Below are 144,179 nucleotides of genomic sequence, written 5' to 3' on the forward strand. Positions count from 1 at the left end.
TGGCTAATTAATGCACTTTTTTTTTTTTTTTTTTGGAAATTTGGAAACAAATGAAAATTTTAAATAAAAAATTACTGAATAGTCCAGTTAGGCGTGTGTTTGTACAATAAAAAGTGCACAAACACACTGTCACTTCTCCTTTCACAAGTAAAACACTTTAGGGGTAAATAAGGTCCAAAGGTGTGTCTTTGAAAGGATTCTGTGCCAGTGACAACTTTTCTACTTTTTTTCCTTCTTTTTTCCAGAGAATGTATGAGATCGCTGTGGATGTGGTTGGTTTAGTCTGCCAGTGATTTGCCGTGAGGGAGTTACCTTTAACTGCAAACAGTGCTCCTTTAGTTATTGTTGGGTATTTCCCTCTCGCTGTGGTTAAACTCATCCAGCAACATGTTTCCACAGAGCCACACGCGTGTGATTCCATGACATCAGTGAGCCGTGAGTCTGCCGTGCTGAAGTCTGAGAGCTTCTAGAAGAATCCCACACACGCTGTAGGTACAGGCTTCATTATTGGTGTGATGCAGTCATGGTTTGGGAGACCAGCTGGGGATCTGGAACTATTAAAACCATCAAAGGATCTGCTGCTGTGACGTGCACAGACTCATGACTGAAACCTTCAGAAGAACTCAAGATGACAAGCGGATCCACAACAGAGAATGAGCTAAACTAAAGGACTGAGCACAGTCTCATCCACTGCATTTACTGTTTTAACACTAAAGAAGCAGCACCTTAAAATGACACACAAGACATCAGATGGTAAAAAGATTTGAATGTTCTTATTCACTTATGATTTTGTACTCAATGTATATGCACACATTTATAAATTTGGGGTCAGAAATATATTTATTGATTGATTGATTGAAAGAAACGGATCAAAAGTGACAGCAAAGACATGTTAGAAAAGATTTCTATTTCAGATAAATCCATCTTGATCATCTCTGAGAGTACATGACAGCCTGCTGTTCAGAGACCACACACTGTGACCATGTGACCGCAGAAGTCAAACAGAGGACTGTGCAGTGATGCTGAATAGAAGGAAATCATTCTTCATTCATCTACAATGATACACATATTTCACTGTTTTTACTCTATAAATGCAGCTTTGGTGAGCAGAAGAGACTTCCTTCAGAAACACTCTGAACACTCGTGGAAAACCTCATACTGCTCAAGTACAAAGAAAGGTTTGGCATGAGGAGGATTTTAGGATATGTCTTATCAGAAGTGTCAGAGATGACGAATGGCAGTGACGAGAAGAGCTGTGAGACTGAGTTTGGGTTAGTGAGGTCAGTCAGGTTTCTCAAGGCCATGCGCAGACCGCTTATCTCAGCTCTATTTGAGCACCGTATCTGTATGACCTCTGACCTCTCAGGGAATGGCTCGCCGTGTTTAAACACATGTTTGATGAGAAGTGTTTGATTTTCAGCTCTGTTCATGGGTCAGCACATGCTGGACTTTTCTCTGTGGAGGAACTTACTAAAGGCAGATTTAAAGTGAATGAGTGTGTGGTGTGTGTGTGTGTGTGTTTGTGTGTCTGTGTGTGTGTGGCGAGTGTGTGTGTGGTGTGTGTGTGTGTGTGTGTGTGTGTGTCTCTGTGTGTGTGTGTCTGTGTGTGTGTGTGTGTGTGTGTGTGTGTGTGTGGTGAATGAGATTGTGTGTGTGTGTGTGTGTGTCTGTGTGTGTGTGTGTGTGTGTCTGTCTGTGTGTGTGTGGTGAATGAGATTGTGTGTGTGTGTGTGTGTGTGGTGTGTGTGTGTGTGTGTGTGTGTGCGTGTGTGCGCGTGTGTGTGTGTGTCTCTGTGTGTGTGTGGCAAGTGTGTGTGTGTAGTGTGTGTGGTGTGTGTGTGTGTGTGTGTGTGTGTGTGTGTGTGCGTGCGCGTGTGTGTGTGTCTCTGTGTGTGTGGTGTGTGTGGTGAATGAGATTGTGTGTGTGTGTGTGTGTGTGTGTGTGTGTGTGTGTGGTGAATGAGATTGTGTGTGTGTGTGTGTCTGTGTGTGTGTGTGTGTGTGTGTGGTGTGTGTGTGTGTCTGTGTGTGTGTGTGTGGTGTGTGTGTGTGTGTGTGTGTGTGTGTGTGTGTGTGTGTGTGTGTGTGTGTGCGCGTGTGTGTGTGTGTGTGTGTGTGTGTGTGTGTGTGCGCGTGTGTGTGTGTCTCTGTGTGTGTGTGGCGAGTGTGTGGTGTGTGTGTGAAAAGCGGTGTGTAAGCGTTAAGTCTGGTCTCCTGTGGAGTGCATCAACAGTCCTCCTGCTCCTCTGTTTACAGTGTGACCTCTTCAGGAAGAATCCTGATCATCTTTGTTCTCTTGATGAAAGCACCGTGACAGCAGGCCAGTCTCTCACTGGAATTACTGAACGCATGATTATTTGGAGGAAATGTTACGTCTGTTGTTATACATAAGGATATTTACACACATGTGTGTACCAAAAAACAAACCCAATAATAAACCCATGAAGGGTTCTCCTAAATGAATGAAGTTTGCGGTTGCTGGTGGTTTTGGAGCGTGTCAGACAGGGATGTGAATCTTCTGCTCAGTTCAGCTCAGCAGCAGCTGATAACACAGAAGCTGTGTGGGGTCCGTCTGCACATCACTGAAGATCTCCTCGTGCTCCAGACGAGTCTACAGAGCTGAAAATAAACCTCTCTGTTCTGAGTCACCCCAACACACACACGTCACACCATCCTTTATTAGCATTACTCAGATTTATGGGATGCTGTCATGTTCTGCTCTTCATTTGTGCACTAAAGACATCATAGTTTCATCTGTACCTTCATCAAAAAGAAGTCTGCTTTATTGTATTGAATGTGAACTTTTAGTGTACTTCATTAAAAACTACTTGCAGATCATTTATATAAATTAAATAAAAATAATTTTGTGAACAGTAATTTGTCATGCTTTTAGAGTTCACTTATTTCGATGCATTGAATAACATACTAAAGCAGATGCAAAGTTTTACTTGAACCATATTTTAAAGACAAGATAAGTCATTATGAAATGACACAGCGATGTGCTGAAGTCCTGCTTGTGGGAGAAAAACACAAATTCAGCTAACTGCATTTCATACCTGTAAATTTAAACTACATCTTCATTTATTTGCAATCATTAAGAGTATGAAAATATGTTTTTGTGGTTATAAGTACTCGTTAAAGGTATGCAAAAATGTGCTTCTTTTGCACTGATCAATGGAAATGTTTTCCAGAAGCTGAACTGAATGTCCTCTAGAGTGTCTCTGCAGACATCTGTCAAGCCTCCAGAGAAAATGAAAGAATGCCTGAGTTTCCAGCGGTGTTCTCATGACTGAATCAGCACTGAGTCACGCTGCAGCTCCACCGCTTCACACCACACACACACGCTCACATCTCAGCCTTACACACTCTATTTTCATACAACAGCACCGTATTACCATGGAGATCTTTCCTTGAGCAAGTTAACCTACTTTCTGAAGCCCAGAGCGAGTCCCTGCCACATGAACTAAATATCTCACTGATGAAAGGACATGTTTCAGAATCGTTCAGAAACTGACGAGGTTGTGATGCTTTCAGTTTGTTTTAATGAGAAAATCACTGGAGCTGCCTTGATCATGTCATACAGCATCTTAGAGACACAAACCCCTCAGACTGTGCCCATAACTGCAACATGTCCCTGATGTTGTGTGTTGAAGGAATCTCTGACACAAAACACTGAACACAGCAGCTCTCGAGTCTGTGTCGGACGAGGGTTGTGAGGTTTATCAGGACCTGTGTCGCTGCTGTATCAGGAATTCATTCCCTCTTATCTTCTGAACCTCACAGATGATGATGGATGAGGACTCAGAGACAGAGCTTCTGCTGCAGGGATCCTAGACATCTAACATCAGCACAGATGAACTCATTTATTGTGCTGACCGCTGAGGGAATGTGAGTCAAAGTGAAGAAATCCTCCTCACAGAGTCAGTGGTTTGCACAAGGTCTCCTCACACTGAGTAATGTCTTGTTTAGACAATAGAAAACTAGGTCTCAACTCGATTCCATTAGCCAGACTACTAGGGAGAGTTCATCCAGAAATAAAAATACTGTCATCAGTTACTCACCAACATGTTGTTTCAAGGCAAGACAGACTTTTCTTTCCTCCGTGGAACACATCTCCAGTGCGATATTTTGAAGAATGTTCATGCTGCTCTTTTCTATGAAACTACTAAAGGAATAGTTCAGCCAAACATGAACAGTAGCAGAAAATATCCTTACCCTCAGTTCATCTGAGATCAGGAGGAGTGTGTTTCTTCATCAGGTTTGTAGAAGTGTAGCACTGCATCAGTGTCTCATCAATGGATGCTCTGCAGTGAATGGGTGCCGTCAGAATGAGAGTCTGATAAAAACATCACAATAATCCACAGCACTCCAGTCCATCAGTGAACATCTGGAGAAGACAAAAGATGAAACACATCCAGCATTAAGATGATTTTAACTCAAACACATAGAGTCTATAATCCAGAATAACACTTCCTCCAGTGAAGGCACTCTGACGGCACCCATTCACTGTAGAGGATTCATTAGTGATGCAATGCTACATTTCTCCAAATCTGATGAAGAAACACACTCATCCTAATCTCAGATGGTCTGAGGGTGAACACATTTACATTTTTGGCTGAAATATTCTTTAATGGACTATCAAAATCCAAGCACAGTAAAATTTTCATTTCAGTTCTTCTGATGCCAATTGAAAGCTTGAACTGAATTGAATTGAATTGAAGCTGCTTCACTTATGTGGGAAGCAAAAACCAGTGCCTTGTAGCACCACACATATTTATTTTTCTCTTTTTTTTCAGAAAAGTAAAAAAAAAAATCACAAAAATGTAATTTGCATAATTACATCATCCATAATAAAATAAAATATTAATCTACCAATTTTAATGCATCAAATTTGAACATTCATAAGCACAAAATATGTTTCCTATTTGTTGCCTTAAAATATGCCAGCAATCTTAGGAAAGTCCCTGTCATTCTCAAAATTGAAAAAACAAATAAATAATAAATAATGCAGATCCTCTGAGAATTACCACATTCACTATTGAAGCAATACACCGTCCGCTGTCTGGAAACTCCTCTAGAATCAGGTGAGACATGTCTGATGATTTAAGTGTTAGCTGCAGCTAATGGCCATTAAATACACGAATAGCGTCCAGTAAAAGAGTGCATGCAATCCCTCCTATGCATGTCCAGCACACATTGAAAAATACATCACCAAACCAGCTCAGTGGACGTTATCAAAGCTGAGCCTTTCCCTCATCAGATCCTGGATCAGATCCACTCCTAACCACTGGTTTCAGTCTGGAACAGAACTGTTTGTTGTGAATGATTAGCACTGAGATGTTGCAGTAATCACAGAGACACTCTCTCTTAAACACTGTGCTGTGTTTCATGGAGAACATCTGCTTGAGAAGACATGAGATGACTTAGGATTTCAATGAAATCATTTAAATTTCAGTCATCACAGTGTTATTCAGGTATTGAGTGAACTTAAGAACCGACATGTAGTAGAAAAGAAAATCAGATCTCAGAGTGAGTTCTGAGAAAAGCTCTCGCATCATTGGTTTAATATTGTAACAGATGTAATGACATCCATACACTTTTGTGTGTTTTTTGGGACTACTGTACATCATATATCCGTCTGTAGCTGCACACTACTTCATATGTAGATTGTATTCATCACCTCGCAGCAGAGGTCTGTGGTGAAGCCGGTGTGTGTGTGTGTGTGTGTGTGTGTGAGGTGAGGGGCTGGAGGAGGTGGGAGCTCTGCTTCAGCTCGGAGTCGTATTTCAGTGTGTGAGGGACTCTGGACGAACTGAGACTGTCTTTGTTCACGTGGAGCTGCAGGAGAAGGGTCTGTGTCTGTCTCTACTGTGCATCATGGGGCGAGCGAGAGATGCTTCGCTGCTGAGGTGACTGAGCTTCTATACTTCATTCATTTGCTTCTGAGAAACATCTCGCATCATCTCCATCTTTATTTCTCCTCAGCAGAGTGTGGTGCTGGAGTTTCATCACTGTGTGCCTCTGCTCTTCTGCCTCAGGTATGACACATCACTCACATGTTTCAGAAATCACAGCTAACGTGTTTATGTGCTTTATACATTCATACAAGCTGCAGAAAGTAGTTAGAGGTAGGTGCACGACTCGTTCTTTTGAGTCAGATCTTTTTTAGTGAATCGGTTCGCTGTTGAATCGTTCCGAGCGGTTCTCGAGAGTCATTCAACCGGGAATCGGCTCTTTCTGTCGTGTGAACTGGGAGTGAACTGAGAATCTGTTACTTTAATAACCGATTGACAACAGAAATGTTACACATGAAACATAATGGAGATAATGACACGTGTGTCTAATAAACGAAAATGAGTTGATTGTAATAAACAACAGCATTTTATTACTCGCAAAATCTTGTTTTCTTTGCTTTTTCTTTTGTAGTTGTGAGATTTAAATGAATTTTAGGAGCATATTGCAAAAGATAATGTTTAGTTTCTAAATGATTGTTTTAATCATGGGTGCAACACGTATTTACAAAACACATACTAATAAAACATAATGGGAAAAACGGATATGTGATTTATTTGGGTGTTTTAGAGCGTGTGAACTTCGTCATGGTCACGGGATGACGTAATTACGCCATGACATTATATATGTATATATATTTTAACCGATTTGAAATGAACTTCCACTGAGTCGATTCGCATAAACGAGTCAAACGCTTATCAAAGAACCTGTTCCATTCCTGTGCTAATCTGTTTCACAGACCACTCAGTTATTTTAACCAGTTCCCGTTTTTGTAAGCTTTACTCTACTCTAAATTTAAGATTTATCTCATATCTGTATGATGGTGAAAATTATTCTCTGAATAAAAAAAGTATTGCATTTCCCTGAGAAGCTGTGCGCTTTTCCTTTCACCTCATATTATTTTCATCATAACAGTTTTGCAAATGAACACAAAGGTTCTTTGGGGAATGCAAAAGATTCCCTAGTGAATGTAAAAGCATTAGTGATATTATTACCGTGTCCCTTTAAGGCTGTGGTTCTCAGCTCTGGTCCTCCAGGTCCTCTCTCAGAGTCCAGCTCCAGCTCTAATCAAACACACCTCACAATCTCATCCAGGTCTCCAGGATCACTGGACACTCTCTGGAGCTGAACTCTGCAGGACTGGAACTCAAGGGACAGAGCCATGCTTTAACAGTAGAAGAACAATTATGTCTTATCCCCCGCTAAAATACTGCCTTCGGAGACAGAATCCCAAGACAGGAAGGCATCAAGACATGTCCAAATATAAATTCTGCTTTACTTCCTGTCTCTGGACTTCCTGTTCTTCTGAACGAATTTTGAAGGCAATCTTTGATATCCCACAATCCTCTGCATTCCATTGCTTGACTGTTGAGCTGAAGATGGTGTCTGAAAGTTGCATTTGGTAGTCAGTTTGTGTGTAAATGTGTTGCACTTTTGATGTTATTTCTAGCGAGAAATCGGTATTATAGTAATCAAATATTTGTTTGTTTATTTAGTTGTGGCTCATTTAACCGTACACTGCCTCCGAAGCCTCTCTGAAATCAGGCAGATATTTCACACACATCAGGGTGACCCCTGCAGAGTCCAGCTCACCCTGATCAAACACAGCTGTGCTCTCATGATCTTAATTAGGTCTGGGCTGAGCTGAGCCTTGCTCCAGGAACAGGACGGGGCGTCCTTGATGTCCATGTATTGTGTAAGTAGCTGTGCAATAAAGGGATATTTTTGTTATTGTTAAAAACAACACTTATAGTTTGAGGGTGAAATTAGATTGACTGTAGGCTACAGGTGAACACGAGCAGCACAGGAGCCGCTGGGGACTGAATGATGAATGAATCCGATGAGCTGAGATGATGATGATGATGATGATGATGAGGCACTCCGGCTCTGATGTGGTTTTCTCTGAACGCTGAGTCTACAGAACTCTTTTAGAAACTGTTGCTGGAACATGATTTGTTAAGATGCAGATGCATTTATATTAATTTGTATGTCCATTGTAGCTGTTTTGATATTGTTTTTCCACAGTAGTTTTGAGGCGCTATGAAAGTTTCCATCAGTGTATCCAGGTGAGGTTCATAGTTCAAGGTCACAGAAGGTGGTCGTAGAGGGTTAAACCCCTTGTCTTTACTCCAATTCCCCTCATAATGACAGATAGTTGGCACAGTAACTGTTCAGTTGAGAGTGATCTTCCCTAAGGATGACATCATGTCCACAAAAGCTGTATTGTGCTCCATCTGTAAAATAACGCAGAGCTGTTCATTCTCGTTCCAAACGGGACGCGTGCCAAAGGATTGCATTCTTGACCTCGTTTTATGTTGATAATGAACTTAATGTGTTTGAGATATGTCTAGGCTGTTATTACGAGGCATCAAAAACACTGCTCTGCTCGGAAATCAGCTGACACTGGACACATTGCTCCAGATACAGGAGAAACGCTTCAGAGTCTGCTTTTAAAGGGGTATTTCACCCACCAATGCACATTTAAAGCATTTACTCCCCCTCACATTGAAGAGGAAATCAAATGCAGGTGTTTTGCACACCACTGACTTTCATTGCATGGACATAAATCATAAGTGAGGGGGGTAAACAGAGTTTAGTTATTAGGTGAACTGTTCCTTTAAGCTTGAGGAGGGAGTGTGATGTTTGAGGTGACCGCTTCTAGAGCTTTTGTGATTCAGATTTCACAAGAACTCCTGTAATATATGATGATAGATGATGGTGAAGAGCTCGGCCAGCACGGCGCTGGCCAGATGACTGATTTGGGACAAATATTTCCACCCCAGCTGTAAACACAAAGGAAATAGAGCCGTTTCCACAGAAACCATGCTTCTGCGTGTACTGTACGAGAGCAGCTGCTTTCAGATTCTGATGTTCGTTTGAAACACAATCCTAAACACTTAAACTTGCTGTGTCCACACAGTTTGGCATCGCTCTTCTGATTATCTCGTAGTTTCAGCTCATGTTTTTCAGATTCAGTTTTTCTGTGTGAAGTGGCAATCTAAAATCTTCCTGGAGTCAAACACCTTTTTCTTCCACTCGGATGAGGACTTTGTTTCACTGAAGACACAAACCAGAGTTTTAGGTCTATCTCCTGTAGACCTGGTTCCTTTTGTAACGTATCCTACTGCTGAAGAATTGACTTCAAACTCTTGAAACACTGACCCACATCACAGCTCTCAAAACAAGCCTGAGATAGTGTGACTCCTGCCTCTGAAGATAAGCAGGACAGAGCCTGGTCCAGGACCTGATTGACACCAGGAGGACGGGGAACGTCCTTTAGACGAGGTGTTCAGTTGAGCTCCTGACTGTAGGGCTTTTATTTTGTGATTCCAGGTTGTTTAACACTGGTGTCCAGATCAGATGTGTTATTCATCATGTCCTCCTGATGATTGTTGTACACTGGGCTTCATGACTCTACAGGATCTCCTCTCCACTGATGGACGGGCTGATTCTCATTAACTTTAATCTTTATTTTCATCTTCTCAGACGTCATACATTTGTAAGCTGATTAATGAAGACATGCTTAATTAGTCCTATAATGTAAGACACGCTGTTGTTGTTAAAGAGTTTCTCCTTTTAACATGAAAGGTTCTAAAGGGAGATTCCTCCACAATGCCAGAACCATTTGTGGCTTCCCAAAGAACCATCCAGTGATCAATTCTTGAATCATTTTAACAACCTATAGATTTTTTTCCCACTGTAAATGCTGTGTGGAAATGCTTCATGGATGTTGAAGGTTCTTCATGGAAGCATCGGTGCCAGTAAAGCACTTTAAGAGTCTAGTAGCTGTAAACTGTTTAGTGGAGGTATCCAGAAAAGTCTCTAATGCTGTTCATGACAGTGTATTATGTACAGTAATGTCTGTGGTTGCTATACCTTTTCACTAAGCATTATTAATACTAATAGCTGAAGGAAGGGTGTTGTTTTTTGTTCCATGGATCTAATACTCTAGTTTATAATCTAGCTGTCATAGACTCTCCTTTGTTTCGGCTCCTCCGAGGCTTTGATTGGATCTCCGAGAGCTGGAGGGGAAGGTAATTCACATGCTAATCTGTTAGCATATCTTAAAAAGGACTTCCTCCTATTCTTTGGCTTTGCATTACATACACAAAATCTGAATACGTTTAAGGTACTTCTTGGCTTAAATACCTTATGCCTTAAATCCAACAGTGATCTGAGTGGTTGAAGATTACTGTCTGCTCTTCACTTTGACTTTCACAAACAGAACAGACTTTACCAAGACATACAGCGTGAGGGATAGCATGAATATTGACAGGACACCTCAGATTCTGTTTGAGATCAGTGTGTGTGTGTGTGTGTGTGTGTGTGTGTGTTGCATAATGCAGTCGTTGCTCTACAGGAATGTATTATGACATACTCCGGCATTACAGCAGTGAAATTAAAACATTTGGATTGACAGTGTGAGAAGATTTTTCTTCCTCCGCTCTGACACGTCTGCCTCCAATTCCTGGAAAATATTAGGCGATGGATAAAACTCCATCAAAGGAAATATGCAAGAGTGTCCAAACAAGAATGGTGAAACGGCGTCTCATCTTTTCCCTCGCTGGCCTGGAGAACAGGAGGCTCATTGTGAGAGATGCTAATTCTGTTTCGGAGGAAACAGTGGCTTGTTCTACTGGTGAAACCGCAGAGGTTAGTTTTTCTCATTCTGATGTTTATGGCTTCGGATGTTTGATTCTAATGTGAGAGTCAATGAAAACAACACTTGATGTGTTTTATTACAGTTTGAGTCACCTCACTGAACAGATCCAGTATTATGTTAACATATAACTTATGTTAACTTACGTGGCCTGACTGAACTAACGTGATGCTCAATTTCTGAAGGCAAAAGAGGGTCCAAACCGATACTAGCAATGTGTACCTCATAAAGTGGCCAGTGAGTGTATGTTGACCTTGTGATGATAACTAGTGACCAGCTGTGAACAGACACATGAACGAAAGCCTGTTTATTCTTAAAGGAGTAGTTCACTTCCAGAGTAAAACGCTCCTGATCATTTACTCGCCCCCATGTCATCCGAGATGTTCATGTTTTCAGTTGAAATGAAATCAGGGTTTTTGAGAAAAACATCCAGATTTTTCTCCATATAATGGACTTCAATGGGGACCACCAGCTGAAGGTCTGAATCGGTTTGAGTACAGGATGAAAGAGCTCTACAGGATCCCAGCTGAGGAATAAGAGTCTTATCTAGAGAAACCATCGCTCGTTTCTATAAAAGTTACAAATGTACATACGTTTTAACCACAGATGGTAGTCTTTCAGTAGCTGGACTTCACGCTTGATGTAATCCCACTGGAAAGGTCATACGTGTCACAGGACCCAGTGTTTTTCATCCTACCTTTCCTTTCTGTCCAGCTAGTGCAAGACCAGCATCTATGGTGAAGAAGCATATTCATTTGTGTTTTTCTTATTTCTATAGAAAGTGAGCAACAGTTTCTCTAGATAAGACTGTTATTCCTCCGCTGGGAGCTCTTTGAAGCTGCACTGAAACTGTGATTTGACCTTCAGCCCAATCGCCCTCATTAAAGTCCTTTTATATGGAGAACAATCCTGGAACGTTTGCCTGGAAAGCCTTTGTTTCTTTTCTTCTGAAGACCGAAAGACACCAACATCTTGGATGACTTGGGGGCAAGTAAATTATCAGGAGATTTTTATTCTGGAAGTGAATTATTACTTTAAGTGAGTGTTAGATGATGAAAAATAAAATCCAAGATAATGTAAAAATAAGCGAAGTGCGCATGAACAATATCAATATGAAATATCCAGTATAGAAAATAATAAACAAAATCTGATTCTTCTGTAAAAAAAAAAAAAAAAAAAAAAAAAAAAACCTTTTATTGCTGTGCTTGTTTGTAGATCTGTGACTTTGAAAAATGTTGTGACTATATATAAATATGGTTGTGTAATTAATGTTATTTATTGTAATGTCACTGTAAAATAAAAAAAAATCAAGCATTTAATATATGTACTTTTTTCAAACTTTAAAATGATGCTTTTATTTAGTGCAGGGTGCCCTTAAAGTGTCTTTTTATTAACAACAGCTGGATTATACAGTATGTGCTTCTCATTACAAGTTTGCAAATAGTTTGGCTCGTGTTTCACTCCTGAAGGTATGTCATAATCAGCTCAGTCTCAGAGATCCAGCTGGAGATCATGTGGATCATTCACAGTGAACCCAGTCGCTCGGAGAAGCTCATGAGATGAATGAAATCACAGCGTTTGCTCTTTGAGAATCGCACTCATATCATGATTTCTGTTTTGATTAATCATGCACTACTTTATAGTGGTTGTCACTACCTGAATGTTTCAGGTGTGTTTTGGTAATAGAATGGGGTTTCCAATTCTCCTTAACATTTAAAATCCACTCAAACAGAATGGGATGACCATATTTAGCTGCGTTATGCGCTCGGCCACTGTGTCCTACAGGCCAAGGAGTCAAATAAGGCCTGTTCATTTTCTGTCATTGTGCAATGAGAATAACAGCTGAGCGATCCAAACGATCCGTCTTAAGAGGCCTGTGCCATCTCCAGAATGCTTTAGTGTCAACATACACGAGCCGAGAGCTGCTGTTACGCCTCTCTAACCCACTCCTGGGTCAAACGTCTGCTCACAGCTCTTCCTGCGTTATACATCACAGTCAGGATATAGCAAGAGCACTTCATAACACAAATATATATCATATACAGTACCATCCTCCTGGCTCAATCTACTATGCTCCTATATTTCCAAAGAGCATGAAAAGGTTAAAATAGCAGTTAGAGGCTGATGGAGAGTGTTTGCACTCATACGTACCCATCCTGTTCCTATTATGTCATCACAACAGGAATGTTCAAACAGAAAAACAGCGGATTATTTTTGCCATCTGGGCAGGGAAGTCTGACAGGAATAAATGGATAAATGAAACGTCCATGAGACACAAACCAAAACAGGAAAGCATGACTGGATGTTCCACGGCCTTATAGAAAAACACATTAACATTGCACTCAAGCTAAATGTTTGCTTTTGACATACAGCCATTGAGTCAATGGAGCGGCCCTGCTGATCTTTGACCTTTGGAAAATATAGATAGGTGAAAACATGTTTTGTGCTTTTCTTATGAGTTTTTAATGAGAGACATTACACAAACACTGTATTGGAAGAGGACTTATACTGCCATGCACTTCAGTTGTGCACCGGGTGCGCTAATGAGCAAGTTTACTATCAGAAGAGACAGACATATGGAGCTGAATATGTGATGTAAACATCAAAATCTATTCGTTTACAAATCATGCACTATGCTAAAAGTCTTTTGAGCTCACAACATAGTATTATTTGAGGAACTGCATTAAAATAAGTCTTTAATCTGGCTCTGTCTGGTGTTTTACAGTCACCAGTGCTTATTTCAGCCGGAAGCTGCAGTGAACTATATATACATGTGTCTTTGGAGTTGTAGGGATGTGTTTAGCTCGCTGTGAATGATGTGTTATCAGTGAAGTAGCTGTTGACTAGCAGTGATGGATTTAAACACTCACACATATGGGATTCATGACTGTTTTTGTGCTTTTTTAAATGAGTAAGTGGAAAGTTGTTGTCAGCTCTGGACAATAGGAGGACTAGCATTGGGTGTAAAAGTTTCTAACATTTCCAGCAGAGACAGGAAATGACCTTCCTGCCTTCAGATGTATAGCCATAGCCTTCAGACCACGCAGATGAAAACACAATAAAAGCTGATATTTCTAAAGCTGTTTGTCACATGAAGGAAGTGAAATGAATCACAGGGAATGTTTAATGACTGTGTGAACAGATGCGTCACTGAGTGCTTATTACTTTAATTTACTGTTTAAATGTTTTTAGGATCACTGATTGCTGACACAGGCCTTCATGCAGTGAATGCAGTTGAACACAAACACAGTCTCATGACAATTCATTACTATTTTACATATTTTAGTGGCTTGTATGATTCACGTGTTGAATGATCTGCATACACCCCAGGGGCAATTAGGTTTAGTGTTGGACTTTCATTCTTATTTTCTAAAAATTGTATGTTTTTGTCCGATTTCCATCGCATGAAATCATCAGCTCATGAAACAGCCAGGTTTTCCTGTGAGATGCTCTCAAACTAAACTGGATTCACGAAGCAGCACCCATCTGATTTAACCAGGAACTATCTACTACATATTTAAATGCAGTTAGCATGAATAAAGTAGCCTGATCACAGATTATTCACAAAAGTCTGTTCTTTAGAAATGTTTGTGTTCATTTGACATGTGTTTGGGCTATTAGCTGATTTCTTTACTGAATAATTAAAACCGTTTCCAGTTTTCAGCGCACACATTTCTTTCTTAGTAAATTTCCTCCAGAGCGTTCAGATTTAATCATTAGTGTTCCCTTTGCTGGATTACTTTCACAAAATGACTTAGTTCTGCTTCATTTCAGTTTTATTTGCCTTCTTATTTTCAAAAACAATATCTACTTTATAGTGTTGTGTAATCAGCATAAGCTCATGTTGTGGTGTAGGACTGTTTAACTGGACAAGAAGAGGTCAGCTGTTTGTCTTATAAAGAGACCGACTGTTAAACACTCAGATGAGGTTCAGATCACTGCCGGACATCAGCGGCCTGCTAATGTTTCTCGTCCAGATCTAGCAGAAACCTCCAAACCCAAACATCATTTGAGCTGCTAATCAGGATCTTCATTAGGCTGTTAAGAGCTTCCTTTGGCATTTTAGATGTGTGGAACAGACTGTCACAAAACACACACGGCTTATTCGGCTCTAATATACACGCACACAGAGGAAAGTCCTGCAAGAGCAGCTGAAGAATCTCATTAGCACATCCTTCATTCATGAGGCACAGTGTCATAAACTCTGCGCTGCGGGGATTCGTTCACGCGGTTCTGCTGGGAGTTACAGGCGACATGTGCTCAACAGATCACCAAATCCAAGTCCAGGCTCTCCTCAATCCTGAGATGATGATGATGATGGGCAGCTTTGGCATTTCGAGCTTCCTCTGAGTCCAACACTCTTAGAGGAAACGCCTATCACTTATAACTGTCCAGGATTTCATGTGTGTGGAACACCGCATCACCCTGCAATGTTAATGAGATTGTTTACAAAGCTTTATTGTGTCCTGTGAGACCCAATCTGCTTTTACCCCTGGGGAAGAAACACATTTTATTGAGCTGACGACATGGACATGACTCGTTCTGCTGTTCTGACTGAGAACTGATGAGTTGGACATTAACATGGTGTTCAGAAGTGTGGGGTCCGTTCTGCTCATTATGGCTGCATTTATTTGACCTAATGTACAGTAAGCACAGTGAAATATCATTACTGTAATGTTTATAGCTATGAGGTGTAGTGGGTGGTCCAGATTGGTCGTCTCAAGCCTTGTCTCAAACACAAACCCAGATGGTACGGTGTCTAAACATATGGCCTCCTCCTTTTCAAGTCGTTCCTGGCTCATCTGTGCAGTTTCATCCGCAGGGAAAATTTGCTGATTCAGATCCGACATGCTGTTGTGGCCCAATATAAGTTAAAGAGACACTAGGTCTTTCATTAGGAGCACGTTTGGCCTCCAGAAGTCGAGGCTAGAGGCATCTTCAGCTCCCAGGCTTCTGCTGGAGGATCCTGACTGAGAGAAAGAGCAATAAAGAAAGCTCTTGAGATGTGTTCTTTGATTGTTAAAGCTGTTTGAATGTGCAGTATGTAATAATCTGAAATAACCTCCAGCGGTGTTGATTTATGCTCATATCAAGGCGGTTTCCTTTCCTAAATGTGATTTCTTTACTAAGCTAATATGCAGAATTTATTGGGCTTGAATGGCTTCATGTGAAACAGCATATTAAATGCAGGGATTTATTTTTAGTTGAGGTAAGCACAGACGAGCGCTCCTGGAAAGCAGCAGTGTTTACTGTAAAGCATTTGGCTGACGGCACGGCAGAAGAAGCTTCATTAATCAAGCGTCCTCGTCCGCCCGCGTGAGGCTCGTGTTTGTGATGGCAGCTCAGGAGCTTTCAGTGCTTTGATTATTGAGTGGTTTGCAGGGGTGATCAAGTGTTCCACTGTGGCGTTAGCCAAAAACATGCACATTAGCAGTTCTGTGTCCTTCTGAATCTTTTAATATCGTTAAAATTAATTACAGAAGCTCCAAAATCTCCAAAAGCACCATGAAGAAGTTCTGTAGAATATTGCATGTCTACTGTAATCATATGCTGTTTTATGTGAGGATCACTATAAAAACAGGCTGTTATTTTCTGACAATCTAGATGTATTTATGAGATTCTGTTGGAGAAGCAGTGACTTTGAGATGATGTCTGTTGATTCAGTTCTGGATGATTTGATCATGAATCAGACTGATCTCATTCCCCAGTTCAACTCATTGATTCACTGATTTACTGATTTATTGATTCACTGAATCACTGATTTACTGATTTGCTGATGTACTGATTCACTGAATCACTGATTTACTGATTCACATATTCATTGATTTACTGATTCACTGATTTATTCACTGATTTACTGATTCACAGATTCACAGATTCACTGATTTACTGATACACAGATTCACTGATTTACTGATTCACAGATTCACAGATTCACTGATTTACTGATACACAGATTCACTGATTTACTGATTCACTGATTTACTGATTCACTGATTTACTGATTCACTGATTTACTGATTTACTGATTCACTGATTCATTGATTCACTGATTCACTGATTCGGTTCCAGCTGCTCACAGGACAGGACATTATCAGTGAATAATGATTAAGTCACATGAGCCCATTTTATGATATTTATATGGTGCTTTTGTGTTCTTTTAGGAGCTTGAATGCAATAATCCTCATTCGTTTGTCAGTGAATTTGTCCGTCAAAACTCAAAGTTTAGTGTTGCTTTTTGAGCAGTATAAAGAGTATTAGAGGAAACGAAGGTAGCAGTGCAGGAGTCATCAGCAGATAGAGGAGGATTCATGGGATTGCGAGGGACCGAGAGTATAATGGGAGCTTTGAGTTTGAGTTGGGCTGGTTTTGTGCAGATTCTCTGAGCAGCTGGACTCCGCTGAACTTTCACTATGAGTGCTGAGATCCTGCAGCAAATCTCTCACTCCTAAAATGAAACAGCCTGGCTAATTTGATGCTTTCACAGGGTTTTAGATGCTTGTTTGGGGGTTTTGGAAGCTGAGAAACCAGCTAAAACAGATCAGCTCCAGATTTAACCAGCGGAGAGTTGCAAACTAAGTTATTTTACATTTCAAGACACTCAAACTGTGCAGATCCAGTGTTTTTACTGATAAATCCCAGGGTGCTAAACCAGACACTTTCCCCTGTGAAAAGCCAATGAGAAATGCTTGTGCTGTAAAGCCTCATAAGTCATTCATAAGCACAGAAAGTCGTCTGACTGCCACAAACCTGTCAGAAAGCTTTCCAGATCATTTGTAGAGCCTCAGGTTTAGCTGTATGTGGCTGGGTTTGAGATTTATGTGTGGATGCACACGTGGAGCTCAGACACAAGCTGAAGCTGAAATCAAACAGCATCAGCAGTTTCCTCATTAAAAACTGAACATACAGATCTGTGAGCCGCTAGCAGCTAAACGCTAGCTCCACGTGTGGAACTAGACCAGCAGCTGTTCATGAATTCATCAATAATTAGATTCAGTGTATATCTGATATATAGTAGTAGTTCACTCTGCTCGTGTGAATGTTTGCAGCCGATGATCGCAGGTTCAGTGATCTGGAAGAAGAGCCTCACGAAGGCTGTGTGTGATTGAGAAGCTCTCCCAGCACACACACACACACACACACACTCAATCCAGACCAGCGCTATTACTCACTGCTCCTCAGGGACCCTTCATGTGTCTCAATATGCTTGTACCAGTGTGTGTCTGTGTGTGTGTGTGAAAGAGAGAGAGTGAGAGAGAGAGAGAGAGAGAGAGAGAGAGAGAGAGAGAGAGAGAGAGAGAGTGTGTGTGTGTGTGTTCCACTGTCGCGTTAGCCAAAAACATGCACATTAGCAGTTCTGTATCCTTCTGAATCTTTTAATATCGTTAAAATGAAAAAGTCTTGTTCTCCCAGAATGATGTAGTTTGAGAGACGTCTCTGTCCTAGCAGAACATCACAGCCTGAACAAGCTCTTAGATCGGCCCACTGTAGTGGACATTAGAGGGTTAAAACTGAGGCATTCGTTTCCTTGAATAGTTATGTAATATTTAAAAGTATTTTTTACATTTTGTAATACTCACTGACATTTTATGAAACCTTAATTTCCACTGCAGTTATTATAGAGCCATGGGATTATTATTTCATATTTAATCAGTACAGTAGCATCCCTTCAGATGTGTGTTTGGAGGATGAGTTTGATCACGAGACACAAGTGTGTGTGTGTGTGTGTGTGTGTGTGTGTGTGAGGACAGCAGGCAGATCCTCAGACCTCTTCGAAGGAATATAAAGCATCCGCTTGAGTTGTGTTCATTAGGATCCAGCTGAGGCGCAGCATCACCTTATATTCCTCTGTTAAATCTCTGAGAAGCATGTTCTGGAATTAATTTTCACGAGAGACGAGAACTTCCCCGAAAGCTGTCATTCCTGAACTAATGTTACGTAAGCTCTCGGGCAGTCCCTATTTTCCTCTCATTATTCTTTCTTTCAGTTTCTTCCTGTTCCTTAGCTAAGGCTCCAGGACTCTGGTCTGAGACGGTGTGTTTGGGGTCGAGTGGTTTACGTGCGGCTCTTCTTTCTCAGTGCTTCGTGAGAATCACAGCTGCTTAAACACAGCTGTGGGCCGATGTTTACCTCCAAACACAGCGCATGCAGGCGGGCCGTGAGACCAGACCTCTGTTAGATGTCGTCTGTCAGAGTTTTATTCATCTGTTTGTATCACAGCACTTACTGACCTTACATGCCAGAAACTTCAGCTTCCCTCGGACTTTCCATCATTTCTCTGCCAATGTAAAGATCAGAAATGAACTGGGGCTTTCTGAATCTCTCAGTCCACAATACTGAAGGTGCTACTGACCCACAGGGAAACTAATGCTGTATTTATTTAATAAAGGCAGCTTAATTTACTGATATTATCATTGAGCGTGCCATTTTCTCCTTTATCTGAGCTTGACCTTTCCCTAATCTCACCTGCTTTCAAATGATTTATTCTGTGAAATCTGAATCTGTGTTAAAGTGTAATGTATTTCTGTGATGCTCCGCTGTATTTTCAGCATCATTCCTCCAGTCTTCAGTGTCACATGATCTTCAGAAATCAGAATAATATGATGATTTACTGCTCAAGAAACATTTCTGATTATTATCAGTGTTGAACACAGTTGTGCTGCTCAATATTTCTGTGGAAACTGTGATGCATCTTATATTATTTAGAAAACAGCTGTATTATACTGTTTTTATCAGATTTGTGGTCAGAGAAGTGTAGTGGTGACGTGCAGAAGAGCTCGAGAGAAGCTGAAGATGGTTCAGTAAGGCTGGCTCAGGTTGGAGCAGATCCTGATGAAGTGATTTCTCAGTGGAGCTGAAGTGAGTCGAGACATGAAGAGAGGAACAGATGTGTCTCCGTCAGTGTGCCATCATCAACACACTCCTTCAGCTCCAGTGTGTGTGGTGTGTGTTCCTCAGCGGCTGATATCGGCTCGGTGTCTCTGTGTTTCTGCTTCGTCTCTAAGCAGCCAGCGCTCAGTTCATCAGAAACTGGGAGGAAACTCGACTGGACCCAAGAGATGCTTCGTAGTTTTAGCAAAGAGTCAGAACAGCTGTAGTGTTGCTTAAAAAGAGCATCTTCTGCCAAATATAATCAGTCATCATCACCATAATGAACACACGCAGAATCTGTAACGCTCATTTGATTCATTCACTGTAAGAATGCATACAGTATGGATTAACTTTGAAGTTTGCATGAAAGATGAAACATTTATGTGGTTTAACCCTTAGATCTGCATCTGTGATGAAAGTGACATCATCTCTGTGTAAAGAGGTTGTGTGTGGTCAGTGTGGTCAGCATGCCCCACCAGGAGCTCTGGGGAAAATAACAATCATAAACACTGAATCTACAAATTCTGCTTAAAATTGCTTTTCTTCTTTCTTTTTCCCTCACAGTTTTGAGTTAGATTGCAAGATGTAATGTTAAAAAACAGAACTGTGAGATTTAAATGACTAAAAATAAGAACAAGTCAGAATTGTAAGAACAAGTGACATCAAATACTACACCAAACAATGACAAACAGTTAAAAAGTAATACATATTATATACATATCGTGAAAATAAGTTTTGTTTTGACCCGTAATAAATTGTTGCAGTATTGCATAAAATAGATTTAAATGACTAAAAAATAAGAACAAAGTCAGAATTGTAAGAACAAGTGACATCAAATACTACACCAAACAATGACAAACAGTTAAAAAGTAATACATATTATACATATCGTGAAAATAAGTTTTGTTTTGACTTTACTGCTCAAGAAAACATTTCTGATTATTATCAGTGTTGAACACAGTTGTGCTGCTCAATATTTCTGTGGAAACTGTGATGCATCTTATATTATTTAGAAAACAGCTGTATTATACTGTTTTTATCAGATTTGTGGTCAGAGAAGTGTAGTGGTGACGTGCAGAAGAGCTCGAGAGAAGCTGAAGATGGTTCAGTAAGGCTGGCTCAGGTTGGAGCAGATCCTGATGAAGTGATTTCTCAGTGGAGCTGAAGTGAGTCGAGACATGAAGAGAGGAACAGATGTGTCTCCGTCAGTGTGCCATCATCAACACACTCCTTCAGCTCCAGTGTGTGTGGTGTGTGTTCCTCAGCGGCTGATATCGGCTCGGTGTCTCTGTGTTTCTGCTTCGTCTCTAAGCAGCCAGCGCTCAGTTCATCAGAAACTGGGAGGAAACTCGACTGGACCCAAGAGATGCTTCGTAGTTTTAGCAAAGAGTCAGAACAGCTGTAGTGTTGCTTAAAAAGAGCATCTTCTGCCAAATATAATCAGTCATCATCACCATAATGAACACACGCAGAATCTGTAACGCTCATTTGATTCATTCACTGTAAGAATGCATACAGTATGGATTAACTTTGAAGTTTGCATGAAAGATGAAACATTTATGTGGTTTAACCCTTAGATCTGCATCTGTGATGAAAGTGACATCATCTCTGTGTAAAGAGGTTGTGTGTGGTCAGTGTGGTCAGCATGCCCCACCAGGAGCTCTGGGGAAAATAACAATCATAAACACTGAATCTACAAATTCTGCTTAAAATTGCTTTTCTTCTTTCTTTTTCCCTCACAGTTTTGAGTTAGATTGCAAGATGTAATGTTAAAAAACAGAACTGTGAGATTTAAATGACTAAAAAATAAGAACAAAGTCAGAATTGTAAGAACAAGTGACATCAAATACTACACCAAACAATGACAAACAGTTAAAAAGTAATACATATTATATACATATCGTGAAAATAAGTTTTGTTTTGACCCGTAATAAATTGTTGCAGTATTGCATAAAATAACAGTTAAAATAAAATTACTCAAATGATTTGAATTGAAGTCAGTCTTAAAGTTTTTTATTAAACGATCAAACAAAAGCTAAATATGTGTGGTTTCTAGAACCAAGCGCTTCTGTTAGCAGCACTGCTTAAATATTTAGATTGTAAATTGTGTTAGAGACTCATCGAGAGAAGCAGGCAGGAGTGTTTGAGAAGAGACCTCGCTCTCCCATGATGCTCCTCTTCAGATAGATGTGAAGGACAGGGAGTTTCTCTTCGAGTGTTTGTGTCTGTAACACCGCTGCACACACACAGAACACACACTCTTACTGTTTACTTCTCATCTTCTGAGAAACTCAATCTTCATGGCTAGTATTCAGATATTCAGATCTACGGCTGGATCGTTGAGCAGGTTTTCATGCTGTATTGCGTGTGCTGTTGGTGTTCTGGTGCTAACTCTTCTGGTCGTGATGAAGCTGAGGTGAACGGAGGAGGTGAGACGAATTATTGAGATGAAAGTTCACTGAGAACAGAGCTTCACTGAGCTCCTCGCTGGAAAATATCAAACCACAGACATGCTGCTCTGCTTGTTAATGTGCTGCTGCTAGAAATGAAAGCTGCGTGTGTGTGTGTGTGAGTGTGTGTGTGTGTGCTCAGCTTGATGCTGAAATCTGCAGCGCAGTGTGTGCTTTAGATTTAGTGTGTGATACTGGTTTATTACTGACTAATGAAAGCACAGCAAAGTAAAGCTGAAGTAAGTTATTCTTTAGTTACATCAAGTTGAGTCAAGTATAGAATGAAACTTGTTTGTTGGGGCAAAATATTAATATTTCTATTGATCAAAAGTGTCAGTAAAGACAGTTATAATGTTACAGTAGATTTCTGTTTCAGATAAAAGCTGTTCTTCTGAACTTCCTGTTCATCTGTGAATCCTGAAAAATAAAATGTATCACAGTTTCCACAGAAATATTGAGCAGCACAACTGTGTTCAACATTGATAATAAGCAGAAATGTTTCTTGAGCAGTAAATCATCATATTATTCTGATTTCTGAAGATCATGTGACACTGAAGACTGGAGGAATGATGCTGAAAATACAGCGGAGCATCACAGAAATACATTACACTTTAACACAGATTCACACAGAAAACCGATGATTCACACTGGAATAATATTTCACTGTTTTTACTGTAGTTTGATCAAATAAACACAGCCCTGAGCAGAAGAAACTTCAGTCAGAATCTCCACTCACTGACTCTGTGTGTGTGTACAGTGTTTATTGACTAGTGTAGATAGCACTGCTGAAGAACTGATGTGTGTGTGGTGCTCTGACATCAAAGACTCTGGCAGGAAGTGGTCAGTGTGTGTGTGTGTGTGTGTGTGTCTGGAGGGAGAGGCAGGAGCTGGGGATTGTTGGGAGATAAGACTGTGTCCTGAAGCATAGGTCAGCGCTGCTAAAGCTGTTAGAAACAGAGTATGTTTGGCCAAATGCTACCAGATACTAATGTCCTTGTGCTCAGCAGACTTTTCTTCATTGCATAGATTCTGCTCATTTATGTATTCTTTAGGCATTTGGTGTTCATTAGACGAGATCCTCCAGTTTTGCTCAGGCCTTTCCTCCTCTGAGGCTCATGGGAGCGTCTATAGATTGAGTTTAACACTCCTCCCTGGGCCGGATGATCTGCCAAATACAGGACCTCATTTCGGACGGCTGAGATTCTGCTGTGTTTGCTGCTTTCCTCCGTCCATGAGCTCACACATGTGATGTAGTACTATGTTTACAGTCTTTGCTATTGCCTCAGAATCTCAAACCTCTTCTGAATCTGAGTTTCCTCATCATGTTCACTTCATCGCTTACATTGAGTGTATTACTGTAAACGTCCATCGTCAGCAGTGTGGAGATGTTTGAACCTAATGATGGAGTTTTAAACTAATGATGGAGAAGCCTCTCATCCTCAAACATGATTCCTGAAGGACTGGGTCTCTGTTGAAATTCCTAACTCCGTACGGCTCGTGATGACCTCCTCTGCCCACAGACAGCTCTTCAACCTTTGGTCCATTCCACAGGAGAGAAATGCAATATAAAGTCCTCCTTGTTCCTCATGCTGACCTCAACCCAGCGAGAGCCAATCAGACCTTCAGCTCTTATCCTGGATCCTTGGATCCTCCGAACTTCATCTCTCAGCTTCATTTCATAAAAACTGTTCCCAAATGTCTTCATACTGGCTAAGTGTTTCCACTAGTTACACAACCGGCTGGTGGAGTCTGATGATTGGAAACATCTATGGAGAATTCACGCTCTGCCAAATGTGCAGAGATATAAATGCCACACAGATATGGGTGTGATCACTGAGTGTGTTCTGATGCATTACAAACCTCTCCTGATGACATGAGGTTATTCGTCATAATCGCTGTGAGATGTGGATATATCCACTGTGACACATACAAAGATATGTGTGTTTTCATGCATACGAAGAGGTAAATAGACTTTGGTAGCACTCTACTTGAAAACTTTACATGTAATGCATTATAAAATAATTTTCACGAGTTATTGTAACCATAGTTGTAATAATTATCTGTTCACTGAGAATGCATTAAAACCTGAAGAACAACAGATTTCAGCGCTATAAAGGAATCTTCAAAATATTTGAACACATTTTAACTTTGGTTAAAAATAATTATGAATACGTAGATATAATGCATTATAATGTACATTTTTAATGAAGGCTTTGAGGTGTTAGCAAAACTTTCAAATGCATGTCATTAAGCCTAATATTTACTGTTTATGAAAGATAATAAGGTCTTGTTACTGCATGCTACTGGTTCTGAACCACTTCTCCATGTATTTATTCATTTGCTTTGACTGTGATCTGCCTCCATTCCAGTCTTCAGCGTTCACTTTTATAGCTGTAGGTCTGAAAAACTCAGTTTCACAGTAATGTGTTCTGGCTATGACTGCACGGAGATGATTTCTGACTTCTGAGGTTAGTGAACTGGATGTGTGTCGCTCACCCAGGTGAATCATCAGTGGTGTACGAGCAGAAGCTGTGTTGTTGTGTGAGTGCTGAGACGGCATGTCTTGCTGTAGAGTGCTGTTAAACTCCAGCACGTTCCTCGCAGCACATCCATTAGCCACACTAATCTCTTCCAGATGATGGGCCGGTAACAGAGCGGCTGATTGTTAGTGCTTCTCCTCTCTAATGGAGAGCATGTGTGTGCTGATACCAGCTCCGCTGCGTGTGCTCGGCTTGTTTGGTGAAATGTAAATGATGCTGAAGCGTGATCCGCTGTGGTACAGGAGTTCTGGCAGACGCCGCTGTTTTGCTTTCTCATCTGTGAGGGAAACAATGAGATCTTTCTGAAAACAGAAGGGGGTGACGTGAAGATGCAGGAGCTGCAGGGATGTCTGGAGAAATGTGTGCTAATAAAACTGCAGCACTGCTGGCCGGATCTCAGCTCATAAACAGGAGAATGCATTGTGTGACTATGAAGACTTATATTGCCATGAGTTATAAGCAGAACTGAGACTGTAAAGAAATACTAGAGATGGAAAGATGCTTTTTACGTAGGCACTCATGAAATCTTTTGTTTTGTAAAGCATATGTGGATGAGTTGAACTCTGATTGCTCAAGCAAGTGTTTTCAACATTGATAAAAAGATCATGTGACACTGAAGACTGGAGGAATGATGCTGAAAATACAGCGGAGCATCACAGAAATACATCACACTTTAACACAGATTCACACAGAAAACTGATGATTCACACTGGAGTAATATTTCACTTTTTACTGTATTTTTTATATATACTATACAGTACATGCATACACATAAATTTACATACATGTATCAGTTTTTGTTTATCTCTCTATATATTCTGTGTGTGTGCAGAGCGGGTCTCGAGCGCGCAGCTGGACCTCACCGAGCTCATTGGTGTTCCTCTGCCTCCGTCTGTGGCCTTCATCACGGGCTTCGAGGGCTTCCCGGCGTACAGCTTCGGTCCGGACGCTAACGTGGGCCGTCTGACGCGCTCCTTCATCCCCGACCCGTTCTACCGTGACTTCTCCATCATCGTGACGGCCAGACCCAGCTCCCGGCGCGGAGGAATGCTGTTCGCCATCACAGACGCGCTGCAGAAGATCGTCCATCTGGGAGTGTCTCTGGCTCCGGTGGAGGACGGCTCCCAGCGCGTGGTTCTGTACTACACCGAGCCCGGGGCCGCTCACACACAGGAGGCGGCGTCCTTCAAGATGGGCGATCTGACGGGCCGCTGGGCGCGCTTCACACTGGCGGTACAGGGAGAGGAGGTGCGGCTGTACATGGACTGTGAGGAGCACCACCGCGTCGCCTTCCGCAGGAGTCCAGACGGACTCACCTTCCAGCCCAGCTCCGGCATCTTCATAGGGAACGCCGGAGGAACCAGGCTGGAGCGCTTTGTGGTGAGATAATTATAGTGATACCTCAATTATATGTATCATTCATGTTTTTAGTAATACTATTATGAATTTTAGCTTTCTTATTAATAATATTACTTCAATAACATCTTGTGTGTGTGTATACTGTATAGTTCTGGCATGCAACTCTAGATGGCGCAGTCTGGTAGGTCTAACTCAGTCTGACCTAATGACATCATTATCACATGGCACAGCTGATTGGTTCTCTCCTGTATCAGTAGCCAATGAGCTCGCTGCTCAGCATTCAAATATATGACTAGAGCTTGCCACAGCAGTGCAGCTTGCTTCAGAAGCCCCCCCCCCCTTCCCCAGCTCCACCTGGGGATTCATGTATTGTATGTATGTAAAAGGAGGTTATTTCATGAATGTTATATTTGCAGGAGCAATATTTCTTACATGCTAACAGCAGCATGTTGTGGATGGATTGGCAGTAGCAAATCTCATTACCATACCAATCCCTCGGAGAGTCTTGACAGAATTTTTATTTATATTTTTAATTAAAGTCTAAATTTTCTTGAAATGGCACAGGGAATGTTTCCTTTAGCTAATAATTAGGCTAAATTTATCTATATTTGGAGCTGATCATAATCAGCTTCCTGTGGTTTGGCTGAATGATGTGATGCTGTTCAGTGGTCAGACTGCTCTGTGATCTCTGTGAGGCGTGTGTGGATCTGTCGTGTGTGGATCTGGCGTGTGTGGATCTGTCGTGTGTGGATCTGTCGTGTGTGGATCTGGCGTCTGTGGATCTGTCGTGTGTGGATCTGTCGTCTGTGGATCTGGCGTCTGTGGATCTGTCGTGTGTGGATCTGTCGTGTGTGGATCTGTCATGTGTGGATCTGGCATGTGTGGATCTGGCGTGTGTGGATCTGTCGTGTGTGAATCTGTCGTCTGTGGATCTGTCATGTGTGGATCTGTCGTGTGGTGACTAGGGCTGCACGTTCTCAAGTTTTTCATTAACCGTTAACCGAGGCCCTTAGCGGTTAATACTCGGTTAACCATAGTGTGCCATAGTAACCATAACCACAGTAATATCCGGACATTGGCCGAAAAAAAAAAAAAGGAATGTCCGACAAAATTTAATCTCTCCGGTCAAATTATCCTATTAAAACTGCCTAATAATGCCGCCCATTAACACAATCTGAATTTGAGAATAAGCCTAAAATGTATAAGGCAAAAGGTAACAAGCAGACTCCGCGAGAAGGGTCTGGCTGCAGACCATGGGCGAGTGGAGCTCCACTTTCAAACCGGAAATACGTCACCTCCACTTGAAAACATCAAGATGGCGTCGCCGGGAGTACTTCAAACTTAAACTCAGGTAATTTTATCTCTGCATCGCTAAAATGGTGAACTGACGCTGTTGTAACGCGCAGTGTAAGAAAAACGCACAGGGCTTACGTGAAATTAGTAACATAAGAATACTAAACACTATGGATTTATAGATTTATATCGCGAGCAATGTTGATGTCTGGCCACTGATCATATATACACCATATATAGTAATTTATAGATCAATGTTTCTGTCCAATGTGTTTTTTTATTAAGTTATCAAGTTCAATTACAAACCTTTACCCCACATTTCAACAACTGAACACATATTATTAGTGTCGATAAAGCCAAATAGAAAGAACAAAGATGGAAAAAATAACAAATAACAATAATCACACCATAAGATAAAACAGAATAAATAACGGAAAGAAAAAGAAAGATGTCTTAGGGTCTTATTCTAACAACAAAAACAAGTTCAAAGCATACAAGAGTTTCTGGGCGTTCCTGTCCATCCTGTAATGAAGAGACTTTGCAAATATCTTTAGTTCATTCTTCCATCCACTGAAGTGAGGTTTAACCTTTAAAAACGTACTTATCTTACTTATCTACTTATCTATGAATCTAGTATTTGCACAAAGTAATTAAGTTATTTATCAAAAAGTCTAGGATCTTTTCCTTCAACAATACTCCAACCTTAACTGAGATCACAGTCAAAGGGTGTATTGATATCTGTTTGAAATGAAGCCAGTTTTGAAATTCCAGCCAAAAAGTCTGTACAGATTCACATTTCAAAAACATATGATCAACAGTTTCAATATCTTTCTCACAGAACCCGCATGAATTGTTCTCCCAATTAAATCTTTCTTGTAGGAAGTGATTAGATGGATAAATGTCCTTTAGAATTTTAAATGTTACTTCTTTGGCTTTAGGAAGAACTGGATAAGTAAAATAAAGCTTCCTTATTTTCTTTGCCTCTTCTTCAATAAATTCTTGAAGAACATACTTTCTTTTCAGTTGACTGGGGAAGTACAGTTTGGATAATACATTTCTGATAAACTTATTTGTTAATTGTTTGCTCTTTAAATTTTTACCTTTAGTACATGATGGATAGCATAGATGTAACTTAGTTTTTGGTGGCTTGTGGTAAAATAACGTAGTGAATAATGAAAGGACACGATCGTTTTGTATGTGTATTCCTTTAGCATTTGTTGTATAATTTTAAAAAGGTCATATGAGGTGGTTGTTTTCATATTTAATTTTTCATTCACCTCCAGGGATAGGATTGGCATAGAAGATGCAGCACTCTTTACATTTTAAATGTATGTTGCCACCTTAGAAGTCAAGGTCTTTTTACATGTGACATTAACATATTTATTTTTTCTATTTTGTTGTTCTGTTATTCTATTGTTTTACTTTTTTGTTTCAGATCAAAATGTATATCAAGTGTTATCCATCCTCATAACACCTCCACAAATAGAGACTGAAACTTCTGAGCACCATCACCTTGTCTGCTATGGGACTGTCATAGGTGAATGGTGCAGTACTATTCTGTGTTGAATTTACCTAACGTCAGCACACAGACATAGTATTGTTCCAGTTTTGCTGTGCTGATGTCTTCTTTGTGTCCCCAGCCCAGCAATCAGATGCATCAGAACAACAAAGCACAACTGTGGTGGACCAGGCACCTTCAGCAACAAGTAAATTGCTTTAACATTAATGATAATTAAATGTCAGTATTGTAATTAAACTTGACCCATCTGACGTAATTGTTCATGCCAGAGATTTAACAACACTGTCAGTCAGGAGCATATTTAACAGGAGCCACACTCAACTGGCTTGATGGTGACTTCAGTAAGTGTGGTCAACCCTCTTGTTTTTGTGGCTATAACAATTAGACTAAGTAATCTCACTCTCTTCCATTTCCTTAACATTACCCTTTTTTTTGTTGATACTGAACAGGTGCAGTGAAGATATTTAAAAAGACACTATCTAAAGTACAGAAAGCCGTACATAATCTCTAGTTGCAGTCGCCTACAGTGCAGCCAGCTTCACAAAGACTGTGGGGCTGGTCACCAGGAAAATGGCCAACAAGGAGTGCTTTTGGGGTTTTACTCCTCAGATGACCACCCTGGCTACTGTAGCTGGGATTGCTTCACAGACAATGAAGGTCTTGAAGAGTAAAGTGTGCATGCATGTGAACACATTGTGTTATTACAGTAACAATTATGGTCACTTGCAGTTCATGTCTTTTCAATGTAGTGTAAGATGTGTTAATTATTATTATTACTCAAAAACCATTAAAACTTCTAAATTGTGGAAGTTATTCTTCATAATTTTACTGTGGTTATTTTGTATATGTTGTTATTTTGATTAAAATACAAAATTCAACACACATAATTCTGGTTGAGGTATTATTTTATACCATTTATTTAATATTTCTTTATTTTTCAACTGCTAAATATTTAAAAACAATAAAGGTTTAACTTTCTAAAAATGTAATGGAATGTTACAATTGGCAGTTGTACACTGGTAACGAGCAAAATGTTTCACTCGGTTACACAATTTTTAACGGTTAATCGGTTAACCGGTTAACCATGGACACCCCTAGTGTGGATCTGGCTTTGTGGATCTGGCGTGTGTGGATCTGTCGTGTGTGGATCTGGCGTTGTGTGGATCTGGCGTGTGTGGATCTGTCGTCTGTGGTTCTGGCGTGTGTGATCTGTCGTGTTGGATTCTGTCGTGTGTGGATCTGTCGTCTGTGGATCTGGCGTGTGTGGGATCTGCGTGTGTGGATCTGGCGTGTGTGGATCTGTCGTGTGTGGATCTGGCGTGTGTGATCTGGCGTGTGTGATCTGGCTGTGTGTGGATCTGTCGTGTGTGGATCTGCGTGTGTGGATCTGTCGTGTGGGGATATGTCGTCTGTGGATCTGTCGTGTGTGGATCTGGCGTGTGTGGATCTGTCGTGTGTGGATCTGTCGTGTTTGGATCTGTCGTCTGTGGATCTGTCGTCTGTGGATCTGTTCGTGTGTGGATCTGGCGTGTGTGGATCTGGGTGTGTGGATCTGTCGTTGTGGATCTGGGTGTGTTGGATCTGTCGTGTGTGTGATCTGTCGTGTTTGGATCTGTCGTCTGTGGATCTGTCGTCTGTGGATCTGTCGTTGTGAATCTTGCGTGTGTGGATCTGTCGTGTGTGAATCTGGCGTGTGTGGATCTGTCGTGTGTGGATCTGGCGTGTGTGGTTCTGGCGTGTGTGGATCTGGCGTCTGTGGATCTGGGTGTGTGGATCTGTCGTGTGTGGATCTGTCGTGTGTGGATCTGTCGTCTGTGGATCTGTCGTCTGTGGATCTGGCGTGTGTGGATCTGTCGTGTGTGAATCTGTCGTCTGTGGATCTGTCGTCTGTGGATCTGGCTGTGTGTGGATCTGTCGTGTGTGGATCTGTCGTGTGTGGATCTGTCGTGTGTGGATCTGTCGTCTGTTGGATCTGTCGTGTGTGGATCTGTCGTCTGTGATCTGGCGTGTGTGGTTCTGGCGGGATCGTGTCGTTTGGATCTTGTGTGGATCTGTCGTCTGTGGATCTGGCGTGTGTGGATCTGGCGTGGTGTCTCGCTGGGATCTGGCGTGTGGACTGTGTGGGATCTGTCGTTTGTCTGTCATGTGTGGATCTGGCGTGTGTGGATCTGTCTGTGTGTCTGTGTGGATCTGTCGTGTGTGGATCTGTCGTGTGTGGATCTGTCGTCTGGTGGATGCTGGCGTGTGTGGATCTAGGCCGTGAGTGTGGATCTTGGCGTGTGTGGATCTGTCGTCTGTGGAATCTGTCGTGTGTGGAATCTGGTCGTCTGTGGATTCTGTTCGTGTGTGGGATCTAGTCGTCGTGTTGGAATTCTGTCGTGTTGTGTGAATCTGTTCGTGTAACGTGAATCCTGTTCGTGTGTGGATCTGGCGTGTGTGGGATCTGTCGTCTGTGGATCTGTCGTGTGTGGATCTGTCGTCTGTGGATCTGTCGTGTGTGGATCTGGCGTGTGTGGATCTGGCGTCTGTGGATCTGTCGTCTGTGGATCTGTCGTGTGTGGATCTGTCGTCTGTGGATCTGTCGTGTGTGGATCTGTCGTGTGTGAATCTGTCGTGTGTGGATCTGTCGTGTGTGAATCTGTCGTGTGTGGATCTGGCGTGTGTGGATCTGGCGTGTGTGGATCTGGCGTGTGTGGATCTGTCGTTCGATTCAGTGTTCGGTTCTTTGGTTCTGATGGAGCTTCTTCATGAGATGCTGTTTTAGTTTGAGTCAGGAGGGATTCTCTTTAAACTCATCCTCAGGATTCATTTAGACAGCAATGCCGTAAACCACATGACAACACATTAATCACAGTTTATTACAGTTCTTTTTCAGTGTGTTAAATGATTATTTGTTTGATAAGCGTGGTTGTGCATGCTCCGTAAAGAAAACAGCGAATGGCACGTTGTGTACGGTCTCTGAAGCGATGAGCAGCTGAACATACGTCGTCACACAGACGCCACAGATCACATTGATCTGTGGCTCATTCACGATCTGAACAACATTAGACAACATCAGCCGCTCCACGAGACAGACAGCGTGGCAGTCCTTCACCAAAGAGATGTGTGTCTTAATGTCTTTCCCTTCTCAGACCCTTGAGTGCAACAGTTTACCATTCCCCTTCTGTTCTCCCCTTAAACAGGAAGAAAAACATTATAATGATAGTTCATTTAACATAAAACATCTTCATTTTCTCTGATCATGTCATTTCAAACCTGCATGACTTTCTGTCTTCTGTAAAACACAACAGGAGCTGTTTAGCACAATGTCCACGCTGCTGTTCTCCATACAGAGTAAGCATACACTAGCGGCAGAAAAGAACCATCAAAGTGATTATTATGACTGTAATATTGCTGTTAGATGATCGGTGTGTTAGTAGATGACACACGTCATGTTTGTAACTCAGCGCTGGTCTCATTGCTCTGATCAGTCGATGGTTCTTGTCTCGTGCCTCGTGTTTGTGTGCTTCATCCGCTCTAGAATGTTCTTTATCCGCATTCGTTTTATCAGTAAAAATATAAATACAAATCAAGTTTGTTTTTATGTTCAAAAATGATACTTCTAGCTCATGAGATAATTGCACTCACATCAGGAGCAGCTAAACAGATATTATTATTATTTTTGACCAGCTGTGTTCTGTAGTTTCTGAGAGTTTTATAACTTGCATTTTCCTGTTTCCAATAAGGTCTGATGTTTTATATGCACTTATCTGGATTATTTTAGACCAGTAAGGTTTCTTTGTGGACAGAGTTTCTCTTTACATGACTGATTCAGACTGAAACGGAAGAGATCGTTCATATCACTTGTTGCTCAAAGCACGTCCTGATTTTGCCAAGTTCGATGTGTTCCTAGGTCAACATATTTTGTTGACCCTGGAACAACATTTTACTCCCAAAATATATTCTTAACCATATCCCTACACCTAAACCTAACCTTAACCATGAGTAATCCCTAAAATCAGAGGAAATGATAGATGAATGACACTGATGTACAAGCACCAAACACTGATTTTAAGCATAAACTTCACATAATCTATAAACTGGTTCTTCAAATCTGATTGGTTAATCACAATGTTGTTCCAGGGTCAACAACGATGTTGTCCCAGGAACATGTCTCACTTGGTAAAATCAGGTTCTGCTTGCTCAAAAGTCAAGACAGAAGGTCATGGCACAGGATTTTGCAACAGGGTTTAAACTGGAGCAGGATCCTCACAATAGCACATTTTTTGTGAGGGTGAAAGATTTCCCAACACAATCTCAACATACTGACCGACAGAAAACAGTCTTCAGTGTGACGTGCTTCATACAGCGCTGCTCTTCTATCGACTGCACACCCATGAGATGTTGCTGCAGTAATGTGATGCATCATTTTAATGTGAATAGAAATGATATTTTAAACACAAATCTGAGTTAAATTCCCTCTTTGGAAGAAAACATCAGGTTGCAGAGTTTGAGAGGCGCTGCTTTGAGTTCTCCCAAAGGTTTTGGATGAAATCCCCTCAATCTTGTGTGTGTTGTAAGTGTTCGTGACTCAGATGCTGGATTGGAACAGGATGAAACATCAGTGACTCAGAAGTTTTGCTGAATATTGATGGAGTTTGTTCGTATCGCTGGAGGGACACGATCATGATCCTGCTTCACGGGAGGCTGAAGGTGGCTTCTGATTCACACAGATGCAGACAGACAGACAGCGGTGGTCAGATGTTCAGAAGCGTGACTAGCGGTTAGCATAGCTGCTAGCTGAGTCAGTCTGGCAGGAAGCACAGGCTAATCAACATGACTAATTGAAACACAGATGCTGGAGGCCGTGGAAAACACCGAGGGATTTCAGCTGCTGCAGATTCCTTCACTTCTTTGGGCTTTAACATTGCTCTGTTCTGGGTTATTTAATTGGAAATTGTATGAAATATTTTAAATTACACCATTCTGTAGGTAGACCAGATGAAAATTGGTATTATTTGACAGTACATTGTGTCAATGCATTAGGAATCATTACAATCAAATAAATCATGACTATAAAATATTAAGCATGAAGAAAAAATATGTAATAAAAAAAGAATAACTACATAAGCCTGAATATTAATGTAACATAAAGGCTATAGGTTTTAATTTGATTGATTATGATTGGTCTTGATGGTGTCTATCAAAGACACTGAGAAAACACTGACCTCAGCTTTAACATGCACAGAGGTCAAAGGTCAAGAGCTGATGTTGACCATGTCAGATAAGAACATGTGGAGCACAGACTGATGTGTGTCGCTCTCCTGATTCTGTGTGTGTGTGTGTGTGTGTGTTCATCTGATAATCAGTTTCAGGCTATTAAGGACTGAAGAGTAAACATTTACCGAAATCTCTCTCTCTCTCTCTCTCTCGCTCTCTCTCTCTCTCTCTCTCTCTCTCTCTCTCTCTCGCTCTCTCTCTCTCTCTCTCTCTCTCTCCCCGTGTGTGTGTGTGTGTGTGTGTGTGTGTGTGTGTGTGCAGGGCTCGATCCAGCAGCTGCTGTTGTCGGCGGATCCCAGCGCTCCGAACGAACAGTGTGAGGAGGACGATCCTTACGTGAGTGTCAGCACATCCATATCAACAGCATATACATACATAAAACATACATCAATAGGTCAAATATAATATGACACAGAATCAGAAGCTCCCCAAAAAAATAAGAAGAAGAAGAATTAAAACGAGAAATTCTCAGCCACAGAAGGTCATGTTAAATATATGCATTAATGATGAGATCTCCTTTCCTTTCAAAATAAAAAAATATGGTTAAAATTATATTTTTTGTCCATTTTTGTGTATTTTTTAAAATGTTTTAAAATTATAAATACATATATATATACTGACATGAGTTTAATCCAGCTGTGTTCATACGACAGAGCAGTTAGTGACACTCCTGCTTCAGAACATGAGTGTGTGTAGTCAGTCAGCAGCTCACTAGCACTAGCATTATCACTAGCACTAGCATTATTACTAGCACTAGCACTAGCACAGCTGGTGTAAGAGAGACCTCTAGTGGTCACAGAAGCACATCACAGCTGCAGTGCAGAGCAACACATTTCCTGCAAAGCTCTGATTTTATTCAAGGATTTGGTTTCAGAAGCTTTACCTTGAACATGTTGTGAAATGTGTTTTATTTGTATTTTTTTTTCATCATTGCTGCTTGTGGAATTGTTTTAGTTTACTAGTTTTTTTTTGGTCCATTCTTGTAGTTTTCAATGTGGTATATAAATGAAAGTGAGTTAATATTCATCATGTGTCTCCAGACTGCACAGTCAACACTTAATGAGCTTGAAATAACCATCATTTCAGGCGTCTGGATTCGGCAGCGGTGACGACATCTACGATGACACGGAGACACCGAACGAGGTCAAGAAAGTGGTTGAAGAGAGAGAATATACGATGGTGAGGGACACTTTTCCTCCATCAGCAATCACAAACCATTCCCTTTGTCTTTAGGACATTCATCTTCAGATTATGAGTACATCTCCACTCAAACAATGTCGACCCTCCCTTCTGTAGTCAGCTCATTATGACCTGTTACTAAACCAATCAGGGGTATCATCTGCAACCCTAAAAATGAAATCATCAGTGTACGCAGAGTCATTTTATCTACTTGTGATCCATTCTGCAGAAAAGAGCAATGGCTTCAGCTTCTCAAGAGTTTACCTGGAATGACTGTATTAATGCAGATTTGTAGTCCACAAAAAGGGATTGGTGGGAATCCAGACAGACTGCAGAAATTAAATTCCTGAGTTCTAATCGCTCACAGATTTCATCACCGCTGCAGTCAGGGCCACTGGTCTGTAATCATCGAAGCGGCTAATATTCAGCTTTTTTTGGCGCCGGAATAATACCAGCTGCTTTTAAGCTCTGCATCATGTTAATGAGCGGTTTAATATCTGAGTGAATACTGGGGCTAGGAGGTCTGCTCTCCACTTTCCAGCTGGAGTCTGAGCCGGCTCGTATTCCTCTGATCTGAAGGAAGACCCTCCATCATACTGATACTCAGATCCACTGTAGACCACATCAACTTCATCAGGCTCCAGACGTCTCCTGACACCATGACTCGTTTTAATATACACTTGTAACTTCCTTTTGTCTTTTTAATAGCTTTTGATGACTTTATGAAGCTCTTTATCCCCACTCTTAAATGCCTTGGGCTTCTCCCTGCATAATATTTTAATTTCCTTATTAAATCATGGCTTATTATTGTTGTATATGGTAACAGACCTTGAAGGAACTTTAAATATTGGTCCATTTTTTCATATTTTTGATGGTAATTATTTTATAATAATATAAATGCTACTATTTATCTAAATAAAAGGCCTAAGTAGCAATGGCAGGGTCTCTAAATGTGTGGAGGATCAGTTCACGATACTATATGATATGATATGATATATGATATGATAAGATATATGATATGATACTATATGATACAATACGATACAATATGATATGATATATGATATGATAAGATATATGATATATATGATACAATATGATACGATACAATATGATTTGATACTATACGATACTATATTATATATGATACGATACGATACGATATATGATATGATATGATATATGATATGATATTACTGTATATTCATTTGCTGTTTGATTTTTAGCCTGAGGATATAGAGAGTGGTCCGATGAGAGCGCCACCTACTGAGTCTCCCTCGTCCATCACTGAGACGGATGATGAGGACCTGGAGGAAGGCTCTGGAGAGGACATCATCATCAGCAGCGGTCCAAAAGGTGAACACATCTTCAGATCAGTCCCAGTCTGTCTTTTCAGCAGCCGTTTGTCATAATTTCCTGGACACAGAGTTTACATGACAAGCTTTTATGGATGCTGATATCATCTGATTTCTGGAGATTGTTCAAATGCATTTATTAGCTTTCATCATGATATCTGATATCAGTTTTTCTATGACTCCAGAGCCGATCAGATCAGAAGGAGCTTTGCAGGACAGAAATGTGAGTCCATCTCTCTCACAGATTCAGTTTTGCTCTGTCAGGTCTTCTCCGCAGCTGACTCCCTTGTGTGTTATCAGGTCATCACCATGCAGAAAGGAGAGAAAGGAGAGCGAGGTCCTCAAGGCCCTCCAGGACCTGCAGCTCCACACACACCAGGAGAACCAGGGCCCCGGGGCCCTCAGGGGCCAGCAGGACCGCCTGGAGAACCAGGACAAGACGGCCAGCCTGTAAGTACACCAGAACCAGAGTGAAGCACACCACATCTTCAACCATCACTGTGTGTTCTCTTTTTGTTTTTTCCATATTTTCTTTTTAATAAAAATATTTAAGAATAAAAAAAGATATATAATATAATATAGGGGTGACCCCATATAGTCAATGATTCGATGCTTCAATTCGAGTCGAATATTCACCGGGTGTTATGATCATGACTATATGAGGTATCTCAATGTTTGATTTCACTTAGAGTTAATATACAGCCTATTGTGATAAAGCTGGCAGGTCAACGGTGATTAGCCCTGATTCTGGAGGGTCCACGAGCACCTGACTCGACTCTGGAGGGTCCACTAATACCGGACTCGACTCTTGAGGGTCAACCGGAACCTGACTCGACTCTGGAGGGTCAACTGGAACATGACTTGACTCTGGAGGGTCAACTGGAACCTGACTAGACTCTGGAGGGTCAACTGCAACCTGACTCGTCTCTGGAGGGTCAACTGGAACCTGACTCGACTCTGGAGGGTCAACTGCAACATGACTCGACTCTGGAGGGTCAACTGGAACATGACTTGACTCTGGAGGGTCAACTGGAACCTGACTAGACTCTGGAGGGTCAACTGCAACCTGACTCGTCTCTGGAGGGTCAACTGGAACCTGACTCGACTCTGGAGGGTCAACTGCAACATGACTTGACTCTGGAGGGTCAACTGGAACCTGACTAGACTCTGGAGGGTCAACTGGAACCTGACTCGTCTCTGGAGGGTCAACTGCAACATGACTCGACTCTGGAGGGTCAACTGGAACCTGACTCGACTTTGGAGGGTCAACTGGAACCTGACTCGTCTCTGGAGGGTCAACTGCAACATGACTAGACTCTGGAGGGTCAACTGGAACCTGACTAGACTCTGGAGGGTCAACTGCAACATGACTCGACTCTGGAGGGTCAACTGGAACCTGACTCGACTTTGGAGGGTCAACTGGAACCTGACTCGTCTCTGGAGGGTCAACTGCAACATGACTCGACTCTGGAGGGTCAACTGCAACATGACTCGACTCTGGAGGGTCAACTGCAACATGACTCGACTCTGGAGGGTCAACTGGAACCTGACTCGACTCTGGAGGGTCAACTGCAACATGACTCGACTCTGGAGGGTCAACTGCAACATGACTCGACTCTGGAGGGTCAACTGCAACATGACTCGACTCTGGAGGGTCAACTGCAACATGACTCGACTCTGGAGGGTCAACTGCAACATGACTCGACTCTGGAGGGTCAACTGGAACCTGACTCGACTCTGGAGGGTCAACTGCAACATGACTTGACTCTGGAGGGTCAACTGGAACATGACTTGACTCTGGAGGGTCAACTGGAACCTGACTAGACTCTGGAGGGTCAACTGCAACCTGACTCGTCTCTGGAGGGTCAACTGGAACCTGACTCGACTCTGGAGGGTCAACTGCAACATGACTTGACTCTGGAGGGTCAACTGGAACCTGACTCGTCTCTGGAGGGTCAACTGCAACATGACTCGACTCTGGAGGGTCAACTGGAACCTGACTAGACTCTGGAGGGTCAACTGCAACATGACTCGACTCTGGAGGGTCAACTGGAACCTGACTCGACTCTGGAGGGTCAACTGCAACATGACTCGACTCTGGAGGGTCAACTGGAACCTGACTCGTCTCTGGAGGGTCAACTGCAACATGACTCGACTCTGGAGGGTCAACTGCAACATGACTCGACTCTGGAGGGTCAACTGCAACATGACTCGACTCTGGAGGGTCAACTGCAACATGACTCGACTCTGGAGGGTCAACTGCAACATGACTCGACTCTGGAGGGTCAACTGGAACCTGACTCGACTCTGGAGGGTCAACTGGAACCTGACTCGTCTCTGGAGGGTCAACTGGAACATGACTCGACTCTGGAGGGTCAACTGCAACATTACTCGACTCTGGAGGGTCAACTGGAACCTGACTCGACTCTGGAGGGTCAACTGCAACATGACTCGACTCCGGAGGGACAACCGGAAACTGACTCGACTCTGGAGGGTCAACGGGAACCTGACTCGACTCCGGAGGATCCACGGGAACCTGACTCAACTCCGGAGGATCCACAGGAACCTGACTCAACTCTGGAAGGTCAGTTGTGGCTGTCATCCTGTGCAGAGGTGCTGGGCAAGCGGCCCATCTTGGGCCATGGCTCTGGACCGGTGGCCATCTTGGTCATTGGTGCTGGGTTAGCGTCCATCTTGTGCTGTGGCGCTGGGCTAGCGGCCATCCTATGCTGTGGTGATGGGCTGGCGTCCATCCTATGCTGTGGCTCTGGGCTGGCAGCCATCTTGGGCTGTGGTGCTGGCTCAGCAGCCGTGACGTGAACACTCCTGGGAATCTCTAGGAACTTGTTCAGCATGGCAAAATAATCAAAAAATGTCTCAGCGGCCATCTTGGGCAGTGGTGCTGGGCTGGCGTCCGTCTTGCCTCGTGGCGCTGGCCTTGCGGCCATCATGGGCAGTGGCGCTGGCTCAGCGGATGTGCGTTTCTTCTCCCCTCTCCGTCCGCCATGGTGAGACAGTGACTCTGATACTTCCCACACGAGCCCTGGGTCGAAGGGGGGCCATGGTGGAGAGCGATGATGGCCTCCTCTCGACCTCTCCCTCCTCAGCGACCTCCCCTGGTCCCTCGAAACACGACCAGGCGGGTTCCCTCAAAACGATCACTTCTCACCCGCTCGGTTGCTGGGGAAGAAGCATCAAATGACATACTGCTGGGTCTCGCTGTGACGGAGTCCTGTCACGACCAGAATACAGGAAGACACGGAGAGAGATCCAAGTGCGGGTATGTCACTTATTGGGGGTAATCCAGAGAGTAAACAGTCCATGCAGGGGTCAAAACCAAAGAGCAATCCAGATAACATAAACTTGACAAGGACACAAGAACAAGACTTGAACAGACGTGAAATATCAAACAAGGACTCTGTGCCACATACTAAGACAGATAGGGTATAAATACACAGGGAGATGACAATGCTAATGGGGAATTGACTGAGTGCAATGATTAATGATTAGTGACAGCTGAGTGCAATGCGAAGACAGAGAATATGGGGAATGTGGTTCAGGAAGTGACAGACACCATGGGGAAGGAGGACATCTAGTGGTTACCCAGGGAACACAAACCAGACACTGTGACAGTTTCACTCTCCGTGATCTGTGAGCGACAGAGGAGCATCTTGGCAGGGATTTAAACTTCTCCAAGACTCAAACTGACACAGGCAGAGACTGGATTTTCAAAACAGAAATGCAGAACATTAATAACTACTGTCATATAGGCTAACTTTATAATGAGAGCATTGTTGTAAAAACAGTGAATTGTTAGGGTTTTGCTGACGTTTAGTGTTAACTATCTTTAATCAAAACAAACAACATCAATTCGTATCTGCGAGGCATTCGTGACTCATTTTCCTGTGTGTTAATGTCAGTAATTATGGCTGTCCAATGACTTGACTCAATGTATTTTGCCCCGCCCCCAAACATATGATTCAACTATCAGTCGAATATTGGTAAGATTTGAAGATTTGGCTATGAAAATCCATAGTCGGTTGCAAAATGCTCCGGTTGCTATCGTAACCTAGGTTCCCTGAGAGTGAGAACGAGACATGATGGAGATAGGTGGAGATAAGCCAATGAGCATCTAAAACCCAGGTATACAGATTTTGCATATCTGGCCAGTACTAACAAAGGCTGCGCTAAGTACAGGGCAGACAACAACAATAACATAGGGCTGCGCAGAGTAATTTCTGTGCTAGGCTGCAACACACATGATTAGAGGTATAAATAAGTCACTCAACGACAGCACTCGAGAGGCTAAGGACTGAACGTCCAGCTTGTAGAACCTGGTGAAGGTATTCTGAGATGACCATTAAAGAGATATGCTTTGCAGCTGTAACTCATTCTCTCACACACATGTTCTAGAGTCTGTCACATGTTCACACACTTAATGAGCTGAACCTCTTCTGATCATGTCTCAGAGCACAGGAAATGGAGACATGGTCAGATATTGAGCTACATTGATGTTGGTTCTGTTCTCTTACAGGGTGTTCCAGCCAAAGACGGAGCTCCGGTGAGTGACTTCCCTGTTTCTGTGTGGAGACTGTGTGTCTGATGGAGTCTTCAACTGCTGAACATTTGACCAGGAAAAAAAACAAACATATTTACCACACATTTTCCCTGTTATACACATAAGGGGAAGTCGTGGCCTAATGGTTAGAGGGTTGGACTCCCAATCGAAGGGTTGTGGGTTCTAGTCTCGGGCCGGACGGGATTGTGGGTGGGGGGAGAGCATGAACAGTTCTCTCTCCACCTTCAATACCACGACTTAGGTGCCCTTGAGCAAGGCATCGAACCCCCAACTGCTCCCCGGGCGCCGCAGCATAAATGGCTGCCCACTGCTCCGGGTGTGTGCTCACAGTGTGTGTGTGTGTGTTCACTGCTCTGTGTGTGTGCATTTCGGATGGGTTAAATGCAGAGCATGGGTCACCATACTTGGCTGAATGTCACTTCACTTTCACTTTCATATAAAGTTTAAATCACAAATTTAAAGTGTTACATCCTATTTAAAGAAAAAATAAATAAATTAATAAATAAATCTAAACATCAAAAAAATAAAAAAGGAATAAGAAGCATTTGTTAAGAAAAAAATCTATTTTTATTCATAAGTGCTGCATTAAATTGCTCAAAAGTGACAGTAAAGACAGTTATAATGTTACAGTAGATTTCTATTTCAGATAAAAGCTGTTCTTCTGGTCGCTGTTTTTACTGTATTTTGATCAAATAAATGCAGCACTGAACAGAAGATACTTTTTTCAGAAACATTTTTAAAACTTTAGTATGTATTGACTTTTTTGTTTTGTTTTTGTAAAGTTATCATTGCTATATAGCCTTTGTGAAAGCTTTGCTTTTGGATGTGAAGTGAAACAGCTACAGATTTATTTCTAGCAGCCTCGGGATGTGGAAATAGAGATGGAAATGCTTTATGTCCATGAACTGGCTGTGGTCAGACTACTCTGAACTCAAGCTCAGCATCGAGCCTGTGTTTCCTGCAGCAGTGGTCTCCGCTGGACGCTTCCCTCACAGAAATACACACTAATGCTTTACTAACTGGAATCAATGCCTCATTATTAGTGATTCTCGGCCAGTGAATTGTTGCTCGGTGTCGGTGGTCATCTGAGAACGTGAGGACCTGATTAAACCACCGACACACATCTGTGTGAGAGAGTCTGTCTTATTCTGGACAAAACTAACATGAACGGCTGTGAGCATTTGCTTTGTTTTACTCTCTTTCTGTCACGTACAGGGAGAGACTGGACCTCCGGGATTCCCGGGCCTTCCTGGAGATCCGGGTCCCAAAGGTGACAAGGTATGACACACACTGGCTGATTATATTTTATAATATCATGCCTAATAGAGCTATAGACTCTGTCCGTCAGGCTTCAGAAGTGAACTCTCCATTCATTTTCTCCATAGGGAAACTGTTATTTTACTACAACAGACTCGTTATGAGCTCCAAGTTTGTTAATTGATGGCATATGCTTTAGTTGAAGCCATTAGATCATTATTTTTACTTATTTTAAATAATCAAGTTTCATTTTAGGAATTTGCAGTGAAAACTACATTACCCATGATGCTGTGCAGAGAGCTGCGGTGAGCAAAGTAGCTCCGCCCACTGCCATAATTCATGGCCAATCGAGTCTAACTACGCTCTCAAAATACTGAAATATTTGTACATATGAATACACATTTTGCAACAGACTTAAAATATATCGGTTTTTGCAGAATATAATCAACATCTTATCAGTATAGTTACATTTTTCTCCATCGTTTTTCATTTGATTCATATCATTCCCGATGCTTCATGGGATTGTAGTTCTTCCTTCAATCAACCATTAATGTCGCAGTCTTGTGTTTTTTTGCCTAGTGTTGTGGTTCTCCTCCTAACTGGTTGGTTTGCTTCGTGGATTGTAACGCTTTAGTAAAGACTTTTTAAAATCCCCGTGTTAAAAGTGAATGAGATAAGACTTGCACCAGTGAAGCTGTGGGCGGCACCCATGCACTACTGACTGGATGAATATGGGCCAATCAGAGCAAACGATTCAGTGTTTCCTGGTTAATGCTTTGATAGGGTGATCCTGGTGTGGGCATCCCGGGACCGCCTGGACCTCCCGGACCGCCAGGGACATTCAAATATCCGGTGTGTACCATGATAGGTTATGTTCATATTGATATAATTGTGTACACATCATAGCAGATGTGCTGACTGTGAATAATGTTTGCATGATCAGGGCGGCATCGACGGCTCCGGGTCCAGCTTTGTGGATGAGGACAGTGAGACAGAGCTGATACGGGTCAGTTATTACACTCACTTCCTCATTTAACTCTTTAACTCTGGACAAAAGTAGACACGTGGTATTCTTATGTGTAAGATGGATGGAGTTTGGTACTCAGATTAATAGTTTGTGTTTTTGACTCGCACCAGGGTCCTCCAGGGCCACCGGGGCCACAGGGCCGTCCAGGACCCCCGGGCCCTTCTGTGGGAGCTCAGCCGGGGCCGACCGGTCCTCCTGGAGCTCCTGGAAGAGACGGGGAGACGGGGAAGCCTGGACTCCCGGTGAGTGAGGATCAGAAATCAAGCCATACAATACTTCAATTTAATATCATACAAATACACACTACCATTTTTTATACTAATATTTAATATATTTATTCATAACTGAATCAAAAGTGACAGTAAAGACATTTATAATGTTACAGTAGATTTCTATTTCTAATAAAAGCTGTTCTTCTTCTGTTCTTTCTGTTCATCTGTGAATCCTGAAAAATAAAATCTATCACAGTTTCCACAGAAATATTGAGCAGCACAACTGTGTTCAACATTGATAATAATCAGAAATGTTTCTTGAGCAGTAAATCATCATATTATTCTGATTTCTGAAGATGGTGTGGGAGGTTCAGTGTTGATGAGGTTGTGTGTGTAAGAACGCAAGGGACAGTCAGTGAACACAGGACTTTTATTTTGGCGGAGCAGGTGTTGATGGTCCTGATGGACTAGACCCAGGTCTGTGTTGCGGGTGATTGAGGACTGGTGTAGTGGGGCTGGATCCTCTCCTGATGTTAAACTCAAACCACAGACCAAAGGCACCTCCTTCTGACCGAGCGCTTCTGCTTTCATCACTCATCCTCCTGAACCCCGTCAGACTCAAGTGTTTGTGTGACTGGCTCATGTCAAAACGTGACACACTTCTTGTCAGCAGTTTGATCAAATACATGCAGTAGTTTTTAGCAAAGCCCCATACTTCACTCTACTGTAGAAGCGTGTTCCCAACATGGGATAAAAAATACAAAATCAACTGTGTCTTTATTTTACAAATCTGACTTTTCTTCTTGCAGTAAAACAATGGCAGAATAGCAAAATAAAGTCAGAATTGAGACTTAACATCTGCCAATTCTGAGTTTATATCTATTTTGTGAGTTCTGATTCTCACAAATCTGTTTTTCTTTTCTGCAAGTGGAATAGACTCATTTTTTAATTAAAATGTAATATAAAAAAAAAAGTTTAATAATTCTATATCTGAGTCAATATATATACAAAACTACAGCTAACTTCCTGTTTCCTGCTGAAACAGCTCACGCTTCTCCTGAAAGACTGCTCAATATAAGACTAATAACACTTGAGTCAAGAAATGAGACGATACCGTACGACAGTTATCATCTCTTGCCATTTGTGTTGTATTTATTATTAATATCTGATATATGCAGGAGGTCCTTATGTGCTGATTTCTCTCGTTTTAGGGTGAGAATGGGCGAGACGGTCAAACAGGCAAAGACGGAGAGAAAGGACAGAAAGTAAGATCTCGGAATATAAACATGGCTTTTCCCAGGGGGATATTCTCTTGAGTTTATATTTGTCCCGTGTTCCTCTCTTGCTGTGTTTGAGCGTTCAGATGCATGATTATTACACGTTTACCTTCCACATGTTTTTTCCAAGCTCATAATGTCCTGATCTTCAGCCTCGTCTCGCTGCAGAATCACATGTCTTTCCAAACAGTGATTTTGACACCTCTCATGTTTTTTGGCAGGGTGAAGCAGGTTTACCTGGACTCATGGGACCCAAGGTGAAGTCTGTTTCAGATCAGCTCCTTGTCTTCTAGATTAATGTCTTCAAATGATGAGATGTTTTCTTAGTTTGAAGGCTGTGGATGATTGTAAGTGATCTGTGTGTGTCAGGGTGATGCCGGTCAGCCGGGGCTCCCAGGACAGACGGGATCCGAGGGCCCCAGGGGTCAGCCGGGTCCTCCAGGGCCTCCAGGACAGGGCTTCAGCTTCGACATGATGGTGTGTTCCACAGACCCTCAGAGGGGTTTATTTCTTTGCTTTTCTGTTTTAACCATTTGTTTATTTCCACGTGAGCGCTGGCTGTTTCATTAAAGGAGTACAGGTTTGTATTTCACATGTTCTCCTTTCGTCTGGAGAACTGAGAGCTCTTGACAGTGAGTCTGACGCTTGTGTCTCCGGTGGTCTTAGCCTCTGTCTGTTCTGTGGCAGGATCTGGAGGGCTCGGGTCTGGATGGAAGCAGTGGTTTCAGACCGGTTCTGCCCAGAGGACCACCTGTACGTACATTCACATTCACTGAGCTTCTCTGGCTCTTTCAGCTGAACCGCTGCTCATTCTCCTTATATTCTCATCCTTAGGGTCTGCCCGGGCTCCCAGGACCTCCAGGACCACAGGTACATGCACAACACACAGAGAAATCTGGCGTGATCTCTCAGTACTGTATATGACATGATAGGGTGTCTGTTAAGTGATTTTTACCTGGCATTACCTGGGAATCAATATTTAGACGATGCATGTTTGTCTAAACCTTTATTAGTGTTAGAGATGCTTTAGATTGAACTGAAATGAACCCAACTCTACACTTTCAGGGTAAAGAAGGAGCCGTCGGTCCTCCGGGTGTTTCAGTGAAGGTCTGTGCTCCTCACACACACACACACACACACACACCTGTTCCCCATTAGCCCCAGTTCTCCTATCTTCAGCACATCTGTAAGGGTCAGTGAAAGCACCTCAGGCTTTGAATCCTTCAAAATGTAATTCAAAGTAAATCTGATCCCACTTAATATAACAGAAGTAAAATTGGTCCCATGTTTAGTGGCAAACATACTATCTGATTAATAAAGCTTCACAAACTCATAGAAATTCTGCACAGGATAACTATTTTCTACATGATTTATTATATGCTATATAACTATGATAAAACGTATGATACTTGTTTGTGCAACACAGACATTCATGTAGCATCAGATGTAGTGTTTAATGTTATAATAGTGTGTAATCATGTCTCCACCAGGGGGAGCCGGGCGCTAGAGGAGGCGATGGACAGCCTGGCTCATCTGGACCTCCTGGGCCACAAGTAAATATATCAAACTAAATAGGCTGAATAAAATAATAGTCATTCTATTTCCAACAATAGATCCTTTCTGCTTATACAATTCAGGAATTCATTTTCTGTTTTGTAAACCTTTTCAGGGGGAAAGGGGAGAGAAAGGTGATATGGGTCAGAAGGTTTGTATCCAAATCATATTAGTGACGCGTCTCTCTCTGAGCATCAGCGTGTGTGCCAGGAGTTAATGTGTTTGGTGTTTCAGGGAGAGAGAGGTCAGGATGGAGTCGGTTTACCTGGACCCCCGGGGCCTCCTGGACCACTCATCAACCTACATGAGGTCCTTTAACATTTATGCATTTAGCAGACTCTTTCATCCAAAGTGACTTACAGTGCTCAGGCTATACATTCTTTCATCAGTGTGTGTGTTCCCTGGGAATTGAACCCACTACCTTTTGGGCTGTACACACAATCTGAACACTAACATCCAGAATTAGTTTACAATGTCACACTGGGTTGATTTTGGAGATGTACTGTAGATGCTAATTTCATTTTTAGTTAACTCTGCACTGTTTTTCCGTCCTCAGTTGATGCTGAATGACACTGAAGGAATCTTTAACCTCTCACAGATTTTTGAAGCACAAGGACCATTGGTAAGAATCCACTCCCTAAACCTTCTCGCCTAATTAAGCTTTATCAACACCAAACCAGAGGCATCTTTTTGTTCATGTGTATACAGTAATCCTGAAGTGCAAAGTTAATTCACAAATCAGAAATGAAAACGGCAAATTTCAAAACACAAAAGGTCAGAAAAGACAACTGCAAACTGGAAATGACAAAGCAAATCTAAAAACAGATTAAGTAATTCAGAAAAAAACAACAATGAATCAGAAAATATGATGGTGAACCAGAACAGTTAATTGTCAAAACAGCAATGAATCAGGAAGCATAACAATGAATCAGTGAACACAACAGCGGTCAGGAAACACACCAGCAAATTATAAAGGTGTATTTAGGGTATATCAAGCCTGCTGACCGGACAGATACAGTGTAACACACTTAATATGAGTGTTGAACCTATCTCTGAACATGATCGCTGTCTGACATTCCTCAGCCATTCTGGATGTCATCTTGCTTTATTAATAATAATAATAATATTAATAATAATAATAATAATTCCTTACATGTATAAAGTCATTATGAAGTTAATTATAATGAAGATTATCTTTTAAAGTCAATGAATGAACCCCAGATGGAAATGCAATTAAATTTAAAACTCACATTTAACAAAAATATAGTGGTGGAATATAAATTCAGCAGAAGATCAACAAGCATGAAATATCAATTGTCTTGAAATATGGCATATATCGTCTTATACTTGTAGTTTTGGCCATAGTATTCCAACTATTATTTTTCAGTATATTTCTCACTGCTCTTAATTCCTAAACTGCTTTCATTCTATTGCAAAAACACAAACAGAAACGCTGAAGATAGATAGTGTAGATACGGTACAACAGCTGCTCAAACCACACACTCGCTGCACAGAACACACAGCAATGTAAACACACCGCGCTTTAATTGCATTATTTACAACAAGTCATTGAGTCGCCTGTGTTTAAAACACATTATGACACATTAGCTTTGCTTTATTGTGTAATTTACAGGCACTGACGAGCAGAAGTGAAGTGAAATAAACTGAGATCTGCGCAGCATGTGAAAGATTCCTCGGAGCAGAGCTTACACTTCTTTAGATTTTATGATACACCACAAATCCATTAGAGCTTCCAAACGTGTGTGTGTTTGAGATTATATCCCAGACACATTAAAACACTCTTTGTGATGGTCTCAGTGGAACATTCAAGTAGAACAGTTACTGAAATGAAGGATGTTTAGAAGTTAATGTGAGTAATTAGAGCTGAAGCCTCGGTTTGAGGAGCAGGAATATGTGTGTGGTTTCTGCACTTCAGAAAATGCTTACATTTACTTCAAGAGTTAATTATCTTACAGCAGCACTGACTATATTATTATGTTTTATCCCACCAGGGGCCGAGGGGTCCGAAGGGTGATACCGGGGCCCCGGGGTTTCAGGGGCCTCCAGGATTAAAGGTAAGTTTGGAGATGTGTCAGTACAGCAGGTGTGTATGTGTGTACACACACACACACACACACTGTGTGTGTAGCTGCAGAGGTTTGTGTGTGTTTCACAGATGGTCATCAGAAGTTCTTGTCGTTGCTGAACATGGAGAGAGTGTGTTTTTAACTCAGCTGTGTGTGTGTCACTGGTGTGTGTGTGTGTAGGGTCAGAAAGGCGAGCCGGGGACAGTGTCTGGAGTTCATGCGCCGCAGGGACCCACAGGACTGAAGGTCACTCATGCGTCTCTCAGCTCCTGATCTCTCACACTTCTACAGTGTTTATGTGATGTCCTTCTGTGTTTGTGTGCTTCTCAGGGAGATCGAGGCGTTCCTGGACCTCCGGGGCAAACGGTGAGAGGAAGATGTTCAGACTCTCGTACTCAACTTTGACTCTTATTGTTCATCAGGAATGTTCCAAATAAAAGTTTAGAGAGAGTGTTTTAAATTAATCCCATCAATTATCAGAAAAATATAGTTATTTACATCATTCTCCAGCTATTTCTCTGGTGTTCCCCAATTTCCTTGTAGAAATTAGTTTTCTATAACTTAAAGCTTTAGGTGAATTTCTCACAGTTTACAGAATCATTCTTTTTTCTGTCCACATTTAAAACAAAAATACGTCAAACAGCCAATCAGTGCACGCTTGACATTTAATATACAGCTATGTGAAATGCACCAATGAGAGATCCCTGTGGGCGGAGCTACACAACACAAGGCAAATCAGCTGTTCTGATGCTTTCCTGCAATTCTTACAACAGACGTTTAATCTGCTTCCATGTTAGCATTGACTTTATAGAGAGAGAGAGATTTTTATCATTATTATCTCATACTCTCATCAGGCCAGACCTGTTCATTCATAATAGCTGTCCTCAGCACTGTCTCCCCGTTACACCACAGGCAGTCAGACTCCTTTACTCAGTTCATATGTGTTCCTCTGTTTCCGAGGCTTTACTGTTTGTGTACAGCTGCTTCTGTTCAGGTCTGATTTCTGTCTTATTTCATCACATGCAGGGCCCCATCGGACCCGCTGGACCTAAGGGAGAGTTTGGATTCCCAGGACGTCCGGTGAGTTATACAACTGCATCAGTGGACATTACAGCATTATATAACGCTTAACAAGATTAACAGTACTGCTCAAGAGGTTGGGTCCATAAGAGTACTTAATATTTCTGAAAGAAGTCTCTTCTGTTCATCAGGGCTGCATTTATTTGATCAAAAAACAGTAAAAACAGTGAAATATTAGCATCATTCCTCCAGTCTTCAGTGTCACATGATCTTCAGAAATCAGAATAATATGATGATTTACTGCTCAAGAAACATTTCTGATTATTATCAGTGTTGAACACAGTTGTGCTGCTCAATATTTCTGTGGAAACTGTGATAGATTTTATTTTTCAGGATTCACAGATGAACAGAAAGTTCAGAAGAACAGCTTTTATCTGAAATAGAAATCTACTGTAACATTATAACTGTCTTTACTGTCACTTTTGATCAGTTTAATGCATCCCTGATGAATCAGAGTGTTAATTTCTGTCTGAGCACATGTATATACAGGATGTCGTGTCTGTGTTCTGGATGTGATGCTGTGTTTCTTCAGGGTCGTCCAGGGGTTAACGGACGTAAGGGTGAAAAGGGAGATTCTGTCGCTTTACCTGTGAGTAATGTGTCCCAAAACTATCTGTTATTACTTTGTTTCAGGATAAAGGTAGCATTCTTACTTTTAGCATTTTCAGATTCTGGACGTATTCTCCACAATCATCTTTCATATTTCTGAAACATATTTTTTACACTTTTAATAGCTCTGATTTCTACAGTATATATGTCATCGTTTAGCAGCCTTGAAGCGCAGGCTGTCTGTCTTTTTAGTTTTAATACATTAATGTTTTAAAAATGTATAAATGGTTATAAATATTTTAAATGGCACTTCAGTATCAAAACTAGATTTTAGAGCTCTCTGTTTCTCAAACTTTGTCATTGTCACTTTGTTTTTTCTCAAAAATGTAGATCTGAGATCAGGAGGAGTGTGTTTCTTCATCAGGTTTATAGAAGTGTAGCACTGCATCAGTGTATCATCAGTGGATGCTCTGCAGTGAATGGGTGCCGTCAGAATGAGAGTCTGATAAAAACATCACAATAATCCACAGCACTCCAGTCCATCAGTGAACATCTGGAGAAGACAAAACCTGAAACACATCCAGCATTAAGACTACTCAAGATTACTTGTGGATTATTGGGATGTTATTATCAGACTCTCATTCTGACGGCACCCATTCACTGCAGAGCATCCATTGATGAGACACTGATGCAATGCTACATTTCTCCAAGAAACACACTCATGGTCTGTGGATGAATACATTTATAGCGAATATTATTTTCTTTGTGATCTATTCTTTAAAGTGGGCTTCATGGTCTACCTCTAGAAACTGTACAAGAAAGAATTGAGCAGTTTCATCTAAAGATCCAGGATGTGTCTGAAAGCATTCAGAAGCAGACTGTTGTGCTCATCACTTTTCTTCCCATTAGTAAGATGTGTGTGTGCTGGAGATCTCCGCTCGATGGTGTTTAGTGATAGTTTGTGATGGAGTAATGGTGTGTGTTGTGTGTGTGTGTGTGTGAAGGGTCCGCCGGGACCGCCTGGGCCTCCAGGACGACCGGGAATCTTCAGCTGTCCTAGAGGAGTGAGTGTGTCTCTGTCTCGCTCTCATACACACACACACTCACACACACACACACACATATACACAAACACAGACACACACGTGCTCAGTGTCTCTTTACCTCATGTTTCTGTAGACCGTGTTTCCAGTCCCTCCTCGACCCCGCTGCAAAATGCCCGTAAGTGTCTACCGCTCAATATCATCCTCATCCTCATCCTCATCATCCTCATCCTCATCATCCTCATCCTCATCCTCATCATCCTCATCCTCGTCCTCATCATCATTCTCTTTAAAATCTCTCTAACTCTCACTCTACGCTGCTCAATTATTATTCTTCCTACACATTTCGTGTCATTTCTGCACCAAACTGAACTGCATAAAATAATGTTGTTATTATTTACTATTTTGATAATAGTTTAATATTATGTAGATTTTTTTTTCATTAATTTAGTTAGTTACTAGATTTAGTAATGTGTCAGTTCACTCTGGATATCAAACTTGATGTGAGAAGATGTGAGCCTTTTAACTTGACAAAGGCACACTTGACCCATCTCAAGTGTAATGCTCATCAGCCATCTCTGATAATAAGACATTCACTAAATGCATTTTATATGAACTTACTGGATGTCAGAGGAGGAAATATGTGATTTCATACATCATTATCTTTCTTTATATGAGCATGTTCCCTTTATCTCTGGCATGATCTATGTTTACAGTCCACTATCTTATTCCTGAAGGGAACAGTTTTAGATGTCACATCTTATTGTTTTCTCATGCGGATGGTTTCTCTGGTGATGTGCTGAATTAACCCTGTGTCACACCAGTTATATTAACACTTATCTGTCTTTCTTTTCTTTTGGTAAGGTTAACAGTGATTCTACACAAGGTGAGTTTCAAGAGATGATTTCTGATTATCATACACTACTGATCAAAAGTTTGAGGACAGTATGATTAAAAAAAAAGAAATGAATAGATTGATTCATTAGTGCTGCATTAAACTGATCAAAAGTGTCAGTAAAGACAGTTATAATGTTACAGTAGATTTCTATTTCAGATAAAATGCTGATTACCAGAAATCAAGCCATACAATACTTGAATTGAATATCATACAAATATACACTACCATTTTTAATACTAATATTTAATGTATTTATTCATAACTGAATCAAAAGTGACAGTAAAGACATATATAATGTTACAGTAGATTTCTATTTCTAATAAAAGCTGTTCTTCTGAACTTTCTGTTTATCTGTGAATCCTGAAAAACTAAATGCATCACAGTTTCCACAGAAATATTGAGCAGCACAGCTGTGTTCAACACTGATAATAATCAGAAATGTTTCTTGAGCAGTAAATCATCATATTATTCTGATTTCTGAAGATCATGTGACACTGAAGACTGGAGGAATGATGCTGAAAATACAGCGGAGCATCACAGAAATACATTACACTTTAACACAGATTCACAGAAAACAGAGGATTCACACTGGAGTAATATTTCACTGTTTTTACTGTAGTTTTGATCAAATAAACGCAGCCTTCAGCAGAAGAGACTGAATCTATGAACCTCAAACTACTGGATGATAGTGTTTTTAGCAGAACAGAATAATATTCACTTGTTGTCTCACTTTTCGTGTTAAAGCAAATTCACATTAGAATCAGAACACATTATTTTGTATATATTATTATTAAAATTATAATTTACTTTGAATGAATCTGGCGATGGTTTTGTCTACTTAATGACTATTCCTCTATTTGGCTTAAATATGAACTTGGAGTGTGTGCTTTCTACAATCTGTAATTTAAAACAAACTATTTCATTTTTAATATGTTAGATTGTAATGTTACATATCTGGAATAGTTTTTGTGAGTATTGTGTGTTTGCTGGTGGTGTTGTGAGGGTTTGTGTTGATTGTGTGGTCCTGACCTGTAGAGGGCGCCAGCAGAGACCTGCCATCATCATCATCATCATCATCTTCATCTTCCTCGTCGTCCTCCTCCGGTGTGTACCTCACAATCACATCACTCCTTCTGTCCTCGAACAGCTTGACTTTGACGTGGTTCTGATCTCATGCGTGTTCTCTCGTAGGAAACACACTGGGAACCAGAGTCACGGTGAGTTTATCTACACATTCTTCATCAGACGTCCTCTCACAGATCCTGAGAGCGTTTAGACACTGACTCAACAGAGATTGAGCTGTTGTTGTTGAATGCATGACTGTGTCAGGCTGAAAAGGGTGACCAGGGTTTCGGAGGAGAGAAAGGAGAAGCTGGGATGCCAGGGCTGCCGGGGAGATCCGGTTCAGCAGTGAGTGACTCACATATATCTACACACACACATATCACTGCAGCTGAGAGCATCACATGACCACTGATTCTGTCAGGTCTCCATTTATATCAACCCTATAAAGCTACTGTATCATATTTGATCAGTAATTTCTAAGGCTCTAAATGATCAACATGATCAAACCCTGAAGGCAATCTACTCCATGCCTTCTGTCGACTGATTAATAGAGTTCAGTTTCCCTTCAGTCGGTCACTTCAGAGTTGTGTCCATGTTCTGACACTATGGAGCCCAGACACCTCTGACATCATTGAGAAAAGCCCAATGAAATTCTCACTTGTCCTGTTCTTCGGAGCCAATGTGGCGTCTATTTTGGAGATTCACCTCTCTCCTGGGGTATGGCATCCTTGGTCGCGGCGTGCCAGGAAAAGACCAGTGACATGTACTGTAGGTGTTGTACATACTCCCCCAGTCGTGAGAACCACAGGGAACCATCAAACTGATGCAAGGAGCCATCAAGATAGTACTCCCTTCTGTCATTCAGCACAAGACACCATCCTCTCCTGCTGACTCCAGCTGAACACTCACATTCGGGGAGACCTCCTTCACACAGCAGATTCAGATGAGAGGAATGAGTCGGTCCCACAGAGACACATCTGCTGCTTCACAGGATTCCTCCTTTAGCCCATTGTGTTTCCCAATCTGAGGTTTCCTCAGAACGAGGGTTAACATGCGTAACCAAGACTTTATTATCAAGTAAAAGCTCTAATAATAGAAACGTCCAGCTTCAGCTGCTGCTCCTCGACTCAGATCTTGTCTGATTGTGATCAAGTAAAGGTCAGAGTAAGGTCAGTGATATCTCCAGATGAACTCTTCCTGGACCGAAGCAGCTCAGCTTTACTTGATTCTCCATCAATCATGTTTTAGAGTCTCAAATCTGAAGCTTTACTTTCACTGTTCCTCAGCGGAGGAGTGATCTTCACAAGCCTCCAGAACATCTCACATCTTCTGAGGAGCCTTCATTTCTTCAGCTTTGGATCATTTTAATGAGACGGATTACTGGAGATATAGAGCGACGACTGATATTTTAAATAATTTTTACTTCAAATTAAATTAAATTAATGCATTTAGCAAACACTTTTATCCAAAGCAACTTCGTGTATTCAGGCTAACATTTTTTACCTAACATGTGTTCCCTGGGATTCAAACCCACAGCCTTTCGAGCTGCTATCCCATCGCTCTACCGCTGCGCCACAGAAACACTAGTGAATCTGCTGTCCTGTTAGACAGATCTCACTGATTTCATCTTATAAATATCAGCATCTGCTCCAAGTTGCATATCTCTCTCAGTTTGAGATGTTTGTCTCTCTGCATATTCTCACTCTATCTGACTATATGAGCCACAGAAGACTGAAGGATCAAACATGATTATTATGACCTAAATGTGTAAAGATGTTTATAGCTCTGTAAACTGTTCCATTTCCAAAAATCCTGTTTTTGATGATTGTTTCTTCATGTATCCAGCTGTGAGTTCTTATTTTTCGGCTGTCGCTCTCTCATTCTCATTCCTGTCTCCATTTACTCACACTTCTCACTCTCTCACTTCTCATCTCATCTTTCTCTTGTTCTCTTGGTAATTTCAGGCTGCAAAATGTGATTATTTTAAAAGAAAATTATTATTTATACCTACTGTAGATCCCAATTGGAACGTAACACGTGATAAATAAACTTTTTTCCAACTATTTCAGAGTATTCTAAAATGTACAAACTACTAAAAATTACAAACATAAAAAAAACTAAATCTTTAAATTAAAGTAAAGATAAAATGTAAAATATATAAAATAAAAATAAATATTGATAAAAATATTGACGCATCTCAATGATAATAATATTATACAAGTAATATATAATTATACATTTTTTGCTGGCTAATTTACATCCACAAGTTGTTATTATTTAAAATACATGTTGAATAACTTGAATAAACTATTCCTTCAGTTTGACCAAGTCTGGTGTTTCTGAGTCCAGATGGATGCTTTTCACATGTACAGGAACGCTAATGTTGGTTTGTCAGCAGGGGGCTAAAGGAGAATCTATCACCGGACCCCCTGGTCATCCAGGACCACGAGGACCCCCCGGTGCACCAGGTTTGGGGAGAATCGGTGTGGCTGGACCTCCTGGACCTCCCGGACCTCCCGGACCTCCTGGACAACACACATCTGGTACCAAAAACCCTGAAGTATTTTTTTCTCATTTTCCAGCTCCAGGGTTCTCTTGAGCCCAGTCCAGCAGCCGCTCCGGAGGATGGTGTGTTTGTTTGTGTGCTGTCCTGCTGTGACGCAGCAGTAGATGTGTTGTTATGAGAGAGCAAGGGGTCCTGAGACGCTCCTCCCTGCTGAAATCCCCACAGCTCTCCATCTCACCGTGACACTTCTGCTCTTATCACACTTTGATATGCATAGATGCTCAGAGTTGATGTTGTTTCAGGCGTGATGATCCCTGGCCCTCCTGGACCCCCCGGACCCCCGGGACGAGCCGCTGACGCCTCCAGCGCCGTGAGTCAAACACAGCACACAGTCTGATCAAACCTGTCAATGCAGCACTCCTTCGCTTTAATGTGACTCTGCTCGAGTGTCCTTACACAAACACGACCTGAGATGTTCACAGCGGTGAATCCGCTCAGTTTTCAGATATCTCAAGACGCTCAGCGTTGATTTTGGCCTCTGAGAAGAGCCTGACCTGTGCTGCTTTATCAAACATGCTCACTGTCGTTCACAGAGATGCTCTGCTTGGAAACGTAGCCCAGCTTCACTCTCTTCATGCATAGATAGATCGTTTCTAAACATGAAACGTTGCAGAAGACCCTTAGGTTTAGGTTTTATAAATCTGGACAGTTTTTTAGCAGTCATGAGGTTTTTAAATGTAATTAAATTGCATTCATTACAATGGTAAATACTAGTAATTCTCAGATTACTTAATTATATATAATATATATTATTATACATTTCAACTGATGATATTTTGAAATTTCAAAGAATTTCTCAGTTTTTTTTTTTATTAATATGAAAAGGGATGAATGCAGTAACTTTTTCACATTCGCTCTTTAATAGGAACGTTGCTATTCAGGTATGACTGGATGGTGTTAGTTATTTAACATTTGCTTTTATTTTATAAAAATATTAAGATAATATTAAATAAAATAGTGATTGTTCAGGTCCCAGTGGAGCAGGGATCACTGTTCCCTCTTATGTAACTAAATAATGTACATTTTAGGTTACTCGGCCGAGAAAACATTTTTGCATTTTTGCCATTCAAAGGTTTGGGATCAGTACATTTTTTAAAGAAGTTTCTTAGGCCCATTGCTACTGCTGCAACTACACACTTCGGCTGAATGGATTAGAAAACAGTCAAACTCAACTGTTTAACTCTAGGGGAGATGGAAAATGAGCCTTTTTTTTTTTAAAGTGGAGTGTTCCTTTAATCAAGCCACTCTTCTTTAAAGGGGGGGTGAAATGCTGGTTTTCACTCAATCTCCTGTTAATCTTGAGTACCTATAGAGTAGTACTGCATCCTTCATAACTCCAAAAAGTCTTTAGTTTTATTATATTCATAAGAGAAAGATAGTCTGTAGCGAGCGGCTGGAGGTGTGACGTGTGGGCGGAGCTAAAGAATCACGAGCGCTAGTAGGCTTTTGCGTTGAGCGCGTCTGGAAGCTGTGACACCGTGAGGACAAAACCAACCAAAACAAACCATGGCTAACAGTCAGATTCAGCCGTATATTTATGATCCAGAATCAGATCCAGAGGCTGAAATTGAACAAGAGCAGCATCAGCAATCAGTCTCTATGTGGTATGTACTGAAACTGTATATATTTGTTTAGCGGTTTTGGAAAATGACTAAGTTCCACTTTGTCGTCTTTTTTTTTTTTTTAAGCTGTACATGTGGAAAGTGCAGTTTGATGGCAACATCGCATGTTGTTTACTTGATGTGCTTACACGCCGATAGCTAAGTTAACAACACAGAGATATTTGAAGCAGTTTTACTCACCGCCTGCGGTTCCAACACACGATCGTGACCCTTTTTCATTGGGATTGCATCATCCTTAAGAAATAAACGATGTGCAAATCCGAAATGCAGGGAACAAACACAAACACTTGCACAACTCCGTTGATGCTCTGTAAAAACAAACTCCATCCACTGGTCTCTTAATGCTGTTTCTCTTTTGGTAATCTGTACAGGGTTGTCTTGCCCTGGCAACCAAAAACACACTTCTTTTGTGACATTTGGCGACGCTCTCGCTCTGATCAGTGAAGTCTGTTGTGCTCTCAGTGCTCTGCTATACGGGAGCGCGCTCTTCCGGCAGAAGTGCCTCAGGACCCATATAAGGAAATTCCGCTCCATCTAACGTCACACAGAGCCATACTCGAAAAAAACTTTCCCAAACTTGTGACAAACAGGAAGGAGTATTTTGGGAACAGAAATACTCCTTCAAATGTACAACTTAATTTTTGAAACTTTGTCCATGTTTAGCATGGGAATCCAACTCTTTAACAGTGTAAAAAACTCAGTGTGCATGAAATAGCATTTCACCCCCCCCCCTCCCCTTTATAACGAGAGGAGGTTTTATGTCACACATCACTGTGTTTGCGTTGACTCTCGATTAGAGTTATTGTAGTATTTGTTCTCTACAGGAACTCCTTTGGTGCACATCTTTCTCTTCCTGTGAAACCTGTAAACCACTTTCACCAGTTCTAACTCTTTATAGTGGTTTACCCGAGCATTGCAATTCTTTAGTTTTTACTAGAATACAAGCATGTGGCTTCCCCAACTCATTATTTATCCTGTGCGGCAGCATGCATCTTAGAGCGAACATTGACTGGGATATGACTTTTTTATTTTTTTAAACTGGAAAACAACTGTATGAATCCAGTCAGATATTGTCATGAGGATGAAAGGTTTCCTCACACAGGTTCAGCTGGGTTTGGTTTCTGTGTTTAGAGAAGCAGAAAGATCTATCTCAACAGTGTGACCCCTGTGTGTCAAACACATTACCCTCCATCTCCACCAGCCATGAACATTTGACCATCACCAAACACACTCGTCTGTGGATCACACACTGAAAGAGCATCAGCAACACCTGAATATGTGGACGATCTGGTTTTGTGTTTATTGGACTGTAATGAAGTGTTTCCTGCAGGTCAGGACGTGTGTGAGTCTTCAGGCGCTGAGACAGCAGTCGTCTGCAGTGGAGGACGGGACGCTGACTCTGGTTCTGGACTCTAGTAAACTCTATATAAAGGTTCCCGGAGGCTGGAGAGAGGTGCAGGTCAGACGCTCATCATACTCTTCATATTCCACAGCTTCTCTCAGACAGAAGAAGTCAGTGTTCACGTGTTTCTCCCACAGCTCGGCGGACTGATAGAGACGCATTCCCCCGTCCTCTCGCAGGATGATGTAAGGACCGCAGCATTGCTTCTCACTGAACACTGTTTATTAGACAAAGAAACCTGTAAATCTGGAAAAGTGTTTTAAGTCTTGTGTCCCTCATTAACAGTGTGACTGTGTGTGTGTGTGTGTGTGTGTGTGTGTGTGTGTCCTCTACAGGCTGGACCCCTGATTCTGACCCCACACATCAGAAACACACCCATAACACACTCCGGGAACGCAGTAAGTGTGTGTGTGTGTGCGTGCGCGTGTGCGTGTCTGTGTTTGTGTCTCTGTGTGTGTCTGTGTGTGTGTGTGTGTGTGTGTGTGTTTGTGTGTGTGTGTGTGTGTGCGTGCGTGCGTGTCTCTGTGTGTGTCTGTGTGTGTGTGTGTGTGTGTGTGTGTGTGTGTGTGTGGCTCCTGCTGCTGGTTAAACACTCGTCTCACATCCTGCACATCACAGCGTCTCTGTCCCATGATGCAGTGCGCTGAACACTCTCTCACCTCACAAACATTCCCAGGCTGTCGTCCACAGAGACGGATGTGAGATTAGTCATGGTTTGGTTCTGAAGATCATCAGGCCTCTAAAGCGTCCCTGCGGCGTCTGGAGCTCCTGTTTTAGACCAAATGATGGTGCTGTCCATCTGCTGTTGGTGGAGATCATCCAGCCGCTCGGAGTCTCTGAAGAGATGACAGAAACACACACTCAAAACACACAATCTCTGCGTCTGAGTCCATCTGTGCTCAGTGTGTTTCACTTATACTCGTTCCTCCACAGATAGATTACTCAGAATAACATCTGTCCATGATGATAGCCTGGTCGAATGCTGCAAACTATTCAGGAAGCCTCTCAGTATTAGAGGTTCATATTCAGATCTAATAATCACACTGAGATGCACATCAGCTAGTTTTCATGACAGATTTATTCAAACATACCTGAATAAACTCCAGCTGTGAGCAGAGATAACTTTCCTGAGGTAAATGCAACATAAAGTCACACATTACTCGCACTCTGTTATATCTGACATTTCTGACATTTCTTTGGCTTGAAACACTTCCCCGAGACTTCTGTAAGCTGAACTGTTGTGTGCTGTGACTATCAAAGCGGAAGAGACACACTCAGGAGCATTTAATGTTGGCATTTTGTGGTCAGATGGACATGATTTGAGAGCTGAGACTTCTTCTCAGAAGGAACAAAGCACAAGACTCTTTGCAGTTTTTGGATGCCAGACGCACTAGAAATAATGGAGCGACTGCAGATCTGGCAACCCTTGTGTGAATGACACGCTCAGTTTGACACGCCCCCTTTTGATTGACAGGATGATGGCCGGTCGAACACTGCTTTTATGGGCTGATTACAATTATTGGCCAATATACCGGTCCTTCTTTTCTATATACTACACTTTTCTATCATTTTTGCGAATTGTCACGTTTAGTATCAATCACATGTACTGTTGTTTGGCCAGTCATTTCAGCAGGAATCCAGACGACTGGGAGTTTAGCATGAGTGATGTGCGCTGGAGGAGTGTTGTCTCACGCGTGTGCTTCTTCTGTGTGTGTGTGTGTGTGTGTGTGTGTGTCTCAGCTCAGGTTAGTGGCTCTCAACACACCGCTGACAGGAAACCTGGGCTCCATCCACTCGGTCAATAAGCTGTGCCGGACTCAAGCTCAAGCCATGGGCATCAGAGACGACTACAAGGCCTTCCTCTCACACCACCTACAGGACCTGATTGACACCGTGCAGCCCATGTACCGAACAAACATGCCGATCGTCAACCTGAGGGTAAAGACGCTGTGAAGCTTTAACTCCAGTGGACACTGCTCGATGTGTTTTCAGTGGTCTGTGGTGTGTATGGATGTTGTGATGAGAGAAGTGTGTGTCTGATGTGTGCTCTGTGTCTGTAGGGTGAGCTCCTGTTCAAGAACTGGGACAGCATCTTCTCCGATCACCTGCTCCCCCCCGGCGTCCCGCTGTACTCCTTCGACGGGCGAGACGTGTTGAGCGACCCCTTCTGGTCAGTACTACATCAGGAACACCTCCACAGCTTCTGGTCCACTCACACAGGTGTTAAGCATCGTGTGACTGCAGCTCATTAATGACTCAGACTCTGAAGCGGCTCACAGTTCTCCAGCCCTGGCTTTATTTCTGGTTCTGTGTGTATGTGTATTTATACTCCAGGCCGGTAAATATATCCTGGGATGGGAGCGTGACAGAGGAGCAGTAATTGTGGTCAGCTAGTAGCTGTTTTGGGCTTGTTTGTGTGGGCTGTGGATGTTTGTGGTGTTTCAGGAGAGTGTGTGTATGAACAGAAGAGCAGGAGCAGCTGGAACAGTCCCACTGACACATGTCCCAGTTACAGATCATCGGCTCGTCTCATTTATTATCTGCGTTTTATGCTTGTTTTTAAGTAACCAGTAGACTTCGGTTTATGTCACGGTATGAAAAGTGAAAACATTTTGCTGTTTCTAGAAGCTGATGATTTTAGGAGAAGAAAAATTCTCGCTCTTGCAAACTACACTTATTTACTTTGAGTGAATTATTATTTGGCTTTTTTTTTTTTTGATATTTTTTTTTTATAAATAGCTAAAAACTGCTAAAAATCATGTTGCCATCTTTCCAACTTTAATTTGTTCCCTGAGCAAATTAAATTCCCTGTTGCTTTAATTGAAAACATCTGGAATGATGATTAATTATTTGAGTTTATTTAACGTTTGGTTGACTGAGATTTCTGATCGTTGTAAGATTATATCAGGGTTATCAGAGGGAATGCTTCAGTCTGTTATTTCAGGAGTCTTTGAATCATTTATTGGACAAGAGAAGCCAAAAAGGTTGAGAATCAGCGTTCAAGAGCATTTTATTAGACAAAAAGTGTGCACACTCAGAATTTACAGTCTTTCTATACATTTTAAATATTGGATACATTTTTATTTAGCATTTTCTCTTCTGCTCACCAAAGCTGCTTTTATTTGTTCAAAACTACAGTAAAAACAGTGAAATATTATTCTAATGTATTATCCTAAAATCCTCTGTTTTCTGTTAAAGTGTAATGTATTTCTGTGATGCTCTGCTGTATTTTCAGCATCATTCCTCCAGTCTTCAGTGTCACATGATCTTCAGAAATCAGAATAATATGATGATTTACTGCTCAAGAAACATTTCTGATTATTATCAATGTTGAACACAGTTGTGCTGCTCAATATTTTAGTATTTACTTGTTTAACGTGTGTCTCTCTCTCTCTCTCTCTGTGTGTGTGTGTGTGTGTGTGTGTGTGTGTCTCTCTCTCTCTCTCTGTGTGTGTGTGTGTGTCTCTCTCTCTCTCTCTCTCTCTCTGTGTGTGTGTCTCTCTCTCTCTCTCTCTCTGTGTGTGTGTGTGTGTCTCTCTCTCTCTCTCTCTCTCTCTCTCTCTCTGTGTGTGTGTGTGTCTCTCTCTCTCTCTGTGTGTGTGTGTGTGTCTCTCTCTCTCTCTCTCTCTGTGTGTGTGTGTGTGTGTGTGTGTCTCTCTCTCTCTCTCTCTCTCTCTCTGTGTGTGTGTGTGTGTGTGTGTCTCTCTCTCTCTCTCTCTGTGTGTGTGTTCAGGCCCCAGAAGGCTCTGTGGCACGGTTCTTCAGAGAGAGGCGAGCGTCTGTCCTCTCTGAACTGTGAGTCGTGGAGAGCGAGTGACATGGCCATCACCGGTCAGGCGTCGTTCCTCTACAGCGGGTTACTGAACCAGCAGACACGCAGCTGCTCCAACCGCTTCATCGTCCTGTGCATCGAGACCAGCCACGACCACAGGACCATGGAGGAGCTCCACACGGCACGGGACCGCCACAGGAGATGGTTCCACGGATACTGAAGCGTTCGCTCGCACGGATGGAGGAGAAGCCGTGACCCATCGAGCTCAGGCTCTGGCCACATGAACTTTAACACAATCAAAGCCATGGCTCCAGAATGTAAAGTGTTTTGGCTGACTCCCAGTGATGGACTGGGACATGGCCGTCATTTCTATGCACTGTACTTTTCATATTGTATTTTTGGTGTCGATTTTCCAAAGAAAAGTCTTTTTTTTTGATCACGTCATTTATTTGTTTCTTACTCTTTGTATTTATTTTAATTTCAATGTTTTATTTATACAGCGACCGGACATCATTCAAAAATGAGTATGGATAAATATGTATTTTAACTCTATTTTTTTGTTGTTTCTGGATACTGCATCCGTTTTACTGATATAATCAATCTGACGAAGAGATCAGATCACCATCAAATCACCTTTTCATTGATTTTTTAAAGCACATAAATTGAAGCAGTGTTTGTCTGTTGAATAAAACATTTTTTTTCCAATCTTGATCTTAAAGTGCCTATGATTTTCATATTGCTCTGCTATTGATAAAGCCTGCCCTGCGGTGAACCTGAATGTGAGAGTAGTTTCACCTGTTTAACACACATTATTCACAATGGCATACTGTGGGGAAAGATCATCTAAACTGACTTTAAGAGGTCAACGCTTTATAGATGAATTTATTGCACATATCCAGGCTCACTTTAGTTTGTCATGGGTCTTTTTAGATTTTCAATTTAAAATGTACATTTCTCATAATTCACTGTAACAAAAGTCGAACTCTCAGTATTCTATGTTTTTATTTTGTATTATTTTAGTTTAGTTTGGTTTAGTTTTTATTACACTCATATTGCTCTTACTTTAGAAAGATTTCCTGTTAAAATAGTTCTTGTAGTTACTACTTTAAATGAGCTCACATCTGCTGCACATCTCTCTCTCTCTCTCGTGAACAACAGTCAGCAGAAGATAGAGATTACTGTTTATAAAGTTGTAAATATGGATATTTGTCTTACACAAACACATTGATTTGCTTCAGAAGGCCTTCATTAACCCCCGCAGCCAAGTGGAGCACTTTTAATGATGGAAGGACACACTTTATTGGGCTTCAAACCTCAACACCCATTCACTGCCATTATGAAGCTTGGAAGAACCAGGATATTTTTAATATAACTCTGATTCTATTCATCTGAAAGAAGAGTGTCATACACACCTAGGATGACTCGAGGGTGAGTAAATCATGGGGTCATTTTTGGATGAACTACTGCATGCCTTTAAAATTATTATTATTACTTTATTAAAGCTCTTCAAGTAACAAACAGACATATATATTATATTTTTATACAGCCACAAGCAGCAGTTGACATCATTTTTGAATGCCACAAAATTTGGAGCAACTTTAACAAACAAGTGGTCAGATGAGATATAGAGCTGTGGACATTCCCAATATTAGCCGTCATTAATAACAACACACTTAACACTGTGTATCAGTCCGCATCTAAACTGGCTCTACTTTCATACATCACACACACACACACACACACACACACACACACACTGACTGCATCATCAGTTATCATCAGGGTCTGGAGGACTTCAGTGTCACTGTAGCAGTGTCCGTCTATGATTGTTCTGTAGAATGTAACAATCAATCCTGCGCTGTGATTGGCTGGTTTAGGACGGTGGCGGTGTGTTTGATGTGCGGTCGCTGCTCTGTGATTGGCTGGTTTAGGCTCGTTAGGGTGATGACGGTGGCGGTGTGTTTGATGTGCGGTCGCTGAGGGTAAATATAATATAGCAGTGGTTTGGGAGCTGGGTAGTGTGCACGTGTGAAGCACATGGAGAATTAGTGCCGTTTCCTGAGGCTCTCTCATCGGTTTCACTCTCAATGCCACAACAGAGACGAACATTTCGATTGTGAGTATTAATTACAGCGTCACGCCGGACGTGACGGAAGCAGCGCGCGGCACTTCCGGCCCTCAACTCATGCAGTATCTCATTAAATACGCTCTTCATGACAGAAAAAGCTATTATAGTCTCCAGTTTTAGCTTAGCTTGGAACACCTACTGTAATTATCTGAAGTTATATCGGTTATGTCTGGCCTCATAGGCTGTCATTTCCTTTCTAAACACTGATTTGAATGTACTGTGTCCTGCCCTCAGAACAAACAGCTGTTACACTCTCAGCACACACACCAGAAACACAAGACCTCAGTGTGTGTCCAGCTGAACTGACCGCTTCATCTAACCCTGCTGCAGACGCCTCCACACATATCCACTTTCCTTGCATATCTATCTTCATATCTATCTGTCGATGCCAAAGCATTACATATGAAACAAGTGACATATTGTAATAGTAAAGAAATTGCTAACTAGTGAATAAAAACAAAATACTGTACAGTATGAAGATGATTATATCAGTGAAGACAGTAGCTGGTTTCTGTGGGTGTATATTCGACAGGTAACGGTCCTCTGTGACATGAGGTTTGAGAGTTTGAAGTATTTCTCACCTCTTTATATTTGCTCCAGTGGAGATCTCTCTCTCTCTGTTTATTTTAAATGAGCTGTGTGAAATATCACAATGTTGACACAATACATGACCTCATAAAGTTGTCCCTCATATGTGGACACACTGATTTCACCAAATACAACAAGTTGGGTGCTTCTACACTCTTGTTAGCCAGCTATCATTTCCCACTGATTTTAGGAATAAATTATGGGTAGGGATTGGGTCTATATTTTTGGACAGTAATGTTGATCCAGGAATAGTATAACAGACCCAGATAATTGTAACAGGTGACATAATTGAGAATCATTCCCCCAGTTGTAAAGTGAGTTTTTAAAAAAAAAATTTTTTTTTTTTTTTTTTTTTTGTCATCAAGATGATTTTTGACTTTTCCATGTGTATCTGTAAGGCCCAATTATTACTGTTCTTTTCCAGAATGGAGAGGAGAGTGACCGCAGCAGAAGATGGTCAGCACACAGGAGGCGTCTGGTTCCTCTGCCCTCGAGGGTCAGGACAAGACCACCCACCCCCCCCAGGTTTCAGTAAAATGTTCTGGTTCTAATGAGATTAAATAAATTCATTATAGCGTCTTTAGTTTGGGGCTGCTGTGTTTCAGCATCTCATTAGATACTTCATCCGAGCCACAGGAGTTTTTATATTTTAGGCATTTCATCTAGTCTGTTAATTAATTTAATGCTCTGGACTTGTCGAAATGGTTTAGCTGCTCTTTTGTAGAGAATTCAAGGTTATATAATTGGGAGGTCAGGTGTTTTTGGGTAAGGGTTGGAAATAGTTTTTAAAAAATGTTCAGTCTAGATGTTTAAGTCATGGATGGGAATGTGTTTGTCTTTGGTTTTATCTGAATTATTCCATAATTCCCAAAAGAAGTTTGATGGACTGCAGTTGTGGTCTGTGTCTGAGGTAGAAGGTTTGAGATGATGCTCTGTGTCTGGGGTAGACCGGGCTTCAGTGTGAGGTGAGGGGGACACCACAACTACTTCACTGACCTCTCTCTCTCTCTCTCTCTCTCGTTTATTTCTAATTTATATTTTCATCTGTCTGAGCTGATGTTTTGGGTTTTCTATCTAACTGTTGTTGTGTTATGGCTGAGTCTGATCTTTTGTTGAAGTGCTGTAGGCGTGCGCACACACACACACACACACACACACACACACACACACACACATAACGGTATAAGAGCGCTGCTCCGGTGTCTGATGTCTCCGTTAGTTCCAGCCCCGCTCCTCCTCCAGGCTCCCCGCACATGCTCAGAGCTCCACGCCGCGCTCCGCGTCTCCTGAGCGGCCTGTGCTCTCCTGCGCTCCCGCCAGCACAGATCATCTCATGGAGCTCGAGTCTCGTTTGCGTTTGTCTCCACCATGCACTTTAGGATTTTAATAAGATGTATGTGTGTTTTGAGATAATCCTTTTGCTTCTCTCCTGCAACTTCTGCGCGCTCGTCTACACACAGGGTAAGTCCGCTTTCACTTCTCTGCTTCTGTTTCTAGTTGTTTTAACGTCAATAATCGGCTACTTTTAACCGATTAAATCTCATCTCTCACCGATGAGACTCAGTTAAAGCTGAGATGATATTAAAAATGACTTGGCGTCATATTAAAACGCGAGCGCAAGTTTGGACTTGTTGATTCTGCACCGTTATTCATGCTGCTTCAGAATTATTGAATTGATTTGTGTTATGATTGGTAATCTATAGAGTAGTGATCTTTGTATATGCTCGACTGTAGTTCTTCGTTGGGTAGTTTATGAATCCATGCCATACGAGCAGCTTCAGATCTCATATAATACAACAGTAAATACGAGCTGAATATAGTTTAATCGCCGTCTCCTGATGGAGTCACATCCTGTCAGGCGCGCGATCAGAGCAACACATGAACGCGCACGGGCCATAGAATAACCCACTGTGTACAATACCATGATATTACTACATCTAAGAGTAATTTCAGAAGAACAAAATACTATGCAGCAGCGAGTGTATTGAGGGACAATAGTTCTAATATGTTTCGTTTGAGGGCTCCGTTTTGGTGATTACGTTTACTTCATTGTATTTAATTTTGCACTTTTGAGAAAAAAAGTTTTGCATTGACTGATTCTTAATTCTGATCATAACTTATAATTGCAATATTGTACTTTATGATGTTGAATTATAACACACTTTCATAAATAATCCAGCAAATAGTGAATACATGCAGTGTAGAATTTTTTTTTATAGCACTGCATTCTGGGAACTGAAGTTTGTTCATTTGCTGTGTAATTATTAGAGGTTACTGAGAGTCTTCAGATGAGGTCAGATCATGATGAAGTGTGCTGGAAACATGATTCGGATCACAGCTGTCGTTTGTTGTAGGTGTCAGAAACAACAAATCTTGTTCCACAGTGTTTTACAGCAGAAGAAAATAAAAGTCTTTCATATTATAATCTGTGTCAAACAGTGTGTGTGTGTGTGTGTGTACTAGCACGTGTGTGACGTAGTGTATGTGTGGCAGGTGTGTGTTTGTGTGAGTATTTGTGATGTGTAGTGGTGTGTGTGTGTGTGTGTGTGTGTGTGTGTGTGTAGCACATGTGTGACTGTGTGTGTGTGTGTGTGAACTCCGGATCTTCTCCAGTGAGCAGCAGTGGTGTTCCTCTGACACACACAGATGTGTGTGAATAAGGTGAGCGTGCTGAAGTGTCCAGTTCTTCTCTCACAGCTCTGTTCTGAAGCCGTTTCCTCCAGACGCTGCTTGAGTGAATCACGCAGCCGCTCACGTTGTAACTATTTGAAGCATTTATTTTTTTTTTCTCTCTACGCAAACATCTGCAACCAGTTAGACTCCTTCAAATGTGGCTCAGGACAAGAACGGAAAAACAGAGGTGGCAGACATCGCAGGAAATCAAAGTCATGCTTAAGATCAGCCTCATACAGTATGAAATAAGGGATGTGTTCAGTCTGCAGTGTTTGAGCATTTACAGAAGTTTGCTTCTTGTTCTTTCGTTCACACACATTTCTACACACCATTTTAACTCCGTTTCTCTGAATCTTGTGATTGCAGGCTGTGGTTTGTGTTTCAGGACAGTTTTACGTGATCTGCTGAGACTGAGACACTGTTGCCTACTTAGCAATTTTGTTGCAAGAATTAGCAACTTTTCAGACTTCCCTAGAAACTTCTTTATTTTTAAAAAGCACCTCGCAACAAATTTAGCTGTTTTTAAAAGGTTTTTCAGGCAACTTTTAGAAACTTCTGTAAAGTGACTCAAATGATAAAAAGGTGTGTTTCCGTGTGTTCTTCTGACTGCAGACACGCGTGTACAGCTGGACTCATGCTATGACCACACGCCGTTCATCTGGCACTTTCATGTCATCATCTTAATGGAGAACGATTGAAATAGTCCGTAGTAAACATCTTCATGCTATAGTAGATCCATCTGTTCGTGGTGTGGCTGATGGCTTCCACATGTCTTCATGAAGCCTGTTTCTTCTTATCAGGTGTTTTAAAACGAGCCTTTTGAGATCTCTACTAAACTTTGAATCAAAAACCTTTATTTATAACAAGAACTCTTTGATTTGAGGCCTTTCATTTGTAAATGCAATTTCAACAGAGGAAAATATTTTGCACATTTGTTGCCCTTTAAACAACTTTTTTTCAGATGTTTGGCTACATCTAAAATCTTTTCTCTCTCTCTCTCTCTTTCTCTTTCTTTTTGAACTGAATGCAAGTGTTTTTATTACAAATGATGTTAATAGCCGAACAGTTTGAGTTGAAGTGGAACTGAAAACTGAACATGAATGTCCGAGTATTGGTCTGTATGAAACCTGACGATCATGTTCTTCAGCGTGACGTGAGATGATCCAAACAGCATCTTCTGCTTCAGTTGAACAACATCTGAGCATTTGAAGAACGGAGTTTCAAATCATCACTTTCACACATTGGGGAGGTTTTTGGAAGTGTGCTGCTTAGTAAATCATCTTTACTGCCGTTGTTTTTGAGTTTTTTTTTTAATGCATCTTGAAAGAACTCCAATTAATTTTTGTTAAATGAGTAATTGGTATTTGCTTGGTTTCTCTTCCAGAGCTCTTTTGAATTGTTATATATTTTTTCTTGTCTCCAGTTTTGGAACCGATTGCATGCAGTAAACAACACTTACTCACCACAAACTGGACATTTGCAAGCTGCTCAATCATCATCCAACGTCCTTCTTGTCAAACTCGTGATCATCTTGGCGTTGTTTTGTGCAGTATACAATGCAGTGGTTTCTGGGAGTGATCCTGAACGTTCTTGGACAGACGAATCACAGCTGGCGGAGCGTTCTGAGAAAAACTCACACGCCTGACAAATACTTGCTCAAAAAGCTGTCCAACTCTGGCTTCGTATCAGCCAAAATGATGAAAGTGTTGAATATTTCACAATTCATCCTCCTGTTTTCCCCCTCGGTCAGTCTGTTCTTGTTGATGTCAAATTGCACAGGAAGTGACCTTTGACCCGAGGGCATTATGACACGCAGGAATGCAGGAGCTGGCAGGAAACACAGCAGAATCATCCTCTGTTCAGCTCGAGTCGAGAGTGACACAGGAAGAGAAGAGTGCTGTCTCTCTCCTTCACATTTCTTCTTCACTTCTTCTGGACGGAAGAGCTGCTCCAGGAGGAGAACTGCAGCTGACCGAGTCCTTTTCATTTACGGTTCGGTGATGAAACATTGACAAACATTAAGAGATGTGGGGCGTTTAGAGGAGCGTAACAGAGTCTTTACTTTGATAAAGAATATCTCTAGGGATCTTATCTCTGCACAAACAGCTTGTAACATGCCAAAGAGAGTTGAAATCACATCATATGATCCTTTACGAGCCCTCTCGAGCTGTCCCTGTGAATCTGATCAGGCTTCGGTCAGAAATCAGCTGTTGAATGCAATGGAAGCCCAAACCTTGTGGTTACATAATTTAATATAAGCTCATAACATTTGTCCAGTGGGATTTTAATGATGGTGCTTGAACATCATCACGCGTGGCATCACTAATGTGCCGTTTATACGAGTGAAGGGAGGCTCTGTTCACCAGCGCTTCAGTGATGGAAGAGAAATTCATCATTCACACTCAACCACATACATTACAGATTTTCAACAAGAATCATTTTAATTCTTTACTTAAAAAGCTTCAGTGAAGGACTTTATTTCATTAGTTATCTGTACAGAGGGATGCAGTATTCTGGCCCTTACATATACTTTTTTTGATGTTGCTGTTATAAACAATAGTAACAAATGGAAGACAACTTATAACTTTTGCACAATTGTTAAAAAATTTGGGGTCAGAAATATTTTTTTGAAAGATATTAATACTTTAATTCATCAAGGACGCATTAAATTGATCAAAAGTCGAGCAACCGAGAAGGACAGGAGTGTTTTGTGTCGTTTTCTCATTAGACTACTGTGGGATCGTCATTGCTAGGAAAGTTTTTGGTTTAAATTGTGTGTGTCATACCCTGGTAAATACGTGCTGAAAGTGGCGCTTGGTTTTGCGTTTGCCCAGTTTCGATCTGCTAAATAGTGAGGAGTGGCCAGCTGACTTCAAACACAGGTAATCAGGCAAATACAAAAGCGGTAGGTTTCACTGCGGCAGCCCTCGTGTGACGACTCCTCGTGTGAAGACGGACGAGTGTAAAGACAATCGACTCTACCTGCGTTACTCCACCGAGCAAGGACACCGACAGGGCACTTGAGTATTGCTTTTTTCCTCTTTCTTTACTTTTTGTATACCTTGTTCTCAAATATTTCTTACACTTGTAGTCACTATGTGCTTTCAGATCTCTACTATCACTACTAACACTCGGAGAGCACGCTATGTATGTCGCAGGAAGGCCTGTCTGACAAACTTACGCCATGTCCCTCTGACCTCTACTACTACGCTCTCTGTTCCAGTTGGTCTCTGGAGCTGCCAGTCTGCAGTTAACAAAGCAGACTTCATTTCTTCTATTGCGGCTCATTCCGGTCTCGACCTCATGGCACTGACAGAGACTTGGATCAAACCTGAAGACACTGCCACCCCTGCAGCCCTCTCCACTAATTTCACTTGTTCCCACACTCCTCGTATGACTGGGTACAGGTCTCCTTATATCAAAAGAATGGAAATTTGATCTTCAACCATCACCTACAGGTAACAGTTAATTTGAATCACGAGCCAGTGCTGTAGCCCACCCTGTTAAAATCCACCTTGGGGTCATTTATCGTTCCCCAGGTCAATTGGGAACTTCTTGGAGGAGCTGTATGTGCTGCTATCAAACTTCCCAGAAGATGGTAATCCTCTGGTACTGCTTGGTGACTTCAACATCCACCTAGATAAACCCCAGGCTGCTGACTTCAACACTTTACTCTCCACATTTGATCTCAAGCGAATGTCTACTACAGCGACTCACAAATCAGGCAACCCACTGGACCTCATCTACACGCACTGTTGCTCTGTGGACACCTCTTCAGTTGCTGCATTACACACCTCAGACCACTTCCTCATTACTGCTAACCTCGCCTATCTTCTGTGGTTTCATCCTCACTTCCTTCACTCTCTCAGTTTTCTGCTCTGGACATTAACAGTGCCAGAGACACTCTTTGCTCCACTTAAACCTCTTAGTTGGACAACTTTTGCCCACTGTCGTCTAGACCAGCACGCACCGCCCCATCTGCCCCTGGCTGTCCGAGGCTCTCCGTGAACATCGATCTAAACTCAGGGCTGCAGAGAGGAAATGGCAGAAATCAAGAAACTCTACTGACCTCAGTGTGTATCAATCTCTCCTCTCTTCCTTCTCTGCAAATGTCTTCACTGCTGAAACATCCTACTACCACAACAAAATAAACAGCTGTTGTGAAGCTCGGACACTCTACAAGACTTTCTCTTCTCTTCTTAATCCGCCGCCTCCACCTCCTCCATCGACTCTTACAGCGGACGACTTTGCAGTTTTCTTCACAAATAAGACAAGATCCATCAGTGACCAATTCTCCACACCGCAGACTGAGGACAACTTCACAATGACCGACACACACTCTCTCTCCTCATTTCTCCCCACTCTCAGAGATGGACGTCTCCAAACTTCTCCTGTCCAATCATCCTATACTTGTCCACTTGATCCGATCCCCACTCACCTCCTTCAAGCGATCTCTTATTCAGTCATTCCTTCGCTTACTCACATTATCAACTCCTCTCTTCAATCTGAAACATTTCCCTCAGCATTCAAGCAGGCTCGGGTAAGCCAACTGCTTAAGAAAACATCTCTAAATCCAGCGCTTCTTGACAACTACAGACCGGTATCCCTTCTTCTATTCATTGCAAAGACACATGTGTTCAACCAGCTTTCTATGTTCCTTGTACAGAACAACCTCCTGGACAGCAACCAATCTGGCTTCAAAAGTGGCCACTCAACTGAGACTGCTCTGCTCTCGGTTACTGAAGCCCTGCGACTAGCAAGAGCAGCTTCCAGATCCTCGGTACTCATCTTACTGGACCTGTCTGCTGCTTCTGACACTGTTAATCACCAGATTCTTCTGTCCACCCTCAGAAAGATGGCCATCTCTGGAACTGCTCTCCTGTGGGTTAAGTCCTACCTCTCTGACAGATCCTTCAGTGTGTCTTGGAGGGGTGATGTTTCTAAGTCACACCACCTTGCTACTGGGGTTCCTCAAGGCTCAGTACTTGGACCACTTCTCTTCTCCATCTACATGACGTCATTAGGATCTGTCATTCAGAAGCATGGCTTTTCTTATCACTGCTACACTGATGACACCCAACTCTACTTCTCATTCCAGCCAGATGACCCGACGGTAGCTACTCGCATTTCAGCCTGTCTGAGTGACATCTCTAGCTGGATGAATGACCATCACCTTCAGCTTAACCTTACTAAGACAGAACTCCTGGTGATTCCAGCTAACCCATTGCTTCATCACAACTTCTCTATACAGCTGGGTTCGTCAACCATTACTCCTTCGAGGACAGCGAGAAACCTAGGAGTTGTGATGGATCATCAGTTAAGCTTCACAGACCACATTGCTACAACGACCCGGTCCTGCAGGTTTGCCTTAAACAACATTAGGAAGATTAGACCCTTCCTGTCAGAGCAAGCAACCCAACTTCTTGTCCAAGCTCTTGTTCTCTCCAGACTGGACTATTGTAATGCTCTCCTGGCTCTTCCTGCATGTACTGTCAAGCCTCTGCAAATGATCCAGAATGCAGCAGCGAGGGTTGTCTTCAATGAGCCAAAAAAGCTCATGTTACTCCTCTCCTCATCACGTTACACTGGCTACCAGTAACCGCTCTCATCAGATTCAAGGTACTGATGCTTGCCTACAAGACGACCACTGGCACGGCACCAACTTACCTAAACTCACTGGTTAAATCCTATGTGCCCTCCAGATGTTTGCGCTCTGCAAGTGAACGACGCCTTGTGGTGCCATCCCAAAGAAGTTCAAAATCACTCTCACAGACCTTTTCCTGGACTGTGCCCAGCTGCTGGAATGACCTCCCAATCTCAATTCATACAGCTGATTCTTTACTCAATTTTAAGAAATATCTAAAGACTTTTTTTTTCTTTTTCGCCTGCACTTAACCAACTAACACTACTAATACTCAACATTGATAATTTTTTTAAAGCTACACTACATTAAATATAAAAAGTTTTGTAAAACCGCATGAAACTAACTTAAATGACAAACAGCAGATTGTTGGCACATGTGCTGTAGATGTTTTTATCTTCCTGGGTACTCTTCTGACCGAGCCAAAAATGAAAATATCCACAAAGATTCTTCCTTTTTCTGAAGTCAGCGATTTCGGATGCCACCCACCACGTGCACACACACATACACACACACACACACACACACACACACACACTCTCTCTCCCTGTGTGATCCGTCAGCCCTACACCACACATGCTGTTATGCCCACATGGCGAGCGGTTATCAATCAGGTCCTCCTGACGTGTGCCGTCTTCATCATGAATGGCCATCTGCAGCAGAGCCTGTGTTCCTCGTGGAGCTGCAGGTGTCACTACAGAAGATGTGAAGCGTGGACAGATGCTGTCTCAACACATGATCCTGAGCACGAGCAACTCTCCTGATTCACTTCAGGACTGATTCACAACTCATACAATCTGGATCAACTTCCTCCAGGATAATATCAGTGGCACTGGATAAAACATCTAATAAGCAATTAGTAGAACATTTACATATTGTAGGTAGTTCTAGACTATCATTAAAATATTTGTTTTAATGTAACACAGAGATATCATTTATTTGATCAAAAGTACAGTAAAATATATTATTACTCCAGTGTAAATCATCTGTTTCTGTGTGAATCTGTGTTAAAGTGTAATGTATTTCTGTGATGCTCCGCTGTATTTTCAGCATCATTCCTCCAGTCTTCAGTGTCACATGATCTTCAGAAATCAGAATAATATGATGATTTACTGCTCAAGAAACATTTCTGATTATTATCAGTGTTGAACACAGTTGTGCTGCTCAATATTTCTGTGGAAACTGTGATACGTTTTATTTTCCAGGATTCACAGATGAACGGAGAGTTTCAGAAGAGCAGTGTTTCTCTGAGATGGTGGTCAGCTGAAACACACTTCTGTAGATTTAGGGGATGATCCCAGTAACCCCTGCTTGAGTCTGACACACAGAAGAAGTCTGGTGTGTTTGTGAGAGGCTCTGCTGGAGGTTGTGTATCTCAGCGAGTGAGTCAGTCCGCTTGTTTCAGATGTGTGCTGCTCTATTGTGTGTCTCTGTGTGACGGCGCATGCTTCTTTACAGCGTGACAGCATTAGCATCCGCCGCGCTCCGCCTCTGTCACTCAGCCTTTTGTTGCTCCGCCTCACTGTTGGTTTTTCCAGTTTGTCCAGGACTCTCCTCCAGCAGACCTTCTGCTCCTGCTTTCAGTCCGTGTGAAGCAGATCTGGGCTTGTGTGTGTGTGTGTGTGTAACCCATGTCCCCATTTTTCCAAACGCTTATAAATCATACAGAACAGTTTTTTTGAGAAAGTAAAAGTTTCCTGTGAGGGTTAGGGTTAGGTGTAGGGTTGGTGAAGGGAGATAGAATATACAGTATAAAAACCATTATGAACACACTTTACACAAAAACAAACGTGTGTGTGTGTGTGTGTGTGTGATTCATCTGAAGTGAAGAAGGCATTGAGTGTATGCTGGGCTTCCACTGATGCTTATTGTAGACAAGCACCGTAATGCCCCTTTGACCTTTCACCTCAAAACTTTTTTATTTTAAAGGGCTTATTTAATAATTTTATTTATTTTGTGAAATCCATTTATAACCCATTTATATATATATATATTTAATATAATTCATTTTAGCACCATAAAAAAATAATAATAATTTAGCCTAATTTTCCATGACCCTTTAGAACCAGCAATACTCTCTAGAGTTACTCAAATCCAAGCCATTATTATAATTAATTTCAATAAATAAATATAGTGTAATAACTTTCAAAGTGAAGGTGTAAAGAGCCTGAAATGGTTCCTCTGTGGTATGGTTGTCCTCAGTCCCTTTAGGAAGTGTTGTTGTGGAGAGATGAGTCTCAGGATCCTCCATGTTTCACTCTCAGCTGGCCACAGTCCAGCTCCGGTCAGCCCTACATCTGCATCACATCCAGCTGACATTCCCTCTCTGAGCTCCTCCTGCTCGGCTCCATGAGCACCAGACATGATGTGTGTGTCCTGCTGTCCTCTAGTTCTCCTCCTCGACACACACACTCCAGCACTGAATGTCTGAGATGGGGTTCTCCACAGATTGCTCTGCTTCCCTTCTCTTTAAACACCATATGGACAATGGTTGCCCTTTATGTTCTTCTGAGAACAGCTTCACCAGTCTGAAACTGTTGAAGTGACGTTACACTGCTGATCACCAGTGTGTGCACTTACATCACACTTCTAGACAACAGACTGTGTGGAGATACAGGAGAACATATTGAGCAGCATTAAACAGTGCCGTCTGCTGTAAGAGACTGACCGCTGGTCAAGAGGAGGTCAAGAAATACTGTCTCAACACTGAGTCATATACACTTTAATGTCAAATGATGAAACTCATCAAAAACTGAATGAGATATTAATTAATAGTGATAGTTTTGAGAATATTGATGAAGATGTGTACATGCATATTGAAGAAGTAAGGTAAAATAAACTAAAAAGAGTCAATGAACAGATTTTTTTCTTAATGCTAATTTTTTCTCTCTCCAAAAAGTCATACAAAACCAGCATTACCCAGTGAGTACCCTAAACTAAATTTAGGAACAACACAACAGAAAATCTGTTTCCACACAAGACTGTATTATTGTAATAGATATTATTGTCATAATGTGGTGAAGCGGTGTGATATTCTTTGACCATTTGCTAAAATTTCAGCATATAATGCAAAACCAATCTTATTCTGGTTAGCCAGTGTTTCGGGAAATAATGAGGGTTCCAGAATGGTTTTTAGTTTTTTGTCTTCTGGGCTGGGCTGTCTTATTTGTTGTTTAATAACACCCATAAGTAATGTTTTTGGCACACACCAGATGTGATTTCTCTCAATCTCTCAACACAGGGACACGAGAGATGTCAGTGAATAAAAGGGAAAACAAAGTTTCTCGCATTACTTCTTTTAAAAACTCTCTCAGATATTTTGTCGTAAATGTAAAAGTAATGTCTTAATTTACTAGTGACTTGAAAAAGTAACCTGATCCTGCATATGCTTGTAATGAGTTACAGCAGCAGCGTTCCTTAAAAAATCCTTTTCTGTACTAGAAAGTTCAAAGGTGCATCTGTTTTTCTCTTCTGTGAAACCCATAAGTCACACAGCGGACTTCAGCAGCATGACTGTATGTGCTAACAGAGCAGAAGAGGATTGGTGACCCAGTCGATGGGCAGAAGTGCTTCAGTCCAGGCTTGTGTTCCTGGTTAGCAGCCGTTAGTGTAGGGTTGATCTGTTCCAGTTGTGTCTGTAGGCGCTCTAACCCAGGCTTTGAACTCTGATGGGATCCTCATGGCTGTATTAGGAACGGTCTGGGGTCCGGGTCTCATAATGAAACCCCACCTCGTGCTCTCGTCTGCTTCTCATTGCTGTTTGATCACCTTCGTCAAAGTGCCTCCCTTTCAAGTGGTCTTCAGTTCCCTCCAGAGATCCCGGCGTCTCTGGACATCAGATGTGCTCTTGCACAAACACCCTGTACCCGTTCTCCCTCACTCCCCGGGGAGCCTGCGGAGAACACATCGTCTCGGGCTGAATGGGGTGTTCAGGAGCGTTTGGGAAGGAGGGAGACGGGGCGGAAGAGAGGGGAATTCCTTTGATGTGGCTTGTGGGTGGCATTATTACTATTCCTCAGGAAAACAAGGAAACAGTAGCAGCGGAGCTCAGAACACTAGCACATGCTTCCTGCTGACGCTGCAGAGGGACACGAGCGACACTAAATGCTCAATAATGTGACACACTTTTAATTTTGTCCTAATGCATTAATATATATATATATAGTATAAATGCTCCTGTCTATTTGACTTCCAAGCACTTCTAAATGACCCTTTGCACAGCTTTGGTTCTCTAGCAGCACATACAGCTCTGTTCGGCTGTGGTTAGCTTTAGCAGGCCTTGCTTCACTCACACTTTAAAACTTTGTCACGAATGCCGTGGAAGCCATCAAAGAGGCGACTGCTTTCATTTAGTGGCTTTACTTCAGAGACAATGAAGGTCAGTTCCTCAGCCTCAGAACAACAACAACGGCACAAGTGTGAGATTTACTGCACATCAACACATTAAACCAGCGGCGGCGTCTCCAGAAACTATGAGAGCAAAGACTGGTGTGTCTCTTCAGCAGCGTCTGCTCAATTAAAAACCAGACGCTCTGAGACAGAAAGAAGAAGAAGAGCACTGAGACGAGGAGAAGAGGTGCAGAAGAAACAGATCGCAGCGCTCTGATGAAGGAACAGGCCTGTAAACCCCTCATGTGGTGTTTACAGCTGTGACCACGAGTGCTTGTCAGGATCAACTAAACTCTGCAATTCCAGAACTATGTGGAATGTGTAAAGTTTGCAGCAAGGGCTTTTTAAAAATAAGTTAGTTATTGTGGAGACATTTCCATGCCCCTAAACATGACGCGGCACAAAACAAATCGTGATTGGTCGCTGTACCTGTCAGTCTCTCGTGCTCTCGGCTGGGTCTTGGCCAATCAGAGCAGCCACAGCTCCAGACCTTCTGCCATCAGTCCCCGCGAGACTAGCATGAAAAACACAGAGGTCCTGGTGATTTCTGTAAGAACATTATCCATTTCCTGTGAAAATGTATAACAATGCCATTTTTGATTCACAATATGGGTGTGTAAAATCAACATGGAAAATTCATCATATTAAGAAGATACATCGTAGTGTGTTTTTACTCTTTTCTTGGAGTGTTGATGTTGTTTAAAAGTCCCTTTGTGTTTTTTATCAAACGTAACCCTGACATGCACCAGAGCTTCAGTGAGGCCTTGTATAGAAACATGATGAAGAACTGCCAGCTGCCCATTTCAAGATGCTTAGTCGGACTATTTATGGCCGAACACAACACACCGGCGAGCGTACTCTCCGTCAGCGGGGCTTAGAGTGAAATCTGGAGGGAGTAGACTGGATCCGGACTGAACTCTCTCTCTCTCTGTGTGTTTTCTAGATCCGTCCTGCTGCCATCATGCTGCAGAGCTCTTTCCTCAGTGTAGAGAAGCCTGTGACCAGGTAACAACACACACACAGAACACACAACACAGAACACATGACACCATCCTCAGAGCGGCTTCTCCAAGGAGAACACTTAAGAGAATGATTGCAGGACTGACAATCAATAAAAGATCCTCATTTAATCAAATACTGCATCAAAACTCTTTCGTTTCAGTGTCTGTTTCCAAAGACTTGAAATTTGTGTTTCCCTCTTTTCCTGAGTTGTACTTATTCCAGTCCCTTCTGTGTATATATGAGAACTACACGATCAGTTAACAAGGAAAGAACTAGTAGAACTAAGGAAAACTAGGAAATAAAAGCTAAAATTCTTTGAATTTTGAACTGAAGCCAGCGTGAATCATTGAGCTGCTCTGGACTGATGAAGCGTGTTCTGAAGCGGAGTGATGTTGTTCATGTGGAGCAGGTGGAGGCCTGCGTCCCTTCATTAGTGAACGCCATTGAGCCGAGGACACTTTCTCTGAATCACATGTGTCTCTTGAGCTCTGGAACTCCAAGCACATGAAAAGCGCTCTGAATGGCCTCTTTCTGAAGTTCAGACGGGTCAGTGAGTAGCGGTGCGTTAACCCGCTGACCCGCACAGGAACACTGTCCCATTCAGTACAGTGAGAGTCTGAGTGAAGCACCTGCCAGTCGCAGAATGATCAGAGATACAGAAACCAGCATTAGAGACGGGTGAGTGTCCGAGAGAGACCGAGAGCCCATCAGATGGAGACAGATCTATATAAACAGGAGATTAGCAGGAGGGATAATGGCAGCTTGTTAGCGGCGCTGCAGTGGTGTGTGTGCTGTCACCACGTAATCCTTTCATCCTAATGAAGAGACGAGGCCTTCAGCTCTTTAAACGATCTCGCCGGCACCCGCCAAACAAAAAACTGAAGAAAGAAACAAGGAGAACTTTCCAAACGGACTGGACGCTTTATTTCTGTGGTGCTGTGGGCGGAGTCACAGCTTTCCTTTGATCGCTGATCTTGTGTTATTTATAATGCTGCACTTCATGTGCTTCACTCGTCTCAGATAATAGACAGAAGCCTAATTCAGATCCTTTCACACTGATTCAGCTATGCTCGTTTTTCTTATAAATGTTAGATTTGTAGTCAGTCAGTTGAATTATACATTTATTTAACATTATTTGTATGTAATTAAATACAAATATATAGTAAAATCAAATGAATTTATCAATTCATTAAATCTGTTTATATAATCTAAATTTTATCAATTGTAATTGTCTTGTGAATAGTGAAAACGTCTCAGGATACGAATGTAACCATGGTACCCTGAGTAGGGAACGAGACACTGCGTCCTCTAGAGGGCACTATGGGGAACACCTCGTCGTGACCCGTGTCTGAAGCATACATTGAAAAACACCAGCTTGTTGGCAGGCTACAGCCTCTGACGTCACTACCGGCGCGACTATAAACCGGCACTGGGAGAACACGTCATTCTCTTCTTCGTCTGAAGCAGGGGTGGGGAACGTTGATCCTGGGGGGCCTGTGTCCTGCAGAGTTTAGCTCCCCAGCTTACTGGTGGAGAGGAGACAGAGTGATGAAGCCAATCAGCGGAAATGGGGATTGTAAGAGGCCATGATGGTCAGAGGCCAATGGGTGAATTTAGATTTTTTTTACTGACCACAGAGAGTCAGGACCTCGGTTTAACGTCTCATCCGAAGGACGGTGCTTGTTGACAGTATAGTGTCCCCATCACTACACTGGGGCGCTAGGACCCACACAGACCCCAGGGTGAGCGCCCCCTGCTGGCCTCACTAGCACCTCTTCCAGCAGATACCTAGTGTTCCCAGGAGTCTCCCATCCAGGTACTGACCAGATCAGCCCTGCTTAGCTTCAGTGAGTGACCGGTCTTGGGCTCCAGGGTGATATGGTGATATATGATATCATATTATATGATGTATTCCAAATATCACTGAAAAATAGGGAAAATGAGAATCATAAAATCTAAACCATATTTTACTGGAGCTCTCTCAGTTTCTTCATAACGAGTCAGATGTGTGTGTGTTTTGTGTAGGAAGTAATTATTTGAAACATCTTCCAGTAAATTCATATTTTCCCATTTTCTGTCCCCATTTGTCGCTAATTATCCTTAATCACAGAGGGAATCTTTCTAGAAACGCTGGCCAAGCCGCCTGAAAGCCATCACAGCCTCGTTCAGATGCTGCTGTTGAGTAAAATGATGAAGATCTATAATTCACTGGAACTGAGTTTGGCTTCTGTTCTCCAGACTGCTCGCTGGCAGGCGCTCTGCATAAATGAACAGATCGTTCTTGATCGCGCTCCCAGAGACAGAGTCCAGCCGCTGATTTGTTTACGGCAGACAGAATGACAGGATCGGCTCCAGGGTCTGACCGTCATGCCATTCACAGAGCCTCGTTTGGGCTGAGGTTGAGAAATACAATCACAACAAGGCGTTCTCACACCACAAGAGTCACGGAGTGCTTCACAGGTGCCAGGATCTGGAAAACTCATTTTTATGGAATTTTTGTTTCCATCAAGGGGGATAATTATGAGGTTATATAAATGTAAGCAATAATGGAAATATAAAAAAATAATGCACAGCTGCTTCATTCTTCAGCTCAATCTCATATTCACAATAAAACATGAGTCTGAATATCTGCTGAGCAAAGCGATATCTGTGTCGTACTGTCCTTTCATCTGTTAAAGGCATAGTTCAACCCCATGGTTTACTCACTCTTGAGTCATCCTAGGTGTGTATGACTTTCTTCATTTATGCATTTAGCAGACGTTTTTATCCAAAGCGACTTATAGTGCATTCAGGCTATACATTTTTTAGACTAACATGTGTTATATGCAATGCTCTATCACTGAGCCGCAGTGAATGGGTGTCCAGATTTTGAAGCCCAATAAAGTGCATCCATCCATCATAAAAAGTGCTCCACACAGCTCCGGGGGTTAATAAAGGCTTCCTGTATTTATGTGTGAGTGTATAATCACATTAAATTAACAGGTTAAATAGATAACTACATTGTTTTTTTTTTATTAATTCCTAATTAATAATAGGCTGTATTTACTGTTATTACAACATCCATCCGTTCATGACTGTATGGAAATTAGCATAGAAAGCATAGACTGTGTATATTCTGTGTATAATTTTTTTTGCACACAGCAGATGGAATTGCAATGCTAATGATTTTAACAAAAACATTTCTAAATTCATTCATGGTATGCTACTATCAAATTAATTGCAATAAATTACGCCCAATCAAAGATGACTCCAAGACAAAGGCCACTGCAGTGCTCCATATGTCCTGCTTTCAGGAAGTCACATGATGCTGTTGATCTAGAACATGCAAAACATTTGTCTGTGCATTTATTGAATGCTTCTCTCTGCAGCTCGCGACCATCAGAAGTGAATCGCATCTGAAGCACCTTCTCCTGCGTTTGCCCAGTTACTGCCCTGAGTCTCTGGTAAGGCTTTTCCTCAGTCCTCCAGATCTGTGTTTACATTACAGCTGTTGCCCCGGCTACACAGGAAGTCTTAAACCGAGAGAGCGCTGCTGCTTCCTGTTCCTCCCTCATGGTCTGGTGCTGCGGTTTTACCTGCTTGGCAGTAAAGGAAGCCGAGATGAAGGCTGATGGACGCCCTCCACCCTCTTTCCCAGAGTTTCAAAGCTGGAATGCAAAATGCAATTACACTCAGCCTCTAATTAGCCATAGTGGAAGCCTCAGGCCTGCTTCAATTGGACGTGTGTCCTGCGCTAATTCACAGAAAATGGATGCAAATGGATTTTGGAAGCATTTCAGAGTCCGAATCAAGCCTGTTTTTTGAGTCTGATGCCTCAAAACCACATTGTATTTTGTGCTCCTCACAAATGATGCTGAATGGTTTTGACGGGTTGTTTTCCATACGCCAGAGAGCATTGATGTCGAAAGTGAATCTCAGACGATGTCCTGTTTATTGGGTTCATTATCTAGTGAAAGCACAGGCCGTGTGGATAAGGAGCGGCCGTGAATCTGATCCAGCAGCGTCCCACCGCAGACGCTCAGGGAAGCTTTCTGTGGCTCTCATCTGCATCTACTTTTAATTAAAGTTGAGTCATATTAGGAGGCTCTCTGGAGCTGTAGAGCACATAAGAGCTTCACTGATACCAGCGTGAACATCTTTTCATACGGCTCCTGTACTTTAACAGCTTATATTAGAGTGGTTTAGTCTTTCAGTTTGCCATCCATGACATTACATTTGAGAAGCTTCAATTATTGCATCGTGTGTTTTATGTTGCACAGAATATAAACTATTACACCAGAATGATGCTGAAAATACAGCTGTGCATCACAGAAATAAATTACACTTTAACACAGATTCACACAGAAAACAGCTGTTTGAAATTACAATAATATTTCACTGTTTTTACGGTGTTTTTGATCAAATAAATGCAGCATTGATGAGACTTCTTTCAGAAACGTAAAAAAATCTTACTGCCCCCAACATTTTGAATGGTAGTGTGCCTTTAAAACCAATGTATTTAATGCATAAATATAATAAACATATATTATTATTAAATAATAATATAATTATTAGTTTCTATATTAGTTTCTATTTCATTTGGAGACTCACATTTTAAATCTGTTCTTCTGAACGTGAACATTTTATTATCATCAACTCCCTCGTGTTGCTTGAAGTGAGATTTATGATTAATAATGACCTGCTGTATAACTCATTCTGTCTTCAAAGAAGATTCCTCGGGTCTGGAAGCACATGAGAGCGAGCAGATGATGGATGTTGAGCTGTTGTCATGCTAAACTTCTCCTTTTGGTTTCACAGAGTGATCTTTGGGTCTGCATCAACAACACATTGCCGGGTAGGTGAACACAGATGGAGCCGTCTGCAGAACACACCTGTACCAACCTCATAAGAACAAGAGAGGATTTAGAGTCTCTGAAGACCTAATGCCCTCCAGATGCACAGATATCACACTCCACATCAGTCCAGCTACACCTTACATGGCCATTAAACCCGTCCAGAGCTCTGAGCTCACACACGTCTGTTGTTCTGGATGTATGCTTCTGCTTCAGATCTGCTGAAGCTCTCTGTGATTCTGTACTTCTCCAGGGGCATCGAAGAAGTCTGACGGATGGGTGGGTTTGGGCTGCTGTGAGCTGGCCATCTCCTCCGAGTGCCGCAGGGACTGCAAACAGGTCCATCAACACATCTGAACACATCTGAATCAGACTTAAGAGAAGGAAGATGACCTGTGACTCTTATATCTGTGTTTTTATCTGTTCTGTTCAGGCATCGTCTAGAAATGACATCACTAAAGTATGCAAGAAAGACACCGAGGTGGGAGTTTTACCTTTATTTGACCGATGTCGAAAGCCTGTTTCCACCTAAGAATCAAAATAGGACATTGTGGTAATTATGAGAAGTTCTGAAATAATACACGTTACTCTGTTTCTGTGAAATAGACAGTCACAACTGTGAGAAATGCAGATTATGAGAGATTGTCGCAATTACAAAGATGTGAGATTGTGACAGTCACAAATACTTTTATTTTCATTCTTCCAGGTAGAAACAGGCTTTCAGAAACGACACATTATAAGTTCTTTCCAATAATACATTTTAGTACATCATGAATAACCTCTGGGTGATTGTAGGCCTCACTGATCTGAGCTTACGCACCTCACAATGTGGAAAAACATTGTTTTTGTCCATGGTTTGGGATAATATATCATATCTGCACTCTGCAGTTTTTCAGTTTGAGCAGTTGAACTTGTCAGTAATGAGACTGGATTAGACAGATGATCTGAGTCAGATTTAAAGCAGAACATCATAGAGCTGGTGCTGAGCCAGTGTGGAAAATACACTTCAAACACCTTAGCAACCCCAAAACAGTTCCCTGACGACCGTGTGAGTCTGGTTTCTCTCTCCGGGGAGATGTTGAGATGAAAGCAGACTCTGGGAGGTCTCGTGTTCATCAGAGCCCAGTATGACCGGACACTTCTCTGTTTGTTTGTCTGGCAGCTCTGCCGTCTGAAAGGAGACTCCAGCTTTATTTGTGTTTGTTCATTTAAAGCCTGGTTTCTAGCACAGCCCCAAACCTCTTTATGAGGTCGTTTGGTTAGTGTTGAGCAATGGGAAAATATCATTTCCCTCTAACTGGACATGCTGTCGCCACATTACAGCCCAGTAAATCTGTTGTTCTGCTGACTAACTGTTATAAAAGAGTAATGATTCCCGATAGAGCTGCTGTAGATCTGATGGTTCTCCATCGCTCAGAGTCCGTGCAGCTCTTGATCATCGGCTCAGTGTTTGCTTTGGATGCCTCTCACAACTACTTCAGCTCTTTCATCTTGTGCCCTTGGTTTCCTGAGAAGTCCACATACTTCAGCGCGGCTCGACTCTAATGCAGTGAATACGATCCAAGGCTTTGCGTAGCAGTAGAATAGAGCAGCTGAAGTTAAACTGGCTCGTCTTAAAGGGACAGTGCACACTATACAGCAGCTTTGTTTGAGAAATAATCTAATCAAATACATAAAAAGCTTTGAATCATAAGAATTAAAAGTAATAATTCATGAAGTGTATTTGTTGTCTCTCTGTGATACGAACAAACACATTTGGGGGGATTTTTCATCAGCTATCATGCGATATTCTCATTGATATTCTTCCTCTCTTACAGAAACCACTCTACAGCTGTTTCACCAGAAACGAAAGTAAGCAAAGCTCTTTGGTTATCAGTCCGTCTGTACCTCGTTTCTATGATTCAGTCCTCAGAGACTGACTTCCTGTTGGATGATCTCTGACCTGCATGGACAGGAAATGAGATGGAGTTGATTCCGTGCCTGGGAGGCAAGGTCACGACCTTTAGCCTGCGCTCGCTGAGGTCACGAACGAAGGCGGCGCTTATTTGTGTGCATTAGTAGAGCAGACAAACTCCCAGACAGCGTTTATTAAACAGACAGAGAAGTGATGTCTCACGTGTGTGTGTGTGTGTGTGTGTGTGTGTGTGTGTCCAGTGGGCTCAGTGTGCTGCAGTTATGCAGGGAGACACACAAACTGCCGTGAATACTGTCAGGCCATCTTCCGCACAGACTCGTCTCCGACCGTCTCCCAGATCACCGCGGTCAAAGAGTACTGCCAGAGCATCAGTCCTCAGCTCATCGGCTGCGTGGCCAACTACACCAAATCCTTCCCCATCCGGAGCCCCCTCGACAGTACGTGCACACACTTCACTCCTCACTACAAAGAAATATTGTAACTACTAACTTAAACTAAACCAGTAAACAGACTGAAACAGTATTGTCTTTTCAAGGAAAGTTTTGGGAATAAAAATGTGAAGTAGAAGTTTTTAAATGTATGACTGTCAGAGTTAGCAGTACTACTTTTCAGGTAATACTTATAGCTTTTGGCAGCATGTACGTATAACCCAGTGGAGTGCGTGCTGTTCTGAATCGAGGAGGGGTGCTAGTCATTATTTTTGTAATACACATTTTTTTTCTCATCCAATTTTTTGAGGAGGCACTGCCTCTCTCGCCTCCTCGGAGGAAACACCCTGATATAAACAAAAATACAAGTGTTTGATGAGGTCAGTGCTAATATATGCCAGAAGGGTTTTATTTTATTGTTGTTTTTTTTTTTTAAAGAAAATAATACTTTGATTCATCAGGGACGCATTAAATTGATCAAAAGTGACCGTAAAGACTTTTTTTTTATAATGTGACACAAGATTTCTGTTTCAAGCTGATGAGACCTCATGAATAATTCATGTTTTTAACCTAGTTTGTAATTGTGCGACTACATATTTGAAAAAACAAGGACAGATCATGTGATCATCTGAGGCATGTTTACTGTCAGTTCAGATATGCATATGCAAAAACATAAAAATAATTAAAATGATTCTGTTATATCCTAAAGTAAGGAATCATTTAAGGAACACGAGAGTTAGGACTGAGAAGAATTAGCTTAAAAACATTCACACAATATAAAATTACCACAAAATTCAATATATTTTTCACAATATATCTATCTGCTCTGAAATCAGACAACCTACATAGAGATTTTATTTTTATTTTTCATTTTTATTCTATTATGTTAACTTTCAATCTCAATTGAGGAAAAATCTTCTTAGTCACCAATACCAGCCCTAGAGTGAGTCACCTGATGATTCACTCAACGATTCAGAAGCAGCTGTACGGACCCGCCATCATGCTTTCCACAGACTCTAAAAGATGAACGTGTGTGCGTGTGTCTGTGTCTGTGTGTGTGTGTGTGTGTGTGTGTGTGTGTGTGTCCAGGTCTGTACTGCTGTGAGCGGGCGGAGGAGGCTCACTGTCAGACGGCCTGTAAGCGTATCCTGCGCACCATGAGCACGGAGCAGGAGATCATGGAGGGTCTGATCAGTGAGTGTGGCAGTCAGCCGCTCCCTCAGGACCCGCTGTGGCAGTGCTTCTTGGGCAGCGCACACCCGCCCACCATCAGTGACCCCGAGTCACCCCCCATCGCCAAGATGGACTACGCCAAACTGCACTGCTGCTTCAAGGCCAACACCTCCCTGTGCAGGTCAGCAGCGCTCCGTCTGAAGCCTAGCGGCGCGGCTCTGACACTGAATGTGTGCGTGTCCTCTCTGTTTGACAGGAACATGTGCTTGGAGATCAGCACTAACTGGGGCACTCAGACGTGGCAGGAGTTCGACCAGCACTGTGAATACAACCCGGCTGAGATGGACCTCATCACCTGCTTGGCTGACGTCAGGGAGCCGTGTCAGTTAGGCTGCAAAGAGCTCAGCTACTGCACCAACTTCAACAACAGGTTACAAACACTTCCCTACTGTCAGTCTGCTCATACAAGCGCTGGATCCCATCCTCGAGTGCTGAAACACAGTCTGCCAGCACCAGGACTCTGTCAGTCTGTGCGTTAGATTACACTGTAAAGTCATTCATTCAACTGATTCATTCAAGGGAGTCACTTATTCTAGTATTGTTTATGTACTATTGGAGTATTTATTGCCATTTTGAATAAGCTTTTATTTAATTTTTTTGTTTTAAGTTTTTGTAATTTTGTTAAGTTTAGGTACTTTTTTGTTTTATTTATGAGTATCTCAACTTAAACGTATTTTATTTCAGTTAGTTGACAAGGTAACATTTATTTATTGAAGTTATTGAAGTTTAGTTTTTCAACTTTATTTTAGTCAAATGAAAATTATTTTAAATCATTTTAGTTACAGTTACAGTTGACCGTACCAACACTAAAGTGACTCATTGAATCATTTACAGCACTACGCTGTGTAAGAGATGTTTTATTTCCATTGCTCTCTTCATTCTGGAGGAACTGACATTGTGTCTGAAATGAATGTTACTCAACATTAACTTCTTGTCTATTGCACTGAAGTGTAGAATAAGCATATCATTAATTGACATATATTCCTCAACTAGCAGCTGCAGTATTGTTATGCTCTTTATATATATATATATATATATATATATATAAAAACAGGGGTTCACTAGGTTCATATGTTTGGATGCTGTTATGTAACTGAACACGAGGACTGTGTTTATGGAAAAATGAATATCCAGCAGGCATATTGTTGGGTTTCTCTGGCCTGTGTGTTTCTCTGTGGGTTACAGATGTAGACAGCATGATTTATGATGACAGAAGTAGTCCAGCATTGTTTTGAGGTCAAACAGGCATGGAGCTCTACGCATGTGTTCCTCAGAGATCTGACTGAAGAGAGACTGGGACTGTGTCGTAACAAGCCTGGTCAGATGATGAAATGGCTCACGGTGGATGTGCAGACCTCCATGACTTCTGAATCCAGTTACAGCTGGTGGCTGAGATTCTGACAGATGAGTGTGGAGAAACAGAATTGTGTAATACTGAATAAACAGAGTTTGGTTGACCCGAGACACTTAAACTCACACTGACCCTCTGTCATAGCACAGAGTTTGTTAATGTACTCAACATGATCAAACCAGAGGAGAGCTGCTAAAACACACACACACACACACACACACACACACTTTACCATCATCTCGTCTCACACTGAGCTGGAGAAAAAGAGCTGATCGTCAGAAGGAATAAAAGCTGTTTCCTGAGGAAGTCCCTCTTCCCAAAGCTTTGTCAGGATGCGGTTGCTAGTGAACAATGGCCTTCTGGGATGCAATAAGAAGGCAGTTTCACGAAGCAACTCGGGTTGTCTGTAAATTAGAAACGTCTTTTTTAAAGGCAGCAGTGTTTGGAGCACCACTCGCTGCTTCTGTGGAGTATAATAGAGTGTGTGTGTGGTTTAGCAGCTCTGGGAGTCTGATATAGTGTGAATCAGACTCTTTCCTCATGGTCTCAGCTCTCTCTGTGTGTGTGTTCTCAGGCCGACAGAGCTGTTCCGCAGCTGTAATGTTCAGTCAGACCAGGGCGCCTTGAACGACTTCAGACTCTGGTCCAACGGAAGCATCAAGATGCCCTTCATGAACATCCCAGTGCTGGACATCAGACGGTGTCAGCCGGACATGTGGAAGGCCGTGGCCTGTGCACTGCAGATCAAACCCTGCTACAGCAAGACCAGAGGAAGCGTCATCTGCAGGTCAGCCTCATCCTCATCCTCATGCTCAACCTCATCCTCATCCTCATCTTTATCCTCATCTTCATCCTCATTCTCCTCCTCTTCCTCATCCTCATCTTCATTCTCCTCCTCCTCATCCTCATGCTCATCCTCATGCTCATCCTCATCTTTATCCTCATCCTCATGCTCAACCTCATCCTCATCTTAATCCTCATTCTCCTCCTCATGCTCATACTCATTCTCCTCATCTTCATCCTCACTCTCCTCCTCTTCCTCATCCTCATCTTCATCCTCATCCTCTTCATCATCCTCATTCTCTTCCTCATGAGTCATCCTCATCCTCATCCTCATCAGCTGCTGTATTGAGGGATATGACTTGTGAGAACATGTCCAGGATCATGTCCACATCACACAACAAAAGCTAAATAATTTCATCTAAAATACCTGTAAAAAGTTATAGTTTTTTTTTTCCATTTTTAATGTTTTAAGGCAATTAATAATATATCCCCCAGTGATTTACATTATTCTCATTATTCTTATTCTAACTATATAAATAAACTTAGCTTTATTAATTCAGCATTATTTATCTGTCGCAAATAAGAAGACATTCTTTGTGTTATAATTTTGATATTTTGGGGGAAATGTACTTTATTATTTATACACTCAATCCTTTTTTTTACATTTTTTTTTTTTTTTTATATAAAGCTAAATGTTTTTGTTTTGCTTATGAATAGGAATATACCCAGGCTTGTTCTTCACATCCAAATCTTGTTTTCATGCACTAGACCACAAAACAGTTTGTTGGTTTACAGTATAATAGTCTCATAATCCTCAGACGAGCTGTTTGCCGTGGATGGTGTTCTGTCGAGTCGTGTGTGTGATCTCTATAACGCAGGTAATTGCAGGGTGTCATGGGATGGCTTTGAGTTCTAAACAGCATGTTGCTTTAACACTGATCTTTTGAAATCGAAGTATCTGTTGAGTCTTTCAGTGTTGCATTCAGTTTTGTGTTTATATAATGATCATTCAGAGAGCAGATCAGATCAAAACCCTGGCAGCTTGTAGTCAACAGTCTGGTATTGTCAGAAATCTCCCACTGTGCACTGCTTTGTTCACATTGAGCAGTGTTTGAATGGGACGAGACGTGACGCTGGTCTGCTGGGATTACACGTCCTCACGCAGTGATCAGGATTCTTTTTAGTGAATCAAAAACAGATCACACAACTAAATGCATTCTTCCACCAATAGAGAGGGAATATTGTACTAAAATACAATATATTTATTCATTTGTGCACTACTGAATCTACAGCTAGTGAACAAAACTCTACTAGTGAGTGTACTTTGATTTCCAAACGAATGACTCTCTTTCTTTCGAGTGAATCAAATGCACATCATGAGGTTTGTTAGATGTATTTTATAAAACAAAAATGAATTAAATATTTCATCACATTTATTATTGATGCCTTGGGTCAGTTATTGCAGAGCATTTATGTTATCTCTCAAGAGACTGAATAAGTCATATATTTTGATATTTGATATGATATTTTAAGGTATGCATGAATGGTTTAAAACTTGTTTTGATGTTTTAGAATTGAGACATTTCGTGAACACACGTTAACATGTTTATTAACTCTGTCAGAGTAATAGATAACTGTGGAAGCCTGTATCCGCCACAGGATAAAAAGATTTAAAATATTTATAAAGTATTTGTCAGTTTTCTCATAATTTGCATTATTTGGAAGTCTGATTTCATATCTTGCCATTCTGAGTTTATACAGTATATCACAAGAATGGTAACAAAAAAGGTCATTCTCACAATTCTGAGATAACCCTCAAATGAACACTAAATGACCATCAGGTTTGCGTTACAGTTTCACAGCAAGCACACAAAAGCCCTACATCACCTTCAGGTGAAGATTCCAGTAGAATCAGAGGAGTGTGATGACTGATGAAGAGAGATCGACTGAAGCCCTTCTGAATGTGTCTCCTCAGGTCGGACTGTGTGGATATCCTTACCCAGTGTGGCGATGGCAAGCGTTTCCTGGAGGGACAGACGCCCGAGCGCATCTGTGACCTGCTGTCAGCCATGGACGAGCCGGAGCGCTGCATCCCTCTGCACAGATACCTGAGTGAGTGTGTGCTCCTCGCTGCGCTCAGCGCTGTGCTCAGTACTCACAGAGGACATACTCTCATCTCATTACGCTCCCCACAGCCCCCAGCCCCTTCCAGAACATCATAGAAGAAGTCATCCACCCCTGCAACCCCAGCCCCTGTCCCAGCAACCATCTCTGTGAAGTCAACAGGAAGGGCTGCCCCCCGGATACGACTGCCTGCCCTTCTTCTGTGTCCCCGGTACACACTCCGACGCTTCACTCGTCAGCCCAGAGTGTGATAAAACATGCACCTTTATTCAGAATGGAGTAATAGAGTACTGCATACGGAATACTACATACTACATACTGCATACAGCATACAACATACTTCATGTTTCATTCTGCATACTGAATACTACATACCGCATACTTCATAATGAATACTGCATTCTGCACACTGCATTTTGCATACTACATACTTAATACTGCATATTACATACTTCATTCTGCATACTGAATACTACGTACAAAATACTACATAATGCATTCTGCATACTACATACTGCATACTGAACACTCCTTAAGGTATGGTAAATTCAAGCCAGTCGGGCCTCACTTTGACATTGAATGGTCCAGTGTACCTGAAATAGATTTTTTTGGTTTGATGATCAACAAGTAGATTATATATATATATATATATATATATATATATATATATATATATATATATATATATATATATATATAAAATATTGTATTTTTTTATTTATTTATTTTTTTGTTTTTGTTTTATTTTTTTATTTTTGTTCTTTTTGTTACGGTTTATTTATTTTTTTGTTTTGTTGTTTTGTTTTGTTGGGTTTTTTGTTTTTTTGTTTTTTTTTATGTTTTGTTTGGTTTTTAAACATCTTTTGTTATTTTGTTTTAAAACTTTTGATAGTTTCCAATCAAATATTCTAGAAATAGTTTTTTTATATTTATTTATAATTCTTTTATCTTCTTAACTTTTGAAAGTCCATTCAAATACTGAGATACAGATTCATCACACCAGAAACTGAAGGTGAAGTCGAGTGAAGTGCATTGTGGGATACCCAGTGTTGTGTTCTCTGCGTTCAGGACAGTGACACACAGTGCTTTAGGATAGTGTTGTGATGAGATATCTTCTCAGACTCTGTCTTATCTTGTCTGTTAGGCTGTAAGCTGGGGGAGGCGTCTGAGTTCCTGGTGCCAGTGGACAGCCGGATCCAGGTGCCCACCAGGAGCGGTCAGGTGGGCTGTTACGAGGTGTGCACCTGCGGTCAGAGCGGCCGACTGGAGAACTGCGCTGAAATGCCCTGCTTCGACACCAGCATGACCTGCATCATAGCAGGACAGCACAAGAGTGAGATGTGCTTGTTATTCACACACAGCTCAGAACATGTTCAGCACTTCCTGCTTGAACGAGGTGTATTTCACATATTAATGGTGCATAACTACAGATACTTTTTTATTTAATTAACTACCAGCTTCGCATAAGAGCAATCAAGGCAATGGGTATGTGATGTTTTTAATGAGGACACTGCCATCTATTGGTGGAGTGTTGCATTGATAACAAATTAAATCTGAATTCTCTATATAAGATATTTAGAATTGTCTCCAATACCTTTTAAACAACACAAACAATCTAACAGTTAATATATCAAATTATAGAATAATTATCAAAAAGAAAAACTACTAAAGGTTTGTTTTTGTTTCTTTTGTTCTACCTTTTATTAGTGTTTTTTGTAAACAGCTCATTTTCATATCGTTTTGAACCTGAATGAGTTTGTACTCCACTTCTGAAGCACTCGCTCATCTTGTGTGTTCTTGCTCACTTCAGTGTTGGTGTGTGATCCCGTGCAGGTCACGGCGTGTCGTTCCGGGTGTACTGTCAGCACTGCTCCTGCTTCGCCGGTGAAAGCATCTGCTCGTCTCGTCCGTGTGTGCACTCCGACGGCTCCGACCAGGACAGACGGCTCTTCACAGGTCTGTGCTTCACCAGCATCTCTACTGATCTTCATCAAAGCCCATTACCACACGCAACTAAACATTTCAGTCTGAGTGTCACTTTCTATCTTAGTTGAGTTTATATCTCACAGTTCTGGCTTTATAGGTAATCGCTACTTTTATAACAGAATTCAGACTTTTTTTTTAGTCCGGCAGAAAAACCTGTTAAAAAAAAATTCTGTTGTGAGATATAAACCCTGAATTGCAAGAAAATAGTCAGAATTATGAGTTTATATCTTGCAGTTCTTTTTGACTCTTAAAAAAGACTTGAGAGATAATAATTTAATCATTTATACTTTTATTCCTGGGCAGAAACGGGCTTGCACAGATTAAGTGTGTGTAGTGAGGAGTGTTTGGTTGAGTGTGCTCTTGTCTCGCAGGGCTCCCCTGCGGCTGTGCCGATCATTTCGTGCCGGTGTGTGCTCTTAACGGACGCACGTATCCCAGCGCCTGTGTGGCCCGCTGCGTCGGCTTCAGGGACAACCAGTTTGTGTTCGGCTCCTGCAGGAGCATCGACCCCTGCTCCCCGAACCCCTGCCAGAGGAGCCAGAGGTGCACACACACACACACACAAACACACACACACACACACACACTCCTCTGTCTCTCAAACGCATCTGAGGTCCTGTAGTAATGAGGGCTGGGTTACGGAGACACTGCTGTGTGTTTCTTCACCTTGTACAGCTGCTATCACTCCTCCAATCAGACTCCAGAGTGTGAAGGATCTGTTTGTGTGGAGGTGTGTTTGCTCAGTTGTCAGTGAATCAGAAGCACAATGACGAGAGCTGCACCTTTCCGCATCTGTCGTATGTGTTGTGTAACATCTGCTTGGCCCGCGCTTCAAAGCAAATGTTTGTTCCTTTGTAAACAAGATGATAACGTCTCAAACATCTGTCTGAGGTGTGTTTATAGAGCAGAGCAGAGATTTCTTACGTTCTACTCCTTGTTTTGGTCTCTGGTAATTCTGCTGTTTTAATGCTGACTGATCTCAGTTCTGCATCTGATTCAGTTGATCATGCGACCGTTCTCAATCATCTAAGGGATGAAGTCTGCATTAGGGGCACGGCACTCATCATATCTCTCCGAAAGATCAGCTCTGGTGATGATTGGACACTCGTCCTCTCCTTCAGCAACGCTCACTTATGGAGTACCTCAGGGCTCTATCCTGGGGCCTATCTTATTTTGTTTGTATATGCTCCCCTTAGGTTCAATCATGAGGAAATATGATCTTTCATATCATTGTTATGCTGACAACTTTGATCACTCTTATTCTGAGCTTTTTAATTGATTTAAAGATATTAAGGGCTGGACTGAATGAGAGCAGAACTGAGATGTGTGTCTTTGGACCCCCAGGTGCTGTCTCTATCACTATTAATCTAGATTCTATGTCATCAAACATTCATTATTTTGCTAAAACATAAGGTGTGATTTTTGACACTGATTTCAATTTTGAAAAACAGATAAGTGCTATGGTGCAGAGCAGATTTTTCAACTAGCCAAATTAAAATCTATGCTCTCGTTTAAGGATTTAGAGATAGTTACCCATACCTTCATCACTTTTAGACTTGAATGAGCACTGAGCTTTAAATGGGTCTCCATCATTCATCGCTGAATCGCTCGCAGCTGGTCCAGAATGCATCTGTGAGGTTTCTGACCGGAGAGGAAGCATGTCTCCAGTCCTAGCATCTCTTCATTAGTCATCGGTGCAGCAGAGGAGCAGATTTATAACCCTAAAGACACCTCTCTGAGATCAGTTATTGGTCCTTACTCTCATTTCAGACTAACTTACTAATTTACCTTATGTGTGTGTGTGTGTGTGTGTGTGTGTGTTGACAGGTGTGTCCCCAGGCGTCAGGTGTGTTTGACAGAGCTGTCTGAATACCCCTGTCCTCAGTACGAGTGTGTTTCCCGTCCGGCCGGCTGTGATCAGAACCAGCTGGATCCGGTGTGTGACACAGACAGCACTGAACACGCCAATCTGTGTCTGCTGTTCCAGCGGAGCAAGAGCCTGGCCTACATGGGACACTGTCAGGTGCAACAACACACACTTGACATGTGATGGGGTGATGTGTGTATGAGTCTGATTCCTGACGTGTGTGTGTGTGTGTGTTCAGGACGCCTGCAGGAGGCCCAGAGAGGTGTGTGGTCATAACGGTGAGACCTACAGGACGGTGTGTGAAGCGTTCTCGGACCGCGTGGCGGTGGACTATCAGGGTCGCTGTCATGCGGTCGGTGTGGGGTCAGAGTTCACGTCAGACTTGGGCTGCAGCGCTGTTTCCTGTCCTCCGCTCTCCAGCCGCGTCTGTAACCCCGTCACGCCGCCCGGTGAGAGAACACGCTAACCTTTCTCTTCATATCCCTCCATGTGTGAGGAGAAAATCTGAAGAGTAAGAAAAGACGTCACAACAGTTTCTTCACAATTGTTTTCAAACTGTTTGAGTAAATGGCCTCTGTTCTGTTGTAATTATGACAGATGCTTGTTTTCAGACGTCTTTATTGACAAAAATTAGCAGTGTTGATATTAGGGGGTAATGGATCTTGATTTTATTATTTAAATAAATATTAATATCTTAAACACTTTGTCACCCTGGGCCCGCTGCTGGAGAAGCACTGGCTCACAAGTGATTATAAGTGATATTGAGAGACACCTGTATCTTTGTGAGGTCGTGTGTGTAACTGTGTTGTAAATGTGTGCAGGTGCCTGCTGTCCGGTGTGTGCAGGTCTGCTGCAGATCCTCTGGAACGAAGCACAGATGAACACCTTCGCCAAGGTAAGCTTCATCTCCAGGTTCTGCGTGAGATCAGGCGGCCAGCAGGAGGCAGTGTGGATCATTCAGTAACTGGAGCATTCTTCACATCAGCCGCTCCACACTCCTGAGCACATTAGTCCAGCGCTTTAGCAACTATTATCTGTGTCTGGCCTCGCTCCAAAAACATCACATTTAATCTAATGTCACAGATGTTGCATTTTATAAATGCAGCAGTTATTCACAATAACACTGCCAATGCTGTGCTAATGAATCTCCACTGTTACTATTCTAATAACAGAGGTAGTGATTTGAACGAATGAACCATGCTTTAAATTATGCAGCTTGGTAAGAAAAGGTGTTTATGTGCTGTGAGATGAATGCATATAGTGTGAGGCAGCATTCATATTCACACTGTGTGTGTGTGTGTGTGTGTGTGTGTGTGTTCAGCTGAACCGGAATCAGCCGGTGACGGTCCATGACATCCTGAAGATCTTGCGGCTGCACATCTCTGTCCCTCAGTGTGATATCTTCGGCTATCTGAGCATGGACTCTGAGCTGGTGGTCCTCGTGGTGCCTGTGGATCAGCAGCCCACGCCGCTGCAGGTGTGTGTTCATTAAGACTGATTAAACATACTGTTAAACACCTCGAATGCAGATTTAGCATACTCTCTGATGTCCATCTGGACCTGCTGCGTTTACTCTGAATATTAGATTCTGACAAAATAGCTGGAAACAGGCATGAACAATTACATGTTTAATAACTGTAAATGTAATAAATCTTTAAGTTCTAAATAGATGTGTACAGTAGAAGTGTATGACGGAGCTGTAGTGAGAGCGTGCAGCACTGGCTCATCTCTTCTGCGTTCTTTCCTGCGCTTGCATCACACACTGCAGATGTTCCTCACGTGTACCTGTAAATATGGGCGGTGTGTGAAAGGCCTGTCTGGTGTGTTGTTTCTCTCCTGTGCAGATCGAAGCCTGCAGTAAAGAGGCAGAGAAGATCGACTCTCTCATTAACTCGGCCAGCCCAACGCTGAGCTCACACGTGCCTCTGGCGGCCTTCCTTCACTCCGAGCTCCAGCTGTCCACCATCAGCTCGACCGCACGGCCCTCGCTCTCCCTCTCCCTCTGTGTCTTCAGCTCCTCGCTCCTGCTGTCTGTCGCAGCGACCCTGCTCTGCTCCTAGCCGCCCGCTTGACCTCTGACCTCCGGGGTCACCGCTGCTGACTGTCTCTCAGTGTTAAGGACTTCCTGAAGGAATCGGAGCTGGGGTCTCACCCAGAGACAGATATATTATATTTTATTGTTCCTGTAATGTCAATCAGTTTTATAAAAAACACAAAAGAGGAGCCCAGCCATGTAAACAAATATGACAATCACACTGCTTATCCTTAAAGTGGTAAACACACTATGCCTTGCTTATAAATTTATAAATATATATATATATATGTGTATAGATTTTTTTTATGATGTATTGCAAAACCAAACGTTTATGTTGATAAAAGAAGCAAAATGTTCTATTTTGAGATGATCAGGTGCCATTTGAAGATGATTGACAGCTCTGTACTAAGTGTGTGTGTGTGTGTGTGTGTGTGGTGTGCGTGCATGTGTGCGTGCGTGTGTGTGTGCGTGTGTGTGTGTCTGTGTGATTGTCTGTTAGTGAGTGAGTGTGTGTGTGTGTGTGTGTGTGTGTGTGTGTGTGTGTGTGTGTGCGTGAGTGTGCGTGAGTGTGCGTGAGTGACTGTGTGAGTGACTGTGTGAGTGTATGTGTGAGTGTATGTGTGAGTGTGTGTGTGTGTGTGTGTGTATGTGTGTGTGTGTGTGTGTGTGTGTGAGTGTGTGAGTGTGTGTGAGTAACTGTGTGAGTGTATGTGTGAGTGTATGTGTGTGTGTGTGTGTTTACGGGCCGCCCGTCCCAGACAGTATTATTTGGCTTTGGCAGCTGTGTAGCATGATGGGACGGCCTTTCTGTGTCTAACTCTTCCATGTATATTTTTATATGATAATAATAAATGTGATCATGTTACTGAAGGATTTCATCAGAATGTTCTAGTCGATATCGAGGCTGAGACTATAATCAGAAAGTCACGTACACTCTCAGTCAAAGGTTTTGGGTCAAAGATATTTTTGAAAGAAAATAATACTTTTATTCATCAAGCATGATTTAAATTGATCAAAAGTGACAGTAAAGACATGTATAATGTTCCAAAGAATTATATTTCAAATAAAATCTGTTCTTCTGAACTTTCTGTTCATCTGTGAATCCTGAAAAATAAAATGCATCACAGTTTCCACAGAAATATTGAGCAGCACAACTGTGTTCAACACTGATAATAATCAGAAATGTTTCTCGAGCAGTAAATCATCATATTAGAAGGGAATTAATTTATAGAAATCTATATAAATAAATATAAATGTATATTCACATATTCTTATTCTGTGAAATTTCATTTCCATTACGTAATTTTTTGTTTATTTGTTTTAAGTTGTGAACATTGTGGGACTTTTTATTTAGAAAACCACAGGAGGTTTTCTTTCTCTATATATACATATTGTGTGTGTGTGTGTGTTTTCGGTTGGGTACCAGTAGGTGGCGACAACTGCCCGTCTTTACGATGGAGTCACTGAGTCGTTCACTCAACCGATTCGTTCGAATCATCTGTTCATTCAGAAACTAAACACCACAGTGAGAGCTTCAGCTGTCTGGACTTCGTTTGCAGCTCTTTTCATTGACAAACCAGACAAAGTAACTTGGAATATTGTGTCCAGCACATCAGTTACTCGATATTAAATTAGCATAGTAAATCAATCTGGTGTTCGGTGGCTGAAGATTACCTTTTTCTTCCTCCTCTGTGTAACTCTACAGACATTAGTGAGTGGTGGGAATGAATAAAAGTCAAGCTCAGTTTATAATACTGTTCAGCTGACCAAACATCTTTCTGAAAAGCCCTTTCAGTAGACGACAACTCACTGAAACAGTTCTGAAAGTTTGAAGTGAAGTTTCATCCGTGATGAATTCAGTAAGGGATAATAACCAGGAGGGTGAGAGCTCAAGACTGAACATGACAAACTCAGTGTGCTTCATACACTCTCTAATCTGCTTGGAGTCTAAGAGTATCCCATCATTCCTCATTCATCACCTGCAGGACCTCACCGCCATAGTAGGCAATGTGTTTTAAATATATAACAAACCTAAGTTCAGACCTTTTAATCTATTTATTGACATCTCACTCCTATCATACTAATATCAAAATTATAATTACACTTTATTTGGAGTAGGCTACTGCTTGTACAGAATGCACATTTCTCAATATTAAGCCTATAATGTGTTTAAATTTCATAGTTGATGGTAATTGTATGATCTTTGGATAATATGGGTCAGCAAGATATTTACAGTTGCATCTCAAAAAATTTGAATATCATGGAAAAGTAAATTTAAAAAAGCTAACTTTCTTATATTCTAGATACATTGCACTCAAACTGAAATATTTCAAGGGTTTTTTGTTTTAATTCTAATGGTTATGATTTACAGCTTAGGGAAATTTTAAATTCAGGATCTCACAAAATTAGAATATTTTCTCAAAGAATCAATCAAAAAAAAAACTCTACAAAACAGAAATGTTCAAGATCTCCGAAGCAGGTTTGGTTATGCACTCAATACTTGGCTAAGGGCTCCTCTTGCATGAATTACTGCTTCTATGCGGCCTGGCCCGGAGGTGATCAGTCTGTGGCACTGCTGAGGTGTTACTGAAGCCCAGGTTGATTTGATGGCGGCCTTCAGCTTGTCTGTATTGTTTGGCAGATGTTACTTCTCTTCCTCTTCACAATACACCATACATCCTCTGTGAGGTTCAGGTCAGGTGAGTTGGCTGGCCAATCAAGCACAGTGATATCATGGTCATCAAACCACTTGGAAGTAGTTGTGTCACTGAGGGCAGGTGCTAAAGTCCTGCTGTAAAATTATATCAGCATCTCCATTAAGCTTGTCAGCAGATGGAATCATAAAGTGCTCCAAAATCTGGTAGATGGCTGCATTGACTTTGAACTTGATAAAACACAAGGGACTAACACCAGCAGACGGCACGACATCCAAATCATCTCTGACTTCAGAAACTTCACACTTTGGATTCTGTGCCTCTCCAGTCTTCCTCCAGACTACAGACCTTGATTTCCAAATTAAATGCTAAATTTACTTTCATCTGAAAAGAGGACTGTGGTCCACTGAGCAACAGTTCAGTTCTTCTTCTCTTTACCCCAGGTCAAATGCTTCTGATGTTTTTCTGGTCCAGGAGTGTCTTGGTAGGAATGTGACTGTAGCTCTTTTCCTGGAGATGTCTGAGTGTGGCGACTCTTGATGCGCTGACTCCGGCTTCAGTCCAATCCTTGTGAAGCTCTCCCAAATTCTTGAATCTGCTTTTCCTGATAATCTTCCGAAGGCTGTGGTCATCTCTGTTGCTTGCGCACCTTTTCCTACCACACTTTATCCTTCCAGTCAACGTTCTATGAATATGTTTTGATACAGCACTCTGTGAACAGCAGCTCTTTCAGCAATGACCTTCTGTGGCTTAACCTCCTTGTGGAGGGTGTTGATGATGGTCTTCTGGGCAACTGTTAAGTCAGTAGTCTTTCCTATAATTGTGGATGCATGTTCTGAACTATCCCAGGAGGTACCCAGTATTTATACTCAACATTAATAAAACTAATCAACCTCAAAAAGGAATCATTAATATTTTTGAATCATTAATATTTATTAAGACAAAAAACTCTTGAAATATTTCAATTTGTGTACAATGAAACTAGAATATAAGAAATTTCATTAAATTACACAAAAAAAAACTTTTTCCATAATATTCTAATTTTTTAGATGCACCTGTAAAGTGTACCTGAAGTGTACTAGCAATAGTTCCACTGTAGCACAATCAAGTATACTTCAGTATCTTTAGTTAGCTTCAGCACTGCTTCCACACAATTAATGTGCATATAGCACAAAATCAGTTGTTATAATTGAGCAGATTCTAAGTAAACCAAAAGTACAATTGCAGGGGATTTTTATTAAGTGCATAAATATGTAAATGCATTTGTAGTATACGTATCATGAAATAATTTTTGTAACTTTTTCACCAGTGATGTTAAGGAATTTATTTAGATATTTGTATCAATTAGAGCTTTTTATTGGTACTGAGATGATGTGCAATTTTGTGAAATGTTTAAAAAGCACCACAATTAAATTGCGTCATGGATAGAGACAACTGAACAGAAGTTTAGAAGTTTATTTTAAAATGCAATTAATTAAATGTACAAAGCTCTTACTTAGATTTTTACAACACTATGTTGCAAGTGTGCCGCATTGCATAACTGAAACTCATACACACTTGCGGTCTTCACGTCCACTTGAAACACTGGTCCAAGTTCAGGAAATACGTCACGTCAGAAGACAAGTGGCCAAGCGCAGAGACCGCAGCGAGAGAATCAGGACAGAACCAATGTGCCTCACAGTTGCTTTTGCCGCATGTTTCAGTGAACTCTATTTGAGGTCCGGAGAGAACGTTTTGAGATATTTACGTTACATTAACTCGCATATTTCTAAAGCAATAGGTAATTCATTGTAATCCAATCTAATACTGTTTAAACTGCATTGCACAGATCAGTTAAGAAACACCAGAGAAATTCTAGGTAGCTTTATGTCGATGAAGTTTCTGTTTTCCTGAAGTCACTGAAAGTCGTGCAGAAGCTGAATAAGTTCATTGGGTCTGAACCCAGTGGCTGCCCACTTTAGATTGTTCTGATGCACAGAACGAGGAGACCAGCGCTTTTAGCTGACCTAGAACACGGTGATCACTCATCGAAGCCTGTGTTTTCTAGAGAACCCATAATTCCACACTGCACACAGACTTTAATGAGATTAGATCAATCTGTCAGACATCTCTCTTTCTCTCTCTGTACAGTTCCAGGAGATCAGCATCATAAATGAAACTTCTTTCAGTTATATTACTAAAGAAAACATGAACATCTTTAGTGAAACGTTCTTCAGCATATTTTCTGTTATGTTCCACAGAAGTAAAAGTCATAGTGGTTTGGAACGACACGAGGGCGAGGAACGATGACAGAATCCATATCTTGATGATATAAAACTGTTTTGCTCTTCTGTTGCCGCCTTGACTTCTACACATTTTTATACAGTCCTGCTGTTTTCTCTGATTGCAGTAAGTGACACGACCATGGCACTAGTTTGCTTGAGCCACTCTGACCACAACAGGAAGTGTGAACGTCAGTTCTTCAGAAGAAAGCCAGTTTCCCAGAGACAGATACTCACACTGAGACAGACCTTTCATCATTCAAGCCTAAAGAGGGCTTAAATCATAGTCATAGCATTAAATTTATAGCAGTTATTTTGCTCAGTCTTTATTTCCAAAACAAATATCTGAATGTCCTTATATCAAGATACATCTACATACAGATAAGTATCTGTCAGAAGGAAATCAAAACCTCATTTTATCTTTGAATTTATTTAGTTTTTAGGTCCATTTTGAATTTCTCACAAAACAAGACTTCTGTCATTTTTCTTCTCAAGTACAAACCTGATTCCAAAAACGTTGGGACACTACAAATTGTGGATAAAAACAGAATGCAATGATGTGGAAGTTTCAAATTTTTATATTTTATTCAGAATACAACATAGATGACATATCAAATGTTTAAACTGAGAAAAATGATCTTTTAAAAAGAAAAAAAAAGTTGATTTTATTTCATTGCATCAACACATCTTAAAAAAGTTGGGACAAGGCCATGTTTCCCACTGTGTGGCATCCCCTCTTCTTTTTATAACAGTCTGCAAACATCTGGAGACTGAGGAGACAAGTTGCTCAAGTTTAAGAAGAGGAATGTTGTCCCATTCTTGTCTAATACAGGCTTCTAGTTGCTCAACTGTCTTAGGTCTTCTTTGTCACATCTTCCTCTTTATGATGCACCAAATGTTTTCTATGGGTGAAAGATCTGGACTGCAGGCTGGTCATTTCAGGACCCAGATCCTTCTTCTACACAGCCATGATGTTGTAATTGATGCAGTATGTGGTCTGGTATTGTCATGTTGGAAAATACAAGGTCTTCCCTAAAAGAGACGACGTCTGGATGGGAGCATATGTTGTTCTAGAACTTGGATATACCTTTCAGCATTCAATTAAATTCAAATTAAGTTTATTTGTGTAGCGCTTTTTACAATACAAATCATTAGAAAGCAACTTTACAGAAAATTAAGTTTCTACAATATTTAGTAGTAACTTATAAGTATTTTCCTAAAAGAATTTAAAATTTTGATTCGTCTGACCACAAAACAGTTTTCCACTTTGCTACAGTCCATTTTAAATGAGCCTTGGTCCAGAGAAAACACCTGCGCTTCTGGATCATGTTTAGATATGACTTCTGTTGACCTATATAGTTTTAGCGGGCAACGGTGAATGCCACGGTGGATTGTGTTCACTGACAATGTTGTCTGGAAGTATTCCTGAGCCCATGTTGTGATTTCCATTACAGTAGTCACCTTTATTTATTTATATAGCACTTTAAACAAAAAATAATAATTACGTCAAAGCAACTGAACAACATTAATCAGGAAAACAGTGTCTCAATAATGCAAAATGATAGTTAAAGGCAGTTCATCATTGAATTCAGTTATGTCATCTCTGTTCAGTTTAAATAGTGTCTGTGCAATCATTTGCAATCAAGTCAATCAATCAATCAATCACCTTTATTTATATAGTGCTTTAAACAAAATACATTGCGTCAAAGCACTGAACAACATTCATTTGGAAAACAGTGTGTCAATAATGCAAAATGATAGTTAAAGGCAGTTCATCATTGAATTCAGTGATGTCATCTCTGTTCAGTTGAAATAGTGTCTGTTTTTATTTGCAATCAAGTCAATGATATCGCTGTAGATGAAGTGACCCCAACTAAGCAAGCCAGAGGCGACAGCGGCAAGGAACCGAAACTCCCTCGGTGACAGAATGGAGAAAAAAACCTTGGGAGAAACCAGGCTCAGTTGGGGTCAGTTCTCCTCTGACCAGACGAAACCAGTAGTTCAATTCCAGACTGCAGCAAAGTCAGATTGTGCAGAAGAATCATCTGTTTCCTGTGGTCTTGTCCTGGTGCTCCTCTGAGACAAGGTCTTTACAGGGGATCTGTATCTGGGTCTCTAGTTGTCCTGGTCTCCGCTGTCTTTCATGGATGTAGAGGTCCTTTCTAGGTGCTGATCCACCATCTGGTCTGTATACGTACTGGATCCGGGTGACTGCAGTGACCCTCTGATCTGGATACAGACTGGATCTCGTGGCCACGGTGACCTCGGAACAAGAGAGAAACAGACAAATATTAGCGTAGATGCCATTCTTCTAATGATGTAGAAAGTACGGTGTTATGTGAAGTGTTTCCGGTTCACCTAATTAATGCAGCCTAAAAATCCTTTAACTGATTTGGATATTAAAAGCATATTAGTATGTTATGTGTATGCCAGGTTAAAGAGATGGGTCTTTAATCTAGATTTAAACTGCAAGAGTGTGTCTGCCTCCCGAACAATGTTAGGTAGGTTATTCCAGAGTTTAGGCGCCAAATAGGAAAAGGATCTGCCGCCCGCAGTTGATTTTGATATTCTAGGTATTATCAAATTGCCTGAGTTTTGAGAACGTAGCAGACATAGAGGAGTATAATGTAAAAGGAGCTCATTCAAATACTGAGGTGCTAAACCATTCAGGGCTTTATAAGTAATAAGCAATATTTTAAAATCTATACGATGTTTGATAGGGAGCCAGTGCAGTGTGGACAGGACCGGGCTAATATGGTCATACTTCCTGGTTCTAGTAAGAACTCTTGCTGCTGCATTTTGGACTAGCTGTAGTTTGTTTACCAAGCGTGCAGAACAACCACCCAATAAAGCATTACAATAGTCTAACCTTGAAGTCATAAATGCATGGATTAACATTTCTGCATTTGACATTGAGAGCATAGGCCGTAATTTAGATATATTTTTGAGATGGAAAAATGCAGTTTTACAAATGCTAGAAACGTGGCTTTCCAAGGAAAGATTGCGATCAAGTAGCACACCTAGGTTCCTAACTGATGACGAAGAATTGACAGAGCAACCATCAAGTCTTAGACAGTGTTCTAGTTTATTATAAGCAGAGTTTTTAGGCCCTATGATTAACACCTCTGTTTTTTCTGAATTTAGCAGTAAGAAATTACTCGTCATCCAATTTTTTATATCGACTATGCATTCCATTAGTTTTTCAAATTGGTGTGTTTCACCAGGCTGCGAGGAAATATAGAGCTGCGTATCATCAGCATAACAGTGAAAACTAACACCATGTTTCCTGATGATATCTCCCAAGGGTAACATATAAAGCGTGAAGAGTAGCGGCCCTAGTACTGAGCCTTGAGGTACTCCATACTGCACTTGTGATCGGTATGATACATCTTCATTCACTGCTACGAACTGATGGCGGTCATATAAGTACGATTTAAACCATGCTAATGCACTTCCACTGATGCCAACAAAGTGTTCAAGTCTATGCAAAAGAATGCTGTGGTCAATTGTGTCAAACGCAGCACTAAGATCCAATAAAACTAATAGAGAGATACACCCACGATCAGATGATAAGAGCAGATCATTTGTAACTCTAAGGAGAGCAGTCTCAGTACTATGATACGGTCTAAATCCTGACTGGAAATCCTCACATATACCATTATTCTCTAAGAAGGAATATAATTGTGAGGATACCACCTTTTCTAGTATCTTGGACAGAAAAGGGAGATTCGAGATTGGTCTATAATTAACAAGTTCTCTGGGGTCAAGTTGTGGCTTTTTTATGAGAGGCTTAATAACAGCCAGTTTGAAGGTTTTGGGGACATATCCTTATGACAATGAGGAATTAATAATAGTCAGAAGAGGACCTATGACTTCTGGAAGCACCTCTTTTAGGAGCTTAGATGGTATAGGGTCTAACATACATGTTGTAAGTTTAGATGATTTAACAAGTTTATACAATTCTTCCTCTCCTATAGTAGAGAATGAGTGGAACTGTTCCTCAGGGGGTCTATAGTGCACTGTCTGTTGTGATACTGTAGCTGACGGCTGAATGGATGCAATTTTATCCCTAATAGTATCGATTTTAGAAGTAAAGTAGTTCATAAAGTCATTACTGTTGTGGTGTTGGGAAATGTCAACACTTGTTGAGGCTTTATTTTTCGTTAATTTAGCCACTGTATTGAATAAATACCTGGGGTTATGTTTGTTTTCTTCTAAAAGAGAAGAAAAGTAATCAGATCTAGCAGTTTTTAATGCTTTTCTATAGGATATGCTACTTTCCCGCCAAGCAATACGAAATACCTCTAGTTTTGTTTTCCTCCAGCTGCGCTCCATTTTTCGGGCTGCTCTCTTTAGGGTGCGAGTATGCTCATTATACCATGGTGTCAAACTGTTTTCCTTAACCTTCCTTAAGCGTAAAGGAGCAACTGTATTTAAAGTGCTAGAAAAGAGAGAGTCCATAGTTTCTGTTACATCATCAAGTTGTTCTGAGGTTTTGGATATGCTAAGGAATTCGGATACATCAGGAAGATAACTTAAAAAGCAGTCTTTTGTGGTAGAAGTGATGGTTCTTCGATACTTGTAACAAGAAGTAGAATTTACAATTTTGGCTATATGAAGTTTACACAGAACTAAATAATGATCTGAGATATCATCACTTGGCTGAATAATTTCAACACTATCAACATCAATTCCATGTGACAGTATTAAATCTAGAGTATGATTTCGACAATGAGTAGGTCCTGAAACATGTTGTCTAACACCAATAGAGTTCAGAATGTCTATAAATGCTGATCCCAATGCATCTTTTTCATTATCGACATGGATATTAAAATCACCAACTATGTGATAAATGATATCACTGTAGATGAAGTGACCCCAACTAAGCAAGCCAGAGGCGACAGCGGCAAGGAACCGAAACTCCATCGGTGACAGAATGGAGAAAAAAACCTTGGGAGAAACCAGGCTCAGTTGGGGTCAGTTCTCCTCTGACCAGACGAAACCAGTAGTTCAATTCCAGGCTGCAGCAAAGTCAGATTGTGCAGAAGAATCATCTGTTTCCTGTGGTCTTGTCCTGGTGGTCCTCTGAGACAAGGTCTTTACAGGGGATCTGTATCTGGTAGGGGTGCTCCGATCACGATCGGCCGATCGTTAATGCGAATCTCATCAGTAAAGCCGGTTATCTAATCAGCGGTTAATTCCATCAGGTGCGTGATTTTACATAGAGCAGCTGCTACTACACAGAGCCGTTGCTAACTGAGAAGATGCACCAAAAAACGCTGAAAATGAAGTGGATTTGCGCATCTTCTCTATTAACAACGGCTCTGTGTGGTAACAGCTGCTCTATGTGAAATCACGCACCTGATGGAATTAACCGCTGATTAGAGAACCGGCTTTACTGACGAGATGCGCATAACGATCGGCCGATCGTGATCGGAGCACCCCTAGTATCTGGGTCTCTAGTTGTCCTGGTCTCCGCTGTCTTTCATGGATGTAGAGGTCCTTTCTAGGTGCTGATCCACCATCTGGTCTGGATACGTACTGGTTCCGGGTGACTGCAGTGACCCTCTGATCTGGACACAGACTGGATCTGGAGGCTACGGTGACCTCGGAATAAGAGAGAAACAGACTAATATTAGCTTAGATGCCATTCTTCTAATGATGTAGCAAGTACATCGGGTGTTATGGGAAGTGTTCCCGGTTCCGGTTTACCTAATTAATGCAGCCTAAAAATCCTTTAACGGATTTGGATATTACAAACATATTAGTATGTTATGTGTAAACCAGGTTAAAGAGATGGGTCTTTAATCTAGATTTAAACTGCAAGAGTGTGTCTGCCTCCCGAACAATGTTAGGTAGGTTATTCCAGAGTTTAGGCGCCAAATAGGAAAAGGATATGCCGCCCACAGTTGATTATGATATTCTAGGTATTATCAAATTGAGTTATGAGAACGTATCGGACATAGAGGATTATAATGTAACACGAGCTCATTAAAATACTGAGGTGCTAAACCATTGAGGGCTTTATAAGTAGTAAGCAATATTTTAACATCTATACGATGTTTGATAGGTAGCCAGTGCAGTGTGGACAGGACCGGGCTAATATGGGAAACTGTCCTCCAACAAAAAACGACCATATAGGTCGTTTGTGCTAGCACCTTATTATGACCTATATTTTCGTTTTAAAGTTTAGCACCCTCTAGCGGGCGTAAAAATAATGACAGTATCACGTTGCGTCCATCGTCATGAAATGACGTATCACGTCATTACCAATCAAAACTTACGTTTATTTAAATGCAATGTGTGGGCTTTTTACACCGATCTCACAGTATTTCCTACATATTTGACTAGGTTTCTTATTCGTTCGAATGACCACAACTAACCCCACCCCTAAACCCAACCCTCACAGAAATCATGCTAAATTATGATTTATTGAGCATATATATTTTCGTGCATGTCCGTTCCCTGGGATTGAACCCATGATAGCATGATTACATATCAAGGTAAAACACAATAATCTACCAACTGAGCTACACGAAACGCAAACCAGAGTGCAAATAAAAGAATACAAAACATTAATATGAAAATGACCTTTTGCCGCTAGGGGCACAATTGTAGTATTCGCTCTGATGGGTCGTATTTCAGGGATTTGGACAAACGACCTATACGAGCGTATTGGTTGGAGGACAGGTTGTAATATGGTCATACTTCCTGGTTCTAGTAAGAACTCTTGCTGCTGCATTTTGGACTAGATGTAGTTTGTTTACTAAGCGTGCAGAACAACCACCCAATAAAGCATTACAATAGTCTAACCTTGAGGTCATAAATGCGTGGATTAACATTTCTGCATTTGACATTGAGAGCATAATGTCATAATTTTGAGATGGAAAATGCAGTTTTACAAATGCTAGAAACGTGGCTTTCTAAGGAAAGATTGCTATCAAATAGCACACCTAGGTTCCTAACTGATGACGAAGAATTGACAGAGCAACCATCAAGTCTTAGACAGTATTCTAGGTTATTACATGCAGAGTTTTTAGGTCCTATAAATAACAACTCTCTTTTTCAGAATTTAGCAGTAAGAAATTACTCGTCATCCAGTTTTTTATATCGACTATGCATACCTCATTCCTTGAGGTACTCCATACTGCACTTGTGATCGATATATGATACCTCTTCATTCACTGCTATGAATTGATGGCGGTCATATAAGTATGATTTAAACCATGCTAATGCATTTCCATTAATGCCAACAAAGTGTTCTAGTGTTGCAAAAGAATGTTGTGGTCAGTTGTGTCAAATGCAGCACTAATAAAACTAATAGAGAGATACACCCACGATCAGATGATAAGAGCAGATCATTTGTTACTCTAAGGAGAGCAGTCTCAGTACTATGATACGCTCTAAATCCTGACTGGAAATCCTCACAGATACCATTTTTCTCTAAAAAGGAATATAATTAGCATTCCTGTATGTGTTGTAGTGCTAGGGCTGAAGATCATGCGCATCCAGTATGGTTTTCTGGCCTTGACCCTTACGCACAGAGATTGTTCCAGATTCTCTGAATCTTTGGATGATATTATGAACTGAAGATGATGATAACTTCAAACTCTTTGCAATTTTTCTCTGAGAAACTCCTTTCTGATATTGCTCCACTATTTTTAACACACATTTAACATTTTTCATGACATTTCAAAATGTCTCACTTTCAACATTTGATATTTATCTACATTCTAGTTGTAGTTTATGAGATTTGTAAATTATTCCATTCCTTTTCTGTTTTACTCACAATTTGTACAGTGTAGCAGAAATGAGTCGAATCAGACAAATCAAAGAGTCTATCAGAGCTGTGTGCATTGAAACGAGAGCCGAACTCCTCAGGAAGTCATAAATCAGTTCTAGTGCCACAAGAACCAAGCAAGATAGCCAACCAACCAACTTGTTCACACAACAGCTTTCAACATTAACACCAATATAATAATTATTGACAATTTTAATTCGAAGAAGAGATTGTCAAATTTATTGTTCGTGATTGGAATGCAATGCTGGACATCACATGTAAACCCAGGAGATCAAGTTAAATACTTGCATTGACTTCCCCCCAGCCAGTGAAACCAGACTGAAATTCCTAAGGGGGAAGGGCTTTAAACCTTTGTCTTCACAGAAAAGTCCCTTTGCCAGAGAATGGCAAAGAAACTGCTTTTTATACATTATGTATGGACCAGAATGAACTCAAAAAGACTTGTAAATGAATCGTTCCATTGCTTAACTCCATATTCATTTATGTGTAACCCACACATTTGACTATCATGTATAATCACTTATTGTATATGTCTTTTTATAACTATAGGATACATAGTCATGTCTAGTATTGACATAATCGAATTTTCTTGCTTGATATTGTCCTGACAATCATTTATTTGTAAAATATATCATAATCATGTTATAGGAATCATGTCCAAAATTAGACCCTGTGAGGCAAGAACCACATGCTTGGTAAGATAAAAGAAATGATTTATGATACCCAAGACTCAAGACCATATCTGATTGGTCAAGGCAACATTTGAGGGGTGGCCAACAATGAAGTTAAATACTTTGGACCCCATGAAATTTTGCTTTTAGTCTGCTTTTAGTTCTAGCATTGCTTGTGCTATCAGTCATGCCTTGCTTTTAGTCTGCTTTTAGTCCCTAGCTGCTGCTATTAGCCATGTCGGCTTTTAGTCTAGCATTGCTTGTGCTATCAGTCATGCTGGCTTTTAGTCTGCTTTTAGTTCCAGCCTTGCTCGTGCTATCAGTCATGCTATTAGTCATGCCTGCTCTTAGCTTTTAGCTTGTAGCTTTGCTACCTAGCTTTAGCTTGTAGCATCTAGCCATGCGGTTAGTCATCATTGTTCTTTGAGCGCGGTTCCAGCGTGCCTGTCTGCTGCTACTATGCCACAATGAGAAGGAACACAACCTAGTCTCGTCAAACTTTATTTCTTTTCTTTTCCGTTTGAGAGTTTCGTGTTCTGAGTTAAGTTTTGTAACATCGAGTCTCTGACGCCTGACCTCGGATGCCCGTTCAACTTCGACCAGCGCACACGACTCCAGCTTCAGCCAACGCCCAAGCACGGGCTCCCCAAGACGTCACTTCAGCCACTACTGAACTTCCAGCCAATCAGCGACACCGGGATACCCCTTTCAATGGGAGTCCCTTTCACAGCAAACGAAGGCAACATATTCCCAGATATTTGTTGTGCTGGTGTATCTATTATAATTTTAACCCCATTGAGGAACTCAGTGCGAGCGCTAATTACGTGATTGATGGTTGTTCGTGTCTATGCAATTTAACGTATTGCTGTAAACTTGGGATTCCATATTTCCATTCTCTTAAACTCATCTCTCCTTAACTTTCGACCTTCCTGCAACTTGTGTGAATGTGTGTGTGCGTGCGTTTATGTGTTAGATTAGTTTATATGTCTTAGATTTTTCTAATAAAGCCTTATTCATATTGAAAAGAGAAGTATCTTGTGTTTTGTGCTTACAAGTTAATGTCTTAAACTGCCGATCTTGTTACTGTGCTAATTGATAGTGTTTCACTATAGTTTGGATATTAGTATCCAGAGCAGATTTGATGTTAAACGGCTAGTTCACTGAATTGCAGGGCGTCTCCGTGAACAGCCGTGAAACAGTGATTCTGTTCAAATTCCCTTTAAAATCTTAAATGATTCCCTTTGAGCTAAATTGACCTGTTTCCCTTACAACAGTGTCCCAACTTTATTGGAATTGGGTTTGTAAATGTATCTTGATTTAAGAACATTTGTTCTAAAAAAAAAAGAAAAAGAACTGAACAAGTGCTGAAGAACAGCAGCACATTTTGCAGGCACAGTAAAAGTTGTGTTTTTAATCTTTGGAGTGTGACTAATACTGTCAGGGAAAGGAACAGGATCCAAACTGCGGTTGAATGAATAAGACGTTTTATTGATAAAACTCAGAGGACTTAATCAGCTGGAGCACGAGACAGTCAGAACTCTCCAAGAACGGCCAGCTTGGTGATCCCTACGGCGACAACCGCACAGCAGTGGGGAACAGGTGGCGGATCAGCGCTCGAAAGCCGTAACCGGAGTCCGGAGGCAATGCACAGATTAGTAGAGACAGCCGCCTGGTAGATGTGGGCTACTGAGTAATGAGAGGCAAGGCAGAAAAAAAAACATGAACAGCTGATCGACTAGACAGAGGGAAATATACAAAAATGGAGTCAGCAGACTATGGCTAGCAACGAGAAAGCTACTTCAACAATGCTTACAGACTGACACAAGACAGCAAACACAAGGGCATGATAAAGGGAAGATAATCAGCGTAAGACAGGGTGCAGGTGTGAGAGAAAAAGTTAACAGGGATAACGAGAGGGGAGGAGAAAAACATAGCGGGGATAGTGAAACACCTGGCGAGACAGCAAAACCCAAATCATCTGCTCCAAGACAGAAAAAGCCTCAGCCCCCACTGAGATCATGGCAGTACCCCCTTCTCCAAGGACGCCACCAGGCGACTTAAGGGTGGGGCTTACTATGTTTACGGCGGAAGTCATCGATCAGCGACCGATCCAGAATATCCCGAGCCGGGACCCAACTCCTCTCCTCCGGACCATAACCCTCCCAGTCCACCAGGTATTGAAAACCCCTGCCAGGATGACGAACATCTAGTAATCTCCTTACAGAATAGACAGGAGAACCATCCACTAGACAAGGGTTGAGGTTGGCCAATGTAGGGACGGTTAGAGACCTTGTTCTGGGCACAAACAGAACCAGCCAATACAAACTGCCTGACATCCTGGCCCATTGAGGGCCACCAAATTCGCTGACGGATGGCAGCCAGAGATCTCCTGATTCCTGGATGGCAGGTGAACTTAGATTCATGACCCCACTGAAGGACCTCAGGGCGTAACACTGCCGGCATGAACAACTGACCCGCCGGACATTCAACTGGTACCTCCACCCCTCGTCCGGCTTCCTCCACCAGCCGCTTGTCGTCCCAGGAAAGAACCCCCACCACTACTCCATCCGGGAGTATAGTCTCGGTAGGCACCTCCTCTCCTGGCCGCTCGAACTGACGGGATAGAGTACCATGTTTGACGTTCTTAGCCCCAGGCCGGTACAAAAGAGTGAAATTAAAACGGGCAAAGAAGAGTGCCCAGCGGGCCTGGCGCGGGCTCAGCCTCTTGGCAGAACGGATATATTACAAGTTCTTATGATCTGTCCAGACCAAGAAGGGGAGCGCCGACCCCTCCAACCAGTGGCACCACTCACCCAAGGCCAACCTCACCGCCAGCAGCTCACGGTTACCTATGTTGTAGCTTCGTTCAGCCGGGTTAAGGCGATGGGAAAAATATGCACAAGGGTGCACCTTCCCATCCTTACTGGAGCGCTGGGACAAGACCGCGCCTACCCCAACTTCCGACGCATCCACCTCGACAATCAATTGAGAGAGAGAACAGAGAGAACAGGAGCAGACATAAACCGGGACTTTAAATTATCAAAGGCCTCCTGAGCCTGAGTACTCCAGGTGAACGGTACCTTAATGGAGGTGAGCACCGTTAGGGGTGCAGCTACCTGGCCAAAATTCCTGATGAATCGGCGATAAAAATTGGCAAAGCCCAAGAAACGCTGCAGAGCCCTTCTGGAGTTGGGGACTGGCCACTTGACCTTGGCCTGATCAGGCTTGATCTCCCCTGCTGAGACTATAAACCCCAGGAACGAAACAGACTTGGCAAGCACATTTCTCCGCTTTGACATAAAGCTAGTTCTCCAGAAGCTGTTGGAGGACCTGGCGCACAATGCTGAGTCTGTACCTGAGGGGATGGAGAAAAGATGATAATATCATCAAGGTACACAAAGACAAACCTATTAATCATGTCTCCCAACACGCTATTGACCATGCCCTGGAAGACAGCCGGAGCATTAGTTAGCCCAAACGGAAGGACCAGGTATTCATAGTGTCCCGTGGGGGTATTGAAGGGTCTTCCACTCATCGCCCTCAAGAAAACGGATGAGATGATAGGCGTTGCGGAGGTCTAATTTAGTGAAGACCTTGGCTCCCTGCAAAAGTTCAAAGACAGATGACATTAATGGCAAGGGGTACATGTTCTTTATAGTTATGTCATTTAACCCTCGATAATCAATGCAAGGACGCAGAGAGACATCCTTCTTCTTAACGAAGAAGATCCCAGCGCCAGCAGGGGAAGATGAGTGGCGGATGAGTCCGGCCTTTAAGGATTCCTGAATGTATGCATCCATGACCTCTCGTTCAGGACCTGACAGGGAAAAAAGGCGACCCCGGGGCGGAGAAGTGCCTGGGAGGAGATCGATGGCACAATCAAATGGCCGGTGAGGAGGCAGCGAGGTGGCCCGGACTTGCTGAATACCAGTCGCAGATCGAAGTACTCTGCCAGTACCCCAGTGAGGTCAGCAGCCTCCACCTGCAACACAGGAGACAACCAAGGCAACATGCATGACACGACTGACTCCATGAAACAATACGACTGCAGGATCAGTCCACGTGAGGGCTGTGCTGAGCCAACCAAGGATGCCCCAGAACAAGTCTGGCATGAGGGGACTTCAAAAGGTACAGCACAACTGACTCATGGTGATTGTCCGAAACAACAAGACTTACAAGAGGAGTGGTGTGGGTGATGGTGGCTACCGGCTGACCAGAAAGACCCCAGACCGTGACAGGAGAAGGAAGAGAAATGGCTGGAATGCCCCAATTCTTAGCCGTGCAGTAATCCAGGAAGCTGGCCTCAGCTCCAGAATCAATAAGTGCCTTGCAGGAGTGATCTGAGCCCTGGTACTTGATGGTGGCAGAGAGCTGGGTACGTGACTGGGGGGAGATAAGAGGAGAAACGCCCACTAGGACTCCCCGGTTGACTAGTGGGCTCTGGCTTTTAATGGGCATGACTGAACAAAATGACCTGACCCTCCACAATACAAACAGAGGCCCTTCACCAGTCTATGTTGTCTCTCCTGGGCAGACAAATGCAGTCGCCAATCACAAGAGGCCGCTAGAGTCTTAAACTGAATGGAATACTCAGTAACAGAACGTCCACCTTGACGGAGCCGTGCAAATTTAGAAGCAGCCTCATCCCCCTTTACAGAGCGATCAAACAACTTCATCATTTCACAGCGAAAATCCTCAAAGTTCGAGCAAAAATGGGCCCTCGCGTCCCAAACGGCCGTTCCCCACTCGTGAGCTTTTCCCGTCAGCAGTGTGATGACATAAGTGATCTTCAAACGCTCTGTAGCGTAAAGGCGCGGTTGCATCGCGAACACCAACCTTTTGCCGCTAGGGGCACAATTGTAGTATTCGCTCTGATGGGTCGTATTTCAGGGATTTGGACAAACGACCTATACGAGCGTATTGGTTGGAGGACAGGTTGTAATATGGTCATACTTCCTGGTTCTAGTAAGAACTCTTGCTGCTGCATTTTGGACTAGATGTAGTTTGTTTACTAAGCGTGCAGAACAACCACCCAATAAAGCATTACAATAGTCTAACCTTGAGGTCATAAATGCGTGGATTAACATTTCTGCATTTGACATTGAGAGCATAATGTCATAATTTTGAGATGGAAAATGCAGTTTTACAAATGCTAGAAACGTGGCTTTCTAAGGAAAGATTGCTATCAAATAGCACACCTAGGTTCCTAACTGATGACGAAGAATTGACAGAGCAACCATCAAGTCTTAGACAGTATTCTAGGTTATTACATGCAGAGTTTTTAGGTCCTATAAATAACAACTCTCTTTTTCAGAATTTAGCAGTAAGAAATTACTCGTCATCCAGTTTTTTATATCGACTATGCATACCTCATTCCTTGAGGTACTCCATACTGCACTTGTGATCGATATATGATACCTCTTCATTCACTGCTATGAATTGATGGCGGTCATATAAGTATGATTTAAACCATGCTAATGCATTTCCATTAATGCCAACAAAGTGTTCTAGTGTTGCAAAAGAATGTTGTGGTCAGTTGTGTCAAATGCAGCACTAATAAAACTAATAGAGAGATACACCCACGATCAGATGATAAGAGCAGATCATTTGTTACTCTAAGGAGAGCAGTCTCAGTACTATGATACGCTCTAAATCCTGACTGGAAATCCTCACAGATACCATTTTTCTCTAAAAAGGAATATAATTAGCATTCCTGTATGTGTTGTAGTGCTGTCTAAGGGCTGAAGATCATGCGCATCCAGTATGGTTTTCTGGCCTTGACCCTTACGCACAGAGATTGTTCCAGATTCTCTGAATCTTTGGATGATATTATGAACTGAAGATGATGATAACTTCAAACTCTTTGCAATTTTTCTCTGAGAAACTCCTTTCTGATATTGCTCCACTATTTTTAACACACATTTAACATTTTTCATGACATTTCAAAATGTCTCACTTTCAACATTTGATATTTATCTACATTCTAGTTGTAGTTTATGAGATTTGTAAATTATTCCATTCCTTTTCTGTTTTACTCACAATTTGTACAGTGTAGCAGAAATGAGTCGAATCAGACAAATCAAAGAGTCTATCAGAGCTGTGTGCATTGAAACGAGAGCCGAACTCCTCAGGAAGTCATAAATCAGTTCTAGTGCCACAAGAACCAAGCAAGATAGCCAACCAACCAACTTGTTCACACAACAGCTTTCAACATTAACACCAATATAATAATTATTGACAATTTTAATTCGAAGAAGAGATTGTCAAATTTATTGTTCGTGATTGGAATGCAACGCTGGACATCACATGTAAACCCAGGAGATCAAGTTAAATACTTGCATTGACTTCCCCCCAGCCAGTGAAACCAGACTGAAATTCCTAAGGGGGAAGGGCTTTAAACCTTTGTCTTCACAGAAAAGTCCCTTTGCCAGAGAATGGCAAAGAAACTGCTTTTTATACATTATGTATGGACCAGAATGAACTCAAAAAGACTTGTAAATGAATCGTTCCATTGCTTAACTCCATATTCATTTATGTGTAACCCACACATTTGACTATCATGTATAATCACTTATTGTATATGTCTTTTTATAACTATAGGATACATAGTCATGTCTAGTATTGACATAATCGAATTTTCTTGCTTGATATTGTCCTGACAATCATTTATTTGTAAAATATATCATAATCATGTTATAGGAATCATGTCCAAAATTAGACCCTGTGAGGCAAGAACCACATGCTTGGTAAGATAAAAGAAATGATTTATGATACCCAAGACTCAAGACCATATCTGATTGGTCAAGGCAACATTTGAGGGGTGGCCAACAATGAAGTTAAATACTTTGGACCCCATGAAATTTTGCTTTTAGTCTGCTTTTAGTTCTAGCATTGCTTGTGCTATCAGTCATGCCTTGCTTTTAGTCTGCTTTTAGTCCCTAGCTGCTGCTATTAGCCATGTCGGCTTTTAGTCTAGCATTGCTTGTGCTATCAGTCATGCGGGCTTTTAGTCTGCTTTTAGTTCCAGCCTTGCTCGTGCTATCAGTCATGCTATTAGTCATGCCTGCTCTTAGCTTTTAGCTTGTAGCTTTGCTACCTAGCTTTAGCTTGTAGCATCTAGCCATGCGGTTAGTCATCATTGTTCTTTGAGCGCGGTTCCAGCGTGCCTGCCTGCTGCTACTATGCCACAATGAGAAGGAACACAACCTAGTCTCGTCAAACTTTATTTCTTTTCTTTTCCGTTTGAGAGTTTCGTGTTCTGAGTTAAGTTTTGTAACATCGAGTCTCTGACGCCTGACCTCGGATGCCCGTTCAACTTCGACCAGCGCACACGACTCCAGCTTCAGCCAACGCCCAAGCACGGGCTCCCCAAGACGTCACTTCAGCCACTACTGAACTTCCAGCCAATCAGCGACACCGGGATACCCCTTTCAATGGGAGTCCCTTTCACAGCAAACGAAGGCAACATATTCCCAGATATTTGTTGTGCTGGTGTATCTATTATAATTTTAACCCCATTGAGGAACTCAGTGCGAGCGCTAATTACGTGATTGATGGTTGTTCGTGTCTATGCAATTTAACGTATTGCTGTAAACTTGGGATTCCATATTTCCATTCTCTTAAACTCATCTCTCCTTAACTTTCGACCTTCCTGCAACTTGTGTGAATGTGTGTGTGCGTGCGTTTATGTGTTAGATTAGTTTATATGTCTTAGATTTTTCTAATAAAGCCTTATTCATATTGAAAAGAGAAGTATCTTGTGTTTTGTGCTTACAAGTTAATGTCTTAAACTGCCGATCTTGTTACTGTGCTAATTGATAGTGTTTCACTATAGTTTGGATATTAGTATCCAGAGCAGATTTGATGTTAAACGGCTAGTTCACTGAATTGCAGGGCGTCTCCGTGAACAGCCGTGAAACAGTGATTCTGTTCAAATTCCCTTTAAAATCTTAAATGATTCCCTTTGAGCTAAATTGACCTGTTTCCCTTACAACAGTGTCCCAACTTTATTGGAATTGGGTTTGTAAATGTATCTTGATTTAAGAACATTTGTTCTAAAAAAAAAAAGAAAAAGAACTGAACAAGTGCTGAAGAACAGCAGCACATTTTGCAGGCACAGTAAAAGTTGTGTTTTTAATCTTTGGAGTGTGACTAATACTGTCAGGGAAAGGAACAGGATCCAACTGCGGTTGAATGAATAAGACGTTTTATTGATAAAACTCAGAGGACTTAATCAGCTGGAGCACGAGACAGTCAGAACTCTCCAAGAACGGCCAGCTTGGTGATCCCTACGGCGACAACCGCACAGCAGTGGGGAACAGGTGGCGGATCAGCGCTCGAAAGCCGTAACCGGAGTCCGGAGGCAATGCACAGATTAGTAGAGACAGCCGCCTGGTAGATGTGGGCTACTGAGTAATGAGAGGCAAGGCAGAAAAAAAAACATGAACAGCTGATCGACTAGACAGAGGGAAATATACAAAAATGGAGTCAGCAGACTATGGCTAGCAACGAGAAAGCTACTTCAACAATGCTTACAGACTGACACAAGACAGCAAACACAAGGGCATGATAAAGGGAAGATAATCAGCGTAAGACAGGGTGCAGGTGTGAGAGAAAAAGTTAACAGGGATAACGAGAGGGGAGGAGAAAAACATAGCGGGGATAGTGAAACACCTGGCGAGACAGCAAAACCCAAATCATCTGCTCCAAGACAGAAAAAGCCTCAGCCCCCACTGAGATCATGGCAGTACCCCCTTCTCCAAGGACGCCACCAGGCGACTTAAGGGTGGGGCTTACTATGTTTACGGCGGAAGTCATCGATCAGCGACCGATCCAGAATATCCCGAGCCGGGACCCAACTCCTCTCCTCCGGACCATAACCCTCCCAGTCCACCAGGTATTGAAAACCCCTGCCAGGATGACGAACATCTAGTAATCTCCTTACAGAATAGACAGGAGAACCATCCACTAGACAAGGGGTTGAGGTTGGCCAATGTAGGGACGGTTAGAGACCTTGTTCTGGGCACAAACAGAACCAGCCAATACAAACTGCCTGACATCCTGGCCCATTGAGGGCCACCAAATTCGCTGACGGATGGCAGCCAGAGATCTCCTGATTCCTGGATGGCAGGTGAACTTAGATTCATGACCCCACTGAAGGACCTCAGGGCGTAACACTGCCGGCACGAACAACTGACCCGCCGGACATTCAACTGGTACCTCCACCCCTCGTCCGGCTTCCTCCACCAGCCGCTTGTCGTCCCAGGAAAGAACCCCCACCACTACTCCATCCGGGAGTATAGTCTCGGTAGGCACCTCCTCTCCTGGCCGCTCGAACTGACGGGATAGAGTACCATGTTTGACGTTCTTAGCCCCAGGCCGGTACAAAAGAGTGAAATTAAAACGGGCAAAGAAGAGTGCCCAGCGGGCCTGGCGCGGGCTCAGCCTCTTGGCAGAACGGATATATTACAAGTTCTTATGATCTGTCCAGACCAAGAAGGGGAGCGCCGACCCCTCCAACCAGTGGCACCACTCACCCAAGGCCAACCTCACCGCCAGCAGCTCACGGTTACCTATGTTGTAGCTTCGTTCAGCCGGGTTAAGGCGATGGGAAAAATATGCACAAGGGTGCACCTTCCCATCCTTACTGGAGCGCTGGGACAAGACCGCGCCTACCCCAACTTCCGACGCATCCACCTCGACAATCAATTGAGAGAGAGAACAGAGAGAACAGGAGCAGACATTTATTATCAAAATTATCAAAAGGCCTCCTGAGCCTGAGTACTCCAGGTGAACGGTACCTTAATGGAGGTGAGCACCGTTAGGGGTGCAGCTACCTGGCCAAAATTCCTGATGAATCGGCGATAAAAATTGGCAAAGCCCAAGAAACGCTGCAGAGCCCTTCTGGAGTTGGGGACTGGCCACTTGACCTTGGCCTGATCAGGCTTGATCTCCCCTGCTGAGACTATAAACCCCAGGAACGAAACAGACTTGGCAAGCACATTTCTCCGCTTTGACATAAAGCTAGTTCTCCAGAAGCTGTTGGAGGACCTGGCGCACAATGCTGAGTCTGTACCTGAGGGGATGGAGAAAAGATGATAATATCATCAAGGTACACAAAGACAAACCTATTAATCATGTCTCCCAACACGCTATTGACCATGCCCTGGAAGACAGCCGGAGCATTAGTTAGCCCAAACGGAAGGACCAGGTATTCATAGTGTCCCGTGGGGGTATTGAAGGGTCTTCCACTCATCACCCTCAAGAAAACGGATGAGATGATAGGCGTTGCGGAGGTCTAATTTAGTGAAGACCTTGGCTCCCTGCAAAAGTTCAAAGACAGATGACATTAATGGCAAGGGGTACATGTTCTTTATAGTTATGTCATTTAACCCTCGATAATCAATGCAAGGACGCAGAGAGACATCCTTCTTCTTAACGAAGAAGATCCCAGCGCCAGCAGGGGAAGATGAGTGGCGGATGAGTCCGGCCTTTAAGGATTCCTGAATGTATGCATCCATGACCTCTCGTTCAGGACCTGACAGGGAAAAAAGGCGACCCCGGGGCGGAGAAGTGCCTGGGAGGAGATCGATGGCACAATCAAATGGCCGGTGAGGAGGCAGCGAGGTGGCCCGGGACTTGCTGAATACCAGTCGCAGATCGAAGTACTCTGCCAGTACCCCAGTGAGGTCAGCAGCCTCCACCTGCAACACAGGAGACAACCAAGGCAACATGCATGACACGACTGACTCCATGAAACAATACGACTGCAGGATCAGTCCACGTGAGGGCTGTGCTGAGCCAACCAAGGATGCCCCAGAACAAGTCTGGCATGAGGGGACTTCAAAAGGTACAGCACAACTGACTCATGGTGATTGTCCGAAACAACAAGACTTACAAGAGGAGTGGTGTGGGTGATGGTGGCTACCGGCTGACCAGAAAGACCCCAGACCGTGACAGGAGAAGGAAGAGAAATGGCTGGAATGCCCCAATTCTTAGCCGTGCAGTAATCCAGGAAGCTGGCCTCAGCTCCAGAATCAATAAGTGAGCCCTGATCTGAGCCCTGGTACTTGATGGTGGCAGAGAGCTGAGTACGTGACTGGGGGGAGATAAGAGGAGAAACGCCCACTAGGACTCCCCGGTTGACTAGTGGGCTCTGGCTTTTAATGGGCATGACTGAACAAAATGACCTGACCCTCCACAATACAAACAGAGGCCCTTCACCAGTCTATGTTGTCTCTCCTGGGCAGACAAATGCAGTCGCCAATCACAAGAGGCCGCTAGAGTCTTAAACTGAATGGAATACTCAGTAACAGAACGTCCACCTTGACGGAGCCGTGCAAATTTAGAAGCAGCCTCATCCCCCTTTACAGAGCGATCAAACAACTTCATCATTTCACAGCGAAAATCCTCAAAGTTCGAGCAAAAATGGGCCCTCGCGTCCCAAACGGCCGTTCCCCACTCGTGAGCTTTTCCCGTCAGCAGTGTGATGACATAAGTGATCTTCAAACGCTCTGTAGCGTAAAGGCGCGGTTGCATCGCGAACACCAACGCACATTGGGACAGAAACGCCCGACATGTATTAATGAAAACAAGGTGCCATGAATACCTGTCTCCAAAAAGGACAATTCTGTCAATATTTGCCCTCTTTTTGTTCCAAACCTGTTTGCTGTTTATTTTTCTGTTCATACTGGAACATTAAAGGAACCCATAACATTTTATCATACATTTCCCTGATAGTATTCCAATAATTCTTCTGAAGTTGTTTATAGCTTAGAGTGCCAGACAGAGTCAAATTCAGTAATGCGTTGTTCAGTCTGACTGTGAACTCAACAGTTTCACAATGTTTTGTGAATTTAAAGAGAAAAAGAAAGGTTTTGTGGTTTCCTGGTCCATTACTGTAAAAAGAAAGAAAAGTAGTTTTTTTGAGAGCTGTAAATAAGACAAAGAATGAAGTGCATTTCAAGAAAATATTCATTTTTTTCTAGTTCAAAAGTTCTTGTTTAATGTGTTATTTTTATTTATGAGTATTTGAGTAATTTCTCGTCTCCAATACGCATTAATCCACAAATGAATTAAACTGTTAACTTGTTTAATGTGGCTGACACTCCCTCTGAGTTAAAACAAACCAATATCCCGGATTAATTCATGTACTCAAACAGTACACTGACTGAACTGCTGTGAAGAGAGAACTGAAGATTTATTAATTTATTATTATTAATTATTATTGAGTTATTAATAACATTATTTATCTTTTTGGGTGAACTTACCCTTTAACATGCTCTTCAACATCTCTAGTGAGTTGATTAGGATCTTATTGACTGTCAAATGCAGTTCTCTTCAGTTTTTATAATTGTAATCAGTAAACCTAGTCAGGTAAGAACCTTACAGGTCCCTCACAACCTCCTTTTCACATTAATATAACCCTGATTAAAGAACCACACCATCATATCAACATACTGTTGTCTCTCCTTTTCTAGACTGACTCATCACTGGACTGAAATACTATGAAATAAATAAACTGGTAATAAACTGGTAAGAAAATGTTAATTGTTAATGATGTTAATTCTTTGAGTTGACAATGATCTTCAGATTCGAGCAGTTTTCACCCGGCTCTTAATGTGTATTTTTATCTTCTGCAGCATCAGCGAGCGTCTGAACCTTCAGTAATAGTTGTGTTTGATTTCCTCAGACGTCCTCAGTGCATTTATATGTTCCCTCTTATTTTGGTATTATTATACTGCAGGGTGTAGGTACATCTTTGACTCACTTCAGATGTATTTCTACTCCGTATATCATATGTGTGTGTGTGTGTGTGTGTGTGTGTATGCTGTTTTCAGTGGGGGTTTAACCTCTGGTCTAAGAACAGGTGTTTTATAGATCATTCTACGCTCGCTTCATGAAAACGCTGTAAGTGGGTTAACTTTAGAAAGATGCAATGTTAAAAACAGGAAGTAAACGTTAGTTGTCGAGAAAATTCCACCACAGACAGCAATAGAGCAACCAGTAGATTTACTGTCTGAACACTGGGCCTTCGAGATGAAACCAAGATAATTCAGTCTAGAGAACACAACAGAGACAGGCATCCAGTCACCCGAGGTGGAGGGCCAGTTGTGTCAGTTCTGAAGATTCTGAGTTAGTTCTGAAAGAAGAAAACATGAGGACAAGTGTTCAGATGAATGGTGTGAAAGAGCAGCTGTTTTCTGTCTGAACAGACCTGATGCTGGATTCAGAGTATCATGAGGAACAAAGATGGGATGGGAAACTGCTGTTTATGGCTATACATCATAATACGTTTTATATCACAATATGTATTTATGTATTAAAAAAGAGATTTCTCCCTTTAGTGTTGTAACTAATTGTTTCAAGCCCATTGAAAGGCAGTTTAATCTAGAGATCTGTTTGATCTCTAAACTGTGTGAGGTGAACTTTGCTGCTGATAAAAGTCTGTAGAAGGTCTCAGACACAGCTTTTATCAGCAGCATCTTCACAAGGGCGTCTTACTGTTATACAGCAGGAAGCACGTACAGATATGACTCAAATACAAGCATATAGTCTCGCATAATAAAATATTAACTGTGCAATTTAATATTAAAATGTGCATGATGGAGATGATGTAAAGTGCATGATATGAAATGCAGTGACACAAATACTGTTCCCTCAAATGTGGTGAAACATTTATATGTGTGTACAGTCATAGATAGATGAGCTCAGTCTTGCTGTGCACAGTGATGATGGAGCGTCTGCTGCTGATGTTCGTCCTCACACACGCTTCAGGTACGACACACTCGATCGGGCTGTTTGAGTCAATTTTGGTTACATGTCAGTGTTAAAGTCAGTACTGGTTTAGTGTGTTGCATGTGTGTTTGTACAATAGTAACTCAAATATTGAGCATAATTGTCCTGTAATGTAACTGTTGCCTAGATTAAATGCACATACATTTTTTTAAAATGTTTTTCATGTTCATCACCATCAACTTTGCCAAGAGCAAGCAGTTGTAATATTTTCACGGTCACGTTTCCACATCTCTTTTTATCCAGACGACTGAGTTTTCTGCTAAAACTGATGCATCATAACTAAGAGGTCAAGAATGAGATGTTTTATGGGTATTTCATCATGATTCTTCTGCACATATATTCTGTGTAATGGTGTGTGCAGCCTGACAGACCACAGACGTGAATTTCTTTGGAAACATTTAAGCAACAACAGTCTGTCTCTGTTTGTTTGTCTCTTGAGTCGGTTCTGTTCTGTGAATTGGGCAAATGCATTCACAAAGCGGTCTGAATCAGAGTTGAATTCATTCATGGTGAATCAGTTGGAGTGGTTTCTTAGTAAAACAGTATCAGAATGTTTTTAACAGAACGAACAGCATAGGATCTATAATCAACTGAGTTATCAGGTCAGGTTTCAGAGGGAATTCTGTGGGAGCTTTTGATAATACAATAATTAATCTCAAAATGAAATTCTTATTGATGCTTATGTTTCATGCAGATTCATTTCTCTGAAAAGTGTAAACACTGTGTGTCTGTAACCCTGTCTAAACTGTCATTGTGTTTGAGTTTCCATTCGTTTGTCGTGTTTTTAAAGGAATAGTTTGTCCAAAAATGGAAATTTGCTGACAGTTTAGTTCACAGTTCATCTGAGATTAGATTGAGTTTGTGTCTTCATCAGGCTTGTAGAAATTGTATCAGTGTCTCATGGATGTGAATGGGTGCCGTCAGAATGAGAGTCTGATAAAAACATCACAATAATCCACAGCACTCCAGTCCATCAGTGAACATCTGGAGAAGACAAAACCTGAAACACATCCAGCATTAAGATGATTTTAACTCAAACACATAGAGTCTATATTCCAGAATAACACTTCCTCCAGTGAAAAAGTGCATCTGAATCCAAGATGGCAGCTATCTAAGATCTGCTCAGTGTCTCTCTCTGGACTGATTGCATTTAAATGGATTTCATAGTATTTACTCCTTTTAAGTTGTAGTTTTTAAGTTGTACAAGTTATTTATATGGAAATTTCATCTTGAACTTTTAAGAAGATTGTGGACTACTATGAGTTTAAAATGACACTTTAAAAATGACACTTTACCTCTGCTCTGAGCTAACCTGATCCTGATCCAACTGATCCTATTAGCCCAGGCTAAACAGAGCTAGGCAAACGGGCTTGAGCCTGCTATATCCTCTTGGAGCTTGGGCTAACCAGCCTGAGCCTGCTACATCTTCCTGGAGCTTGGGCTAACCAGCCTGATCCTGGTATATCCTCTTGGAGCTTGGGCTAACCAGCCTGATCCTGGTATATCCTCTTGGAGCTTTGGCTAACCAGCCTGAGCTTGCTACAACCTCATTGGAGCTTTGACAAACTAGCCTGAGCCTGCTACATACCCCTGGAGCAAAGCTAGCGGGCCTGGCGTGCTTCATTCTCCTGGAGCTTTGGCAAACCAGCCTGAGTCTCACCCATCATCCTGGAGGCTAGGCTAACGGGCCTGGCCTGCTACATACTCCTGGAGTTAGGCTAACAGGCCTGGCCTGCTACATTCTCCTGGAGCTTGGGTTAACAAGCCTAAGCCTGCAACATCATTGTGGAAGCTGAGCCATACTCTACAAGATAAACTGGTACTGTTATTAGTCAACTTTACTATTAGTAAATTAATGACGATGGCATTTTTCTTAATTTTCTTATCCCTGTTGGTCACTTGGAACTTGAAACCGGACACTGATTCTAGGGTGGGTTGTTTTAATAATATGGTGGGCATACAGGATACCTACTATAGTGGCACAAAAACCAGTATTGACATGCACCAGGAACCATTACACTTTTGTTGGAACCTGGATTTCTGGATGGATTTGTACTGGGATTTGCCTAAACTGCAAAATTGTTTTGCTTTGTATAATTTGTCTTTCTCAATTAATGACAGGCATTGCCTGGTTTCAGCATATGATAGGCCGGCTTCAAAATATACTGTGAAATGCAGATTGATTATTACACTACTCCTACTTTTATCTGGAAATGTGCAGCCCAATCCTGGCCCCTGTTTGCAATGTGTCTTGACCCCTGCTGAATTTAAATCAATGCCTGGACTTAAATTTGTTCATCTTAATGTTCGCAGTTTACTACCCAAAATGGACATGGTTAGAATTTGGATTGAATCTACAGATGCAGACATAGTGATAATTTCGGAGACATGGTTGACGAAATCAATTACTAATGAAGATATAAATGTGCATGGGTATAATGTTTTTCGCAGTGACAGGCCCAAGAAAGGTGGTGGTGTAGCTATCTATGTTAAGTCAAGATTTGGTGCATCAGTTGTTCTGTCTGAGTCTCTCTGTAAGCAAATGGAGTTTTTGGCCTTAAATGTTGAAATATTTAAGTCCCTTTCAATTACTGTTGTGGGGTGTTATAGACCTCCATCGGCCTCCAGGGAGGCTTTATCATCTTTAAAGCTTCTTTTGTCCAGATTAAACTATAGGGAACTTTTACTGGCCGGAGACTTGAATTGGGACTGGCTAAATGTTGTTTCTGATGAATTTAAATCTTTCTGTGATTCTGTCAATCTTAGCCAGTTGGTAAATGTACCTACAAGGCCTAAATCTCAAATATCCAGATAAATCTACTTTAATTGACTTGATTCTAACAAATGTCCCTCATAAATTTTTATCCATGGGTGTCTTTTGTAATGATCTGAGTGATCATTGTGTTATTGCTACTTCGAGAGGCAGTAAAATACCCAAATGTAAATCACAAATTATTAGAAAGAGGAATTTGAAAAATTTTAATGAACAAGCCTATCATCATGATCTATCTTTGATTAACTGGGGACAGCTAGGCCTGTTGCCTGACGTTGAGCTTGCCTGGACACTTTTTAAGGAGAATTTTGAGAAAATTGTAAATAAACATGCTCCTTGGACAAAGCACAGAGTGAAGGGACGGGAAAACCCTTGGTTTTCTCCAGAGTTGTCAGACATTATCCATCAGCGAAATGTGGCATGGGCTAAAGCTAGAAATGGTGATTCTGCCACTGACTGGTCCATTTTCAGACAACTAAGAAATAAATGTACCTCTCTTATCAAAAAGGCTAAATCAGAATATTATTTATCAGTCACAAGTGAAAACCTCAATAATCCACAGAAATTTGGAAAGTCATCAAGTCTCTTTCTGTGAATAAAAGTAATGAAGCCCTCCCAAAATTTGTCTTAAAAAACTCTCTCCCAGTCTACGACAGAGTTGATGTCTTAAATTGCTTTAATGAGCATTTTGTATCAGTTGGTTCTCTGTCCGAGTCGACAGGAGTAGTCGCTGTCACTCCATGCACATACTCATCAGTGTTTTCTGGAGAGCCTTTTAATTTTGTTTCTTTTACTGTGCAGCAGGTGCATGGAGCTCTTAAAGCATTAGATCACAGAAAACCTCCTGGACCAGATTTAATAGAGCCTTACTTTTTGAAAAAGGCGGCTGATTTTGTTGCAGAGCCCCTTACAATTATTTTTAATCTGTCAATTCAAAACAATGAAATACCATCAGTTTGGAAGTCAGCTTTTGTTAATCCCTTGTTTAAAGGAGGTGATCCAGCAGTTTTAACTAACTATCGGCCTATATCTAATTTGTGTGTTTTGTCAAAAATTTTAGAATCCCTTGTTTCAGACCAAATAAAAGAGTTTTTATACTCAAATGAACTCCTTTCTAAACTGCAGTCAGGCTTCAGGAAAAAGCACAGTACCATCACTGCTGTTACAAAAGTAATTAATGACATACTTGTCGCTCTTGATAGAAAGCAATTCTGTGCATCACTTTTTCTTGATCTGTCGAAAGCTTTTGACACAGTGGACCATGCTGTTTTAAAGCAAAGGCTTCTTTGTCTGGGATTGTCTGATTGTGTAGTTTCCTGGTTCATGAATTATCTGAGTGACAGGACTCAGTGCATTAAATGTGATGGTCTATGTTCTGCATTAGTGAAGGTCCAAAAGGGGGTGCCACAAGGCTCAGTATTAGGTCCTCTATTGTTTATTATGTATATAAATGAACTAGGCCACAATATGTCAGATGCTAATATGCATTTCTATGCTGATGACACGATTATTTATTGTTTTGGATCATCCCCAGCTAAAGCGGTTGAGTCTTTGCAGAAAGCTTTTGATGTGGTTCAACGTACGCTTATGCAGCTTAAGCTGGTTCTCAATGCTGATAAGACCAAACTGATGCTGTTTAGCAATACTAAGAAGGTTTCTCAAGCTCCTCCTCCTGTGTTCACTTTGACTGGAAGTGTCATAGAGGTGGTTCATTCTTATAAGTACCTTGGTATCTGGCTTGATGATGCTCTCACTTTTAAACCTCATATAGACAACCTTGTGAAGAAACTCAAACTTAAACTGTCCTTTTTCTTTCGAAATAAATTTTGTTTTTCTTTTAAAGCAAAAAAGCAGCTAGTCACTGCAACATTTTTATCTGTCTTAGATTATGGAGACCTGGTGTATAGGACCGCTTCAGCACAATGTCTGTATAAGATTGACACTGTTTATCATGCGTCTCTGAGATTTATTACGAATTGTAAAAACTTGACCCATCATTGTGAATTATATTCCAGAGTGGGATGGCCATCGTTGTCCAACAGGAGATCAGGGCACTGGCATACTTTTATATATAAGGCCATGCTTGGTCTTTTGCCATCCTACATCTGTAGTTTAATCACATGGAGAAGTGTTGATTCTTATTCATTGCGATCAAATGATCACTTGCTGCTCTTTGTTCCATTTGCCCGTACAGAACTGGGAAAAAGGGCTTTTGTCTACTCAGCTCCTTCTGCATGGAACTTTTTGCAAAAAGACTTGAAATTATCTGAACTCATTTCCTTAAATGCTTTTAAGTCCAGATTGAGAGAACCTGAAATGACCTGTTTAAATTGCAAATGTTTTTAATTATTTGTATTGTATAACTTTTATAAATGTAATTGACTGTGTTTTTGCTGCCTCTTGGCCAGGACTCCCTTGAAAAAGAGGTTTTTAACCTCAATGGGACTTTCCTGGTTAAATAAAGGTTAAATAAATCTGCTGTTGTCTCTCACATAAACATCCACCCAATTGTATGCTTTAATAAGATCTTCAGTAAAACATTTGTACTGCTGTTTTTAATATATATATATTTTTTTAATTTTCAGGAACTCAATATATCCAGACAGTCAGTAAAATATGTGTTCAGAAACAACAAACGATCACAGTGCCGTGTTTATATGATCAGAAATATGCTAATCACCCAAAATACATGAGTTGTGGAGGTGTGTGGATCTTCAGTCATTCTGTGACACACAGCAGGATGTCTGTTGAGGATGATCCAGCAGTAAAAGTGTTTAAGGCGACACTGAGAGAAGCTGAAGTGAGTGACTCCGGCTGGTACTGGTGTGCTGTGAGCATGTCTGGATCTGATCCTCACAAATATCTGTATCTGCAGGTTACTGAAGGTATCACTGTTTCTGTGCAGCATCATTAACTAAAGCATACTGTATATTCCAGAAGGTGTAAATGACTCTGATCTCTTCTCTCTCATGTGTAGCAGAACCAGGGCTCCGTGTCTCCAGTCAGACTGTGTCAGGTTATGAGGGAGGTAACGTCACGATCCTCTGTCACGGCGCTTCACACTGGTGTACGATCAGAGGATCTTGTGCGGGGAGAGATGCAGGATCTCTAGAGAGGACTGTGGTGCGTGATGATGATGGTTCTGTTCTGAGAGTGACTCTGTATCAGCTGCAGAAGGAGGACAGTGGATGGTATTACTGCGCTAATAAGGATTCACAGATGCCTGTCCATCTTACTGTCCATCTTACTATTACACAGTGTACAACTAACCCCTCTTATAGCAGCACTCCACCCAGTACAGACAGGTAAGAGATCGTGCTGGTTTAATCACAGCACTCGTCAGAGGTGGACTGACCTCTGTTTAAGCTTTCATTCGTTCTCATTGCAAGCCTTGACTTCAGGCAGTTCCTGTGGCTGCTGCTGCTGGGAGCGATGCTGCTGATTACAGTCTGTGCAGCTGTGATGCTGATCAGAGCGAGGAACACGAGAAGTGAGTGAGTTCATCATTTGATTAATAAGGCAATGACAGAGTATGTGCAGTATTACATGTGTGTATATTCGCAGAACAATCAGCATCTGCAGAAAGCTCAAATCTACACGAAGGCATGGACAAACAACAGCTGCCCACAGTAGGTCACATTCACAATACTGCCAGCTTTTAATCACTATTCATCTCTAGTGTGAGTATTAATATTATAAACTGTATTTTTATAGGAAACTGGGAAAAACAGCGAGGCTGCGTGTGAAAATCTCTATGAAATCATGACTGGAATTAAACAGAACACTCAGGTACTTTTTATTGCATTTATAGAATTCACAAAACTGTAAACAACTTTTTTTATTATTAATTTAAACATGTATTTTCATAGGGAAATAGGAAAAACAAAGAGGTTGCATGTGAAAATCTCTATGAAACCATGACTGGAATTAAACAAAACAATCAGGTACTCTTAGTTTTTCATTTATAGGGATTTTATGCTAATATGATATGTCAGTCTAACTGTATTTTTCTTTTGTTTTGTCTTGTTTTTTATGTTCTTGTGGTAGCTGACTGCAATAGATAATAAAAACATATATGCATCTATGGTCAGAAAAGTTAAAAAGTGAACTCGATAAACAGGCTTATGGTTCTTATAATATTTGTTTGTGATAATCAGAGTTTAATCAAATCAGATGTGTGTAACTCATGTAAACCAATAGCATTAGTTTTATTCAATTTGAATATGTGATTAGAAAAATAACTAATATGAAGGATCTTTTTTTTAAACCCTAATATAATGTTGTAGGTCATTTTAACCCCCAACACTTTTTTTTTTCTTGAGTTGTGGGAACTACTGGTTAACCTCGGATGTTTTTCTTGAAGTTGTGTAATTGTTTTCATTTAGGGACATGAACATGCCCACAAAGGTTCAACATCCGAGCTGTGTGTACAGAGTTTATATATTATGATATAAATCATGTAAAAAAAAACACCTGGCAAATAAAGCTAATTCTGATTTTGATGTTAATTTCATTCCATTTTTTAGTAGTCTTCAGTCAGAACTTTTTGTGGAACGGAAATATTCTGTAGATGTTAAAGTTTCTTCATGGACCCTTCGATGCCAGTAAAGAACATTTATTTTTAAGTGTGGTGTTGCTAGTGCCATGCTCCATTATTTCAGCTTCAGCAAAACACAGACGCACACACACACACACACACACACACACACACACACACACACACACACACACACACAGAGACACAAATACTTACTTACTCACTCTCTCTCTCTCACACACACACACACACACACACACACACACACACATACACAAAAGCATTTAAACAAATGTTTATAATAGTCATATTTTGTGAAAACAAAAGTTGTTAAATACAGTGTTAAAAAAAACTTTTTTGTAATATCTGAAAAGCTGTGTTAAAGGTTTAATGTTATACCTGAATTTTTTTTCTTTAATTATTATTATTATTTTTTTTAATCAAATCCAATGACAGATCTGGAAAATAACTATTGTACCTGGAACTTTAACATGAAATGTATTGTGTTCTGCCTACAAAAAAAGATAGCATGCATACAGTCTTGTACAAATAGTGACAGAAGTTTATTTTTAGGCGAAGCGTGTCTTTGAGGTGTAACCCCATCTGTGTGTGTCTCAAACTCTGAGGCTCTGCTTTCATCAAGTGGAAAACTGTGGGTGGAAACATAGTGCTTATTTCTCGTCTATTTATTATTAATATTACAGTTTTTTTCAATTGCTAAACGACAGTGAGCACAACTGGAGCTACATGTGCAAAACTCTAACCACAGTCTGCACTAGCAACAGTCACCTGAGCTAAACAGATCACATCACCTGCAAAACTCATTCCAAGCAACACAACTCTTAACACATGGATCAAAACAGGCTCAGTGCAGCCAAACACTACACACAACCCTCACTGAGAGAACACACACCGTCACTCAAAACACACCAAGAGGAGAAACACCACACAAAACCGTCACTAAAATAAACACACACCGTCACTCGGAACACACCGAGAGGAGAAACACTACACACAACCCTCACTGAGATAACACACACCGTCACTCGGAACACACCGAGAGGAGAAACACCACACACAACCCTCGCCGAGATAACACACACCGTCACTCGGAACACACCGAGAGGAGAAACACCACACACAACCCTCGCCGAGATAACACACACCGTCACTCGGAACACACCGAGAGGAGAAACACCACACACAACCCTCGCCGAGATAACACACACCGTCACTCGGAACACACAGAGAGGAGAAACACTACACACAACCCTCGCCGAAATAACACACACCGTCACTCAGAACACACAGAGAGCAAAAACCTTACACACAACCCTCACCGAGATAACACACACCGTCACTCGGAACACACCGAGAGGAAAAACACCACACACAACCCTCGCCGAGATAACACACACCGTCACTCAGAACACACCGAGAGGAAAAACATTACACACAACCCTCGCCGAGATAACACACACCGTTACTCGGAACACACCGAGAGGAGAAACACCACACACAACCCTCGCTGAGATAACACACACCGTCACTCAGAACACACCGAGAGGAAAAACATTACACACAACCCTCGCCGAGATAACACACACCGTTACTCAGAACACACCGAGAGGAGAAACACCACACACAACCCTCGCTGAGATAACACACACCGTCACTCAGAACACACCGAGAGGAAAAACATTACACACAACCCTCGCCGAGATAACACACACACGTCACTCGGAACACACCGAGAGGAGAAACACCACACGCAACCCTCGCTGAGATAACACACACCGTCACTCAGAACACACCGAGAGCAGAAACACCACACACAACCCTCGCCGAGATAACACACACACGTCACTCGGAACACACCGAGAGGAGAAACACCACACACAACCCTCGCCGAGATAACACACACCGTCACTCAGAACACCGAGAGGAAAAACACTACACACAACCTTCACCGAGATAACACACACCGTCACTCAGAACACACCGAGAGCAGAAACACCACACGCAACCCTCACTGAGATAACACACACCGTCACTCAGAACACACCGAGAGCAGAAACACCACACGCAACCCTCACTGAGATAACACACACCGTCACTCAGAACACACCGAGAGCAGAAACACCACACACAACCCTCGCCGAGATAACACACACACGTCACTCGGAACACACCGAGAGGAGAAACACCACACACAACCCTCGCCGAGATAACACACACCGTCACTCAGAACACCGAGAGGAAAAACACTACACACAACCTTCACCGAGATAACACACACCGTCACTCAGAACACCGAGAGGAAAAACACTAGCATCAAACGCCAACACAGAAAAAATACTCACTTTTCATCTTTACAATTTGAACAATTTCAGTGACATCATACAAAGTCATATTTTCTTCAGAGAAAGGAGGGACATTCTTTCACATTATTTATTTACATGTTTAGAACATAATTCTTTAAGGTAAATGAAAATTAGCAGCTTGCTTCAATAGTCTGTAGTAATTTACAGAATTACGGTAATGAGAAAAAAAGGTAGAAAAGTACATACTGTAATTCGAACAAATAATTTTCAGGGCCAATCCTGAAATTGCAGTCAGCAGTGTTTGAAATCTATTCTGTTTTGAATGTGTGCTTCACAGTTTTGACAGCAGTGTGTTAGCATTTGAACAAAGTTCTGTAAATCCACAGTGTTGTGCAGGTTGTGGTTAAAGTCATGGGATAAGTGTGTAGAGTTTTGAAAACTGTGTTCAAGCAATAAAAACGAAACTAGAGTTTGGTCCACATGAACTGCTGCTGTGCAGACTGTAGTTAGAGTTTTGCACATGTGACTCCAGTTGTGCACACTGTCCTTTAGAAATCGAAAAAAACTGTATTATTATTAAAAAGAAAATTTTGTAATTCCTGGAAAGACTTTATAGACAAAAAGGCGGTCGGTTTGTCTCTGTCAGTGTTAATGCTGTTTTATTTATTGCTTTAGAGGGAATCTGTCACACCGGTTTCACCCAGCTTAAATATGTTATAAATAAATAAGCAGTTTTGTCACACTATCCACAAAAACTCTTGCAAAATGTTGGTGTTTTGTGCGGAGGGTGAGTCAGACCAGAGCAGCAGAAAAACAGGAACTCAAGAAGAGAAATGACAGAGTTCCCACTAAACATCTTCACAATGACACAGCCATGGATCTGAACTGTCTTCTCTTCATCTTCAGCTTCTTCAGACTCTCAGGTGAGAACCACCTCACAAGCATCCGTAATGTTTATTTACAGAGACACTTGCTTTACTGTCCTGTCAAATATGAATAATTTTCTTATATGAATAATCTCAAGATTTTCATGTTTATGCAAAGATCCAAGACTACTGGATTTATAAAGTTAACAATATTTTGATTTGGCATAAAGAGTGAACAGTAGGTTCACAGTATTTTCAGTAGGTATTGAAAATATGGGATTTAAAAAAAAAAAAAAGCGTTTTAGGATTTTTCTAAAGGTTACATTTAAAATGTTTGACTGTATTTAGATCAAACTGTTATATTAATGTTTATATTCATATATGAATATTATATTTTTTAATTAAATATGAAGTTAAATCTGTAAAAATGGCATAAAACATTAATCAATTCATTATTTTTATTTATACAATATTTCTTTTTTGAAGGAGCGCAGGGCATCACTACAGTCAGCCAGATATCTGCTCGGAGAGGACAGTCTGTCATAATTCCTTGTTTATATAATCATACATATGCATTTTCATACAAATACTTGAGCGTTGGAGACTATTGGCTATCAAGTGTCCAGACATATCATTACAAAACCTCAGATGACACGAAAGGTCACATCTTCACCGTCCACATGGATGATGTCCAGGAGCCTGGCTATTACTGGTGTACCATTCATATTCCTTTAGCTTTTGATATATATGTAGGGTTTTTCTTGGACATCACACCAGGTGAGAGCATCTTACAGTTATCTGAACCTCTCTGATGTCAAACTGAAATTGTACAAACTCATAAAGTTAGGGTAAATTACAGAAATTTTATTATTCTTAAAGGAATGGTTCAACCAAAAATGAAAATGTGCTTACGTTAAAGCCATTCTAGATGCAGATGAGTTTGTTTCTTCATCAGATTTGGAGAAGTGTAGCATTGCATCAGTGTCTCACCAATGCCCTGCACTGGATGGGTGCCGTCAGAGTGAGAGTCCAAACAGCTGAGCACATTTTCAGCAAATTTACATTTTTGGGTGAACTGTTCCTTTAACACATTGCTAAATGAGTGGCAACTGATGTTCCCTTTCAGTTGGTCACTCTCGATGTCTCGTCGGTGACCGATGAATTGGGATATCGCTTCAATAGACCAGTCTACTTAGAGTGTAAACTAAACGAGGCAATGCACATTGGCTGCCTTATTATACTCAGCTGCAGCTGGGGGGGGGGGTCCCATTGCTGCTGCCGCGATCTGGGGCTTGTTCTGATGGCCGACAGATGAGAACCACTTCCAGCAATAGCGTGGGTGGTTTGAGAATTACAGTAGTGGCAAACCGTGCAGGAAACCAATCCTCTGGGGACAATCCCTCCAGTGGGACTCCCCCCCCACCAGATGTCAATCTCAGCATCGAGGGGAGAGCTGTCCGATGAAGATTCAGTTGTGCTGCAGCCCTCCGGGATGGTGGCGATGACCGCTATGCTTTCCCGGACCGCAGAAAGAGTAGGGCTCGAGGGGAAATCTCTACCACATCCCGAGCCCTTGAGGCAGGAAGATTGGTTCTCATGGTGGTTTGTGCTGGTTCTCAGTGCCCCACCCCATTGCTTTTCTGTATGGAAGAAACGCTATGGCGTTACTGCAGGTGCACCAGGCCAAGGCAAGATTGACCTTGTCATCAGGTTCTTTAGAGGGTCGATGATTCATGCCTAGAGTTTGGGCCGGCTGACTCCCAGGTAATCCTGAGGCCCTGGCCTGGATACGTGCCCAAGGTTCCCACTACACCCTTCAAAGACCAAGTGATGAATCTGCAAGTGCTGCCCCTGGAGGAGGCAGACATAGCCTTGGCTTTGCTCTGTCCCGTCCGAGCATTGAGATGCTACACAGACTGGACACAAAGCTTTAGGATCTCTGACCAGCTCTTTGTCTGTTATGGAGCCTGGCAGAAGGGGAGTGCCGTCTCTAAGTAGAGGATGGCCCACTGGATTGTGGATGCCATAACCCTTGCTTATCAGGCACAGGGTGTGCCCTGCCTGTTCAGGTTGCAAGCTCACTCAACTAGAAGTGTTGCATCCTCCTGGGCACTGGTTGGTGGCGCCTCGCTGACAGATATTTGTAGAGCTGCGGGCTGTGCGACCCCTAACACATTCGCTAGGTTCCATAGCCTTCATGTAGAGGCGGTATCCTCCAGTGTTCTCACCTCCGCAGGGTCACCGGCTTGGATCCTCGGTGAAGACCTGGTATGCATTGCACCTGCTGCCTTATTATACTCACGCTGTGATCAGCTGCAGCTGGATGCAATAATTGTATGCCAATGTGCGTTGGCTCGTTTAGTTTACACTCAAAGTCTATCAAAGCTATCCCAATTCGCCGGACACCAACGTGACATCACCGTTCCCTCATTCTGTTATGTATGGAACAAGGGTTACCATACATAACAGAGACATTTTTTATGCTATTTCTAGACTCTCCAAGACTTTATGTGAACTCTCAGATTGTGACTGGATCTGAGAATGGCAGCGTTACCATCACCTGCTACCATCAGGGTGCACAATATGGTGTAAAATGGTGTAAGTTTGGAGATCAGTGCATTACAGGAGCATCTGGGACGTTAGCTGGAGCCTCGGTTAAGATCATACATGGTCTGAGAAACACGACTGTACGCATGAGCCAGCTAAAGAAGGAGAACACAGGATGGTACTGGTGCTCGACAGAAGATCTGCAGATGCCTGTTCATATCACTGTCCATCAGAAGGAGAGCAGTAAGACTACAGCAGAGCCTGGTCAGTTCTCACCTAGCACTCGCAAAAGGTGACAATACTTTAATATAACGACTCACTGAGTCATGCTGGTCCAAACTCATAAGCCTGTCTTTCTTCAGGGCAAAACTATTCAGCTATTTGACCTAAAATACTTACTTAAATTCCCACTGAGACAGCAAGTTAATATTTCAATAATTTAACAACACATTTTCATGTTTACGGTTCTCTGAAGTCAGGTAATGATTGCATGACATGCAGAAAAACAAAAAGTGTTTTATTTATTTATTTATTTTTTACATTTTATTATTTATTTATTTTTATCTTTCTTATTTATTTGTGATATTATTGATAATGTCCAAGCTGCTCTTTTCCATATAATGGAGGCATATAGTGGCCAAATGGTGTCAAAATAAAAGTCTTCTGGGCTCGTATAAAGACTTCAGTGTGAAGAAAAGGTCAAAATTTACAAGTTATGTGGGGGGCTTTTATGGTTCCTTTTTGGATACTATTTTGATTAAATGCATTTGTTTTAAGGAAAAGAGCAGCTTGAACATTTGTCAGAGTATCTGCTTTAATGTTCTTCAGAAGAAATAAGGTCATACAGGTGTGGAACGACATAAGAGAGTAATGATGACAGATTACAATGATCACGTTTGTGTGGAATATTTCTTTAAACCATTTATGTCCATTTGAGAATTTTCAGCTTTTTTCTGCCTTCTAAAACTATAACTTTGACATGATGCTGAGTTTGAAGTGGGTAGGCAGTTATTCAGAAGATAAAATCCTTTCACTTTTCTGTTGTATTTTAGGACAGCTATTTTCTTTCTGATGCCTGTGATTTTGGAAATTATCCTGCTCACATTCATTTACTTGGCACTGAAACTGGCTAGGTTTTGCAAAAGAAGTAAGTAATTTACTTGCATCTTTAGTTCTGTGGACATATGCGGAGTCCCTGTGTTCTATACACAGCATGATGATGGTTTCTATGCACCTGTACTTTTAGGATTCTTGCAGTCTGTGAATGAAGCAGAGGGAGGTCCTTATGTGACGATGCACAGGGAACAGTCATTGCGTGTGAGTTCAGCAGCGTTGCATCATCACACTGCGGTTCAGCATTACTGTAATAGATCAGGGATCAACCTGTACGCTGTTACATTCAGAGAAACAGACTGGACAGATTCATAGAAAACTCTTTTTCTGTTCTCAATGACAGTCAAATGGCTGTTCTGCTGCTGAAGGAGTGTATGAAAATATGGCTGAACTCAGTGAGGTGTGCATATCAAGGATTTCCCTTTATCTTCTGCCTTTCATACTATAGTTAAACACTGATGAAGACCACTGAAATACCTGTGTGTGTGTGTGTGTGTGTGTGTGTGTGTGTGTGTGTGTGTGTGTGTGTGTGTGTGTGTGTGTGTGTGACAGATACCTGCTTCCAGTCATAAATCCACCGGCCTGGCTGTGGTCAAAAAAACTGATTCCTCAAATGCTGTAAATATTTACAATATATTTCCTCTATATTTATTTAGATTGCATAGTTTTTGTATTGCTGAGAAAATAACATGCTTTAAAATAGCACAAATTGATCGCGGATCTACAGTATGTTATAATAATTTGTGTCTTTTTTTCTCCCCTAGTCTCAGCAAGAACCAGATTATGTGAACATTATGAAGACGTGACTGTGAGTCTGGATCAACTGTTTAATATCAGTTCCTTTATAATCTTCCTTGGGCCATAAATCCAATTGTTAGAGCACAAAAACTATTCCATATCTATTGAGAGATTATTCAAAGCTGTATTTATTTAACAAAATATCCTGGTGAATTATTTCTAATTTCTAATACACTGCTGCTCTCAGGTTTGGGCTCGGTAAGATTTTTAATGTTTCCCAAAGAAGTCTCTTCTGTTCATCAAGGCTGCATTTATTTGATCAAAACTACAGTAAAACAGTGTAATATTACTCCAGTGTGAATCATCTGTTTTCTGTGTGAATCTGTGTTAAAGTGTAATGTATTTCTGTGATGCTCCGCTGTATTTTCAGCATCATTCCTCCAGTCTTCAGTGTCACATGATCTTCAGAAATCAGAATAATATGATGATTTACTGCTCAAGAAACATTTCTGATTATTATCAATGTTGAACACAGTCGTGCTGCTCAATATTTCTGTGGAAACTGTGATACATTTTATTTTTCAGGATTCACAGATGAACAGAAAGTTCAGAAGAACAGTGTTTATTTGAAATAGAAAACTTGTGTCACATTATAAATGTCTTTACTGACACTTTTGAGCAATTTAATGCATCCTTAATGAATCAAAGTATTAATTTCTTAAAAATAAATGAATAAATCTCCAAATGTTTGAGCAGTAGTGAACATCCTAAAGGTCTTATAGAAGGCAGTGCACACAATATGAAATGTATGAACAATGTGATTGTGTGGTTGATTGCTGTAGTCAGGATGGAAATGATAACTATAGTCTATATTAATGTTTGATTTCTGACTCTCATCAGTGGCAGTGCCAGGAATGAATCCGGTGTATCTGCAGCTTCCCTCCGATATCAACTAAAGACCTCTGTGTTAAAGAGATGTTTTATTTATTTACTGTTTAATTCATTTTTATGTGTCCGGTTTTAAAAGCTACAGGGAACATCTCTGCACCTCATTTATAACCCAAGGTCATGGGTTCGATTCCCAGGGAATGCATGAACTGAACATGTCAGCTTGTCCCTTGAATGCAGTGCAAGTATTGAATAAAAGTGACTGCCAAATACATTCGTTTCAATGTGAACACAGTGTGTGTGTGTGTGTGTGTGTGTGTGTGTGTGTGTCAGAGGTTTCCCTCATTCCAGTGTCAGTGAGGTCAGTTACTTCATATGGTCATCTTCATACTTGCATGAATTTTCCAAATATTACGAGGAACCGATTATGGACATTTAACAACATGCATCAAACATCCTTCACAATAATGTTATAATAATTTAGTCTGGCTCTAAGAGTTACCCACGTGTTTTGTGTGTCAGATAGAGCATAACATCTAGAGACACATTTCTGGGTTAAAACTTCAATGATATCTGTCATCTCTGCCTCATTAGGTCAGCAGGAAATATTTGTAGAAGGGTAAGGAAAAATGATCAGTTTTAGGACCCCAGCAATTACATCAGACTCTACAGAACATGAAGGTATTAATATACCAGTAAAGAGTGAGTGGCTGTAAACGGAGAGAGACATGGATATCTTGTGCTATCGATGATGCAGAGAGAGTGTGCAGTGTTAGTTCACTGAAACATTAAGCAGAAATTAATATAAAAAAAACACTGAAAAAAAAAAAAACTAGTTAATTGCACAAATAATTACAAAGAAATGGCAAGTAACACACTGAATTAATTGCAAACTTTTGTAGTAGAAAAACTGAATTTGTAGTTTCTTGTAAAATGTACTCTAAAACTCCTGAGTAGAGTGAAGTTTCAGGTTTGTGTGTAATGACAGACTGATTCCTCAGGAGGGCCTCGGAGACATTCATCACCAGCCTCACAATGAGACATGACCTGAGATCACCCAGAGTCTGTTTATAGATGCTTTATAAACCACACACAGAAGAGTCACACTGGACTGTATTGTTCACTCTGCTCTGGTCTGTGTGTGAGAACTTCATAAGTCCAGCAAACCGGCTTCAGCTGTTTCTCAGAAGCTCATGATGAAGTCATGACCCCGATGATAAATAATGAAGCGTTTCAATTAATTAACAGTCTGAGAGTGATGAATCTCTGCTTGCGATGATTCTTCATAAGTGTGACCAGATCAGCCATAAAGGCTTTTTATTTGTTCACTACATTTTGGAGTACCTTTGCTTATGAGTTTTTTAGATCATGATGATGAGTCTGACAGGGAGAGCTGATCCTGGATCAGTCTGACATGAGTCAGGTTTGGAGAGTGTGGGAATGGGGTGCAGGTGGCCTCTGGGTTCTGTGGGGGACAGCTGGTCGTATTCCTCCGGGAGATCCCAGCGCTCCTCATTATCCTGCTCTCTGTTTAAACCCTCCTTCCGTTTGTGTCTCCTGAGCTCTGGTCTCCTCTCTCGCTGATTTCCCTGTGTTCTCTGTTCAGAGGCGGTAATGATGGAGGATGCACAGATGGTTTGGAGCAGGGCTCTGGATCTACCTGTGCGGACAGCTGGTGACGTCCCATTAACACTTAAAGAGAGGTCTGCCACTGTCACCTGAGCACCGGGAGGGCCCTGGCAGCCCACAACAAAACAACAATCAGGAAACCGAGAGCGAGAGCGAGAGAAAATAATGTGCTACACGCACTGATCAGACTGCAGCACAATCTGGACGTAAAGTCACCATGAAACAAAGTAACAGATCTGTTCTTCTGCATTCTAAATGTGTGTGTGGGGGGGTGCTTCTGTGCATCAGTTTCTGATTGGATGTTGAGATGTGGGCGTGGCTTTTAAAAGAGCTTGAAGGGGTGGAGTTTAAAAGCATTTAATGTCCTGCATACATCACCAGAGAGAAGTAGTTCCAGTAATGGCATTTCAATAAAATAATATGAGCTCAAAACATTTTTAGAAAAATTAACCACCTGCACAGATGCAAGACCTGTATTATTATATGCATTTAGGAAACAGAGTGAGTTTTTATTTCATGCCAACTTAAAGTAATAATTGAGCCAAAAATTTAAATTCACTGAAAATACCCTCCCCCTCAGGTCATCCAGTAGATGAGTGTGTTTCTTCATCAGGTTTGTAAAAATACAGCACTGCATCAGTGTTTCATGGATGTGAATGGGTGACTCTATGTGTTTGAGTATAAAATCATCTTAATGCTGGATGTGTTTCAGGTTTTGTCTTCTCCAGATGTTCACTGATGGACTGGAGTGCTGTGGATTATTGTGATGTTTTTATCAGACTCTCATTCTGACGGCACCCATTCACTGCAGAGCATCCATTGATGAGACACTGATGCAGTGCTACATTTCTACAAACCTGATGAAGAAACACACTCATCTTCACTGTGGTTGGCCTGAAGGTGAGGATATTTTCAGCACATTGTTGAACTATTCCTTTTAAAGAAAAACTGTATAGCACACTGTTTCTTCAACAAGTCACACTATTTGTGATATAATTCACATCTGTTGCACAAACGGTGCTGAATGAGTTACATGTAACAACTGAACACTTTTATCCTCAGCAAACAGAGGTAAATATAATCCAAGCTCTAAATCTACACAGAGGCAGTGTGAATGTGTTCATCTCCCTCGTCTCAACACAACTCTCCTCCCTTCCAGACACGAATGCCCCGATGAGAGCGTGTTTTTGAAAATAACACTTAATAACACTAATTAAGGATAAATGGTGTGTGAGCCTCAGTAACCCGTGAGACGCGAGGGAGAGCGAGTGTGTTTGCTAGCAGACGGCGAGACTCGTGGAGACGTGTGAGACCACAGCTCTGATTCATTTACCCGTCTGGCTGGAGTCAGACTGTCCTCACTGACACACATTCTCAAGAAAACTGAAGTTCCTCTGCTGGGAGCAAGGGACAGAAGAAGAGGCACAGATCAGGATGTCTCTGTGTGAATGTGTTTGAGGAAGTGATCTGTCTGCTCACTGGAGTGTGAGAGAAGTCATCCAGACGTTTCATCAGGACTCCTCATTAACCACCAGCCAGACATCCCATAATAAGCAGAACAAACACCACTGAGACTTATGAAAAAGGAAGAATGTTTCAGCATCTGCTATGATTTTCCTGCACTAAATCAGAAACTGCCAGCGCTGTCTGCTGTGAAGAAACAGCAACCGTTTCTCTTACAGGAAGTTCAGTTAGTCTGATCTAACCAGACACTTTATATAGAAATAAAACGCCCTGTAAATTCAGCAACTCTGAAAAAAAAGTCATAATTACAATTTTTATTCTCTGGAACAAAAATAAGAAAAAAAGACAGAACTGCAAGATTTAAACCCAGAATTCATTTATTTATTTATTTATTTATTATGTCAAAAACAGAAAACAGAGATTTGAACTGTCTGCAAGAACTTTTTTTCTTTTTCAGAATTCAGAATTGTAAGATAAAATGTCAAAATTACCGTCTTTATTTCTTTATTGCATGGCTTCCATCATTTTCCCCTGGTAGATGCTAAAACAGGTGCACATAACCTATAGAGTTACACTGAGAGATCCAAGGATGCGCTCTTTTGATTTCTGAAGTGTGCAAACACTTAGCAACCATCTATAAGACCCTAGCAACCA

The 144,179-nt window shown here is 41.6% G+C and overlaps 4 protein-coding genes and 1 long non-coding RNA gene across 10 annotated transcripts; all 5 read left to right on the forward strand.

The window, feature by feature from the left end:
- The first annotated feature begins 5,749 nt into the window (after positions 1–5,749).
- Positions 5,750–63,198, forward strand: col15a1a (collagen, type XV, alpha 1a). Of its 3 annotated transcripts, none has more exons than XM_026238270.1 (42): positions 5,750–5,909; positions 5,986–6,038; positions 25,366–25,913; positions 34,225–34,299; positions 35,050–35,142; positions 36,369–36,498; positions 36,683–36,720; positions 36,798–36,947; positions 41,032–41,058; positions 42,292–42,354; positions 43,117–43,185; positions 43,277–43,339; positions 43,471–43,602; positions 44,784–44,837; positions 45,071–45,106; positions 45,219–45,326; positions 45,537–45,602; positions 45,684–45,719; positions 45,915–45,956; positions 46,340–46,402; positions 46,519–46,554; positions 46,638–46,712; positions 46,960–47,025; positions 48,416–48,478; positions 48,671–48,736; positions 48,821–48,856; positions 49,517–49,570; positions 50,103–50,159; positions 51,124–51,183; positions 51,299–51,340; positions 52,027–52,048; positions 53,096–53,164; positions 53,252–53,277; positions 53,390–53,470; positions 55,521–55,668; positions 55,934–56,001; positions 58,644–58,772; positions 58,853–58,900; positions 59,051–59,113; positions 60,456–60,653; positions 60,776–60,885; positions 62,449–63,198. In XM_026238270.1, the coding sequence occupies exons 1-42, from the start codon at positions 5,878–5,880 to the stop codon at positions 62,705–62,707; spliced, it is 3,654 nt and encodes a 1,217-aa protein (XP_026094055.1). In that variant the 5' UTR covers positions 5,750–5,877; the 3' UTR covers positions 62,708–63,198. The 3 variants fall into 3 exon arrangements, with proteins under 3 accessions (XP_026094055.1, XP_026094053.1, XP_026094054.1); XM_026238268.1 differs by having other exon boundaries at positions 5,758–5,909; positions 55,524–55,668; XM_026238269.1 differs by having other exon boundaries at positions 5,770–5,909; positions 5,989–6,038.
- On the forward strand, positions 27,080–29,594 carry LOC113066352 (uncharacterized). Of its 4 annotated transcripts, XR_003279152.1 has the most exons (6): positions 27,086–27,243; positions 28,469–28,513; positions 28,621–28,722; positions 28,826–28,891; positions 28,974–29,045; positions 29,154–29,594. It is a non-coding gene; the product is annotated as an uncharacterized LOC113066352 (long non-coding RNA). The 4 variants fall into 4 exon arrangements; XR_003279151.1 differs by having other exon boundaries at positions 27,092–27,243; positions 28,826–29,045; XR_003279149.1 differs by lacking the exon at positions 29,154–29,594 and having other exon boundaries at positions 27,080–27,243; positions 28,826–29,124.
- A 3,199-nt stretch (positions 63,199–66,397) lies between the features above and the next one.
- Positions 66,398–97,988, forward strand: LOC113066353 (reversion-inducing cysteine-rich protein with Kazal motifs). The gene is given in 22 exon segments (XM_074559879.1): positions 66,398–66,664; positions 78,850–78,911; positions 82,277–82,351; positions 83,706–83,742; positions 83,994–84,079; positions 84,174–84,221; positions 85,558–85,591; positions 85,895–86,092; positions 87,173–87,437; positions 87,513–87,686; positions 89,242–89,454; positions 91,426–91,562; positions 91,646–91,747; positions 91,750–91,785; positions 92,719–92,907; positions 93,408–93,530; positions 93,932–94,103; positions 95,388–95,583; positions 95,666–95,876; positions 96,249–96,322; positions 96,749–96,904; positions 97,272–97,988. Coding segments are annotated over 22 exon segments (2,874 nt in total). The 5' UTR covers positions 66,398–66,594; the 3' UTR covers positions 97,488–97,988.
- Positions 97,989–124,567: 26,579 nt separating this feature from the next.
- On the forward strand, positions 124,568–131,884 carry LOC113066354 (uncharacterized). The gene is made up of 8 exons (XM_026238271.1): positions 124,568–124,625; positions 130,005–130,304; positions 130,397–130,724; positions 130,821–130,909; positions 130,984–131,048; positions 131,134–131,208; positions 131,289–131,363; positions 131,467–131,884. Exons 1-8 carry the CDS (start codon positions 124,580–124,582, stop codon positions 131,524–131,526), a joined length of 1,038 nt encoding a protein of 345 aa, XP_026094056.1. The 5' UTR covers positions 124,568–124,579; the 3' UTR covers positions 131,527–131,884.
- A 3,192-nt stretch (positions 131,885–135,076) lies between these two features.
- On the forward strand, positions 135,077–140,693 carry LOC113065967 (polymeric immunoglobulin receptor-like). Its single transcript, XM_026237497.1, has 9 exons — positions 135,077–135,203; positions 135,633–135,923; positions 137,640–137,985; positions 138,746–138,840; positions 138,940–139,010; positions 139,150–139,206; positions 139,359–139,424; positions 139,571–139,614; positions 140,445–140,693. Exons 1-8 carry the CDS (start codon positions 135,155–135,157, stop codon positions 139,610–139,612), a joined length of 1,017 nt encoding a protein of 338 aa, XP_026093282.1. The 5' UTR covers positions 135,077–135,154; the 3' UTR covers positions 139,613–139,614; positions 140,445–140,693.
- Positions 140,694–144,179: the final 3,486 nt, after the last annotated feature.

Source organism: Carassius auratus, chromosome 49 (assembly GCF_003368295.1).
Source record: "Carassius auratus strain Wakin chromosome 49, ASM336829v1, whole genome shotgun sequence".
Classification (NCBI taxonomy): domain Eukaryota; kingdom Metazoa; phylum Chordata; class Actinopteri; order Cypriniformes; family Cyprinidae; genus Carassius; species Carassius auratus.

What these genes read in the sequence shown, in the direction of transcription:
- col15a1a (XM_026238270.1), top strand. Translation starts at nt 5,878, where the DNA reads ATGGGGCGAGCGAGAGATGCTTCGCTGCTGAG. An exon ending in AGGGGCCTCCAGGATTAAAG is followed by an intron (nt 48,479 to 48,670) that starts GTAAGTTTGGAG and finishes GTGTGTGTGTAG; the next exon opens with GGTCAGAAAGGCGAGCCGGG. An exon ending in AGGGACCCACAGGACTGAAG is followed by an intron (nt 48,737 to 48,820) that starts GTCACTCATGCG and finishes TGTGCTTCTCAG; the next exon opens with GGAGATCGAGGCGTTCCTGG.
- LOC113066354 (XM_026238271.1), top strand. Translation starts at nt 124,580, where the DNA reads ATGATGGAGCGTCTGCTGCTGATGTTCGTCCTCACACACGCTTCAG. An exon ending in CAGAGCGAGGAACACGAGAA is followed by an intron (nt 130,910 to 130,983) that starts GTGAGTGAGTTC and finishes GTATATTCGCAG; the next exon opens with AACAATCAGCATCTGCAGAA. An exon ending in GAATTAAACAGAACACTCAG is followed by an intron (nt 131,209 to 131,288) that starts GTACTTTTTATT and finishes GTATTTTCATAG; the next exon opens with GGAAATAGGAAAAACAAAGA.
- LOC113065967 (XM_026237497.1), top strand. Translation starts at nt 135,155, where the DNA reads ATGGATCTGAACTGTCTTCTCTTCATCTTCAGCTTCTTCAGACTCTCA. An exon ending in TCACCTAGCACTCGCAAAAG is followed by an intron (nt 137,986 to 138,745) that starts GTGACAATACTT and finishes GTTGTATTTTAG; the next exon opens with GACAGCTATTTTCTTTCTGA. An exon ending in AAACTGATTCCTCAAATGCT is followed by an intron (nt 139,425 to 139,570) that starts GTAAATATTTAC and finishes TTTCTCCCCTAG; the next exon opens with TCTCAGCAAGAACCAGATTA.